Genomic DNA, 134,637 nt, shown 5'->3' with positions numbered 1-134,637 from the left:
AAGAGATCCCAGTAGAGATCCCATTCAAAACAGCTGACCCAGCCAATCCTCACAAAGAGATTTGGTTTGGAACGATATGGTACGACAACCTCTCCTTCACACCTGCCTCGGCGCACACGGAAGCTTCCCCTGCAAGCTCTCTCTTCCCCTCTATCTCTCTCTCTATCTCTCTCTCTCTCCCTCTATCTATCTCTCTCTCTATCTCTCTCTCCTTATATAGACCACATCTCTCATTCTCTGAGAAAGGGGCTCTTTGAACCCGTCGACCACGTCCAGGTTATTAATAGACTATTGCAAGTTATTGTCCATAGTTGGTGAAAGAAGAGGAAAAACTAGCCACCTCCAACCCCAATGTGACATGACACCCTGGCAATTCAACTGCAACCGAATCCAAAACACACACACACACACACACACACGCGCGTCTGAGCCGACCGGTCTATATTAGAAGCCCTTCGCTATTGTTACGTTGCAGAAAGAAAGAGGGGGAAAAAATCCATTGGAGTAACACATCAAATATGGTGTGCGTGTGTCAGTGTGTGTGTGTGTGTGTGTGTGTGTGTGTGTGTGTGTGTGTGTGTGTGTGAAAGTGTGCGTGTGTGCTCGATATATCGGTATTGCTAAAGTTGAGTTGAAGCCCAAAGGCGCCGACATGCAGGCAGCCTTTAACTCTGTCCATAGGTCAGTGTTGGGGGAGGGTTCAGAGAACAGTAGGCACAGTACACGCTAGTCTGCCCGGTGTACATGCGGAGGGAGGGTGGCCCAGATAGAGTGTATGATTATAATGTTAGCTCAGCTGTGGGGGGGAAGAGGCAAATTAGGAGCTGTAAACTAACAGGGGAGCGGGAAAGAACGTTCACCAACTCCTTAAACCACCCTGAGACAGTGCTAGGGGGTGGGACCGCTACAGGCCTTCCCAGAGTGGACGCAAGAGACAGACTCTTTCCCCTCTATTCACTCTATGCACTCCCGGAACGTGCTAGAAAGTGATTTATTTTATTTTTTCCGGAAGTGAATGATGAGAGCGCCGAAGCGGCGCGGCGCCCGTCCCCGTCCAGAACGTGTCCTCCCGCGTCCGCTTCTCTTCAGCTGCCGCTCGCTGCTGCTGCTGCTGCTGCCTCTGTGTGTTTATGTGTCTGTGTGAGTGAATCATTCATAGGCAGCGAGTGGCGTTAACATATGAATGCATCTCTCTTCGCTGGCACACAGCGGCAGCATCATCACCCACAACAGCACTTCTAAATATAACTCGTTTTTCCGATGCGTAGCCCGAGCACGGAGCAGGGGGCTGGAGCAGGGATAGGGTGCGGGGGGGGCGGGGGGCAGAACTTTCCACCCTGCCACAGTTCAGCGAGCGAGGCTGGACGCGGAGGGTCACGTCACAGTGACCGCTCGTCCTCCCCCCGCCCCCCCCCCAACCCCGGACCAAAATAACGTTGTGTCAATCGACACGTTGAGGCCCCCGCGAGCACGCGTCACACGCGTTCATACATACACACAAGCACGAGAACGAGGGGGCTGAGAAGGACTCATCAAAGATTGATGAAGGAAACCGCGTTTCGCCGGCGCTGTGGTATTTCGAGGGCTTCCGTTCTCTCAAATGGACAGCAGGTAATTTTTTAGTCCAGCCACCGGAAAGTTCTAAAGACTCATAACTAATGTGAGACACAGTGCGGGGGGGGACGTCTGCGGGAGGTAATAGCGAGCGGGTGGCGTGAGAGAGAGAGATAGCCAGCCAGGGAACAACGGCGGGCTCTTATCATTACGGCTACATTACTGCCTCCTCACTTTCCTGGAGGAAATGATCGGAAGGGAAAAAGTCATTTCTCTCCCCCCCCTTTTTAAATATGCCACGGTTGCATCAGGCTTGTCCAAATGCCAGGGGCCGCTGACCTCAGCTTAGCGAGCGCGAGGAGTGTACCGTAATTGCGTACGGTCGATGGGAAACAGGGCTGTCAATCAGTCGTTGGTTTATTTAATAAAAAAATATAGCGCGTTTTTGACGGCATCTCTCTCAACAGGTCCTCGGCTGCCTCCAGCTAAAGGGGAGGGGGAGGGAGATCACACAGCTCCCATAACGTCTACGACAGCTCCTAAAAGAGCTTTAGCATATCTTAAGAGAGAGAGAGAGGAAGGATCACAGTAATGATGCGAAATGGGACTCGGAGGAGACCTTTAATGTGAGAGTTCTCCCCATACACAGCTGCACTTGAGAGAGAGAGAGAGACAGAGAACATGGAGATGGGGGGGGGAGAGAGAGAGAGAGAGAGAGAGAGAGAGAGAGAGGAGAGAGAGAGGAGAGAGAGATAAAAAGGTACTGGAGAAGAAAGAGAAACTGTGCCTGGCGGAAGAACAAGGGGAAGAGGTATAGACAGAACCGTGTGGGAGGGAGTGAGAATGAGAGGCAGAGAGAGGAATAGAGAGGGGGAGGCGGAGGGAGAGCAGGGGAGGGTGGGGGTCGTGGGTGGGCGGGGGGGTTGTGGGGTGGTGTGGGGGGGGGTTCCAGAGGTCTGTGCGCATCAACAGATGCAGATCGATGTTAATGACACTCATCTGTGACCTGCCCACCCCCCCCCCCCTGACCGCCCCCCTTCTCCACCAACCCCAGCGAGGCCCTGCCGAGGTTGGCAGAGCGCAGCCCCTCTGCAGCAGTTAAAGGCCCATTCCTTAAATAACAATTAACTGGGCCATTTAAAAACATCATCCTGCCCACACGCTCAATTACCACAGCCCACTTCTGCACTTTTCCCCCCATTGTGTCCCAGAATAGCCCGGCCATTCAGTTCAGCCTCTCAAGCTGCGTCGGTGATGACTGCGTCACGCTAGGGTCCTAGCGTGCTATTTTTCCTCGCCGCCGTTCGCCGTTCTGCGTCTTATAGAAAGAGACTTAACAGCTTTAGGGATCAGATATTAAATGCATCTCTTTCAAGGGGTTCTAAATGGATGTAATTACTCGCTGCTTTTTTCTTCTTTCCTTTTTTTTGGTTTCAGGACATGAAGGACTTGAATGCATCTGTTTCGAAGCGAACGGTGTCGCACAGAACTACACAGAACGCCGTGTCTGTCGTCGTTCCAACGACTGGTGTTTTGGCAAATCTCTCTCCCCAGGAAGAGAAGTCGAAAAGTCTCTGACGGTTTTCGGGGGGCTGTTTAGACAGTCCTAGGGAGACTCAGACAGTTTGGGAGGCTGTTTAGAGAGGCCTAGGGAGACTCTGGGTGAATTATTGAACATCTCGGCTGTGTAACGGAGACGTACAAATAAAAAGAGTTTGTGTCTCTATTTTCAGTCTTCGTGAAGAAAAAAGAAGCCGAAAAAATCCAGTTGAAAAAGCGGTAAAAGGGAAGGGGAGGGGAAGAACCTACATCATGAATTATGCTCAGTATTCAGAGGAGATCTGTGCATTTCAGAGAGAATCAACAACACAACAGAAAAAGAACAATGGTTTTTAACCAAACTTCACCGACGACAAACACAAAGACCCTAAAAATAACTCTTATCTTTCGGCAGTGATTATCATTGGAAACACTTCAGAAAGCGGCGGCCCGGAGTTGTGCAGAAATAAACATGCCAAATGGTGAGGAAGGAAGAGGGAAAAGATAACACCGAGCCAGTGAGAACAGGGGACTGTGTTGTTTACGTTTGGAGGGACAATGAGGGACTTTGAAGCACTGAGATCACTCAGTAGCACACATGTACAGTATGCGTGTGTGTGTGTGTGTGTGTGTGTGTGTGTGTGTCTCGTCGTACTGTGGCGGCAGCCCTTTGATAATCTGATTCTGGTATTCACTCACCCATAAGTAGAGTAAACCACTGCATTAGTCGCCAGAGTATCACACATCTAAAGCAGCTGGCAGTTGGAAGAGCAGAAGAGTGACCTTCTGAACCCCTCCCCCCCCCCCCCCCACACACACACACCACCTCCCCACCCACCCAGCCTTCCCGAACACACACTTCAGCTCTTTAAATGGAATGCCGCTTGAGAGTTGCTGAACATAACTGAAATCAGTGCAATCAACACCCATCAGAAATGATTACATGCGAGCGAAAATTACAGGGTTTGCATTGCAAAAACTTCGGCAACAAACTTGTTTTCGCTACCCGCCTTACCATCAATAATACAAAAATGAAAAAGAAGACTCAACCCCAGGGAGCTCAAATCAGGTATCTAATTCTAGATGATTGCTGGGCTTCGCCTGACCCCAATCAGCACCGTGGGGCTGTGTCTTGGGGAGCTGTAACCTGAAGCGTGGCCATTAATTGGCTGGTTGCACTGTGTTTAAGGTCTGCAAATGACCCCTGAGATCTAGTTTCTTGGGCCTGGCAGCAAACAGGGGCAGCAGTGCGCACAGCCAAAGACCCGGCGCACAGCTTTGGAGAATAACAATCATGTAGAGGCTGACAAACAATTTGCCCTATTTTATTTATTTTATGACCATGAACGGTTGCTACAGTACATTACTTTCAAGAGAGGAAGTAAGCCCCTTAAAGGGTCCAAACCGGAGTCCTTTCCCACAGTATATTCTAGTAGAGGCAGACCTCCAGTATGTAAAAGCTTGACTGGGAGAGAGAGGCAGCAGTGAGGGGCTGGTGGGTGGGCAGGGAGAGGGGGGGGGGGGGGAACTCTAGACCGAAGGTTCAAATAACACATTCACACCACAGGTGGTGTTCTGCTGCGGTGCGCCCCGGGATGCTCTCTGCAGCATGGATAAGGGCATCTGTCATGTAAATGAATCATTTTGGGCAGAGCTAATGAAACGGAAAGAGGACTAGAGTACAGTGAATAGCAGGTTGAGACAGGTGGGAGGAAATAGAGGAGTTCAGCAAAAAAGAACAAAAAAAAAAAAAAAAAAAAAACTGAAGAAGAAGAACCGCTCTTCCGAAGAGCTGTGACATGTCACTTTAGACTGGTTTCATAAAAACGAGGTATTTTCTTAGTTTCGTTTTTTTAGTTTTACACAGAAAAACGGCACCTGTTAAAAATCTAAAACGAAGCTCATGGAGAAAATTCATAAAAGTCGATTTCGTCAAATGCCGAAGATTGATTCTACTGCGTTAAGCAGCCCCCAAAACTGCCTCTGGCCTGAGCATGTGGACGGCACATGCGCGTGAGCGTGTGAGAGGGAGCCAGAGAGAGGGGACAGCCAGTTCCCAGCCAGCCTGGTCTCATCTCCTCTCTCTCTCTCTCCCTCCCTCCCTCCCTCCCTCTCTCCCTCTCTCTCTCTCTCCCTCTCTCTCTCACCGGGGGCTCGGAGGCTCACCTCGCTGGCCTGTCACGGGGAACAGCTGGAGCTCTGGGCTCGACTAATCAAACCTGATGAATGTGGGCCGGCTTTAATCTTGGATCTCAGATCCTGATTGAGGGAGAGGGTCTGGCAGCTCCTGGCTTTGAAGTGGGTTACTTCCATTAGCTCTCCCCTCTCTCTCTGATCCAACAGGCAGGGACAGAAGGCCAGACAGCCCCGTCGCCACTCAAATATCAACTTTCAGAAAATGGATCGATAGCAGAAATAGCTCTGGTGAATCTTGTCTGGTCCCCCTGGATGGGTGGTGGATGGGTGGTGGATGGGTGCTGGGTGGGTGGTGGATGGGTGCTGGATGGGTGCTGGATGGGTGAAGGATGGGTGCGGCACCTCCACTAACTTCAAAAGGCTGTTGTGACTGAAACAACTACAGGGGACTGGAACAACTACAGTAGCGCACAGACACAGGCACACACACACACACACACACAAGCACACACACACACACGCACACACAGTGGCCCATCTCCTACCCCCCCAGCTAAACTAGAAGTCAGTGCTGCATGAAAAAATCTATCTAACCCCACTGACCTGATCATTTCGTTCCCAGTTTGTATTCAAACAATATGGAGAACGGCAGCCAAGATAGCCCAGCTCAGTAAATAGAGAGGGAGAGCACATTTTCTCATTACTGAGGAGCACGGGGGAGGGTGGGGGGGGGGAGGGGAGGGGGGGGGAGGGGGGGGAGGGGGGGGCTGCACGGTAAGCAAACTAACCAGGTCATCCTCAGTGTTAGGAGCCCACTGACAGGTGTTGGTATTCCCCAACATGGCGTTGGATTCCAATACTACAGCCCCTCAACAACCAAAACAGGATGGGATTATGTGGCCAACCCCGAGACTCACCACTCCCGTTACCGTAGGGAAAAAAGAGGCCAGTTTACCCTGGTAAAAAGGAGAAAAAAAAGGAAAACACTCTTTCTCCCTCTCTCCCTCTTGTCCAGGCAAACCCTGGGAAGCGGCGGAGGTGGACAATATGCAGCCTGTTGTTGGGAGGAGTGGAGAGGTGGAGGACGAGGGCAACTGGATAGAGTGACAGGGGGAGAGTACAGTGGGCTCTCTGTGACATTTTGTCTGGAGACACGCACACACGCACACACACACATACACACGTACACACGTACACACACACACCTGAGACTGGGTCACCACTGTATACGTTCCAGCTGGACAGCAACGAGAGTCAGACCCGTGTTAGTCAGCTTTAAGTCCCGTCCCCCCCCCAGCGCACAAGTTCGGGGAAATATTTCAAGTTTCCACCATCAGGAAAAGTTGAATCTTGTTAAACCGCTGGTCAACTACCCTGACATGGCTACAGTCTTTTTTCTTCTCCCTCCTCCTTTCCTTCCCTCATAACATCGTCTCGCTCCACCTGAGGGGCCCTTCCACCAGCCAGACCCGCCCACCATTTCACAGCGCTCTGTGTCTGTTTTCAGTTAATGCTGTAGCCAATTTCCTGCCAAGTGTCCCTGCAGAGCCGTATAGTATATGAGGCCGTACTAGCCTGAGGTTAACCACTGAGCAGCGAGCAAGACACAGGAGCCATGAGCCCTCTTCAAAGATCACGCTTTAGCGGCCGCCGCCGCTACACATTTTCCACTTTTCACAGCTCCCCGTTCCGACACCGCTCCGTAGATTACAGCCCTATAAATATCAAAGTGAGCCACAGCTCCGCACCGGGCCCGGTGGGTGAGAATATGCTTAGGGTCAACAAAAAATAAGCTAGGATAGTGTCCTGGCCTTTTGTGCCAGTTCCCTTCGGTCGAACGTGACATAAAAAAGGACGTCTTGACAAGACTGGATAAACGAGAAGAGATCCCAAATTTATTTTTATAATAATAACACAAAGCTCGCCGAAATTTAGCCAGAGATAATCTCGAAGGCTTCCCAAATCCCCCAAACACAATATCCAAGGCGGTTGGGGCTTCCGATCCGTATTTTTCCAACATACATCTGTGTGTCATGAACAATGTCGTAAGAACACACAAACGGTTGAATTAAAAGTATGTTTCAATTCAACCCCCCCCCCCCCCCCACCCCCAGAAAAAGAAGCCAAGCTGAGATCAACCACCCCCCCCCCCCTGCCCCATCCCGTAATACCACAGTAAACTACAGCCCTGGGAGAGCCAGCCCAGCGTGTGAGGACCACAGTGCCATTACCACTGGCAGACACCGACCACGTCATTTATCCACCCCATAAATCAGGCCTCTGCTCTCCCGAGCCCGGCGGATCCCACTGACATATCATTATATCTCTGACATCCCTACCGAAATAACTGGGAACTGGGAAGAGTCGGGGAGTGGACGCCCGCGTTACCGCCGCCGCGCTCTCGTCTGCTGTGATGCTGCACATTTTTCATCAAGCTTTTTGCATGTCTCAAGGCTTCGAATTCAGCAACTCAGCATTGAACAGTCATATTTCTTTTTTTCTTTTTTTTTGGGCAGAATATTCTGTACCCCGACGAGACGTCACGGAGGACAGCGGACATGAGTGGGTGTTTGTTATGACCACCCCCCCCCCCCCCCCCCCTCTTAATAAAAAAAAAAACTGAAAGAAAGTCGACTCTCTGGGTCCTGTATCGGGGAGTGTGTCCGTCAACCCCAAGTGAGGCTTGTCTGCCAAATAGAGAGATAATGAGGAGTACAATTGAAGAGTTCAGTGCTGCTTGTAGCCTGGGACCCGTGGAGAGAGGAGCTCTGGCTGGCTTCTCTGGCTGCCTGGACTGAATAATGCAGCAGCCTGCCCTGAATTATACACACACCTCAAACACTCCCAATACCAACAATCTAGTTTTTAATAAAGCCGGGCGAAAAAGAGAGGAGAGGAGCGGCAGAGGGGAGCGTTCTGCCAGGGAAGACCCGGGGCGTGGGGGGGGTGGGAGGTGGGAGGTGCGCTGGTGTACACAGAGCTCTTTAATATCTCTTTAAACCTCGTCAGTGTCTCCTCTCTCGCCCCCCCCGACCACAGTGGCGCTGGGGAAGATGTGTTTGCTCGTGTCCTTGTAGCGCTGAGGGCCTAGCGGGCATGGGATATGAGACCCGGGCCTAGTTCTGAGGTACACCCCCCCCTCCCCCCCTACTCCTAGGGATGCTCCGATTTATCGGCCACCGATTTAAATCGGCCGATTTCACTCCAAATGACTCGATCGGTGATCGGCAAAAATGGCCGATCGCAAAAACCGATCTTTTTTTTTTTTTTTTTCCCTGGGGAAGAAGATAACTGAACAGAAAACATAGGAGGATGTAACAGTATGTAAACCATGAAGGCCACGTTTATGATGTCTTTTATACAGCCATATCACTGACTTGGGCTTCAGGCCCTAACTGGGTGATAGGCCAGACTTTTACTATGCCATAAAAATGGGTCTGCGTTTGCTTGGTGCCTAATGGATCAAAACTTTTGTCTAAAAAGCAAAAAATATGTAGGCTATCCAGTCAGTAGGCCTACAGTTATGTATTTTTTTAAAAATCGGTATCGGTATCGGTATCGGTTGATCTTGAGGAAAAATATCGGTGATCGGTATCGGCCCCAAAAATCCAGATCGGAGCATCCCTACCTACTCCCCCACCCACCTCCCGCACCACCACCACCACCCCCGCCCCCCGCTCGCCTCTTCCTGAGCAGGGCTTAGACACCAGGGCCGGACTCCAGCGTGCCTCATACCAGGGGGAGGGGCGGGGGGGATTTCCAGAGGTCAGACCTGGTGAAGAGGATCAACCGTCTGTGTTCAACAGAGAGGTGAGCTCTCTCTCCCACCCAAAAAAAACCCTGACAATCCCAGGGCCAGGGGATGGGAATAGATCGAAAACAGCTGCCAAGCAAATCCTTAGTGGTCACAGGAAAAGGGTTGAGTATTACATCTGCCCGTTGGTAATAAGATCCTCCTCCTCTCTCCTCTCGGCCTCCGGAACAGAAGCCATGAAAGTGATTGGGGCCGAAAAAACAGACGGGCATCATCAAACAAAAAAGCCGTCATCAAAGCTACCCTGAGACGTGTCTCCTGTCAGGGTGGGGGGTTTTATGAAGAGCAGGGGGGTTGGAGGGTCATGTGTGGCTGGGTGTTTGAGGCCGACTGTTGATCAGGTGGGTAAGGGGGGGGGGGGGGGGGGGGGGCGCGGGGGCGGGGGGTGGAGCAAGGCTCCAGGGCCTCAGAGCCCACCACCCCACAGCCATGCTCCCTCCGTCAGCGGGGGGGGGGGTGACTCAGGGCGGGGCTGTAGTAATCAAGGGCCTCTGGAGGGAGGGAGAGCAGCGGAGAGGCAGCGAGGCACTCAGGGCTGTCGGGAGCAGACGCTCTGAGCACCTCTTCACACAGCCGCCCGGCACTCAACTTCTGATTCGAGTGACTGACAGCACCTCAGACGGGAAGGGGGGGGGGAGTGTGACAACGCTACAGAGGTGGTAAGAGACTGACAGCACCAGAGAGAGAGAGAGAGAGAGAGAGAGGGAGAGAGGGAGGGGGGGGGAGAAGAACTCACAGTCGCACAGGAGGTGATGAAGGACAAGGACTGATTTATCCCTCCAACTGTGAAAACGTAAATAATCAGAACTTTGTGGGGCGAGGGGAAATAAATAAATTGGTCTGACTAATATGGAGGAAAGTCCCCCAAAAAAATCCAGACAAATTGAAATGCCTTCTTGACTTTTTCTGTTTGACTAAAATTACCCAGCATAACAAGCAGTTGATTCATCTGTTCTTTCCCTTTACTCGAACAGCCCCCCCCCCCTCCTCCCCCGCTCTCCTCCTCCCCTCCCTCCCTCCTCCCCCCCCCCCCCCCCCCCCCCCCGCTCTCCTCCTCCCCCCCCCCCCTCTCCTCCTCCCCTCCCTCTCTCTCTGTTTTAAAGAGCAGCGGTGTGTTTGTTTAAGCTGCAGATGACACTGGAGACAAAGCCGGGCTGTCTCTGTAGGCTGCCCAGCTGTAGCCTGACGCCCAGAAGAGCAACCTCCCTCCCTCCCTCCCCCTCCCTCCCCTGGTCTCTCTCTCTCTGACTCTGTCTCTGTAGGCTGTCCAGCTGTAGCCTGACGCCCAGAAGAGCAACCTCCCTCCCTCCCTCCCTCCCTCCCCCCTCCCCTGGTCTCTCTCTCTCTGACTCTGTCTCTGTAGGCTGTCCAGCTGTAGCCTGACGCCCAGGACAGCAACCTCCCTCCCTCCCTCCCCCCCCCTCCCCTGGTCTCTCTCTCTCTGACTCTGTCTCTGTAGGCTGTCCAGCTGTAGCCTGACGCCCAGGACAGCAACCTCCCTCCCTCCCTCCCTCCCTCCCTCCCCCCCCTGGTCTCTCTCTCTCTGACTCTGTCTCTGTAGGCTGTCCAGCTGTAGCCTGACGCCCAGGACAGCAACCTCCCTCCCTCCCTCCCTCTCCTGCTCTCTCTCTCTCTTTCAACCTCTCTCCCTCTCTCGCCCTCCCTCTCTCCTGCTCTCTCTCCTGCTCCCTCACTAACTAGAGGGGGACAGAACATGGGAGCATTGGTTACAACTCCTACAAGCACAGTGGAGCGCCAAATACTCCCACCGCACCTCTGGCACGGGGCCCCTGGGTAATGTGCAGGCAGAGAGAGAGGGAGGAAAACAGAAGCGCCGTTGACAAGCGGCAGGAAATGATGGAACTGCCACTTTCTCACTCAACACTGTCCAACCACGGGCCATTGTCTGAATATCAAAGGAGCGATGCTGAGGAAAATCAGTGACTCATTGATTTCATCCATTCATTGATTTTGTTGACGTATCTATTATGTTGTACAATCCAATACAGCAGAAAGAAGCAGGACGACTCCAATACAGCAGAAAGAAGCAGGACGACCTTCCATGGATGGGCGGCTTAATTGACATAACACTTCATGTTCCTCTGCTAATTATATGCTCGACGCCTGTTTTAGTCTTGTACAGTACAGTCATTAAGTACAGTACTTAATTTTTTTAAATGGTATTCTAAAATGTAAAGCATATCAAACGAATCAATGGGCTAAAGAAAAGGATTTAGCTGACACCGAGCGAAAGCTAAGCTTAGCTAAGTTGGAACGGCAATGACCCCCCTCTGAAAACTCCTAACCCAGAGCTCTGTCTCTCCAAGAGTCTGCCTTCCCTCGCTCAAAGCCTTCGCGGTCCTATCACAGCGAATGGAAATAAAACTGCCTACCCCGCTCTGATTTCACACTCTCAATGTGTTATGGATCAGAAGTCCTGCTATCAGCATTCTGGAATATTTGCCAGAATGTCCCTTATTCTTCTACCGTTGGGATGGACTAATGAAGGATTCACAGTGTAACCGTGCTCTGTCGACACTATTTGAAAGAACACACAGAAGCACAAGGACACACGCACGCACACGCGCGCACGCACACCACCCCCACACACACACACACACATACACACACACCACTCATGTGAACAAACACGCACACACACACACCACTCATGTGAACAAACACGCGCACACACACACACACACACACACACACACACACAAACACCACTCAAGTGAACAAACACACACAAAAACACACACCACTCATGTGAACAAACACGCACACACACACACACACACACACACAAAAGGGCAACCAATCAAACCCATACTCTGGTTTTCGTTGGCCCCCAGGGGAATAACTGGAGGACAAAGGAAAGGTGAGAGGTTAAGTAGATAACATGAGTAATGATAATGACAGGGGGGGGGCAGAACAAAGACTGTGTCCTGGGCGATTGTTCTTGCTCGCTTTGGCACTGGAATTGATTCGACGCGATTACTCTATCGACGGCCGTGTTATGACACATACAATGGCCCCCGCGGTTCAATTCAAGACCGATATCTGAAACAGAACTGCACACACGCGACGCGTCCCCCTCCGAAAGACGAGAAGACGCCGCGCTCTTTCCCGCCGTAATTGATTTTTATTATTTATTTATTTTTACCTTTGTTTAGATTTTTATCCTTCGAGTGCGCCGCCGTCGCTATCCTTTGTTGCATCATTTGATTAATGAACACACTCAAAGAGGGGAAATCGATTTGCAAGCAGCCACTTACTACTGTACTTCATAAAAAAACAGACAAGGATGAAAGGCAGGATGAAAGGAGGACTTCATTAAAAAAGAAAAAGAAAAGAGAGGCTCTCTTTTTTTTTCGGTCGCTGTATTGATTCATTCAATACCTCCCCCGCCCCCCCCCCCCTTTTCTTTTTCTCTTTTTCTTCCTTTCTCTCTGTGCGCCCCCATGGCCTTGTGGGTAACCTGTCTTGACCGTGGGCAGACAGACGAGAGAGGAGGAAGAGAGGAAGAGAGGAATCCTGGGAGGATGTGGAACTCCTGAGGGCCTCTCTGTCTTCATCGCTCAGATGAATTTTCGGTGGGAATGTTTTATTTGTCAGCTGCCTCCCCTGACGGACCGATCTGGATTAAAACCTCACTATTTAATTCCGCCAGCAGCAAAAGCAGTGTATATTATGATGAGCTATAGATCAACTTAAATTCATTGCCTCCGCTTGGCAATTAATCTTTGCCATGTTACCCAGGAGCACAACACTTAGGACGGCCGCCTTTCCCCCAGCCCAACGTTAATAAACAGTCTGTCGCTTTTTAATTTGCGTTTTTTTCATTATTTTTTTTTCAGCGGTCATACACATGCCACACACGCACGCATGCATCAATTATGTCTCACACCCTGGACAATCCTGTGTATTTTGGCGCAAAGAGCCATTATTCTGTGTGTTCTTACATCAATACTTTTGCTGTTTTACAGTTAATATTGATTATTGATGTTGTTATAATCGATGGCGTTGATGATGATGGAGATGAGGGTTGTGTTAGTGTGTTGTGCTGTGTGGACAGGGTTGAGTCTGGGGTCAAAGGGTCACAATTTATAGGGAAAGTTTTCAGATGAAGGAAACTGAAGGCACCTTTGTTTCCATTTGAACTGGAACAGCCAAATCCTTCATGCTACTGAGAGACACAGACCTATGTGTGCGCATGTGTATGTATGTACGTGTGTGTGTGTGTGTGTGTGTGTCTGTGTGTGTGTGCGCATGTGTATGTGTGTGTGTGTGTGTACATGTGTATGTGTGTGTGTGTGTGTGTGTGTGTGTGTGTGTGTGTGTGTGTGTGTGTGTGTGTGTGTGTGCACGCGTGTTATATATGCCAGTGCAACAAACCGCGGGCTGGCTCTCACCAGCCCACTACCACCAGGCTAATTAAAACAAGCCTGTCCACATTTGGACTTTCCCCCTCATTACAGTTCTAATGGCCTTTTAATAGGCGGTGTGATCAGGGTTCAAAATCCAACACATTAAGATCTCCCCGCTTTCCTCTAAAAACGCCCCCTAAACCCTCCCCCCCCCCACACACCTCCCTTTCCCTGACAGCTTTTCAGAATATGCTGGCCTCCCCCTTCCTGGTCCATCACACTCCATCACACGTCCACCTCCTGCCTTCCGCCACCCCAGCCCCCCCCCCTCGTCTCCCCCCCGGGGGCCTAGCCCAGAGGGCACCAGGGACATGACACCTGTTTCTGAACCCCACTCCCAGGCCCTCTTATCCAGCCCTCTCAGAGCCTCCTCCTCAAGGCAACAGCACTCTCTCTCTCTCTCTCTCTCTCTCTCTCTCTCTCTCTCTCTCTCTCTGCAACACACTAACAGCACAGAGGAACCAGCATGCTATCATCAAATCAAATTGTTCGTCATTCCACTCAATTGCAAAAAAAGCACCGGGTTTTCAGAGCCGAGACGCCCTGCAGCGTGGAACTCATCTTGTCCTGCGATTCGAACGACGCAAACGGCCGCTTTATAAGTGACAGATCAGGCTAATCTGCAAATGTTTTCGCAGAGAGGTCGAGAAGAGAAGGCGGAATGAGCCTCATCGAACACTGCAGTAATGATCGCTACCATAGGTCATGTTGATCTGGGGGGGGAAATATGCATGAACAGCAATAACAGACAATCCCAAAGGTCAGTTCAAGGCTGTAAGCGCGCACACACCCACACACACACAAACACACAAACACAAACACACTCTCTCCCTCTCTCTCTCTCTCTCTCTCTCTCTCTGTCTCTCTCTCTCACACACACACACACACACACACTCACTCTCTCTCTCTCTCTCTCTCTTACTCTCCCTCTCCTCTCTATTACTCTATTACACTCCCTCTCTGCCTCTCCCCCTTCCAGTTTTTTTTTCTCTCTCTTCCCTTTCCCATCCCCCTCTCTCTCACCTCCGTCTATGCACTCCATCTCTATCATAACAGCTGACTTGAAACAATGGAAATGTTGCCTTCATCCATCAACCAAGCAGGATTCCCGCCTGCCCCCCCCCCCCCCCCCCCCACCTCCCTCCATCACTCCCCCCCGCCCTCCCTCCATCACTCCCCAGGCGTGTGTTGGGCCATTAGAGTGGTGCAGTGTGCTCCCACAGGCTCCCAGTAGAGGGAGAGGTCACAGCTCGGCCCCAGTCGGCCAGCCAGTTAAATCACAGCCTGTAATCCCCCCCCACACTCCTCCCTCCTCCTTCTCCACCTCCCTGCCCCCCTGACTCCCCCCCCCTGACCCCCTCCAGGAGGGAGAACCCATCAGGCCGGGCCCACACCTCCGTCTCAGCGCCGGGCAGCACACAGGGACAGGACCCTCCAGATGCACCCTCCAGAAGGAGCCTGAGAGAGAGAGAGTGATCCTGTTTCTCTCTGGAGTGTGTGCACTGTTCGTAATGGCTTCCCAACCAGCCTGCCTCATGAGTCTTCAAAGGGTTTGGGGGGGGGGAAGAAGAAAAAAAAATAACATAATAATTGGCTTCTTCTGGTGTTTTTTTTTTTTCCTTCTTCTTCTTTCTGTTGTGAAGGGGAAAAAAGGGCTGTGTTTTGTGGCTTCGATTGCTAACAGCTCCTTATCACCTCTCCGTCCGCCTGGAGGGGCAGTTATAAGCCCCGCCCCCCCCCCCCCCCCCGCCGTGCTGCCTCGAGCCCCCCCCCCTGCTGCTCCGCCACCGCCCCGTCCTCGTCCCCTTCCACCTCTCTCCCCCTCCATCACTCGCTCTCTCTCTCTTTCTCTCTCACTCTCCCTCTCTCCAGCCTATGAGCACAGGCAGTGGCACCACTCCCCTCTCTCTCTCTCTCTCTCCCCTCCTCAGAGGCCCAGCCAACCTTGGGGAGGGGGATGGGGGGAGGGAGGGAGGGAGGGAGGGAGGTGACAGGATGACGCCCGCTGGCCCCCGCCGCCTAGCTTTCTTTTTTCCTGCTCCCTCCCTCCCTCCGTCCTTCCTCATCTCCTTTCGAAAAAAGAAAAAAAAACACTGTCTCACAAGAGAGAGAGAGAGAGAGAGAGAGAGAGAGAGAGAGAGAGAGAGAGTCCCTCTTGTTACTGTTCGCAGCCCTGAGGTGCTGATTACAGCGCTGCACCACCGCCTGATCGCTGCAAATAAGCTTCCAAACCCGCAGATGCTTTCTGGAGGGGAAAGAAATGCTTTAAACTGCTGTTTTCGGTTCCCCCCGTTGATTCGGCTGTGCGCAGCTCGATGTAGGAGGGAGAAGGGTAGAAGAAGAAAAAAGAAAAAAACGCTGCCTGTCATGCATTATTCAGATTTGTATTTTATTTATTTCTTTACGACGTTGAGAAGTGAAATGACGAAGAGAGAGAGAGAGAGAGAGAGAGAGAGAGAGAGAGAGAGAGAGAGAGAGAGAGAGAGAGAGGGGGGGAGAGGGAGAGAGAGAGAAGAGAGTGTGGTGAAGGTTGGACTTAATTAGTAGGGAGTGTTTTTTTTTCCTCTACAGAGCACCGCCGTGCGTGTTTCTCAAGTCAAGTCGTCGCTGTCGTAAAAAAAAAAAAAAATGTCGAAAGTAGCGTAAAGGCACACCTGTTGTAGACGCACCGGTCCCCGGTTCCACTGTGGTGACTTGAGGTTAGCTGGAGGTGTTGTGGAGTGTTCACACCACGCACGCCGACCCCTGTAATCCCTGCTTTATGCTACTTTTCACATTTTTTTTCCTCGCAAGGTTGGGAGAGTTCCTGCTCAGCAACTCTCCTTATCCCTGCTATTGATGCAAGATGAAGAAACTTCTCTTCTCTCCCCCCCCCCCCCCCCCCCTCACTGCACTGCTCTGCACTGCTCACAGGAGATCCTCGCATTGGGGCAGGCACACACAAACATCGAGGGGAGGCTAGTTGAAGTAGAAATCAGAGAGGACGGACGGCCCTCTGGTTTCTACCTCTCCCAGCCTCCACGGGAGCATACAGGTCTTCCTGGGCCTCTCTTTCTCGCCTTCGCAAACCAGGTGTTCAGTCAGGCTAGAGACAGCTTGTTCCACTCCCTCTGATCTTCACATCCCCCCCATCTGATCACCAAGACTAATGGGAAGTGTTGTATTTAACTTGTTTCTGAAGGGATTGGGGGGGCGGGGGGGGGTTACCTCAGCAGTGTGTAGTGCTGTTGCGTGGGTAACTTGAAGGCGGGAGGGGGGTGGGGGTTATCCGGAGTGATAGAGACCGGTGGCGAAGCTCATCGATCAAACAGTGTGAATTCTCAGAAGACGGAGTACAAAGGAGCCTCAGCCAGACTAATTAATCAGTAGGTCTAACTGATTGTTAATTAAGCCGGGCCAATTATGCCCGAGCAGCAAACCTCACGCTCGCGGGGCCGAGAAAGAACACACCCCGTTTGCCTTGGGGAGAGGGCAGTGGTTCACACACCGGGGCGGAAAAACACGGCCTAAAAACAACAAACGGTGTGTCCCTGTCCCCCCACCCCCCCCCTCCTCAACCACACTCCAATCTAAGGCTTTTAGGCTCACAAAGGCTTCCTTCCTCAGGGCCCCCGACCGTGTTTACTTAAAGGTACCTTAAGTGTTGTTGAATCTAGCCGATAATTGCACTATTAATCTCAATGACTAACTAATTACTCTTTACAACGTCCTTTCTCCTTCCTGAAGCGGCTGTGATGGAGTGGGCCCGTCACGTGCAGCCGCTTCCTGTGGGGTGGGGGGGGTGGGGCGGGGTGGGGGGTGATGAGAGGGTTCAGGTCTTTCCCTTCTGGTCCCCAACATAAACATGAGGGAGAAAACCAGGATGCAGGGGAGGAGAGGAGGAGAGGAGGAGAGAGGAAAGGCATGTCACTGGGAACAGGGGGGGGATCAGTGGAGAGACAGAGAGAGAGAGAGAGAGGGAAGGAAAGAGAGTGAGAGAGAGAGAGAAGGAAAGAGAGTGAGAGTGAGAGAGATAGAGAGAAGGAAAGAGAGTGAGAGAGAGAGAGAAGGAAAGAGAGTGAGAGAGAGAGAGAAGGAAAGAGAGTGAGAGAGAGAGAAGGAAAGAGAGAGAGAGAGAGAAGGAAAGAGAGTGAGAGAGAGAGAGAGAGAGAAGGAAAGAGAGTGAGAGAGAGAGAGAGAGAAGGAAAGAGAGTGAGAGAGAGAGAGACGGAGACGGAGAGAGAGAGAGAGTCCTCTGTACAGGCCATTACCCCAGCTGCCACAGCTAGAGGAGAAGAGGTTGAGTAATGTTCAGCGAATCAGTCCATCGATACCGAGGAGGGCAGGGGGAGAACCCGCACTGGAACCATAAAGGAGTGTGGCGCAAAAAGATAAGGTTTGTTAAAGCCTCTGTACTGTATCTACACCACGGACGGGATAGCCTTTTATTGCTGCATTATTAAAGACGATCCATAAAGCCGTGGATGTGATATCCAGTGATATTTCTTTTGCGCGCACCCCCGGTAAGATTGTTCATCAGCATTGCTCTGTTTGTGTCCAAAGCCCTGTGGGACTAATAGGGCATGAGAACAAAAACCACTTGAGGGCCCAAAACAATGTGAGTTACACATTTCTCCACATGAGAGGCCCGACAGGGAGGCGGTGCGGGGAGCCCTGTTTCCTACATGCGTGTTTAGACCTTCTCCAAAGGGCTGCCTGTTGTTGTTAGTTCAGCTGCGGTGGCCATCGCTTTGATCTCCGCTGAGTGTTCACTGAGCAGCTATAGGCGGGCTCTGGACTCTGGGCTCTGCCTAACAAGGCCCTTCCGTGGGTCTGCGTCTGGGGGGCGCTCGCGCACGCGCGCACACGCACACGCACGCACACGCGCACACACACACACACGCACCCCTCCTTTAGCCAAGCACGCACGCACCTCATTCAGCCTGACACACAAGCACACACATACACACACATGCACACACACGCACACAGAAGGTCATTCAGCCCCCACACACACGCACGCACGCACACACGCCCCTCCTTCAGCCTCACACCACTATCAAGGCGAGCACGGCCTTATCCGCTAGTAATCATCTGGCCACACAAGCTCCACCGTCTCTTCAGCGGATCCCTCTGTTTCTCCGTCTTTCTCTATCGATCTCTCAGTAATTGCATCTAAAACACTGGTGGAACCGCGGCGCTTCCGCTATCGACGCAACGCGGGCGCCCAGGGATTTTAAAAAATATATCCCAATCAAAGCAGCGAGTTCCCGCCCCGGTGTTATCAAAAAGACAGCGACGGGAGTAAGAAAAAGCGCGCCGGGCAGATTTAGGAGGAGTAATTCCACTTGAAGGAGCGTTTCATTAGAAAAACTGGGCCAGACAAGTCCATATAGTATTATGTAGCACAGCCCTACTTAGCATAGTGATGGCACACTAACTCTCTGCAAATACGGTGTAAGGAAAAAAAAATCCCTGTCTATTTGCTTATGTCCCTTTGTGGGGATGAAGGTTGCCGGAGACATCTCATTCAGAGGCGCCGGTTAGTCCAATAGAATCGGCATCCGGAGTTAAACATGAATTATCATTGATGTGACGACCTACAGTAGGTAAGCTAATAGAGGTACAGGCTCTCAACACTCGGAGATGAGGCTTCATTGATCTTGAAGTTCAAGTAGATAAACCGATAGCAACAGCCCAAAACTGACTGAGAGTACTAGACACTGTAAAACGGTGTCCTTGAAACGTGATATCATTTCATGAGATGGGGGGGGGTGCACGGAAGTACTTAAAAAGGGGGTGGGAGAAAGGAAGAGAGGAGGCCTGTGGTAAGGACAGGCTGGGATCTCTTCTCTCTACCAGGCCTACTGCCCTCTCTCTTAGACAGCCCGTAATGTCTCCCTGAGAAAAAGAAAAAAGAAAAAACGCCTCTAAATTTAGCATCAGATTTATCAAGCTGAGCCAAATGAGAGGAAGTCGAGGTCGGGGGAGGGGGCGGGGGGGGGGGGGGGGGGTAGGTTGGATGAACTCGACCGCCATGAGTCACGTTTAGCCAGAACAAAAATACCTCTCTGACAGGCAACAAAACTGCACACAGAGGCACGCACACAAACTACTCCAACACACACATCACACAAAAGCCTGCCCTCGAGCAAGATAGTCCTACAGAAAGGGAGAGAAAAGAGATGTTATGTTCAATAAAGGGGAGCGGAAGCAAAACTATTTGTATGTGCAGGGAGGCAGCGGAAGACTGAGGAGAGAGAAGCAGCCCGCCAGCCACCCAGGCAGATAAGTGCTACCAACGCTGGGGGTGGGGGATGGACAGAGAATGCAGCCCAATACACGCACATGCACACACACACACACACACGCACACCCGCACACCCGCACACACACACACAGCCCAGCCTGAGTATCTGCAGAACAAGGTCAATGGCTTTATAGGTAAGGGAGACATTTCATGGATTGGTGATAGTGTGTATCATCTAGGATACTGTATCTATGAAAATCTAAACTCTCCAGAGGAACTAGAATCCCCCCCCCCCCCCCCCCTACTACTCGTTCCTTAATGCAGAGCCTGGCCCAGGGCGCTCTGGTTGGCCGTGTGTTAGACCACTGGGTTCACGTTGTCCCCATTGTCATTTGTTTAGTTTGGCCAATTTGGGCCCTCGTCAGAATTCACTGTGCTTTGTTTGGGATGCAGCATGCAGGATTTACATGCGATGCAAAAGCTCTAAAAAGGGAGCTGAGCTCCCCGCCCTGCAGCGTTTAGTCAACCAGAGTGGCATCACCAGGGTTCAGTCAGGGACTCAAAGGCAGCTCAGCGAGAGCTCTTCCATGTTGTGTCAGCATAAAGCAGACAGCTCCCTCTAAATATTACAGCAATGGGCATACCTTAATGTTTAAAAAGCTCCAGATTGCATTAAGTAAAAATGAGTGCGTAAGCCAACATCAAACACGGAGGCATGGATTCCTATTCCTTCTGAGGACGTGGTTCAAATGAAAAACTGAAGCTGCAAGCTTGAGTTGAGAGTGAGACACTCATTAGGGGTGAGGGTTTTATTCAAAGGATCATTTACTGGTACACACACATCTGTTCAATATTACACGGGGGATTAAATACTTGCATAGGGAGGACCTATCAAAGAGTGGGGAGTTATATCATAAACCTACAAAAGTGATAAAAAAATAATAATAAAAAAGTCATCCAATGAAATTGTACACAAAACTACCAATCGAAACCCCCAATACACCGAGGCACAGGACTATCTTAGTGATCAAATAAATACAAGACGATACCGTGATAATGCTGTTCAATGCTGCACATTGACAGACATTACTCGCAATGTCGAATCATCACTTTACGCTAAGTCGCTAACGCACCGACACCGTGGTGGAGCGGTGGATTGTCTGAAACAGCGAGAGACCATCCTGTACGGAGGGAGAGCTAAGCTGTTCAGAGCCGCGATGACTGGGGACCCTGCAACACAGAGCTGCAGTCCTGCAGGGAGAGAGAGCCTCCATCACAGCAGCAGTCTGGAGACAGAAGGCACTGACAGAGAGTGAGAATTGTCTTCTCTTCCAAAGGCGCCTTTATAGACCTGGCTGGCGCCTCCGTCTGAGATAAAATCCCGACGCCAAGAGAAAATAAATGTGTCTCTCACCATCCCAGGATCTACCGGTAGACGCAAGAAAAGACAGAAAAGACACTTTCGTTCAAAGTAGACAGCTCGTCCTATTTACCTGAGGGGGAAGAAACTTCTGTGGAATACAGATTGTTAGTCTTTAACCGTCAAGGTCAAATGTGAAAGTCAAAGGGAGAAGAAACCACGTTCCAGACGAAGCGTCACTCGCGAGGCCCCTTTCAAGGTTGTCGAAATCCTGCCGCCAATCTTTTTCTTAATTCATTCTGGATTAGAAACACTCGTATAATTTCGGGGGGGAAACAACTTTGAAAAAGCGTTTTTGGGCTGGGAGTCGTGAACAGCGTTGCGTGTCTCTGGGTAGGATTGGAGCTGCCGAGATTTTCCCTCGGAAAGGATTTAAATCACTTCTCGAGACAAGTGTACCAGAAAATTGATAATTACTCGAGGCACAGCTGTGCCTAGTCATCAGGTGTGACAACTAACAACCCCCCCCCCCCCGCCTGCCCTCCCGCCCTCACTCCACCCCCCTCTCCCCAAAAATTATCCTAACAAAAGTAAAACTCAGGACAGGGAGGATGAACAAAAATGGGTATGTTTGTTGTGTCTGCGGAGCGGTTTGTTGTGTCTGCGTTCTGGTAAAGAGGGGGGCTGGAGAGTGTGTGGCCATACAGGCCCTCCCTGGCCCTCCTCTGACCCAGGACGGAGGCCCTGTGCCAGGCCAAGCAGACCCCACTGCAGGGCCCGCCTCCTGGAATGTGGAGCTCTCTGGCTAGTGGCTGGCTGGGCTCCGGCCTGTCCTCTCTGCGCTGCAGAACGCTGTCTCAGCTCCCGGATTCCATCTGGCTCCTCCTGTCTCCGACCCCGGAGCTAATCTTGTCCCCACTCCATCTCCCACAATGCAATGCAACGCAATGTGAGTCTCTGCTCCTGGGGCTTGCTCTGCTTTATTCAGTGTCAATGAGGGCGCAGGAATAACAACGCAGTAAAGCAACGCTGTGAACGCTGTAGTCAGATGTTAACAGGCCGTATTCCATAAGACCCCCCGGAAGATTCTAGCAGAATAATAACCTTTCAGGCTAAATCTACATTGAGAGTATAAGAATCAAGAGCAGGTGAATGACAGAGAATTCTTCTCCAGTGTGTGCGTGTGCACGTGTGCCTGCGTGCATGTGAGTGTGTGTGTGTGTGTGTGTGTGTGTGCGCGTGTGCCTGCGTGCATGTGAGTGTGTGTGTGTGTGTGTGTGTGTGTGTGTGTGTGCCTGCGTGCGTGCGTGCATGTGAGTGTGTGTGTGTGTGTGTGTGTGTGTGTGTGCATGTGAGTGTGCGCGTGTGCCTGCATGCATGCATGTGTGTGTGTGTGTGTGTGTGTGTGTGTGTGTGTGTGTGTCATGTGAACAGGGCTTTGCTCCAGCTTGGTCAGTGGTTGTGATGGGTTGAGAGGGGGGACCGTGCTCTCTGTCCTGGCTGCCTGGGTCTCCTCATTACTGTCAGTCAGCATCAGGTTTAGCAGGGCCAGGCTCCAGCAGCCCTCTGTCCTCCCCGCCGTCCGCAGGCTGCCTGCTGCCATTGATAAGTGGCCCTACGCGCTCCTGAACCCCCCGGAAAACCTAATTACCCACGACCCACAGCAAAGGACCTGGGATACGAGAGGGGGCCAGCACTTGAGTCAGCATGCGGACACACATACACATACACATACACACACACACACACACACACACACACACACACAGAGTCACGCACACATGCATGCACACACACACACACACACACACACACACACAGAGTCACGCACACATGCATGCATGCACACACACACACACACACACACACACACAAAGTCACGCACACATGCACACACACACACACACACACACACACACACACACACACACGGCCGAATGCATAAAGTACATTATGCGCTCACACGTATGTATGCACACTCCTACATCCACACGCCTATACACAACGAGAGAGGAGAACAAATATGTACTACATCAAAGGTTTTGATTAAGTCTCTGATTGTGTCTGACCACCAAAACAAACAAGCGTTCACATGCCCCTTCCCTGCCTCCCCTTCTTTGTCTGGACCACTTTCATTGAGGCCATTCAAAGGTGGGAACCAAAAGGGTCAGGGACTTAAACACATCTCCAGACACTCGAGCACATCCATTACAACAGGGAGGAAAAACAGCTCGCAGTGTCGCCCTCCATCTAGGGGGAATTTGTTTGTGTTGGCAACAAACCTTTTTCGCCAGGAGGTGAGAGGAAGGTGACGATAAAGCAATCCTATCAACTGAACACTGATTGATCGACTTTTTCTCCCTCCGCCCCTGATCCGAGTTAGCTTCGCCAGCTATCGGATTGTTTCTTGTTTTCAGTGAAAAGTCAATGCGCTTCCCCCCCCCCCCGTCTGGTGTAAAAAACCCATTTCAGAAGTGCATTTATTTTTTTCAGACGAAAAACAAAAAATACACACCGGGTGTATGTTTCCTATTAGAAAATGTGAGGTTGTGTTGTTCAATCTAGAGACGGTTTCTTGATATAGAGGGCTTGACTCTAGTCTGTGACGGATGGAAACAGAGCCCTACTAGCACACAATGGAAAGACTCGACAAGTCGGTGCGTCTATATAAAGGACTTTTGTCCTTGAATCTCCTTTCTGAACTCTGGCGGGTTGTGCACATCCGAGTTCAAACCGACAACCTAGTGCTTTTAATAAACTCATATGAAAACCGAGTCGCTGGCAGCCATGACGGTTTCATATTCCCAGCAGTCAGCCGTGTCAGTTGAAATGAAAATCATTTGGAGATGGAGAAGATCGTAATACCAAATCACCTAAAGATAAACAAAATATCTTGAGCGAGTGCATAGCGGTGGGTTCACTAGGCTTTTGTGAGGCTGTCAAGAGTGAAAAAGGAAGCGGAAAAGAGGGAGCAGGGAGGGGGGAGGTGGAGAGGAAAAGAGAGTGAGAGAGAGAGAGAGAGAGAGAGAGAGAGAGAGAGAGAGCAAGAAAGAAGGGAGAGCATGTAGGAGCAGCCCTTGTGCAGGTTGCTTAATTGGCGTTGGAGTGCAGAGCTGAGCTCCTGGGCCTCTCTCCTTTAGCAAGCATTCCCTGTAGTGTGTGTGAGGAAGCGTCTGTGTGTATGTATGTGTGTGTGTGTGTGTGTGTGTGTGTGTGTGTGTGTGTGTGTGTGTGTGTGTGTGTGTGTGTGTGTGTGTGTGGTGTGGTGTGGTGTGTGTGTGTGTGTGTGTGTGTGTGTGTGTGTGTGTGTGTGTGTGTGTGTGTGTGGTGTGGTGTGTGTGTGTATGTGTGTGTGTGTGTGTGTGTGTCACACTAAGAGAGAAGGGGGGTGGGGGGTGTCTGTACTTCACACAGAGTCACCTTTGGACTTCATTAAAAACTTGGCGAGGAGTTTTCTCGCTCAGCAACACGTTTCTCTCCAGCTCCTGCACCACGGGACACCAGGGAGCTTTTCTCCCAGCTAAGAACATTAAGCACACAACAAGTCCCTCAGAGAGAGGTGTGGGACCCAGACCAGACAAGAGGAAAAAGGAAGGGCGGGAGGGAGAGAGGAGGGGGGGAGGGGTTGCCAGAGTGAATGTACCACTCACAGAGAGGTCTTCACTACAGCCGTGCCTCCCCCCACCCACACCAGCAACCCCACAGCAACAGCTCACAGGTCACACAGGCAGGCAGACACACAGACAGACAGACAGACAGCAGGGAAATCTGGGCCACTGCTTTGATGGTATTTATGACCGATAACCCAGTTTTATCTCCACTCACGCCGCCACTACCGCCACTACCACCACTACCGCCACTACCACCGTAGACTGTACCACTACCACCACTACCACCACTACCACCACTACCACCACTACCACCACCACCACCGTAGACTGTACCACTACCACCACTACCACCACTACCACCACTACCACCACCACCACCACCGTAGACTGTACTACCACCACTACCACCACTACCACCGTAGACTGTACCACTACCACCACTACCACCACTACCACCACTACCACCGTAGACGAAGACTATGTTCTGAAGGTAATCCCTTCCACCTTATTAACATACAGCACATATAAAACTCGGCACCAAATCAAAGTTTCTCAGAGAAAATCTCAATCTCGTTTGATTGACAACAAAGTAAACAGCATTTCTAATTCCTGAGTTCCTCCGAGCCCAGCTAGATCCTTGTCTATTTGTGTACAGAGACAGAGACAGAGAGAGAGAGAGAGAGAGAGAGAGAGAGAGAGAGAGAGAGAGAGAGAGAGAGAGAGAGAGAGAGATAGTCCTCTCATCAGTGCAGCCCAATGACTGCCATTGATGTGGCGACTGGCTGCTTGTGATGCCTAATGAGGCAAACCAGCCCCCCCCCCCCCCCCCCCCGTGAGACGTGAGACGGTCAGCCAGGAAGGGGTTAAACGCGCCGCTCGCCTACTTCTGAGTGGCTGTGCTCCTTCCTTTCATTTTCGATAACAAGCCATCAGAGCTCATCTCCCAGCGTAGTGGCCGCGGTCCCACCGGCAATTAAAATCATGTCGGGACACGCTATGATTGTCTGTGATTCCACCGTGTGAAACAACAACAACAACAACAACAACAACAACAACAACAACAACAACGACGGTATCGGTAACGATGCGCACGGCTGAGGAACCCATCTCTCTAGCGATGCCGGCGGCAACCGTCACCCTGGGTTCCCCGACGGAACAAACATCAGCCACCCTGGTTCCATGTTTGTCTGTGAAACATAAAAGACCCCGCCTCCACAATGGAGGGAAAACACAGAACACAACAACCTTCACATCTCCCTCTCCTACATTTGCCTCCCCTCATTCCTCCCAAAAATGATTAAAAAGAATTTGTTTGGGACAGGGAACGATCCTATGCGAGGCTGCGCATAATCTGTAGATCGTTCTAGACTAGAGAGACAGTAGGGGGAACTGTGAGTGTGAACGGGGAGATTTTGGTTTGCGGGAGGTAGGAAAGGTGCGGTACTCCAGGGCTGGAACACAGTATACTCTGGTGTAAAAGTGGTAGAGAGGGGCGGTGTGAGGACACCGACTGCCAGCAGCACACCGAAAGGCGATTGGTTCGCCGTACATTTTGTTCCACCGAAAAACCGCCAGGCGCCACAGAGGCACCTGCCGGGCTCAGCTGAAAGCCATCTCTCATAGGGGACTTGCCACTTAAACAACAGCACAAGCAGGCAGGATGGGGGGGGGGGGGGGGGGGTGAGGGAGGGAGGAAGAAAAAAGAGAGAAAAAAAACGATGACAAATGCAAAGCAGAGAGTGCTTTCTAAATGGCAACCTCAGACCCAGTCTGCTTATAAAGGCCTTAAATCAATTTAACATGAAGGAGAAAGCCATGCAATGCTAATCTATCTGCCTTAATCCTATTGCTTTTGAGATCCTTTGAAATCCACATTCTCTTGCTTAATACTAAAACAAATAAAAGCCCCTTTTTCCCTCTAATGAGCTTGCCCTACAGGCTGACGTTTTCTAAAACATCTCGAGAACATTATTTTGTACACGACAAGTTCTGTTAAGGTGTCACATTTTTTTTTTTCTGATTAATCTACCAAATAGTACACAATGACTGAATGTTTTTCAGGTCTGGAGAACAATTCGCGCATTTCGAAGATGTTCTATTGGCTTCCATTTGGGTCCCAGGCCATATTGTTGTAAATGGTGTAAAATAATAAGCACAACACAGCTATGCCTTTAAAAAAAAAAAAATGCTTGTAGTTTCTCAACCATATGCCGATACCCTTAAGACACCATGTGCTCTGGCTTTGAAAGCTTTCACTGCCAATTCCCCATTTGAAACCTGAACCGCTCAGTAACAATACCTCTCTGTGAGCCACTGGGAAGGAGAAAAATCCATTATCGATCTCCACCCGTTTCAGGTCGAAAAAGCCCTGATGGTGATGGTGAGTAGCACTACATTGGCCTACGCTCTGCCATACACCCCAAAGGCTGGGAGAAAGTGATAAAGGACACGCTTATCAAGACCTTGGCTACACCATAATCCCCAAAACCACCTAAACACAATGCATATTTCATTTGTGTGTGTGTGTGTGTGTGTGTGTGTGTGTGTGTGTGTGTGTGGTGGATGCCCATGTGTTCGTGGTGTGTGTGTGTGTGTGTGTGTGTGTGTGTGTGTGTGTGTGTGTGTGTGTGCTGTGTGTGTGTGTGTGTGTGTGTGTGTGTGTGTGTGTGTGTGTCAAGACGACACAAACGACATAGCCAAGCAAGGAATAAACCATTTTCAAAAGATGCTGACATCATTAACAAGCTAACTGATGTCAAAAACCTCCACTCCATTGTAATTGCTTCATTTTGGTCAAATTGGGATCAGTACTAGGGGGGGGGGGGGCGGGTACTCAAAAGGAAGCAAACCACCTTAATCTCCTTTACAGAAACAGGAGCATAATCATCTCGCGAAACACAATTTGTAATTATAAACACACAAATGCCCATCATCCAATGATTAGTTGGAAACCACAGTGAAATGTGCATGAGGAGGTCCCAACCTCATAGCTAACAAGGGCCTTGTTAGTGCCTTTTCTCATTACAATACAAAGTGGGGGGGAAATAAATGGAATGAGTCCTGTTGCCCAAAACAGAGACGTGCTTTTAAAGAGAGTGAGGTGGTCTGGTCAGTCAGTCACAAACACGGTTGGATGTGGTTGGTTCTTACCTTGGGTTGAGCACGACGGGGGAAGGCAACCTTAGGGTCGATCTGTGGACGACACAAACAGGAAGCAAAAGCAGAGGGAGTACGTTAATACACGGTCACATCTCACCAACACACTACTGGCCGTCTATAAACACTTTGAAATTCATTGAATAATAAGAAGAAAAAATAATATTTCTGTGAACTTTTAAAAGATTCAGTACATGTCATCACTGTGATGCTCAAATGTTCACAAAGGAGCCGTCGCCGAGTTTTGAAGGCGATGATTAATTCAAGATTACAGAGTAGGGAAAGAAAAAGTCTGGGTCCTGTGACAACTCCAGATATTCCCCAATAACCAGGAAAGCACATCAGATAAAACTGTTTTTCTGTCGTCTCGCTAATTTCATTTCTTCACTCTGTTTAACTGGTATGAAGGCGTGCGGGGGGAGCCTTATCAATCTTGCATTCAGAATGTAGAGAAACTATTTCATGCACCAATGTCATGCTGCCTTCTCCTCACTTTAATACAAGGCTCTTAAAACGAGAGAACTTTCAAACAATCTCATCCAAGCAGACTTATTCAAGGGGAAAAACGTAAACAGATCGAAATTGTTCTCTTGCAGAAAATTACTTATTCCTGTTCAGCAGGGCCAAACCCTTTACATTGCTGCATAGTTTTTCTGTTTGGGTTTGAAGGTCTTGCCTACAGGTTGAATATATTCCACTACAGCATCATCATATATAGAGATGAATTCCCTCTCAGCGGGCTTCATGTAAGATATCTCCTTCAATTTATAGAGGAGGCTGGGAGGCAGGGAGGGCCATAAAGCAGACTTCAGTACAATCTTTACTGAAATATCAACAGCTGAAAGCTGTTAGTCCTCCTGTAAAAGCACTGAACATTATCTGATACATGGGTGAGGGGCTTCTGAATCAACAAACCTGAAAGCACAAGCCACCGAGAAAAAACACTCGGAAGAAAACCATGCAATTGACACTTGAAAAACAGAGACAACGGTTAGCATCTGTGCAGACCCGTTTCAGCTTGCCTCTTGGCTTCAATTCACACATGTGAGTGAGATGAGAAAGATGCATGACGTGAGACGCAACATTTCCTCACCCTCATATTTCATATATCTGGTGGAGTTATGATTGTAATCTTTCTAAATCAGGTCAATTTGAGAGATGAATTCAATAACACCTGGGTATGGCAAACCTGCTCCTAATGAATTCCATGTAATGATTCGTTTTAGCAATTAGCCTCAGGCATAACCAATTCAACCTCAATTACTCTGTGGTGCTAGGCCTATTCGTGCAAAGACAACACTATATGCTTTGAATATCAAAGCTGTCATACTTGGTGATGTGGCTTACCTTCACAACCTTTACACCGAATATATTGCCGAGATGTTTTCTCTCTTTCTGTGCATTTTGATTTGCAATAAAGTGTGTTGAACATTTAAAAATGCATTCATACTACAGCCAACTTTGTAACTTTGCAAGGCAGAGTAATCCTACAATATCAGACCTTATATTAAACATGATCTACCAAATGACAGATTATGAAGCAAACCATCTTAAGTGCTAAAATATTCATTGAAATAGCCCCATGATGCAGCAATTTGTCCAGATTACAGCTGTAATCTAGTCTAGCAGTGGTGTTGGGTAATCATGACTTAGTGCAGGATGCATTGAGAAGGCTTGTAGGCGCACACCTTTTTAGGTCACAGCTTAGGAAATGAATGGTTCCTTTGAGACGTTTGCCAAAGGGGGTAATTCCAACAACTGTTTTCATTCTTTTAAAATATTCATGTACTTTTGTGACGTTTAGATGGGAATTGCATTTATAGGCAGGGCCCTGCCATAGGGTATGCATTACATTAGTCAACTGTAACATCTCTGTTGCTAAAGGTTATTCCATTTTTTTCACATAGATAGCAATACCAATTTGCCTGACATTATTTCTCAGATTCACAATTGACTGTCTAACATGAGAAGAAGTGACATTGATACAGATATCCAATAACATTGTTCTTCATAGGACTGAACTACTAAACCACTGCTGCTCACCGGTGGAGAAATACAACAGCATTAGACAGGAAGGATCACTGCTGAATCCATGAACGGATAACGAAGCCACCGCCACAAACAGTGAGGAGCCTTTTTTCAATAAATGTAGAATTATGTATTAATTCTAATACAACAGCTACAGTACTATATTCAACGGGAGAGTATCCCGGCGTGTAAAAATAGCTGTTCCACGCGCTCCACATCTTCAAGCTAGGTATGTCGCACTAATAAAAGAGGAACAAACCAAAAGCAATACATTCCTTCTCATTTTTCCCCCCCCTTTTATCTTGTGTTACAGCTTTTTACAGCAGGGTCTCGGAGGGCTCCCTCAATGTGCGATTGTGTGAGATCAGGGCAGAAGGCAATTGCTTACATCCTTAGTTCAGATCTTCCAACAGGATTTCATACATTATTCCAGCTTCTGGGTAAACTCTCTCTTTTAACAGATCTTCCCTTCCACTGGAAGATGAAGAGGATTTTAAACTACAAAAAATGGCTCATCAAAAGCCCTGATTTCTCCCTTGTTTTCTCTGGTTTTCTCTGTATAGGAAACACAGGCATCATTTGCGGGGGCTTATAATGATTTATCATCCTGTTGTTTCTGTCAATCTCCCTCTCCCTGGTTTTTCAGGAGAGACTATCTGATCAATGTCTAATTCACTGCCAACAGAACACAGTTGCAGTTTAGCAAGCTCTTATCCTGGACATCTTTTGGGGCCATTCAAGGGGAATCCATTACCCAAATAAGTTGTATTTTTAAAGGTTGCCCTACCTAAAGGTATTATCCGAAAAATCATCTGGATTCAATTAACCTGTGACTTAGTTAATGTACCAATTCAATTGTTCAAAATACAATCTATTTTAAGATTGTAACATTATTTTGTGTGTGATTTTATAATACATGATGATAATAAATGATCATGTGATCTATAAAACAGTAGTATGGAAAAGTCTGAGAACAATAAAAAGCCTCTGAGAGGACATCTGTTGTATGTGAGCCTGAGAAAGGAAGATAGCCTATATAGAGCATGATCAACTGTTGAAGAAGAACCATCTGCTAGGTATGAACCAACGCAGGTATGTTGGAGGTGGGCTCACAGCTGACTTTACCTTCAATTGATGTCTGACAGAGAAGCGTTAGGTTTGTCTCCAACAGCTGCTTCTATCTACAGAAGCCTTCTTCTTCCGTTTTTCCTCCTCTATCACCCTCACCTCAAACAGGCATTCTGTCTTTTGAAACCACTACTTCAAAACAGCAGGGGTTGGACAGAGGTCATACAATAATGGTTTGGAAATATCTCTGGGAAAACAAGATAGGCTACCTTTTGTCTTGCAAGAAAATAGAAATTATTTATCTCCTCTGGCTGAATAATCCCAACCCTGGACACTGCGAAGGTCGCAAAGGGTCTAAACTGTTACCGCCGCAGATAAATAAAATATAGATATATTATTTTTCACTTTCAATCATGTTTGTCATCATTTCTCAACCCACCTTTTTAGGAGCACAAATATAACTTCATACTTTCCCAAATGGAATATGGTGTAATGTACAATTCTAAATGATGTACTGAATTGCTGCCATGTGTGCTGTGGAGCCCCGGGCTCTCCTAACCCATATGTCTCTATTCATTTCATCCCAGTCTAAAAGCACTCTGTTTTCATAACCGGACAGAAAGCAAACCAGGCAATCAGGAGAGGCTTGAACAATGCAGCATGTTACCATGCTGTGTGCTTTGTAAAAGCATGGACGCTTTTATTATCTATGCTGACATGTTTTCCTACAGGGATGACTCCATTAGCACTAGTACGGATGTAATAGGGCCTATGTTATGCAAAAAAATGGGAACAAATATGATATTATATAAAAATAAAATAATAAATTTTATTTATTTTTTTTAAAATAATATTTATTCAAGAAAAAATTTAAAAATTAAAAGACATGTCAACATCAGCCATTTAGGAATATTGCACCAGGATGGGACATTTTGTAATGTGTTTTTCTTTCTTTGTCATTTGTTATTGTATTTTGCCATCGCATAAATGTTTGCTAGTCAACACGTTGCTTTTAGAAAGGACTCGAAAACCTCAAATTGCCAAAACAATACACTCCATAATTTCAACCCACACATCCAACTGGCACAACGAGAAGCGCGTCAACAATTAGGTATGTTACTCTGAATGTTGCCTCTGAATGTTGCCAGTCTATTGACTATCTAGGCTACCTCTACTCCTATCTTCTCTCTAAACCTGCAGCCTTGCAGAGAAACGCTGTTCCAAGAGCATCTCCACTCCTGTCTCCCACAGTAAGTCTCTTCAAGGTCACCGCTGAGAGAACAGAGGGAACAACTCATTCAAGCCTCCAAATGCTGTCTCTTCATACCAACTGACCTACCGTCTCCACAGACTCACCAAGCATCAAGAGGCACCCCAGAAAGAATATGCTCATATGTTGTCAAATGAATGCGATTGACTCATATACCCCAAAAATAATATATGACTTCTAATAATAATAAATAATATATGTAGCCTAAGCAAAATGAACATGTAAATGGGTCAGATGTGCATGGAGCTGTATACCGCTATATAGTACGGCACAGAGGAGGAGCATTCGCTCAATGACTAATGGAGAGGAATGTAAAGTGAAACATTGCTGGTTCAGGGTCTGTGGGACGCAAATACAGCGGCTTTCTTTGCTTGCCGACAAAGTGGCTTTTCGAGCCGCGGCAGCTGCAACACATCAGGAACTATCAAATCTCGATTTCAGCATCGCTTTGTATCAATGACGCCGCGCTTCTGCTTCAGCGTTCAGTTACTCAACACTCACGGAGAGACATCCCGCACTTGAACTTGTAAACGACTGCGCTTTCATTTCGCTATTATGCCATGTATTGATATATGAGGCTTGTCCTGCCTCATATCGAGGTGCTGGGTCAATATCATACCTATATGTCACAAATCTGGGCACGGAAAAGGATTATACGAATGGAGGATAGAAATATATTTGGGGCGGTCTGATAATTTTTTCTTCTTTTGAGTTGTTCACTTATGACAAGAGATTGAAAGAAATAAAGCTAATCTCTCGAGATGAAACCCAGTAGTGTAAGGCCTTGGGGCCATGTCAATAACCAACTGTTGTAGCGTCTGCATTCTATACCACGACAGAAGGGAGTGTGATTCAATCAAGCCTACCACGGCAAATATAATATATCACCAAACAAATGTCACCTCTAAAAGGTCTCTTCAACTAAATGTACATTTAGACTTACAGTGAATTCATACTTTCCGTCATACATACAGACATAGTACATGCTACTACTGTATGAGTATCTGTTCTTCCAATCATGCATACTGTACATACAGACCATGCATACCCAACTGTCTCCTGGGTGTTGGGAGACCAGAAATAACATCTGTCATGGTGGATCTCAAATTAAGTGGCTTTGTGGTTTTTCTCGCCCTATCTGCGTTTGCACAACAACCAATGTTTTTCTCTGCAGGTGCTGGTTTCCTTTTATAGCATTCAAAACATGAACCTGCTCATCTTTCACTTTCAGGTATCGAGATGACAACGGAAAACTTTTACATGTGCCCTCCAGTGACCTGCCAGTCAGCTCAGGACGGCCGTGCAACAGTTAGCGCCTCTCTTAGCCCTCCTGCGCTGTAATTATACACTGCCTGCTGAAGTACAATATGTTTGTCTTTCCAAATATATTTGAAAGACATACTCCCCCCATCTCAACTTCTCGTTGGCAGAAGCAAACAAAGCGTTTATTTCTCAGTATGCCCTATTCCATTTACAGATCTGTGTGAGCATGACTGGATATCACCACCCACTGAGCAGAAATCTCAGACAAACATAATTTCACAATACTGTCTCGCCCATCACTACACAAACACCCCTTCAAAAATTACTGACACGTTTAATTATTCATCTAGTGCCAAATTTCAAACAGCAAGTGCACGACACAATAGTTCAATGCTTTTGATAAAACAGTGTGATTGGGGATGGTGTGTGGCTGTGGGTGTGTGTGTGTGTGTGTGTGTGTGTGTGTGTGTGTGTGTGTGTGTGTGTGTGTGTGTGTATAGGGTACATTTCAGCGATTAAAATTATAGTATGTTATGGAAAATGTATTTAAAGGGGATGTTTATCCAAAATAAATGTTCCTGTGTATTTCTGGCCAATCTACAACGCCTACCAGGTCAAACTACCATAATCACGTCTGCAGCTGCATCATAGCTACCGAAACGCCAGGTCTTTCTTACTTCTAAACAAGTCTCATACCATGTTGAAATATGTCAGATGATACTTTTTTCAGTCTGACCCTGCTCCACGATTCCCAGAGGGCAGCAGGCACTAGCTCTTGCGCTGTTCAACAGAAGAACCTCGTGTGGGAGGGAGAAGGGAATCTTGGGAGTTGTAGGAATTGACTCAAATAGGCAATTTGGAACATCAGGACTGATCAGGGCAAGATGTCTTAGCTCAGAACGCATTTTTTTTTGTGAATGTGTACTACTGACAGATTAAAACAACAAATCCACTGGTTTGCAGGGTAACATTCGGACACAAAGTTTGTAAGAAGACTATTACGGCTACCTTTTTTGGTTGTAACTGTTTTTTGTACGGTGTTTTTCTCATTTATAAACCTTTTACAGTGCCTTGTCCATTGAAGCAGCCTCGAAAGCAAATATATCTGTAGATCATTAGACTTTAAAGGGGCACTCTGGGATTGGTACATAGATTGTTTTACTTTTAAATAAATGATATATAGCCATTGATTCTTGAAGAATATTATAGGCTTATAAATGCCTCATGAGCTTAGCTCAACTCTTTTACCCCATCAGAACCTAAAATATAAGCCTTTTACTCAATTGTTTGTAAACAATGTTATTGTAAACACACACTGCATAGCTTAAAAACATGGCTAAAACTATCATTTTGATTTCGTTGTCAGTCCTCGCGTCCATCGTGCTGTCTATGAATTTGAGAGTTACCGTACATATCTCCAGCCCTATCGCTCAGCTGTTCACCAAAACAGTGGCAGGGAGACCGCTTAGTTATCGTTTATTATCGTATCCCAAGTCTGGAAGACTTGACAGGTCATGTGTAGGGAGCTGGCATCTGAGTAGATAGCCCCTCGGTGCAACATGGGAGGTGTGTACATGAGGATCCATGATGGGAGAAGGGAAGGGGGGCGTGTCTGCTTCATTCATTCAGATGAGGGGGAAAACTGAGCAGGATTGAGATTCACCACGATGACAATGAGTGTGTGTGTGTGTGTGTGTGTGTGTGTGTGTGTGTGTGTGTGTGTGTGTGTGTGTGTGTGTGTGTGTGTGTGTGTGTGTGGTGTGTGTGTGTGTGTGTGTGTGTGGTGTGTGTGTGTGTGTGTGTGTGTGTGTGTGTGTGTGTGTGTGTGTGTGTGTGTGTGTGTGTGTGGTGTGTGTGTGTGTGTGTGTGTGTGTGTGGTGTGTGTGTGTGTGTGTGTGTGTGTGTGTGTGTGTGTGTGTGTGTGTGTGTGTGTGTGTGTAAGGGGCAGAGGGAAATCATGGGTTCTCTCAACGGCTACAACCCTCGATAAGAATCTAACTGCAAGCTCTTTATCGTGACACCAAAAAATCAATGGCGAGTATAAATGGCAACCGCCATTCAGAGCTTTCAGAGTTGCTACACATGACACATACGTGTACTGTGTTGCTGTTGGTTTCAGTGGTAGTTTGCTATATGGGGCACGTATTCATTATTGATGTGATACATTATATTTATAATAGCATACCAATATTGACTGTGAAATGAAGAACGGTAAACATTCATCATGTGCGACACATACAGTAAAATAACAGAGGAAATGACATCAGAGTTCAGACCTACCGTCTTTGAGTCTAATTCGTGGTGTGGTTGAGCTAGGACTTTATCTACACTGGCAGCATCTGCAAAAGTAACGAAGCCAAATCCTCTGCAAAACAAGAAAACAAACCGTGTTAGACCACGCATTTATGACAACATGCATAAAAATGCACAACGCTTTTTTGATTTGATTTTATATTAATATGATTACCAGTTATTACCATGCCAAAAGAGAGAGTGACTAATACACATGTATTACACTGTTAAACACTATTCATTCAGATGACACGACATTTAAATACTATTCATTAAAATGACAGAAATCCTGCGGTGCATTGTAACCCACACTCTAAAGATTCCCGGCACTGATTTTAATCATTATTCTGCGTATGCTGATTTAAAGGAAAGGGGACACTACACCAACATTGCAGTGCCGTCCCAAAGTCAATGTCAAATTGCATTCGCCCGCAGTTTACAGCGAGCTGAAGCTGCAGCTATCTTTCGAGCTATACTGCACACAACGCGGGACAGTGGGGCTGTCTTAAAATAAAGCATGGACACAGGGAATTTATTGACAAACTGGAAACTGGAAAGTAAAAATATTTTTTTTACCTGGAACGTTTCGTCGTGGGGTCTCTCATCACCATACATTCTCTTATTTCTCCGAATTTGCTAAAATAGTCTCTAAGGCTGTCTGTGAATAGAGGGAATACATCGGGTAATTAGTACAACAACAAATGATCGTCATATTGTTGTCAGTCCGATTCAAAAACGCCCCGCGATGCACATAGGGGTCATATAGAGGACTTCAGATGATTGGAAATCAAAAATAACCTTGCAGGCGCACTGAGGCACTCCACATATCCCACACAGTAACTGCACACACGCACACACATCGCCACCAGCTAACAGCAGGCACAATCCATTCTAGCAACAAAACAACCAGAAAATACACAATGTAGGAGAATTACATGTCTCACCTGGTGAGGTTTGCCAGCTGAGGCCACCGATAAACATTTTACTGTAAGAAGAAAACATAGCAGAAGTGAGTCCAGATGTCAGATCGGCCATTTTGACGACTAACTACTTATAAAGCGATCTTAACGAGTAGAAAAGAAGCGAAAAAACGTTCGCTGAATAGCAATAATGTATCTCGAAAAAAGGGGAGGGAGGCCCACACTTGCCACTGTAATCTGCCAAAGCTTGAAGCTTCATAGCTATAATAACTGCATCCGGGAGGGAAAGACCGACGCTTTAAGTGCGCACTGTGAGCTGAATCTAGCACGGCATAGTACAGTCCATCTCACAAAATTCTGACATGAAACATTAAATACATAATACACAATCAAAAGTCGAAATCCGTCTATTCTTACCCCGGGTCATGTTGTGAATCATTTGGGCTTCCAGATGTGACTTGACTCCCGTCTCCTTCCATAGCTAACCAAACTATAGGCAGTAACTACAGTAACAGACACACACAGACACGGCAGAAGCTATGCAAAGCCCCGCTATGAGAATATCACTGAGCCGGGGAAGGAATCGTCACACGTGGGATCAGCTCAGCCTAGCTCCCTCCCTCCCTCCCTCCCTCCGCATAGCCTCCCTTAGCCCACTCGGGGCGGGGCAAAGGCCCGTCACCTAACCAATCCGATTGACGTCAATACAGAAACCCGCCTATTAAAATCTGAAAACCACTCCCCCTATTGGTCAAAACGTGCTTATGACTGTGTTGTAATCGCTGTGATTAGTTACAATGTTGATGCACACAACAATGTTTTACAAGAAAATTGTTCCAATGTTCCCTCGTATTCTTCAATTGAACAGTTTTAGAGTGAGTGAGCTCGGTCAAAGTCAGAAATTGTATTTGCAATTAATGGAGGTTATTATTTATTAACATGGATCAAGTTGTATTGGCTCTAGCCCTAGGCTACGAATCTTTATCATTACGAAAATAATTAATTTCGCAATGGTATTACCAGTATTCCCATTATTTCACTGACGACATAACCTATGAATATGTGCTGGCCGTATGAACGTGTAGATTGTTAATATGTAACTTCTTCTCAGTAAGAGGCAGGTTAAAGTAGGCCTACTGTATGCACAGCAGAGGCGCACATCCACAGCTGTTTAGGAAGGATATTATATGATGTGCTTCTTCACATCTAAGACAACATTTTGTTATTGTAGGCCTATTCCATAATTGCATTTCGCAGAGGCATAAATGATACAGTCCACCTCAGTATAAAAAAAGGAGCGCAAAAGAGGTGGATTTAATAGTAACCTCTGAATATGCATGTTCATTACTCAGTAACTGGGCTGGGGAAAGCGGGCCTAGTTTTCCATTCAATCTGAACACAAGTGAGAGCTCAATTAAAGCTGGATGCTCAGTGGATTTCAAGTCATGGTACGGTGATTGCTGTTTATTTTCTCACTGTGTGGCCTGAGACAGAGAAAGAGGAACACACACACACAGTTCTTATAATTGATCTTTGAGGAGAACCTTGTAAGGTACTTAAACAATGAGAAAACTGGGCGATGTCATTGCTGACTTTGGACTGATTTCTGTATGTGCTGTGCTCTGTGCAATGGCTTACTGACTCGTATGTGACCTCCCAGATACGGGTCACATAATAAACATTGTGTAAGTACCAATGAACTAATGTCCTACTGCCCTTTATCTATCCAAGGATTGCAAACATGGTGACAAATATTAGGTATGTTTCTTTTCATTCACAAATGATTATCTATGGCTGGAAATAGGCTCAATAAATCATCAGTAAAATATAAAATGTTTAGTACTGTATATACATGGGTAAATATGTCAACTTGCCAATCATAGGCCTTTGATACAGGGAGTGAGAGAGAAAGAGAAGCCAATGTGGAATTTGTGCTGTAAATAACAGAATAATTCACAAGGTAAGCAAACATTTCTATGGGACGTGTGACTGTGACAGCTGTTGTATTCATTTAAATGAAAAAACACTTGAAGCCAAGGTTTATGGAGTGGTTGTGATTTCCCTTTAATCGGAGCAGCCACTAGTGTTAAGTGAGCGTGTCTGAGATGCAATGCAACAACATGAGCAATGCAGCTCTTAGAGTCAGTAGCTCTGATCCCTTTTACCCACAAAAAAATATGACATGCCCTTCCACTCTGCATATTCATGTGATCAATCCCAACAGAACAATGAACTGCACACTGCATCACTATCAGGGCTGGGTGTCAAACAGAGAACAGGGTCTTTTAGTGAGAGAGGTTATCAAGCTGATATGGAAAGCCCCTTCACCAACAATGAAGAAAAGGCATCCTATAATTTCATGGTGGGGACACATTTGTGACTGTGCCTGCAGTCACAATACAATGGCATCTGTGTTTGATTAATAAACAGATAAAGTATTTAAAGGACGATTGAATTTTTAATATCCTACATCTGTTACGTGTCTTGAACATATCAATTTCAGGATTTTTCCACTTCAATAGATTTACTACTACTCAGTTCCTGTGAAATCTGAAACATTTATAGTTTCCCTTTTCACCCCAAAGCTAAAGTTAGACGTAAGGTACATTTGAATACAACACTGAGGTTGATGCTGAATAGGAGCATTTTAAATGAAAGACAAGGTAGCCATTTAGGAGGGTAAGGATATAAATAAAACTGTAGGCCCACCACAGTAAAGTGAATCTACCTAGAGAGACAAGCCCTAGAGATACACAAACATAGCTTCCCTAAACCATTGATATATGGAATGTAGCAGTGACAAGCATTCTCGTGAACAATTTGTTCTCACACGCGGCTCTTCTGTAGAGATGGTATTCAGCACGCAAAAGTGTCACAGTAACTCAAGAATGGCAGAGGGATAAACCAAGCCTGTGGAGGCTGATGGCAGGGAGCAATGGTGAGATTTGGAGGGAGGGAGGGAGAAATGATAGTGTGTCAGAGAGAGAGAGAGAGCGGAGGGGAAGAGGAGCGTGAGAGGACAGCTGGGGACATCCTTGTCTGCTGCAGCTGTCACGCCGGTCCCTCGTCGGCCAAGAGTGCTCAAACCGAGGGCCCCGTGATGAGATCGATGCACAGATCTCAGTGACAGAGGCAGTGTCATACTTTGCTGTTCTGTGTTGAGTGTCTCTGATGTCTTTTTTTCCCTAACGATGATGACTTCTCCTATTCAACCCCCTATTGTAATGATGACATTAATTCAAAAGCACGGCCCTGGCCCCTGCCTGCGGTAATTCCCCAGATTCAGCCACCAAGCTTTTGAGGCCACACACTATTCTTAATGGTGATGGCCTACTCCTTCTTAAGCACAACGCACGTGGGATCAACGATCTTTCTCCAACTGATAGCATAGATAGGATGAATCCAGTTGACAGTTTGTTTTATTGCCATACACAAAACGTTGTCATGACTCTCGTAGCCGAATGAAAGGGGATCAAAAGTACCGTGACACTAAAATGTGATGATGTTCCAGAGCTGTCGAGGTCTACTGTGTCAAAAACTCATCACCTGAGATAAGGAGTATGAATGATGAACATTTACCGTTTACTTCGCCATGATGGAAACCTCAAAAACGTCTAAGATCATATTTCTCAGTTTCATTCCCAGCAGCACACGATCAGCATCGACACCTGTGGTGTAATATCGTGAATCACTTATCATGATTGATTTGCTAATCAATGGCACCTGTGCTGTGTAGCCACCCACACAGGACTAGAGATGAACACTTCACACAATAATTAGCAGAATGATACAACTGCGAAGAATCCTCATGTGTCGGATGAAAAATATGGAAATAAAAAAAGACCATGTATTGTACGGTATATCCATATTGTACTGTATTCAGTGGAGACTGATGGAGGTAGAGTTCGGAGGAGGGGCTCATTATCTAGTCTTCTTTCCATTCCATGCATTGCAATGACCCACTCCTCCGATTTCTACCTCCACCAGCCTCCACTGAGTGTATTGCATAATATGTCCACTATGCCACTACTCTCATATCATTACGTGGACGAATATGATTTATTTTTGAAAAAAATTAGAAAAAGAATTTCCTGCTCTTAGCGTCACAATCAAAACCTCATGGACCGCTGCGCTTAACTTGAGTTGAGCATCATGACTAAAGAGAGCATTTATGGAGCTCAAAGTGAGGAGACCTTTTCTAATCCTTCAATCTCTCCCCACTGCTGGGTGGCTGAGTGAGTGCGCTATTATGAGCAGCGGAGATAATGGGGGATGACAAAGTGTGACTTCATTAATCAATGGGGGTCTTGGATGAGGCTACTCATAGTTCTGCCCTACGATTATCGTTTTTTTCTTCCTTCTTTTTTTTTTACATTCCACACACCTTTAATTAGTCTAATCAAAGACACTAAAGGAGTTCATGCTGCTGCATTACCAAAAGGCCTTTGCTTGAACATTAATGTGCACCACAGGTATATTCGGAAAATAATTTTTCCCCAACCATTATCTAATTAATATCCCATCAGCAGAAGAGTGACTTCTCCACCACAATGCCCACCTCTTGCTAGTCAAAACAAAACACCCGTGGAAGTCCTCTGAAACAGCTCACATTGGTATTGTAAATGAGATCAGAATGAAGAAATCCCGAACGACCTAGTCTGACAATTAATAACTTCTGTATACAGATTGTTGGGTGAAACATATATACTTATTATTTATATATAAATTATAAATAATAATAAAAAGCTTGTGAGGAGAAGACAGTCCCCAAATGACATCCGGATAAATAAAGCAAAGAGACAGTAGATCACTCCAATGTGATATCTCCACACAAAACACATTTTATTGCATCAAATTCAAACATGGGGAAGCATAATTATGTTAATATAAGCAGTTGTGCATTTCCATTGACAGACAATGACATTGTTGTAGCTTTGCAGGAGATATTCACTCAAAGTGACTACATTGGTCCTACTGTACAAATGCCTCCTACACAGTTCGGCTGATGAAGTGGGTAATCAGTTTCAGTACCATAATCATTACGTTTTCAGATGCCTGGACCCATGTCCTAAAAAGCCTCACAAGTAAACAGACTTTGTTTTATGACCAAAACATTACAGCTGGTTCACATAACATTGAACATTATGAATGAAGTTCAAATGAGCTCACCCATTACACAGTAATATATGTATTGATGACACATTAGCATGTGCTTATCAAAGAAAAGGTTCTTTATGAATCCATCACAAATCTCTGCCCCTTGAGGCACCTGAATGGCAAAAACTTAGCGTTGAGCCCCATCTACTGGACAAATTGGGTAGTGTAATTAGCACCTTCCCTTCTGTTCCTTCTACAAAAGGGGTGGTTTCCCAGACTAGAAATTGATTCTAATCCTGGACTAGTACTTGGAATGGAACTATCCATTGTATAAAGTCTCTAATTCAGGAGTAGGGTTAATCTGGGTGCAAAACCCCTGGCAAAGGCTTTCAAAACGACTGACACATACATATTTTGTATGCACATATTTTAAAAAGATGTCTTCATGACATGATTCACCGACAGTGCAAGTATACTTCTTTCACATAACAGTCATAGTTACAGATAAAACTTCAGGAAGAACATACCATTTATTAATTTATGTAAGACCTTAACCATGGACAACATGGCCTGGTCATTTCAGCGGCCGGGGGGGGTGAAATCTAATACATTATTAATTTTGAATTATGAATTCAAATCATATAAGGAAAAAATACTAACTGTATTTGGATTTCATAATGTTATCATGATCACCAAACGCTGATAGAACGGGCAGCGGAGGGGGACAGAAATGAAATAAGTAAATAAAACAAAAAGACAAACACATAGAATCATTCCTACATCGGTATCCTTAGTAGTGTGCACATGGTTGTAACAAACAGTAGTAATGAACGGTAGAGTGGAGGGAAGTAGGCCGTTGCTGTGGCCCAGCAGGGCAGCAGTCCTGAGCAGGTTCTGAGGGAGGAGGACGAGGGTGAAGAAGGCAAGGAGGCACGGCAGGGTGGCTTCACCAGCTCCGCCATCACAGTCAGGGGCTGTCCGTCCACGAACACAGGCCTTTCTCTACCAGAGCATGGTTCACTGACACCAACTGGAGGGAGAGAGGGGGGGAAAAAGAAGAAAAAAAAGAAACATGGAGACAATAATCAAAAACTAAACCTCCGAATGATTTCACACATTTAGACCTTCCTAGACAGACAGCGATGCAAATCATCACATATTACATATTTGCATTAGGGCTGGACAGAGGAATCGACTAAGGCTTTGGTTCACCAAAATATTTTTGGAAACTATTTTAAAAACTGATTTCTATACATCAGACAGAAGGACAAGAAAGTTAGAGCTAGAAAGACGTGCTGCCAAGTAAACAAGAGTGTTGGGCAAAGACAGCTTGTTTCAAGCAATTAGCACACTTTCTCTTTATCTATGGAAATAGAAATTTGCACCTCCACACAGAGGTGTGAAGTCCACCCCTCATTGTTTAGGCACCTCTTTGTTTTTTTGTGTAGAGGTGTGTATTTAGCTGACGCTTTTATCCAAAGAGACTTACATTGCGGTGAGCTCATACATTTCCCCCCCCCCCCAGTATATATGGTCCCAGCGGGAATCAAACCCACTACCTAAGCGTTGTCAGCACCATGCTCTACCAACTTTGTAATTTTTGTATCTTTTATTATCAAAAATAATTTAAACAAGTACCTTATTTAAACATTACAACACATAGGTAGGCATCAGCCCCTATCAACTCAGAAAAACCATGCTCTACCAACTGAGCCACAACATCTCAGACCACCTAAACTGCAAGGAAACTGACAGCCCTGAAGTACCTATATTTGTTATATTACATTTCTAAATCCACGTCATACCTCTTCTCCTTCCGTTCTCCATATCTGTACCAAAGGGATGCCGCTGGTGTGGAAGTCAGTGACCTGCCAGGAGAGCAGCACATAATAAAAGGTAAGAAGTAAGAACTCCTTCTGTCTTTATTTCAGACTGTCCCACTGGGGGGTTGGAGACACGGTGAAGAAGAGAGCCTTGCCCGTGCCCCCCCTGACTCCTACCTGTGCAAGTAATGGCACTCCTTGTGTCAAGTCTTCGAGTGCCGATTTAGCAGCAGCGGAGAAGTCCTCGTCTCCTGGTGGAACAGCAGAAGGGTTAGAGTCATTCACGCCTTTATATCTTCACGACTTGATTACTGTAACTCCCTGTACCTGGGGCTTAATTAGTCGACCACGGCCCGCCTACAGCTACCCCACAACGCCGCTGCTAGATTGCTCACAGGTACTTGAAAGAGAGCTCACCCCTGTCCTTGCCTCCCTTCATTGGCTCCCAGTTCATTATAGGAGAGAATTTAAAGTTCTTTTATTGGTTTATAAAGCTCTTAATGGTAAGTCCCCCTCCTACCTAGCAGACCTATTCGCCCCCTATACCAACGTCAGGGCCCTCAGATCTGCTGATAAGTGTCTCCTAACCACCCGTAAGTTCAACCTCAAGTCTAGGGGGGGGGATGCTTTTTCTGTCGCAGCCCCTGACCTCTGGAAGCATCTCCATGTCCATCAAATCTGCCCCCTCCATCGAGTCCTTTAAATCTAAGCTCAAAACTCACCTGTATTCCTAGCGTTCCCTGACTCACCCTGACTCTTGCCTTGTTTGTTTTTGACGTGTTGTTCTGTTCCTCTGTTGTTTATTTATTTTTCAGTTTATTGACACTTTAGGAGTACTTTTACTGTAAAGCACTTTGGTTGACAAGTGACATGTTTAAATGTGCTATATAAATACATTTGATTGATTGATATAAAAAAAAAATCAACGGTTTGGGGGGGGAGGGGTGTATTTGGGAAGCGGGAACATACCTGGAAGAGGTGCAATGTTTTCCACGATCACCTCAGACGCTTGGAACGGTAATGACACAAAGTCTGACCTGGAGGAGGAGCGACAACAACATGAGAGTCAGTCCCTGATGCAGACACACAATATCCATATTTGATCGATGTTCCTTCCATCAGACGGCGGTGAGACCCAGGCGGTGAGACGGGGACTCGCCTGATCTGGCGGAGGGTGTCTATCGACACCGTGTCGTAGCCTCCGTAGTCCACGTAGCGGACCTCCACCCTCCTGGACTCCTCGTTGTATCGCATCACCTGCGCTCTCCACCAGCCTCCCTCTGGCATCTGGGCCGCGCAAATCACTCCAACTGTGTGCGTGCGTGTGTGAGTGAATGAGTGAGAGAGAATAGGATTGAGAGGGGGGGGGGGGGGGGGGGGGGGAGAGGGAACAAAAAGACAATGAACACATCAGACAATGCACAACACCAGAGAGATGGGAAGGTTATGACAGCCACCCCTGTGAGGAGAGGCAGTCCAAAGCCGTGCAACTGTGTGTCGGGTACCTTCCACTGGGGCCGGCAGGCTGGGGCAGCCTGGGTGAGAGTAGCACAGCCTCATCTGCTGGTCCAGGCTGAGCAGCGCGTGGAAGGAGGGGTGCGTGTGCTGCTGGAGGAACACGTAGTTCCCTGAGGCCACGTGGACCACCGTCACCTCCACTGTCACCCTGGGGGGAAGCAGCAGCTGAGGGGAATGAGGGAGGGAGGGGGAGAGTGAGAGAGAGAGAGGGGGGGGGGGTGAGACTTAAGGGACCTTTCTGAGCAGTAGCCGACTCGGTCACAACTTGAAATTGACCCGATAACCCGATTTTAACCACTTCTAAAGTTGAACTTCTAAATGAATGAAATGCGGAAATGAACCTATTGCAGTAGTATGGCTGCTGCACAGTACTGGATGACTTGTGTACTGTTGGACTGACTCAGTGCCGTGTTGTATTGTGTTGTATTGTGTTGTGTTGTGTTGTATTGTGTTGTATTGTATTGCGTTCTGTGTCATCGTGCTCTGCACAGGATGTTTTGCACTGTTGAGGCCACTGTGAAATGACCATTTTACCAAAAGGATTTATTTCCTCGTTGTGGGATGACTTTTTCGCTTACTTATGTCGCTTATTATTACTGTGTTACTAATGTGTTTTTTTCCCTGTATCTGAATGCTGCGTTGTCAATGTTGAGGAAACCAAAGCCAAAGAATTCTCCTCTTGTGTACTTGTGTACAGTTTGCTGGTTGGTTCCCTTAAGTTTTTCCAGAAAGAGAGAGGGGAGAGAGAGAGAAGCCATTGGTCCGAGCTAAGCTCCACCCACACTTCCAACCCGTCGCCAGGCAACGAACGGACACTCACCCAGGACGTGATGGGCAGAGAGGGCAGACTGGAGGACGCCGGCAGGCTGTGACAGTTGGTCAATTCCAAATCTTTGAACTTCTTCCGGATCAATTCCAGAGCGCAGTCCACCTGTTCCTGAGTCCCTGGGGGGCCACACAGGGAGGGACAACGTGAGCCTAGGGCAGGAGGCCGGACCACCTACCACAGCCCAACACAGCCCAACACAGCCCAACACAGCCCTACCACTCACCCTCGATGTGGCAGATCTGCACCTCCTGGGTGAAGGGCAGGGTGGTGATGAAGACCTTGGCTCCAGAGGTGTCCTTCAGGAAGCTGACGTATCGCCCCTGCTTCCCGATCAGCCTGCCTACCAGATGCTGTCAGACAGGAAGGAGAACGTAGGGAGGAATGTAGAATAGGCTGGCATTACTCATAATGTGGTATCGCACAAGGAAATGTAAACTGTATATTGCAATGTTGCCTAAATCAGGCCATCTATCCAAGTGTGTCCACACACACACACACACACACACACACACACACACACACACACAGCGATATAAAACATTTCTTATTCATGATATTACCTTCGAAAACATCACAATATCAAAAAAAGAATATTGTTCATTGTTGAAGTATGGTGGAGATATGCCAGCGTAAGCAAAAATGACATAACTGCAGCACATTGAGTTTATGGCTGGTGTTGTGTACACACACACACACACACACACACACACACACACACACACACACACACACACACGATCCTGGGGCTCGGCTTTCTCAAATGTAACCAATACCAGACAGATGTCACAGAAGCAGCTCTCAGGGTAATTGGAAGGGGGGAGGGGGGGTAAGACAGTGTGTGTATGGCTGGCTCTGTGGTCAGTGTGGAGTGTCCTCTTGTCTTGAGAGAGAACGGCATCAGCAGGATTCCCCGTACACACCAACCACAGGCCAAGCCACTACGCCTGCCTACAACTGGAGGTCAGTCTCCCCAGAGCACCAGGACTGCAGCATCCTCTATTCTCAGCAGCATGGGCATAATAATAATAATAATAATAATAATAATAATAATAATAATAATAATAATAATAATAAAAGCCATTTAGCTGACACCTTTATCCAAAGCGACTTACATTGCAATGAGTGCAATTTTTCAGTATATATGGTCCCGGCGGGAACCGCAAACCTAAGCTAAGTTGTTAGCGCCACGCGCTAGCGACTGAGCCACAGAGGAGCCAATGTTGGGCCACATCAGCCCTGACATCACCTACATTAGAGACTAACTCCCCTGGACATACCTTGTGCTTAAAAAAGTCCTATGACCTGCAGAGGTCAGTGGTGTTTAAGAGAAACAATGGCAAACGTTAAGGAAACAACCGCTGAAGTAATGAATGCTGAGAACGCCCCGATTTCACCCTCCTCTAGTTGGACCAGGCAGGGCGGAACTCTCTACCTTTGGCACCTCGATCTCCCAGATGGTCTGCGGTCCAGCCGTCTGGCTGCTGTCCTGGCTGCTGTTGTGTGGCTGACCCGCCGGCAGGGGGGAGGAGGAGGAGGAGGAGGAGGGGACGCTGCTCGTTAGGACGCCGGCCTGGCTGCTGTTCAGCTGGTCGTCTCCGGCCTCTGGTTCGCAGTAGCCGTCTTCAGAGTCCCCGCTGGGCACGCCAGAGTCTGGGGGACGGCACGGGCACGGTCACTCACAACACTCACTTGTGTACTGTACACATCCAACACATACTGTACACATCCAACACATACTGTACACATCCAACACATACTGTACACATCCAACACATACTGTACACATCCAACCACCATGACAAGAGTCACACTCTAACCACAGTCGTACAACAGACAGAGAGCAACGTAGGCTACATCCTGGCATGTATAGAAACCATTGCCGTTTTGATTTTCATCGAAAATAAATCCATTTTGAGGCGTTAATTCCCACAGCGTGTGATGACCAGGACTTCCAAAGTTGATAAGTGTCCATCTTAAATCTTTTTTTGTTTGTTTTATGTTGCCTAAAATGCAGCACCGAAGCATGTTAGCAACACAAGCTTGTCAAAAATGAGAACAGCCCTCACCCCCACCTCAAGATAAAATTGTTGACATTGTAATTTCTTGCTACTCCATTTTCCAAACTGTACCCAATGCCTTGGGTGAGGCTGGCTCAAATAAAAAAAATAAACGGTTAAACACAGAGGAATGTCCCCCTCATCCACAGCTGTAAAAGTCTATAAGGTGTCTGGTGCTGGGAGTTAACCTGGGTCACATGCTGTATGTATGAGAACCCCAGCAGCTGGACACTTGGCGGATATCGCCAAGGAAAAATCTGACGGAAAGTCAGCCCTGACCTCCTAAGCCACGTACCCGACAGAACACGAGAGCCTCGGGGTGAAGCTAACATCTAGCTACAGAGACGGAGGGTCACTCTGCAGCAGTGACAGAATGCCAGGGGTGTTCTCTTTTCATGCAGCAGCAGGCTAATTAAAAACCAACCGATGATGCTAAAAACTCAAGTGGGCCCATATGGCCATATCAAATTGAATTCTCAAGAACACAGACTACTAGCTCTTTGCTCATTTACCAACTGTGACCTAAATGAATTTACCTCTGATAGTAGAACTGTTCCTGTTCCTTATTCTGTAACAATGGCCTGTAAACCCTATGGTCCTCAAGGAGGGGAAATTAAAGTATTAATCTATCCCATTTCTATTGAAGAAGGCCTCAGAGTAAGAAGGAAGCTCTGCTGGGTCTCACCTTGAACACGCTCCACCTCCACGGTCCTGTGACCGTTACTGAGGGCCCCGGTGTCGGGCCTGCTGGGTCCGTCAGCCTGTCCCTGGGATGGCCTTGGGCTCCCGACCAGGTCCACAGAGTCCCCTCTGACCTCTGGCCCCGTGGGTGACAACCCCCTGTCGTCCTCCCCACTGGAGCCCTCCTCTGACGGACATGAGGAGCTGGAGCCAGAATCATTATCCTCCTCCTCCTCCTCCTCCTCCTCCTCATTATCATTATCATCATTAACATTCTCTTCTGGCTCTGACTGTGGACACGACCCTGTCTGTTGGGTCTCAGTCCTACTGCTGCTTCTGGGCACCCTGCCCTCCTCCTCCTCCTCGCGGAGTGCGGGAGATGAACCGCCGCTCTCGCTGGCTGTCGTCGACCGCCGGTCCTCCTGCGATGGACGAGGCGCCTCGGGTCTCTGGGTCGTAGTGTCCAGCGCAGCTGTGTTTCTGCCCGGGGTCGAGCAGGGGTCGCTGCTGAGGCTGCTGCTGTTGCTGCTGCTGCAGAGGGGGCTGGCGCCCTGTTCTAGCGAGGGGTTTACTGCTGAAGCCCTTTCCTTCAGGACCACAGACATCGCCGCCGAGACCACGTCTGTGATCAGGCCTGCCGCCAGCTGGTTCATGTGCTCGGAGATGGGGCTGGTGCTCCCGCTGGGGTCAAGACCCTCAAGCTGGAGGGGGGTGGTCGAGAGGGGGGGGGTCGAGAGGGGGAGGATTTCTTTGGAAACGCGGCTCTCGGCCTCCGCAAAACGGACTCTCATTTTCTCTTCTCCGACTTCCCCCTCTGGGTCCGGGCGAACTCCCTCCACGCGCTCTTTAGTCAAAGCGCCGTTCGCGGTGTCGGGCGTCTGAGATGGTGGCAACGACGGTTGAGGCGGTACGGCTGCGCTCCTCTCGTCGGGTGAAGGCTCGGCTCTCTCTGTAATGGACTTTCCTGGGGCAAGACACACTTCAGCCTCGCTCACCTTTCCTACACTTTCCTGGGGTTGTGATTGGCCGAGTGGCGCCGCGCCCCTCTCCTCCGCCGCTGGAGTGTTTGTACTGGCAACAACAGCCTCCTGTTTCGTAAACGGCCCGTCCCTTTCCTGCTTCCTGTGCTTGTCCGTCTCGGTGGAGTGGCCGTTCTGCACAACACCACCTCCTCCTCCTCCTCCTCCTCCCACCCTGGGGGAAGAAGTCAGGCGGTCTGGGGTCTTCTCTTCCGCGGGGTCGCTGGCGACGAGGCGGCGTTTCTTCCGCGAGGTGTACCACCACAGGCCGAGGAGGGCCAACACCCCCGACAGAGAGAGAGGGAGGATGGAGCGGAGTCTCAGCAGCATCGTCCTCCGGCGGCTAACGGCAAACACCTGAGAAATGAGACAAGGTAAGGAAGACAAGGCCGTAAGAACTCTCTAATCACATCTTTACTGCTGGCTGGGGTAGAAAGGTGAGAAGCCCTGATGATAATGAAGCCTCCAGATAAAGGGGAGGGTGAAGGGGGGGGGGCGTGGCCAGCCTTCTGTAGCCCGGAGGAACACCCTCGGGCTACGGACCTCGGAGCAATCCCATTATCAGCCATGACGACGGCGTCTGATTACAGCCAACAGAGCTCCGGTGTCACATGGTAGCTTTTGCTGCAGGTCAACCAAGGACGTCTGATTTAGGACTCTGACCGGTAGCCCAACGGTCATGACCACTAGTCATGATTCACCACTTCACAATAGGAACATCAAATCAAGAGTTTATCAATCAAATCAGGAGTTTATCAATCAATTTCCTAATAATAATAATAATAATAACATTCATATTATATGCCATTTAGCTGACTGAGTTTTTTATCAAGAACAATTTATAATCTAATCTAGCTTGTTTGTTTAATATGGCCGTATGTACTGCATGTCTAGCACTCGCGTGTGTGTGTGTGTACTGTATCAACTACCAAATAGGCCTATCTAGCCAGCCACTGTTCTTGTTACTGCACACAGAAGACATGCCTAATGTAGTGTTGCTAGCGACAAGCATTGTTTAGCCTTTGACTAACAGAGAGACACAGCTTGGTAATAATATTATGTCTATTTTAAGACTCCAAAACACAGAGGTAGTTTGGCTCAGCTACAGTGACGAGGCTGTCCTAGTGTACGTGCAGGACCACCCACCCATGACCTTCTGGTAGAGCATTAGGCCAAGCGTAGATATAAAAGGCAATAGAGGCATGCCATTCCCCAACAGACCCTGAGCAATGGAACAGCGTCACGGGCGGCATTGCAGTGTGTCACATTGGGTTTTACTAAAGTCTTTGACCTTCAGGCTCTGGCATTCTGACAAGTGAACTTCACTTGCTAGGTATACCAGCAAAGCCAGCGCTGCCATATCATGTCATACAAAGCCCTAGAGAGTCTGGTCTGTGTCTGGACTTTGACCCCATGACCCCACTCTACGCCTCAGTTTGTCAGCAATAATAGTGGCTAATGACATCAACTGCCACACTAGCAATCTAGTCTTAATGGAAGTATACAGTGTTTATTAGTTTCAAAGTCCACAGAAGGTAGGAAGGAACAATGACTATTAATAGCAGTGGATACATATCTGAACCATCACAACTGTATGGCGTTATAATATACACTCATTGGGTACAACAGCTTTAACACATTACAGGCAGGTTCAACTGACCCATCTTCCTGAACAACGAATGCTGTAGTCCTCAGAATACTGAGGACATTGTAGTTCCCTTCCTCAAATGATATTCAACCCCAACTTTCCACATCTGTGTTGATTGACAGGGACTCACTCACTGCCCTGACACAGAAAATATTGCTGACCTTATCAGCAGTGTCACATCTTACACCAGTCTGGCCCGCTTGTCTGTCTGCTGATGATGTTTGTCCTTCGACTAATGAGTTGGGAGTCTGACTCTGGTCTACTATGACTGTGGTTGTAGTCAGGATGTTAATGAGCTATAAATCAATTATTGAGATATATGATCCCATAAACACATTCAATTATTTTTTTGGGGGGGGGTATTATGAGCATGTTAAAGAAGTGCAAACAAAAGTGATGTTGTCCAATTCTGAAAAAAGGGGCAACAATATTCGTGCATCAGATCTTGTCAAGAGTTCGTGAGCTTAGAATGATACGGTTCTATCTCCGTTTAGGGTAGTTCAGAGATATTGAGTGTCAAAGTTTTTACATTCCATTATGTTTTGTGAGATGGAACCTTTGTATTTTATGAATTACTAACTCAAAAATGTCAACATTTTAAAAATAACACCACACAGGCATTAATAAACACCTAATGGATCAGATTATGTAAAAAACTCAATTTTGACAAAATTGAGATAGAACCTTATAATTCTAACGTCACAAGTTGGCTCAGGAGAAGAAAAAAAAAACTCGCCTTGGCAATACACCTGTAAAGAGTTTCTAATTGATGCCTAGGTCATTATCCAAATAGGATTGAGAGACCTCCAGATATTTGTGCGGTTGCTTTGCCTTTAGGTCAAATAGGTCAGCCGGCAAGAACTCATACCAGCAGGATGATCCAGAGTCGTGAGTGCACTGAGACTCGTGCAGAGCTGCAAAGCTGCAAAGCTGCAAAGCATCCTTTGACAGGTCCAACATCAGCATCACTTTCAATTTGGTGCAACTTCCCTAAGGTAGTTGCCGTGACCTTACATCACACCGGCCAGACATGCCAAACATAATTGCCTGTAGTTAGCCAGCTCCAACCAGAGACAGCCTAGGTTAGTTTGACTTGCTGTGTGTGTGTGTGGTGCTCCAATGAACAAGTCTCCCCTCATCGGCGAGAACTGTGCTAGGCAGCAAATCTAATCATCGCGCGCGTTGGAATCAATCACTATCGAAGCAATCAGCCTTTCGATTAACTGTTGTTGCTGGTAGGGACATACGTTTCCTTTTTCTGCCTATGTTGCATTAACAGACTGTATAGTGCGATGTTGGCTAGCTAGCTGCTAGCTTGCGTCAAATCAACCACGCTTGCTTGGCTCTGGCTCCTTCGCCACACATGCGATGCGTTTTGCAAGATCAAAGAACCGAGTAAGCTAAGCTGGCTACTCACCAGGTTATGATTATCCCTCTTTAGGTGAGGCAGAAAACCGTCGTACACCTGCAACTTGCAATTGTACCAGTTTCCTGAGTGCCGCTCAACCAGCTTGGGTCAAGAAGCCTGTTTGCAGCTGATCTGAAGTTATGGTCAGATACATCGACCAAACATCAAACCTCGCGAGAACACCGGGCTGCCTTGTTCTGAGGGTTTCACTCACTCACCGGAGCGCACTGCAGGTGCAAACTGCTCTGGTTCGGTCTCCCTTCCTTCACAAAAAAGTGTGAAATAACTCTAAATATGTCTTATATTTTAGATTCCTCAAAGTAGCCACCCTTTGCTTTTTTGTTGTTAATAAAATAATGTTTTTGTTGTTGTTAATAAAATATATAATAATAATATTAAATATATATATAATAACATATTATTATTAACACATATTATATTAAATATTATTATAATATATTTTATTAACAACAAAAAAGCAAAGGGTGGCTACTTTGAGGAATCTAAAATATAAGACATATTTAGAGTTATTTCACACTTTATTGTTAAATACATAATTCCTATGTGTTCATTCATAGTTTTGATGTCTTCAGTCGAGAATCTACAATGTACCAAATAGTCATGAAAATAAAGGAAACGCATTGAATGAGAAGGTGTGTCCAAACTTTTGGCATGTACTGTATGTTTACAGTGCAACATAGTTAGAACATAACACTTTTGAAGAATGTAAATCACACCAAATAAACGAGTCCATGGTCCGGTTTCACGGACAAGGCATCTTCATTGGAGATTTGACATTGGAACTGTGGTTTAGTAGTCCAGGACTAGGCTCTTCGGCGCTGTCTGTGAAACCGGCCCTGGATTTCATGGTGAACGTCTTAAATCACAGGAACACATGACTTCTGAATATATATATATATATCACTATCGGCCAGAAGTTGGACAGAAATGATCTTTATTAGGGCAACATCTGTTAATGTCAGATCAGATGAGGACAGCAACTTATCATACAGTGGAGGTTTAGAGTACACAGTCATCTATATCCTCTATTGAACCTTTATTTTTCCTCAATATATTTAATGACATAATGCAGTGACATGATGGAGAGAGGTTATCATTACTAACACTACAATAATTCAATTTGTATGTTTTACATGTACAGCAACTAACTGCTTTACAAAAAGCAAAATAATACAATATATCATCACATGTATTTACAGTGTAGTAAATATACCTTTGTCGATTTTTACACAAAATTATTTACAGAGGTGAAGCTTACTGCGTAAAAAAAATGAGGGAAAAACAGAGTAAAACAGTGGCCAATGGTTAAAAATATTTTTGCATAACCTTGACATGTGCCAAATTAGGATATATCACACTAGCGCAAGACACAATTGACTTCAGTTAAGAATCATGAAAACCTACAGTACATTTACAGAGAGCTCAGTTCAGTTGACCTTCAAGAGACAAATGTCTGGCCCCAATAATTCCACCTGTGATTGGTGGGTTAACTAGTGTTTGGGTCCCCAACATCCAAAACTTTTCAGTTGTCATTTTGAAAGGAACACAAAAAGGCAATTACTGTATTAAAGCAATGTTTGAGGAGGAAAGACATTTTGAAATTGTTTTATCCGTACATTGCACAAATTAGTTTAATGTTGTCTAACATAGTATCTCCTGAGCTACTGCAAGTATAGTCTTTTGGTGAAAGTCTTCCATTTCACATGCCAGTACAACCAAAAGTGTACACCTTCAGTTGAATCGAATCAGGGCAACATTGTAAGTGAGTTAATTCCATTCCGTTTTTCTAAATTATGAATTATCATCAAAAGTAAAAGCATGGCAAAACACATTTTGCCTGGCCGATCCCTTCAGATTTATGACATTGTGAGAGGAGATCCATTGAGGATATAATAATCAAGGTGCACTGATATACACCATCAAATAAAAACAAAGGAGAATTCTTTTGGATTGGGATTCAGCCTTCCAAGGTGTAGGAGCTTGTAACAGCTCTGCTGGCCTGATGAGGGCAGATAAAATAATTGACACGTTAACGATACACACATCATCATAGCAGGCCATGTAGAATGCTGCTGCTGTTGTGACTATCCATTACGGAGAACTTCACAAAAAGCACATACAAAATGAAAAAAAGTATAAGAAATAATATTGTGGTTTTCATTGATTCATACTATAGCTTGGTCCATCTCACTTTCACTAAACAGTTTACATATATCCCTCCCCGCCCACCCCCCTAAAGTATAGCGTTACTGGGTGGTTAGAACATTAGACTTCCTAGAGGACTGTTTATCAAACGCAGTAGTTTCGGAGTTTATGTGTGCACTATATTGCAGTTCCTAAACTTTGGTTTCCTTCACACTAGATCTCTTAAAATCGCGTTGATTGCGTTTGGTAAACTTGTTCCATTTAACTTTTAAAAGCTTTTTTTTTTTCTTTTCCCTTTCCATGATGAGGAACTGCTTCTTATAGACATCCTCCTGATTCAAGTATATTTAAACATTTGTAAACAAAATCCAGGCATGGAGTTCAACTTCAATACACAAAACACAAAGTTCATTAACTCTCATCAGCACCAACACACTTTGAATTTGGAAAAAACAACTAAGTGCGCACATTGTTCATTTCCTTATGGTCATCATGTCCAATAGAAGCCGGATTAACAGAATAGGACAACAAATGTAGTTAAAGAGCATGGTTGTTAAGACGGATGGGTGTACGTGAAAACAAAATGGCTAGTAAAACATTCACTTCTCAGTGTTTCTGTAGTGAACGGTCAGTCTTCGTCCTCCCTACCCCACTCGTGTATACACAGATTCCGACTCGGTGTACATAATGCACTTGACGCACACACGCTTTCCTCACCAAAGGCAAGTAAAAAAAAAAAAAAAAAAAAGGAAACATCTAATGGAATAGTGTAATTGTGTTTCGCCCTATGATTATGTTAACTCCATAACAAGCACACTTACAAAAACATTCTGAAGGAGTTGGCACAAGCATCCGGGCAACCATGACTTCATAGAGAGATTCAATGTATGGCACTGGTCGGTTTCTTGGTACACGTCTCCAACCCACCAAACATGGAACCAGGCTCCATGAGTAGGGCCCTGGGTTTTTCTTGACCCAAGTGACTTGACTGGGGAGGGAAAACTCTGGGCCCTAGTGATAGCCTATGGAATGGAGTGACCAGAGGAGTCCTGTGCTGCTGAACAAACTGCACCATGTTTAGAGAGAGGAAAGTCTCTGCTGTTTTTTTTTTTTGCCACATGTTCAATCTATCTATGCAAGGCATATTGGACCAAATGCAAAGGCTCTGAGAGAAAGTAAACAATGAGAACGAACAGAACAGGTTTGATTTTCCTTTCGCTAGTGCAAGCTAGTCTTTGGTGCAGCATCCTAGGGCGTGCCACACTGCTGCATGGGACCGAGCCCGATGCCTAGACCTTAACTCGTGCCACACAACAGACTATTGAGGGAAGACAATGGCAAGAAGGGCCAACAAAACCCAGAGCTGTACTCCTAATACACACAGTTATCCTATATCTGAGAACACAACCTGACCATGAGTCTCAATCCCTCAGAATATATATATTTTTGGCATCATTTCATTACGCAGATTCTTGTCAACATGGAGAAAACTATTCGGTAGGTATCTAGAGTTGATAAAACCAGAACTGTTTCTTTTTACATTAATCCATATTTCAAATCTTTCAACTGAAATTTGGTTTGTTTTTCGTCAATAATAAAAATTAAGTTCACTCGAAAAAATAAATCATAACAATGCAATTGTAATTACCTTACAACAAATAAAGTCTTTTACTATTTACATCATGAATAGAGACAGATTTACTTAAGCTCTTGAACCGGAGCACCATCAACACCTATTTTTCCAAGCAAGAGTGTCTCTTCACTGTTCTGGACACTTCACCATCAATCTGCCTTCTAAATTGATTCTTGGAAAAACAGGCGCAACATTTGCCCAGATTGCCCAGTCTTATTAAATCTGTTCCCTAACATCATGGAATTTTCGGATGGATATTTGTTTTGACAAGAGGTACCAAATGTTAATGTTTTACATGAATATACAACCATACAGGGCAATTATTATCAGGCAGCAGATTAGTAATGACTGTATATTTGTGTATCATAAGGTATTGTTTACAATACTTATAACTGTATATATGTACACATTTATGCAGAGTAACCTACAATAGTACCGTTTGTTGTATGAACCAAGTTTCTCCATTTCTCATTTCATTATAAACATCTGAAAACCCTAGAAAAGGCACACAATGAACAAAACAACCTCCCAAGTGTGAGTGTGTGTTTGTATGTGTATGTGTATGTGTGTGGTAAAGTATGGGCAAGAACGAGACAATTATTACTGAGAAAGACTACCACTATAGATATTACTATATTTCAAATCTCATATCTAAGGCCAATTTCCAATGTGTTTCCAAAATAGGAAAACATAGTCAGTCTATTCCTGGTTTTCCTCCAGATTCTAACTCCTTAGATTCAGAGTCTCCTGCCATAGTGTTTCATACATAAACTGGGTGCTGATTAAAAGATAAAGCTCTGAGACCTGCAGACCCACGGTGGCCCACCCACCTGACCCTTTCTGGAACTGCTCATATGTGAATAAATATAGCGTCTAATCAAGAGGAACCCCCCTCACTTCAACAATCAATAATCAATAGGAACACATGGCTTGGCCATCATTGGATTGTCCCTGACAGACCTCAAAACAGGAACAATCAATAGTCCAGCCCCCGACACCTCCACTGCATAACACACCAGTCATGTCTGTTGGCCATGCTTGTAGGAGATGTTGCTTATGCAGGGTGGCTGGAGGGCTTTCAGAAATGTCCCCCAGAATGTGGGTCCGGTCTCCATCTAGTGTGTGTGTGTGGGTGTGTGTGTGTGTGTGTGTGTGTGTGTCAGGCAGGGTCATGTTTTTCTTCTGCAGGGTCACTGGTGGGTCAGATGGAACCTTTTCCTCAACGCTGCGTCCCAAGGCCAAACCCCTCTTTCCATATCCAAGAGTCCCAATGAGAGGCGTCTACAGGTTGTCCTTTGATCTCGTTCAGCCCCCTTGGTAAAGCTCTCTCAGCTTGAGGAAAACCTCCTTCAACTAACAACAATTAAAAAGCGACGAAAAAAGAAAAAAAAAAACGAGCAAGTTGAATTACAGAAAAATTGTGCAAATCACAGAAATGGTCTTCTCTTAATACTTTGTCGTTATGATACAAAACTTAAACCAAGACAAAGAGACAACAAAATGGCTTCAGACACTATGATCCCCCCCCCCCCCCCCCCCGACTGTTTCTGCAGTGTCGTCAATGTCAGTGCTTTCTGTCAACTAATGCGGTCTTAAAAAGGATTCCAATGCGTCTCAGCATGTAACAAGACAAAACATAACAAAAAAAGAAACACGCCACACGTAGTCTCCGTAACATCTGAAACACTAACTGTTTTACAAAACAAAACAGCAAAACAAATTCAGAGAGTTCTTCAATAACATGTTGATCGTCAAGCAAATATGGCTGACCGGACGGGTTAGGATAAAAAAACAAAACAAAACCCCACAAAACTGAAGTACAAAATGAGTAGAATCAAGGCTGAGAAAAAGAGAGAGAGAGAGAGGAGAGGAGAGTTGGAGTAGAAGTGCAGCATGATGACTGGCGTGGGCGGAGGAAGGGAGGGAGACCCCAGAGGGGACCCCTAGTAGTGGAGGGCCTCTCTCAGACAATCTTCTTTATACTGGGCCGCTTGAAGCTGCCGGCACTGCGCTGCTTCTGCACCTGGCTGGCCGAGCCGTGTCGCGTGCGCCCACTGTTGTTGTGACTTGTGGTCGGAGAGAGCTCCACGTTCTCCTTGTCGATGCCTGGCAGAGAACGAACACACACACACACACACACACACACACACACACACACACAGACACACAGACACACAGACACACAGACACACAGACACACACACACCTGTTAGGAACCGCATGCCAATCTAACACAGTACGAGCCATTATTGTAATGTACAATTCTAAAACTACTGCTAGTACTGGTGTGTTCTACGCCTAAGGATCTTTGATGAATTATTTCAATGTAGCTTTATTTTTAAAAATATATTTATAAATTTTTGTGAAATTTACACAGTATGGAGGAATCGTGTATACATTCACCAGTAGGGGGAGCCCATGTATAAATTGATGAGGGACTTCAAACGCAGCCTTTTTGACTCAAAAGGCAACCTTACTTAAGAGGTTTGTTCTGTCTTTTGGACAACAACCAAGTCAAAACAGGACATACCGTAGTAGTACACTATATGAACACATACATTTCCATCACACACTGTCCTGTGTTAGGACATACACTATTATGAACACACACACACACACACTTCCATCACAAACTGTCCTGTGTTAAGGGTTTGTGATGGGCCTCCGCTACCCCACACACCTCTGAGAGTGTGTGCCGTGCGCCTGGCTGAGAGGAGCAGCAGAGGGAGGGGCTGTAATACCTGGCCGGACGACGTGGGGGGTGAAAACGGCAGACTTAGAGCAAGGCAGAGAGGCTTCGCAGACAACAGAGTGGGGATGGGGGGGGAGGGGGGGGGGGAGAAACAGGAGTGAGTGACCATGGCAACCCAAAAAAAGAGGAATGACAGGAAACAAAGAGCAAAAACATGATTAACAAAAAACAAAATCTCTTAAAACTTAAAACGAGTGACAAAGTAAATAAATGGTGGGGAAAAATGGTTTCATTCAGGATTTATAGCATACCCTTAATATAATAATAATTATTTATAATTTATAAATAAATAAATAAATTATGTATAATAATTATAATAAATATTAATTTAATATTTAATATATTAATATTTAATATTTATTTAATATAATAAAAATAATTATTTATAATTAAATAATAATAATAATTATAACAATAATAGCTGGATGTATTCAGCTCTGAATCAGGTCTGTGTTAGTTCCAAACAGAATGCATTATATGGAACACAACAGGAATAAAATAAAATATTCTTTCATCCCAGTAATAGCATTGGAGTACCGATGCTTTACGACTCAGTTTAGCAGTAACTGCGAGAAGACAACAAACGATGAAACATGTTTGTATAAATAATGGAATAAATGGTAAAGACATACAGTTTAACATGACATATTGTAGAGATGCCATAATGAAAGAATTGTTACCGCCATCGTGCAAACTATAGGCTGAGGCATTATTTGTCTATCTCAGCACTGTACTTTCTAATTTGGACCAGGCATTTTCTGGGGCACCCCTCCTCAGAGGAGGACTTCAAATGGTGCAAAGTTAGGGAGCCTCTATAAACGACACGGTATCCAGGGCAACAAATGAGGAGGGAAAACCAACCACGTAATGAGAACATCATGCAACAATGGAGTTAAAGAGAGAGAGAGAGAGAGAGAGACAGAAATGGTAAAAATAGGACCATGTAGGCGATCAATGTGACGCAATAGTGGTTGGAGGGCTTTAGGAGGGAAACGGATGTTTATAATCGTCTCTGTGAGGTTCAGTGGGTTAGTTGTACCAACAGGATGCTGTGGACACAGTGGAGCGACGTTCCGATACGATCGCTATGGTTCGCAAAGGGAACTGTGGGCCACTGCAGTGTCAGTGTCAGTGTAGCCAATAGACACAGTGGGGTGGGGGGGTCTGGTTTTGTTAACAGAGGAAAGAGGAGAACCAATGCAACAACCTTCTTGGGGATAACAGTTATTGGAGAGAAAATTGCAGACAGGTCGATCGATGTTTTACTTTAAGATTTAAAAGGCCAAAAGGGCCAGAGGCAGAAATCTGCTAGGATGGATCAAATCTTCCAGGAAACAGAGGGGCTGGATCTAGCTGACAGTGCTTCAGGCTTCAGACTGTCAGAGTGTGTGTGTGTGTGTGTGCCTGTTTATGGGTGTGTGTGTGTGTGTGTGTGTGTGTGTGTGTGTGTGTGTGTGTGTGTGTGTGTGTGCAGACCTGGGGAGTGCTGGGAGGTGGCCAGTGAGGTCATGGAGTTGGAGAGGTTGAGGTTGGCTGTGATGCTGAGCTGGCTCTGTACGGGCGGGGGGTAGGGCGACGTGGGCGTGCGCAGGCACTCCTCGCTCGTCTCCTCGTCGATCCCCGGCAGATAGGTGTCAATCAAAGCGTCCAGAAACTTCACGATCAGCTCGGCGTAGTCCGGGATCTGGGTTTGCTGTCGGCAGAATGTTCAGAGTGAGGACGACGCAAGAAAAACCGACCGATGAGAAATGGCACGACGTGGCACACGTCTAAACAGGCTCGTTCTATCAGGAGAGTGAGAGAGACCTTAAAGGGACGTCTGCTCACCTTTGAGAAGGGCCCGGCGAACCTCCATAGGCCGTTGAAGCCGAAGCCTGCGTGGGGAGAGAGCAGAGACGAGGAAACATTAACCTTGTAGAGACCAGGCTTTCCTAGTTTGGAAAGCCCTGGGGAAATGCTTTGCCGAAAGTAGCTACAAAGGGGTGGAAACCTGTTAGAAATGAGTGACACGCCTCATCACACCAAGACCAGACCTATCATACACCTCATCGACTCGATTTTGTATAGAGCACTCTTCTGGCAAAACAAAATTAAGCTAGCATAGGCAACAACTCTCCGCAAAATAGTCCTACCTGATCAGAAAAGAAGATATAACACATAACACATCACAACAAGCAACCATCCTATGTGGGGGAGTGTTTTTGGAATGTAGCATCCAATGAGATTGAGGTGTGTTGGTGTGTGTGTGTGTGTGTGTGGGGTGGGGGGGGGGGATTCTCACTCTGCAGGTAGGACGGCTGGTACTGGGGGGGAGACTCTTCGTGGTACACCACACTCTGTACGATGCCATGGATGGGGTTCAGGAGGTTGGGGTCCTGGCACAGTGATAGGAGGGTGTTGATCTTCGAGTCTAGGAGGTTATGACTGGAGAGGAAAACAACAAGATTATTCTGAGGAGGGGAGGAGGGTTCCCTCTGAATGCATTTAACAACGGTGACTCCAAAGAACAGACACGAGAGCTGTCGTCTCGACACTCACACAACTGGAAAGACCTTCGGGAAGACGACACTAGCTTCGGCTAAAAACTCGTAGAGGATTCTCTGGTCAAACTCGTCTGTGGTGTTCTTAACCAACGTGGCCTGTGGGGCAGGGAGAGGTAAGACACAGTGAGTACTACACACAACACACACACACACACACACACACACACACACACACACACACACACAGGAAGGTTAAACAAAAGGCCTTTCAGCAGCTGCACATGGGAAAAAGATGAGAAGAGGAACTGAGAGAGAGGGATAGTTCCCCAAAATGGCATCATCACATATTTGGTTCATTACCCCTGAAAGGAGTCTATGGAGGTTTTGTTTATCAGGGCACTTTCACTAGCCACTAACTAATCTGCCTAAATAAACGAACAACGATGTACCCTAAATTAGCATGGTTGAAGACTTTCAGGGTAAGGAACCAAATATGTGATTTTTTGTACTTTAGGTGACCTACCCCTAAGAGAGAGAGAGAGAGAGAGAGAGAGAGAGAGAGAGAGAGAGAGAGAGAGAGAGAGAGAGACAGAGAGACAGAGAGACAGAGAGACAGAGAGAGAGAGACAGAGAGACAGAGAGAGAGAGAGAGCTGAAAGAGAGGAGTAGCGCTTGTCTCACCAGGACGGTGAGGAGAAGAGCCTGGATCTTAGGATCAGTGAGGACCTCTTCATCCAGCAGCACGTTGGACTCTGACACAGACACCTTCCTCAGGGTGTGGTGCTGGGACATTCTTTGGGTCTCTGTGAGAGTGAAGACAGGGAGGGTGAGAGAGAGAGAGAGAGAGAGAAAGAGAGAGAGAGAAGGTGAGAGGGTCATTGTCATCGACCACCGACCACTTCATCATCATCATCATGTCACCTGACGTCAGAGCGGTGGAAGCCCTCACCTATCTCATAGTCGTTCTCCGCCACCCTCCTCATCTTGGGAGGCGTGGTGATGCCAGACTCCATCTCCGGCCTCTTTGGTGCTTTCGTGTCCGATATCAAGTGATCAAAACTCTTCCTGGTGCCTTGTGGGTCAGCACACCAAAGAGAGAGAAAAAAGAGACGTCAACATCATGTTCCCACGACGGAGCAAACAAACCCACTCAGGACAAAGCCCTACAACATACAATGCTTTGTTCTCTCATAGTTAGAACTCCTCATGCCCCCCTCTGTTGCGCAAAGGCATGGGCCTCTAGCCATGGAGCAGAGTGGCGGGTCTTCTTACCTAGCAGTTTCTTAGTGTTGGCCTGGGAGGGCTGGCCCATGTCCAGGCTCATGGACTTGCGTGTGCGGGGGCTGATCTGCCCCACCGTAGGGTAGTGGGCCACCAGGTAGCGCTCCGACACCTTGGGAGACATCCAGGGCTGGCTCTCTCGGAGTGTTCTGGAGAAGGGGGGGGGGGGGGGGGGGGGGGAGGGGGAGGAGGGGGACAACAATACACTGAGAGGTAAACACATTGGGCCCATTGCACACAGGCATGGGTAGTACTTTACATCAAGGTGTCCTTTATAAAGGGTTTCCATATGATCTAGTAGCTAGTTTATAGACTATTTGTTGTTTGTTTATCAGTCCTTTCTAAACCATTTACAAGCGGTTAAGACTAATTAATTCAGTGATGACATGAGATATCCTCCTCAAACCATCACTACATCAAAATATACACCCTACTCTTTTGTCAACAAGCATTCCGTCATCAATGAGACATATGTTCACTGTGGAATTTCAACACTATTCATCTGGAGACCAGAGGTCTAGTAGGATTCCATTCATAGCCTTCAGAATCCTGCAACCCAATTAAATGTTCAACAACAGATTGATTGAACATGGGGCAGACAGACTGTAGTAGTAAAATAGAGTCATCCAGTTCACCCAGCTTGGAGACCAGTAGCTTGCTCTCACAAGATCTGACATGGAACTCCTGTAGGTCAAATTCACCTGCAGCTGGGGTCGCTGTGGTGTAGCGAGTAGGTGTCCATGGGGACGTTCTCCATGGCAACGTCAGAGAGGAGCAGGGACTTCCTGTGTTTGAGGCTGCAGCGGCTGCGGACCTCCTCTGAGACCGTGAGCAGAGCTGCGACACACACACACACACACACACACACACACACACACACACACACACACACACACACACATTTTAAATGCTTTATTTATGTCCACATACAAAGTACAATTCTAAAGGACATAAATACTAACAGTGCATTTTGAATGAATGAATGGTCTTTATTTTGACATCCTGGAAACAATTTGTTACAGTAATGCTGAGCCAACACACACACACACACACACACACACACACACACAGTCACTTCACAGGGCTCACTTTGTTCTGTTCTAGTATTACAATTAGAAAGGAATAGTGCATAAACGTAATAACAACAAATCTGTTTTGCTGTACGGTGCTTCAACGTTAACCTCCTCAGATCAGTATTGATCTGACTGACCTGCCAGGTAGGCCACACTCTGGGTGTTGACCTCAAACTTGTCACAGTTGAGGTGTTTCCCCACCAGGGCCAGCAGCGTGTGGAGGATGCGGATGGTCCGGGCCACCGTGGTCGGGGAGGGGTGTCTGTACCCTGGACGGACAAGACCAGAGGGGGAGGGGGGTGAGTGGCCAGACACAGGAAGCAGTGTGGTGTGTCCCAGGTCTACCCTACTGTAAGCCCCTTACCTTTTAGAAGGTGGCCCACTAGTGCAAAGTTGAAGTTAGAGTTAAAGTTGAGGCCGACAAAGTGGTCCATCTGTTTGCAGTGCCACTCCAGAGGCTTCCTGATCTCCATGAACACCTCCTCTGGACTCTGGGTGGGCAGAGAGAGAGAGGAGGGGAGGGGGGGCATAGCACTGTTGAAGTCACACAGAGTCTAAGGGTTTGTGTGGGTTTGTGTACTTGTGTGTGTACACTTGTCTGTGTGTGTGTGTGTGTGTGTGTGTGTGTGTGTGTGTGTGTACTTGTCTGTGTGTATGTGCGTGTGTGTGTGTGTGTGTGTATGTGTATCTGTGTGTGCATGTGTGTGTGTACGTGTGTGTGTGTATGTATAATATGTGTGTGCATGTGTGTGTGTGTGTACTTGTCTGTGTATACTTGTGTGTGTGTGTGTGTGTGTGTACTTGTCTGTGTGTGTGTGTGTTTTCAGTACCTTGTCGTTGAACACCCTCAGGCTGTCCAGTGTGTGGAGGTTCTGCTCCAGCAGGGCCGTGCCGGCGGAGTAGAGGTTGACCTCGTCCAGCTGGAGCACGGCCACGGCCACCCAGAACAGAGCCTTGTGCATGGGGGAGTCCTGCAGGAAGCACAGCCTGTTATTTACCCTCCACACTCCAGTCAGCACACTCACAGTGAGTTAGAGAGAGAAGGTGACATTGGTGACGTGCACAGCGTGCCTGAGAGAGAGTCTCTGAGGTAACGATCATTAGAATGTGGTTTCACACGGTTCTGCTTTTGCACACGAGAAGCGAGGGTCCGCACCCTAGTCCCATTAATACACACGGTCTCTTATATCAGCAGCCGCGGTGCTGCTAGCACCACCGTACCTTGTTGAGGAGAGGCTGCAGCTTGGTCAGGGCGATGACGGTGGCTTCTATCAACACCTGACTGTTGTAGTTGTCTGGCCCCTTCAGGCAGCTCTCCAGACCCTGTGGACACGACCACGGAAACACACACGTGACTTCCATTGTTGGCGGTTTGCATTGTTTTACATGTGTTTAAAGTTTATTACAGTTTTTTAGAAGAAGTAGCCTAACCAAGTCATGTACACCACACAACCCACAGCTCTACTGTAAGCGCTGCTGTTTTGTGTTGTAAAAAAAAATCCCAAACCGAACACCCATAGATGAAGTCAGGTAGTGTTACTTCGATTCAAGTATTAGAGCCTTGGAAACAAGGGTTTCAGTGAAAAAGAATGGAGCGTATAGGGAGGCAAACAGGACAGGACAGGACAGGACACCCACCCGGTCGATACTGAGCAGGGGGCTGGCCTTGCTGAGGATGCGGATGATCTGTTTGATCTGGCAGTGGGTCACCCTCTTACTGATGCAGCCAAACACCACCAGGGCCCTGGGCTGCAGGGAGGGGTTGTACTGGAAGGCAAACCTGCACAGGGGGAGAGAGGGAGGGGAGGGGAGGAGAAGGAGGGGAGGGGAGGGGAGGGAGAGGGACAAGCTCAGTACCCTGACATCCTTCACAATCATCGCAGCCGGTCTTGTGGTCTAGAGCCAGCCGCCTACCTGATCCAACTATCTGTCTGATAAGTGATTTATGTGGATGGAGGTGCGTCTATACTGTCAGTGGTACTTGGTGTTCGGGCCTATATGTACATGGCACTCAAGTGCTTCATATTAGTGTCAGTTATATTGTCAGATAGCAAGAAGTGATCTCTGAGACAAACAGTGTGGTTGTTTGAGTAGGGAAGTGGGATGTGAAGGGGGATGAGGTGAGGCGGGTACATACTTCTGAGCCAGTTCTGTCCACTGGTCCAACCACCGACAGGCAGGGATGTCCCTCATACAGGCCTGGTGGAGGAAAAGAAAAAGGGGGCAAAGCATTGACTTGTTAAAAGAACAGACCGAAAAAGGACCTCTAAAAGCACGCTGACTACGGACTACGAAACGCTATGCTATGAAAACCCCCCCAAAAAACAATACGCTATTCAAAACAGATTGTCCTTTTGGCGAACAGACTATTCCGAACGAGATCTTTCCAAATCTCCTCCCCTGACCTCCATGATCTCCAGCAGGGCCTCGGTGACCGTCTCCAGGGAGGACAGGGCGAAGGTCTCCCTCTCGTAGGAGCCCGGGGAGAAGGAGCGGTCGCGGTAGCTGGAGCGGAAGGCGATGACCGCCGCCGACTTCACCTTGCTGATGCCGAAGAGCAGGTAGAACTTGGGGAGGGAGAACTCCGTCAGGCTCAGCCTCAGCACCTGCTTGGTCTCCTCTGCAGAGAGAGAAAACACAGGAGGAGAAGACTAAGACCCCCCCGGCACAGCCACACGTCCACCATCACGTCTACAACGGCCCAACGTTGTCTAGACTGCCCCCATCGGTCGCTATCTGTCCGCTGTCATCGCGTTGTTGCCTAGACATGATTCTCTTAAAGAGGCTTTAACACGCTACGAGGGTCGAGCCGAAACGACACTGTGCCGGCTAGGATATTTCTCAGTTTACGTCGTATCTTTTTCCAGCACTGTTTCAGCGACCGTGGTGAACGCTGGCCCGGGGCGGCTCTGTCCAGCTCGGCTCGGACGGACTCTATAGTGTGAATTAGAGGCTACGTTGTTTTACATTTACAGTTTTATCATTTACTACCATACGCGTTTATCCAAAGCCATTTACAATGACAGATTACAGGGACAGTCTCCCTGGAGTAACTTAGGGGCTAAGTGGCTTACTCAAGGGCCACACTTAGTGGTGGAGTTCCCCAGGTGGGATTTGAAGTTGAACTCGTGACCTTCTGATCACAAGTCCAACTCACGATCCACTAGGCCCACCACTACCCCTGTGAAAAGTGGTGTTAAGTGGATCCCGAGAGTCTCTCATCACTTCTCCCTAGGTGGGAGAGTCAGCGTCTGGTCTCTGCGGGCACGCGCCTCACCACTGAAGTTGAGCTGGGAGCAGGTACAGAGGGAGTGGATGATGTTGATGACCAGGCCGTGGGTGGAGGCCCTGAGGGACAGGGGGCCGGTGGCCACCAGCAGGGTCACCACGTGAAACAGGTAAGGGAGGTGGGTGGCCACGTCCAGGGAGTTGTTGAAGGACAGCATCAGCATGTAGCGCGCCAGGATGGCGATGTCGTCCCACATCAGGTGCTGCTCCAGGGTGGGCGTGGGGGACAGGCACGTCTTGTCGATGATCTTACACATGCGGATGATCACCTGCCGGACAGAGGGAGGATGGGTGTTACTTCATTAGGATCCAGTACTGTTAAACAACAAATTATACCACTCTGACATCCAGCTAGTGGGAAAACAACTGGATGGCGAGGAATACTTATTTTGTTTTGTCCCTCTCATAGTTTTCATTTTATCGGATAGAAAGATAGACAGGAAAGTACAGAGAAGAGGGTGTGTCAGCTGGGCATGGGCTGGATTTGAACCCATGCCAAACATTGGGCACATGTGCACTGTTAGACTACTGGATCACCCCAGGCCACGCAAGGAATACTTGTGAACTTCACAAATCACCTCTGGGAAGATCTCTCTAGTGAAGAAGGCTGGTTGTTAGAGGTTATCCAGATGAGGAATGCAGCGAGTCATTGTTTGCCTTCCGATTTGATATGGGTCATCTGGGCCACCTGGACCTGTATCTAGCGGATGCTTTGACACACTCTATAGATAGTCCGAGCAAGTACAGGCGGCCTTTCTCTCCCTCCAGAGACAAAAGCAGCTCTTGTGCCCAGAGGGACACCCTCTTCCTGACACCAGATCACATGATCACCATTTTAGTGAGATGAGCCGCGGCCCCTTCATCCGGGGACGTGGACAGACAAAGCCTTCTCTTTCCTCTCACCCGCCCGACGGTCAAAGGAAGTGACAAATGAAAACACACGCCACCGAGAGTGACAAATATAACTGTGGTGGGGAGGTTGTCATGACTGAACAGCTGTCCCAGAAGGGTTGATGCAGGGCAGGGGTCACCAATTACATTTGTCCAAGGGCCAGAATTATATTATAATATTATATATATATATTTATTTTTGTATGTGTAATTAGCATATTATTGTTTAATATTTTCAGTTTCTTACAAAATTAAGGTTATTATTATTATTATTATTATTAAGGTTTATTAGCCTATATCAGTGTGAACAGATTCCTAAAAATCAATTGATTTGTTATTATTTAAGAGTAAAAAATAAATTAATATCGGATTAATATCGGTATCGCAGATACTCGAAGGAATCGGAAGTGAAAAAGTGGGATGGGGACATGTAACTGTAGCTAGCTGTGAAGCGGTGTACAAAATCTATGGAGTAGATGTTGACATTTGATGACATTTTAGACTAACTAGAGACCCCTTGTGACATTTCATTAATGAGTGAATAAGGCGTTGATGCTTGTGATACAGTAGACACACTCTCATTTAAATGGGAGTCACAGGATTGACCTTTCGAGTGAAAAGGCAATAGCCCCAGTAGTAATTCATGTGGAAAGTGTGTGTGTGTGTGTGTATATTCCCCACCTTGCTGGACACCAGCTTGACATTCCCCGAGGCCAAGGCCACAGCCGTGTCAGCCATCACCTCCGCTTTGATGGAGCCCAGCCCCCCTGTGGCACTGGTCTTAATGAAGCTGTCCAACACCACGTCCAGGAGGTCCGTTATCTACAGGGAGGAACCACACACATTCACACACACACACACACACACACACACACACACACACACACACACACACACACACAGACAGACATACTCTAAGCCTGAGTCATACTTCATCAGGGACATAACTATAACCACCTGGACCAACTTTTAAGTGAAAATAAAATGTTACTTTCAGAATCGCTTCTTATTATATGACTACCTGCACACTACTTGATTACTTGAACACTACCAGACTACTACTTGACTTCCTGTACTGTATCATATCTGTATTATATGATATTGCATTTCATCATATTGTAAGCTGTACATCAATTTGCACTACTGTTTCTACTGCAGTATGACTGGTTATTATTCTTTATTATGACTCACTTGACTTTATTCTATTATTATTGATTTTGTATCCTGCTGCATTGCCAATGTTGAAGAACCTAAGAAAAAGAATGTGACTCTTGTGTATCTGTACACTGGATGTAATAAAAGCAATACTGATTCTGATTCTGACTTCAGCCTGAGACCGATTCTGTTCCTTAGACCGGAACCTTCCCACTCTAGACTAATACAGAGCGAGATACGACCTTTCAGTGGCCTGTGATTAATGCCGGGGAGCGTTTGTGGGAGATTTGTGACAGCTACACAAAGGGAGAACACTTATCTCTACAAGCATTCTCTTAAAAGCAACTAAATCCTGAACTGTCTGCTGGAGTTCTTCAACTGTTTCAGAGTACATGATTAGCACAACCAATCCTAGGGGTAATGGGTGTCTAGGAGAGAGCCTCAGGGAGTCTCCATGTTTAGAGAGCAGAGAGCAGAAAAAGAGAGGGAAGAGAGCAGATAAAAACCTAATTCACACATAAGAGTTTTCCCATTAATTTCCATGGAATTTCCCTGGTAAGGGGCATGTGTGAATGGAATTTCAAGGGAAATCTGCTCAGGCAATTTCCCTGGTCAAGACCAAGGTGTAATTCCATCGAAAATGCAAGGAAGGCTTAAGCCCTTTACACACATAGTTCCCTGTAAATTACACTGGGGACCGCCAGTGATTTTCGCCATTCATACATGAGCTAAATGCCCTAACTTTCCCGCGTCGCGCCTTTACAAACATGCAATGCTATTCCCAGGGAACTGTGTGTGTAAAGGGCTAGAGAGAGAGAGAGAGCGCGGAGGGGGTGCCCACCTGGCCCAGACTGCCCCAGATCTTGGCCTGGATGGAAGGGTACATCTGCTTCTCGTTGATGGTCATGGTGATCAGCTTGTCCAGGATGGCGGTGACCCGCTGCCGCTTGGCGTCGTCGTTGTGCTTGCAGAAACGCACCAGGTTGAGAAGCCAAGGAGTCATGTACTCCAGACACAGGTGCTTCAGCTCAATACCTGAGGGGTATACAGTGTTACACTGGGGATGAGGGTATACTGTGTTACACTGGGGATGAGGGACATACAGTGTTACACTGGGGTTGAGGGACATACAGTGTTACACTGGGGATGAGGGACATACAGTGTTACACTGGGGATGAGGGGTATACAGTGTTACACTGGGGATGAGGGTATACAGTGTTACACTGGGGATGAGGGGTATACAGTGTTACACTGGGGTTGAGGGACATACAGTGTTACACTGGGGATGAGGGTATACAGTGTTACACTGGGGATGAGGGTATACAGTGTTACACTGGGGATGAGGGACATACAGTGTTACACTGGGGATGAGGGTATACAGTGTTACACTGGGGATGAGGGTATACAGTGTTACACTGGGGATGAGGGGTATACTGTATTACACTGGGGATGAGGGTATACAGTATTACACTGGGGATGAGGGGTATACAGTATTACACTGGGGATGAGGGGTATACAGTATTACACTGGGGATGAGGGGTATACAGTATTACACTGGGGATGAGGGGTATACAGTATTACACTGGGGATGAGGGTATACAGTGTTACACTGGGGATGAGGGGTATACAGTATTACACTGGGGATGAGGGGTATACAGTATTACACTGGGGATGAGGGACATACAGTATTACACTGGGGATGAGGGACATACAGTGTTACACTGGGGATGAGGGTATACACAGGGTTTCTGCAGGTTTCAGCAAGTTCAATTTAAGACTTTTTAAGACCTTTTTAATGCCACTTTAAATGGAATTTAAGACCGAAAAAATATATATATGCGATGGTTAGGGGATTCCACTGTACTACAATACAAGCATAGCATGTCAATCAATGAGACTCATTCAAGTTTACTTGTTTTGTTTATTGAACATAAAAGCTCTGGTTCAATAACTTAATTAAATTAAAAGTGCAATTAGTTGGTCGGAAACATCTAACAAAAAAACCCCATCTACTTAACACACTCACGGCATGAGCCTCAATTCTGTGGCCTTACTCTCCAGTTCTGCCTCTATTTTTTTCAAATCACACATTTTTTCTTTGTATCTCTTCCTGAGGACGTTAGACTTTGTGATGAGCTGAGCCATCAAGGTGCCGGACTTCCCCTCAGCTTGCTCAGCAAACTTGTCTGCATCCTTCTCCAGAGAATCAGATACCACTAGAAGAGTTTGCTTCTTCCTTTTCAGCTCGATGATGTGCTCTTCTGCTGCTTTTCTTTTCTGCCCTTTTGCCTCTTCCTCTTCTCCAGGTCTAGGTGTTCTCTGTACTTTGACCTTGCTGATCCCACCGAAGTTAGCAGCTCCTTGGTGAGAGGGACATTGGCAACCCCCCCACAAACTGCAACATAGTCACAGACCAGTCTCTGGGCAATGACAGTGTCCTCCTGAATGTTAACGGTCTCCACCTCCTTGTTAATGGAGAAGCCTCTCTCGACTGTCGCCTGCCCATGGGATAGGAGAAGAAGCTTCTGACAGAAACCCCAGAGCTCAGGGTAGGGTTGGCTGAGGTAGCCATGCAGGAACACGTCAAGCCTGGTTTCCATGGGCCGGAAGGACAGGAAGTGCTCGTTTTTAGCCTCAACAGACAGGAAGTTCCCAAACTGTTGGATAATCACATCACCTATAACAAAACAGATGAAAGGAAATATGTGAAATATTATTTACATGATTAATCCTGATTAGCAGACAGGCTTATGTCCAATTGTCCATTGGCTAATAATCAGGGACAACATTTCCAGCTTTTCTATTAACTATTCATACCAGCAGAGACACCTCCAGACAACTGCTTGTCTTGCAGTAACTTCTGCACTAGACTTTTCATTCTTCCCTGGCATCCGTCTGGGTTGGCGTACATGACTGTGGGGTCCAGACATGCCATCTGTCTCACGATGGGGTACTTCAGGGGGCTCCTGTCCTGGACTTTCTTTAGGATATTTGACATACCCGTCATGCAGTCCTTCCTAAACTCTAGGGCAGTGAGCTCCCCTACGGTCCCCTTTCTCTGGAGGTCCTGACAGATGGGTAATGTGTTTTAAATACAACTGAATGGCCTAACACAGTATTCTCTCCTGCCTGTATATGGACCATCATTTGATATAAAGTTAAGTAATACATCTAAATTACCTTGAGGGCTGCCTCAGCACCCAGGCCTATGTCGGCTTCCTTCGGGTTGACCCAGCTCTTCTGATCAGCGACATCCAGCCTGACCAGCTGCAGTGGAGTGATGTCATTGAGATGCTCCCTCTTGACGAAACGCCTCAGCACACTCTGAAAGGGTAACAAGAAAATGCATGATGATTGTAAAGCAAGTACCTTTGATAACCACATTAACCATGAAATGCATTTCTATATAGTTATTTAAAATAATATCATATCACATATGCAATATATCAATAACAGTATGATAAGTAACCTTTACTTAGCCAAAACATAATCTTTCAGTAATTTTATGTATTGACTAAGGACGAGTTTAATTAATCAAGCCACCCAGTAGCATCTGCCATTTCTCCCTGCTCACACACACATTCAGCATGCCCACACACACTCAACTTGTTTTGCTTTTGTTGTTGATTGTTCATTATTAATTTGATTACCTTGGACAAGTCAGCCAAATCTTTGCCAAGGAATGGCATGACTGGTGTGTCAGTCTGGTACTTTGTGAGAAAGGGAGTGAAGGTCCTTGAGATGGCCATGAAGAACTGTAGCTTGGGCAAGATGAGCGGATCTCGCTGGGCTGCTTCGATGGTGTCAAATGACGCTGTCCCAGGGTTTGGCAACTTTTTTGTCTTCACTGCATCCACATACTTCACCAGTGATGGCCATACCTTTAATTCCACCATGTGTATGTATTATTTTATCATGCATGTCTATTTTATCATACATTGTGCAGCACCTTGTAACTTTGTTTAGAAAGGTGCTATATAAATCAAGATTTTAATTACCTCTATAGCCCTCTCCACAACTGGCAGGTTCTCAATCCACCGATGGCCACAGAATGGTAATGGGAAGACTGAGGATTTGGTGAGGGCAATGAAGTCATCCCTCCTCGCTGGTGTATTGTGGAAAACAAAGTGCATTGCTCTCAACACCTTGGTGGGAGAGAGGAGAATGCTGAATTAGCCATCATCTCTCATGGGGAATGACACAAAGTGTGTAAGGGAGCAATACTGCAGGTCCTTCCTCACTGCCCTATCAGACTGCTCAACCAGCAGCGCTCCCCAGTAGACCACACACACACAGACACATACCAGAACTAAACTGACAGAATGACTGAACTGTACACATAATGTGTGCAGACACTTTTGATTGCATAAACCCTTAGAAAAATAACTTAGGAGTTAATAGTATGAAACATCTGTAAATTCATGCTCTCTTTAAATCCTGTCAAGTGTCCACTTGCTGTAATATTCCAATTTGCCTTGTGGGACAAATGAAAGATTACTTCTCATAGTTATAATCATCTTACCTTCTCCAGTTGCCACATGGAGAATCCACACTTGAATGCGTTGTGTAGGGTATGGAGCCCACAGCTACCCACAACAACCAGCTGGGCACCACCATACTGCTCAGCATGCTCTTGCTGTAGAAGCTCCAGAAACTTCCAGTTAACATTGGGTCCATCCATGGAGATGGACACCATGTTCCTCAGGTTCAGTCTCTCCACACACTCCTGAGAATGACATGAATATGATGAGAATAATAACAATAATAATAAATGATGATGATAATGATGATTATAATAACAATAATAATAGCATGATTGCCAATGGTTCAATGTACTTTAACATTCTGTCTGCACACATCCTCAGTTAACAAACTATAACTCATCCATCTACTCCCTCTCCCTACGCCCTTAGATACTCTCTCTCCCCACCATCCCCCCGCCCGCTCCCGCGTCCCCTCTCCCTCTCTGTGGCTCTCTATAACGTGGAAATGACTAGACTACACCGCATCATTCCCTATGGTACGCCTACTATTATACTGAATCTACATGACATTGCCAGTATCTGCCAAAATTAATGTAAAGCTAATACTTTGTCATTGACAAAATGCACTTACCTTGAAGTGTTGCAGTAAATCTTGAGCTTTAGCGTGTCCCATGAACTGCGAGCCCAGGTAACGCGACTCCACTTGATCGCCGACCCAATACCGCACGTGCACGTCGAGTTGCTTGTTTTTTGTGGCATGATTCAAACTCTCGTCAAACATTAGAACAAAAACTGACTCGTTCACATTCGCGATCAGCTCGTTTCTGACGTAAGGAGCTAATCCGAAACGTATTATGTATGACGCCTTGTCCTTTCCACAAGCAAATGTAGTGGCGATTTGGGAGTCGGGAAACATAATCCGAAAGATATCTCCAATCCCCTCGTTGGAGGAGTAGGACTGGTGCTTTACCACTGTATTGAGAACCCACACAATCTCCGATTTCAGTGTAGGTGTTCCACCAAACGTTGCTCTGAGATCGCTAGCAGTGCTGCTAGCAGCGGCAGCCGTTGTCTGGGGCGCTGAGCCCGGGGCAGACACGCAGAACTGGGAGATTCCTGGCGTCTGCTGTTGGCCCTTAGCAGCCGTTTTATGCCTCTCGCTTTTTAGGTGGCTCTCAACCGCCTTAATGCCCATGGTGCCGAGTTTGAATGTTTTCCTACACACAGTGCATCTTGCTTCTTCTGGGTAGCCGGTGGACTTAAGCCAATCGCAAAATCTTCTGTCGTCAAGCCACCTCTCGTTGAACTTGCACTTCCCCATCTCGCAGACTGGCTAATGCTAGGTAGCAAGCACTGCAGCTGACTATAACCAAAGGAACGCAAGGGGGAGGAGTCTGCGCGCTACTCAATGAAATTAAAAGTTTGCTCAATAGAAAAATGCCGCGAGAAAAAGTAAAATTAAATAGTCCTGCCCCGACAATTTTAAGACGTTTGGGTAAAGTATTTAAGACCAGTTTAAGACATTTGTAATGAATTTAAGACATTTTAAGGCATTAATTTTATATACATGAATTTAAGACTTTTTAAGACTTTTTAAGGATCCGCGGAAACCCTGATACAGTGTTACACTGGGGATGGGCCCAAGGACAGGGTAGGAGAAGATGCCAGAACTATGGATGCATTGTATACTGTGAAGGTGTATTATGAGAAGTTTGTGTATACCACATAGTATTTTATGATGGAGTGTGTGTGTGTGTGTGTGTGTGTGTGTGTGTGTATGGGTGTTCAGGGCAGCGGCAGGAATACTGACTGGACTTGCTGAAGCCGGAGATGCACTCCTCCAGGAACTCCAGGGTGAGGTGGGGCTCGTTGGCGGCCAGCGTCTTGCTGATGGACACGATGAACAGCGTGTTGTTGGCAGGGATGCACAGGCCCGACGTCTCCAGCAGCTGGCCCTCGATCTTCAGGTTGAAGGTGCAGGTTAAGGCACACAGCAGGTTGTACGCCGCAGACCTGGCCGGGGCAGAGGCAGACAGACACACGGACAAAGAGACAAGGAGACACAGACAGACAAGCAGACAAATAGAGACGGAGAGAGAGAGACAGACAGACAACCAGATAAAGAGATGAGACATTGACAGACAAGCAGGCGAATAGAGAAGGAGAGAGAGACAGACAGACAAAGAAATGAGACACAGACAGACAAGCAGACAAATAGAGAAGCAGAGAGAGACAGACAAACAGATAAAAAGATGAGACAGACAGACAAGCAGACATATAGAGAAGGAGAGAGACAGACAAGACACACAGACAAAGAGATAAGGAGACACAGAGAAGTAGAGAGAGATAGAGAGACAGACAAGAATTAGCCTAGTAGCATTGCCATCTCTCACAACTCTAGCAAAACACCTAAACTATCTAAACGATCTAACCTCCATCTAACCTCCATCTCTACGAGCAGGTACCTGAGGCTGGGGTCAGAGCTGCCCAGGTTGAGGAGGGCGATGTTGAGCAGGGTGCCAGGCACGTCCTTGGGCCTGATCTTGGTGTGCTGGGGGATGGAGTCGGGCTGCGACAGCTCCCAGCGCGTGCGGATGTGGATGATGGAGTGGACGATGGCCTCGCACTCCTGGTGCATGAAGGTGAGCGGCGTGCCCTGGTTGGCGATGGTCAGGGTGAACTGGTTCTCGTCCACCAGGCAGATCTCCTCGATCTCCGAGGCGTAGTAGATGTCGTTGAGGAAGACCGACTGGCCCAGGACGCGCGTGCGCTCAGCCGAGGTGACCTGTACGGCTGTGGAGCCCACCTGAGGGAAGGGAGGACAGATTCCGGTCTTTTAGAAAGAGAACCCACTGTTGGTATGTCTTTACATTTGTTTAAGTATGTTGAAAGAAAGGTTGGTTTTTCAAACAAAAAAAACTAAAAAAGGGTATATGTTTATATTTTTCTATACATGTTCACATGTGTTTTGAAATATACCCAATAAAAAGATATACAAAAAAAGAAAAAGAAAGAGAAACCGAGGTACCTCACTAGTAACACGCATTACAACCTAATCACGTTAAAGGACAACCATTTTTAAAATAATCTCTGGTCCAATCTGATACAAGCAGAGGCATAGAGATGTTTGCATCGCACTGGTCCTGGTCCCCCCCCTCCATGTCCTTACCTTAATGGAGACCTTGGTGTCCTTGTGGGCTAGTTTGAGGGCGTTGTGGAACACCTTGAGGTCCTCCTCCAGGGCCAGAGTGGCAGCAGGCAGCTTCTGCTGGTCGGGTTCCACGTACTCCGCCAGCTTCCCCGGAGAGTCAATGAACAGCAGCTTCTTGCTGCCCTTCAGACCGGTGAGCAGCCTCTCGTGGTACTTGGTGTACTCCCTGACCCAGGTGTTACAGTTGTAGATGTGGATGGCCGCCACGTTCTCGTAGGCGAAGCCCGGGAAGACCACAAACCACTTGGACAGGAAGTCCGTCTTGAAGCGGTTGCTGGGTCCGGCGTGGGTGAGGTCCACCACGATCTCGTAAGGCTTGGCGTAGTAGGGCTTGAGGGTCAGGAGGACGTGGTAGATGAGGAGGTCTCCGTTGATCTGGCCGGTCTTGAACCTGGGAGAGAGGGATGGAGAGAGAGAGAGGGAGAGAGGTCACAAACCTTTACATTTACATTCTGGAGATTTAGCAGACGCCTTTATGCAAAGCGACTTACAACCAAGTACATTTGTCTAAAAGTGAATCATCTCTCATCAGTCATCATAAGAAACACTAATCAAATGCTAGGACCAGGGGCCGTTGGCGGTCACAATGCTAGAAGAAGAAAGGATTACTTGTATTTCTTATTTAAAGTAGAGACACTGTACAGGGAGGAGGGGGGGTCATATTGTGTCATGAGGTGTGATGAGACCACATGGTGGACAGGAAGTGTGTTTGTCACGTTGACCTGCTGGGCGTCATGCCTCTCAGTCGGAAAATGAACAAAAAGAAAAGTGTGTAAAGAGGGCTGACAATTAGTCAGACAGTCTGCCGGCACAGAGAAGAGGAACTGGAGAAAGACGAGACTTACAGTATATAGCCTAAAGTATAAAAAGACCTCTTACTGTTCGTGAGGTTTAGCTGAACAGCCACATTACCACCACATACGCATTATCAAATTATGCTAAGCTATTCAATTAACCATGAATACCTTGCATAGCGAGATGCAAACCATGAACATTATTGATAGAGACAAACAAAAACACTTGAAGTCGCCAAGACAACACAGGGTATTTCCAGCTCCTCTCAACCCCCACCTGCTACAGGTCCAACCACGACATCGCACATTAATTCAAGTAAATTCAAATAGAGAATCAGAAGCAGAAGTTGGGCAAGGAACAGGAAACGTGTCAGAGTACTAGCATGCTGGTGGCTGGTGAAGTATGAGCTGTCTCTCTCACACACGAACACACACACACACACACACACACCTCTCAGACATCGCTCGATGAAAGCTCTGGTCACACATCAGACAACTTGGTGAATCCATTCCTTCTTTCATCAACTCCAGCGAGGTAGGTGTGAATTATTCTGTTCAAAAACCTCAGCTTCAGTATACAGGACAATGAACCCTGATAGACTCTGCTATAACAAAAAAATGTTTTCATTGTTTACAGACATTATTGATTAAGGTCCATATCGTCTTGAACGACCTTTTTTCAGAGATGTCTTTAGAATCGTATGTTAATGTCATTCGTTGAAAACAGTTGTCTCTCCTAAATTGCAGCCTAATACTGGTCATCGAATTATCTAGGGGGGGGGCAGTAGCCTAGAGGTTAGAGAGGCAGGCTAGCAATCAGAAGGTCGCTGATTCGATCCCCGCCTCAGGACGGAGCTTGCTTGTGCCCTTGAGCAAGGCACTTAACCCCTAATTGCTCGAGGGGCGCCGAATATGGCTGTCCCTGTGCCTAAAGCAAAAATACCAAATTCCAACAAATTGACTGACAAAATGTTTTATGTTTCGCCCATTATCTGTCATGTTCTCAGTCAGATCTTGGACTGCAGATAGAATGACATCAGAGAGTATGGAAAGAGACAGTCACATGTGAAACCACACAGGAACTTGATCTGGAAGAGAAAGCAGAACTTGAGATCCTACAATACAGTACATACTGACTCACCAGTCAACAACACTCAGTGATCTCCCTTCTCTTCTCTCTCCCCCTTTCCCAGAGAAATATGAACGGCTCCGAGATCTGCCTCCTACTGTGCTGCATTGCCCTCATAGGACCAGCCCTATCTTCTGAAAGAACAACACCGTCAGCTACCCTGTACAGGCCAACCAATGAGACTTCTACCAACACTGGACTGAGTGACGGGGATAATTCATCCGTTTCAACAACTGTGGAAGTCCCGTTTGTTGAATCATCCTCTGTAACGACAGCGACGCATCCCACAGAAACGACAACACTGTATACCAGCAGCACACCCGACCCCAACACGCCATCCACAACCAACGCTGGACCCAGTGCCTGGCCTCCACCCACAGGACCACCCAGCCCCTGCCCCAGTGCGGAGTGTCTGTTCTCCAAGAAGCAAGGCACCATCCTGCTGATGGTGACTGGTGGCCTGCTGCTTCTCTGCACCCTCCTGTTCGTCACCTGTGTGGTGCTGTCGTGCCAGGTCTGCCACCTGAAGCGCCGGCACCACGGCAGCTACCGCCCCGCCCGCAGCAACGCCGACCTGCTGAGCAGCATGAGCTACCTGGGCACCGCCCAACGGAACAAAGAGGCCGCCGCCGCCAAGGCCGAGGGGGCCGAAGAGGAGCCCACCAAGACCAGCATGTTGATGGAGGAACTCAGGCAGTCGCAGGCGGGGGAGACGGGCAACGGAGCTCAGGAAGGAGGGACGGAGGACAAGAAGGAGGAGACGGACAAAGAGACATTCAAGGACGAGGAGGAGGAGGAGAAGAAGAAGGGGGAAGCCAAGGCCAATGGTTGCCAGGGAAAAGCGGAAGGTGCTGGGAATGGGAGCGCTGGCTCTGCAAAGACCAAGGAGGGGAGCTCAGGATCTACCAAGGAGCCTGCAGCGTCTACGGATCCCGCAGCCACAGCTGCCCCCTCCTCTGAGGCTCCTGGTGATGTGGTTGTTGTGGTCGTGTGAAGCCTTGTGCTCTCATACTTCTCAACTCTATATGCCATTTAGGTGACACTTTTATCCAAAGCTACTTAGATCGCAGTGAGTGCATATCTTTTTCAGGATATATATGGTCCCAGCAGGAATCGAACCCCCAAGCTACGGGTTCCATACTAGCTTTGGACAACAGCTTCTATCGGACTTCCTCTAAAGAGCATATTTGCTTTTCACTGACACTGTTCGGTGCTTTCGTGTGGTGTTATGCTTGCGTTCCAATTAGCATTGGATCCTTCCATTCAACAACTTCCAAATAATAGCATCCTGATCATACTTTCTCTATCCCGATTAACCAATTTTGTTTGTACAGCAGAAGTTTACTGTGAATATTTCTAATCTTCAATTGTATATTTGTACTGTAAAAAAATAAAATGCCCTGCCAAAATAAGTGTTACTGGCATAGAGGAAATGATTCCGGTCTTGTAAAGAGAAAATCACAACAGATGCTACACCTGCTCGTTCTCACATTTCAACTCACTTCTTCATTTCTGCACATTCAAAATCTAATGATAGAATATACACACAGGTTACATAACCTATAGGTGAACTGAAGTTATTCCATTTCAGTAACCCTCCCCCACTGAACTGTAGTATCAGATTAAATGACAGTACATCCCAGAGCTCCTTCCAACGATGCTCTCACAGGGATTTACTACACGTGAAAACCACTTCCGTAGTATTTTTTCCCGGTCTCTCAACCCCTTTTCTATACAACAATAAAGAATACGGACACCTCCTCAAGTGCTTCCTGAGTGCTTCCGTGCTTACGAGTGTGTCTGAGAGAGCTAATTGTGCGTGTGGGTGCGTGTACGTGTGAGTGTGTGTGTGTGTGTGTGTGTGTATCAATGTCAGAGACAGACAACAACGAGTGAGGCCGGCCATTAGTAACCAGAGGACGTCTCTCTGCTAGGCAGTACCACTGGGCCATGAAAGAATGCCCTCTTTTCAAAGAGCAGAGAAAGAGGAAAGGAAAAAACTAAACAAAAAACAAAACCACATCCAAAACTTCCGCCCCGAGCCCTCCTCTCCACCTCCTACCTCCTCAGACATTTACTCTACTGATTGACTTATTCCTGACAACATGATGAATGATGGGCGGAAGTATTTAATTCATTCTCCATAGTATTAATAATAATAGGCCTACTGACTACTGCTGAAGGTTTTTCACACATTGAAATAACGTAATGATGGGGAATTACCTGTAGGAACATATCACTAGGCTATAACAACCATGGTAATAATTCTATAATATGCACACAATAACAGACAATACAACCCCTATCTTGGTGCAGTATTTCAGTGAGTCTTCACCAACTGTACTGGCTATTTCCTGAATATGGACAACACGGCAGTGGGGAGTTGCAGGGAAGAAAAAAAACAACAACAACAAAACCAGTTCAATTTGAATGAGAAATCTCTTGATTATGAAGCATTGGAGTCAGCACCTCCCCATCTCCTCCACAGCGTCATCAGTAGCAGCAGTGGGGCCACTCCGCACTGCATTTCCTCTACTCCTCTCCCCTCACCCCTCCCACTTTCCCCCTATCCCCCTCTCTCTCTCCCCACTCTCTCTCCCTAACACACACACACACTTCCCTGCCCAGCGTGGATACAGAGCCTGCGGTGCCTGCTCGAGTGGTAACAGTAGGTGCTGCTTACATTGTTTGATGCTACCTTCACCCCGTTGGAACCTAAATAAGGACACAAATAAGAGACTCTGAACTGTTCCGTTCTCCAGAGAGGCAAGAGAGGCTGAGTGAGCAAATCCGAGAGGAGGACGGCATCAACAAAAAGGTGGAGAGGACAAAGCGAGAGAGGGTTTCAAAACAGTGAATAAGGGTTTTTGCTGAAAACACAGGAAAATCCCTCTTCAGCAAAGCAGCAGCGGGGTGAAGTGTAGAGCGGTCCAGGACAAAGGAGAGGGAGCAGGGGCTAAGGGGACCACAGGAGAGAGGTAGGAGTGACTGGAATGACAAGATGAGGAAAAGGTGAGTCGAGTATTTTGTATTTTATCTTGAGTGTGCACCCTTTGTGCTCGTATGCGCGTGCACGCACACACACACACACAATGCATGCACACTGAGCCACATGCTGAGCGCCACACACACACGCACACACACGCTCTGCTCCCTGTACAGCACCTTGCACTGCTTGCTTTGGGACGGGCCAGTGTGTCAGCCCACTCCATAGTCATTAATAGAGCCCATCTATTCACCCCATTCTAGAGGGAACCACTCTGCTCAATAGCCGACACTCAAACGATCGAACCGGTTAATTAACGGCAGTGGAAATAGACTGCAGGGAATTCACATCTTGTGGTGATTCATCACCTTCTACCAGATGTGTGTGTGTGTGTGTGTGTGTGTGTGTGTGTACATATACACATACATACATAATCTATACATATATACAGACACTCACTCTAGAGGTTACAATCCAGGCCAATCAGAAAGCCATCTTCAAAAACAGCCTACAAGCGATACTAATGAAAGCATCATGCTCACACACAACTTGCTTTGGTACCTATTGTTTGAAGCCCACTCACACGCTGTGCTGTATTCATTCGCATGCTTGACAGGGAACCTCTGCAGCACTGAGAGAGAATCCCGCCACGCATGCTGCCTGGAGAAGCCTGCATAATTATGGAGGTCACATTTCGCACATGTGCAGGTGTGTGTGTGTGGCTCGGTGTGCATGCATTGAGGTTGTGTGTGCGCGTGTGTGTGTGTGTGTGTGTGTGTGTGTGTGTGTGTCTGTGACAGATGTGAGAGAGCCTGTGAGAGAGAAAGAGAGAGAAAGAGAGAGGAGTGTGTGCTGTTGGCCAGAGGCTGGATCAGAGGCAGACACCGTGCGCTCCCCCGCTCAGCAGAGCTCACTGCAGTAACACAACCTCTCCCCCCGCTGGTCCACAGAGGGGGGAAAAAGAGAGAGAGAGACATCTGCATCTCATCCATTCACACATTTACTCAGCTTAGTAGTGCTTTGTCTTCCATTCTACCACAGGAACTAGAAAGGCCCCCTACTGCAGTACCAGACTGTACTGTAAGGCTATGGGATAAAGAGCATGACTTGTGCTAGCTAGAGCTATCATGTGTTAATGTGTGTGTGTGTGTGTGTGTGTGTAACCCAGTTATCATCCCGGTGTCTCCTGTGTGCTAGCAGGCGTGTGCTCCAGATGCCCCCCGGCGTCCCCCCCCCCGGCGTGGCGGTGCTGTGGCTGCTGCTCCTCCTCCTCCTGGGGCTGCGTGCCCTGGCCGCCTGCCCCCCCGTGTGCACCTGCACCCCGGGCCACCGGGAGGCCGACTGCTCCTGGAGGGGCCTGAGGCAGCTGCCCGACGGCCTGCAGCACAACCTCCGCACCCTCAACCTGTCCCACAACCGCCTGCACCACCCGGCCCTGGACGGCCGCCTGTCCGGCTACGCCCACCTCCGTTCCCTGGACCTGTCCCACAACCGCCTGGAGCGCCTGCCCGCCGCCCTGCCCCGCTCCCTCTGGGAGCTCCGCGCCGCCGGCAACCGCCTCAGCGTGCTGGGCAAGAACGACACGGCGTACCAGTGGAACCTGCGGCTCCTGGACCTGTCCGACAACCGGCTGGAGCGGGCCGTGTTCATCAACAACACGCTGACGGCCCTGCGCACGCTCGACCTCAGCCGCAACCGCTTCTGGACCGTGCCCACCAACATGCCGGCGCGCGTGGAGACCGTGGACCTGTCCCGCAACTCCCTGGTGCAGGTCCTGGCCGGCTCGTTGGACCGCATGCCCCGGCTGGCTCGGTTCTACCTGCACGACAACCACTTCACCTCCGTGGGGCCCGGGGCCTTCGGCAGGCTGGGCGGGCTGAGGCTCCTCTCCCTGGGAGGGAACCCTTGGGCCTGCCAGGACCGGGCCAACATCTCCCACCTGCTGGCCTGGCTCCAGCACACCTCCACGCGCGTGCTGGGCTGCCCCTGCCACACGCAGCCCGTCTGCGGGGAGGCGCGGCCGGCCAGGACCGGGGGGTGGCACTACGGCTCCTACACGCTGCCCCCGCTGGCCGCCGCCGGGGAGGAGGAGGAGCTGAGCCGCCGGACGCCCCCGCAACTGGCCGTCAGCGCTGGGCCGTGGTTCCTGAGCGAGTCGGGCCTGATCGGCACGCAGGGGCACACCAGGCAGAGAAGCTCCACCTCCACCCCCCTGAGCACCTCCGCCCGACTGGGTCTCTCTACCACAGACGCAGCGACCGACAGCCTGTCGACCGCTGACAGACTCTCCGCCACGGACAGGCTCTTCGTGACAGACCGCCGCTCGACCATGGAGAGACCCTTCACCATGGGCCGACCCCTGACCCCTGACAAACCCTACGCCACCGACCGATTCTCCACCACGGAGGAGTCGTTCACGACCGACCACCCCTTGACGACCGACGCAGCCTTCACGACGCTCGGCCCCTCCTCCAGCACCAGGAGGACCGCCACGCTCCGCACCAGGAGCGTCAGGAGGCCCAACCAGCCGGGCCAGGGGGGCGTCCGCAACACCGGCCCACCAGCCCCCTCCTCCGCCTGGTCTCCTCTCCAGCTCCACCTATGGGTCCTGTCTGTCACCCTCAAAGTCCTCTAAAGGAGAAAGGAAACGTCTGGAAATGTCCTTAGACCGTGTCAAGCTTCTGACAGCACAAACGTACAGCGATGAGTGTCGTGAAACGGAGGTTTTTGTTTTTTGTCCACTTTGAATACTGTGTCAGACACTTCCTACCTCTCGAATGGACCCCTCTCTTACTCTGAATCAGTAAAAACATGTTCAACGATGTTCATTCAGCAACACGAGTAGCATTACTGGGTTCTAAGATGGTTGGAAGTACATGTGCATAACATTGACTACCACTCTCTATACTGTACCACTAATGGGATGCTGAACAAATGCTTTAATAGTCCCTTGAACCTTGAATAACCCTTTAATTTTCAGTATTGTTGGTTGATTTCACTTCATTGTGTTGTTCCTCTGTGAAGATGTATTGTGTTTGCTTGTTTGTGGACTATTAAACTTTATAGTGCTTTCACAATTAAATGAACGAGAGGCTCTGTCCTTGACTCAGCACCAGGGGGCACCATACCTCCACCACAACATGTGTGCCGTGTACACACAACGACCATGTGATTGAAGCACCCTGTGTGTCAGCATGTGTCGGTTTATGTGCTGTTCAGAATGGGGGTTCACCAGAGGGACTATCACCAACAGAATCTTGGATTTACAAGGTAAGGTCTTCTATAACGAAGTCATGACCCCAGGCACCCCCCAATCAAATCTGTACCCCCCAAACTGAAGTCTGACTTAGCACTATCAATGTGCAAAAAAACTGGCATACCACCATGCTGTGTCCAGCAGATCAACTTATATTAAAGGAATTTTGGTATTTGTTGCGCAAATAAGAACGAAAATAGGCATCCTGAAATAGAATACTACAACATCCATAGTGCTTTGTGGCTCCCAGCCAGCCACAGAGAGTCATCTAAGATAAGCATGTCACTAAACACAAGTAATAGATAATAATAATAATGATTGTTGTTAATTGATTGCATTCATACAGCGCCTTTCAAGACAGCCAAAGTGCTTTACATTGTAAGGGAGAGAAACTCACCTTATGGCTACCAATGTGTAGCACCCACCTGGGTGATGCCTCGGCAGACATTATGCACCAGAAAGCTCACCACAGCTGTTAGCTACCTCAGGTGTTAGTGGTGAGGTGAGGTAGAGGATCAGGGGTGATTAGGTGGCTATGGACGAATGGAGGCCAGATTGGGACTTAACACACCTACGTTAGCGCTAAATGCCCTAGGATCTTTAATGAGAGAGTTAGGACCTCCGTTTAACGCCTCATCTGAAGGACGGCCTCCTCTGCAAGGCAGTGCCTCGTTCACTACCCTGGGGAGTTGGGGTCCCTAGACCAAAGGGGAGGAGCGCCATCTACTGGTCCTCCAACACCACATCCAGCAGCCGGTTTTGGTTCCCCCATCCAAGGATGGATGTAAACAGAACCCTGCTTAGCTTCCCAGACAAGCCAGCAGTGAGATGCAGGGAGGTGTCGTTGCTAAGTTCCCTCCTCACTCAGAGCTCCACGTAGCTTTCAAAACCGTGTGATATTGAAAGACCCCTGAAATACATCACTCACGGTAAACTCCTCAAACTAACGACTCCCCATCTTTTAAATATACAGCGATACATATATTTGATATAAACGCATTTGGAAGCCGTTTTCTCACATGCCCTGCATGTTCATAAAGGTGATCTGGACAACTATTTTGAGGTTAAAGAAAGAAATAAGAAATACCCCACACATGCTTTACCTCTGCAAGATCGAACACCGACGCTGCGGTCTGTGACCGTTATCAAGACAAATGTGACGATTATGAAAGCTGTGAGATGAACCGGTTGAGAGAATCAGCCCTCACCTGCGCGTGACGTAGTAGAAAACAGGGTTTCCGTTTTTCGAGGTGCCTGCCTGGTAGAAGATGTTGAGGGTCTTCAGGGCTTTGAACTCCTCTTTCTCGTGCACCTGGTGCCTAAGGGGACAGGAACCACACAAAGAGATGCTTTCAGGCTACCGCTCAACTGGATTTAAGGGCCGGAACCCTCGTAACTCCGACATTAGAGTGAATCTTGCATTGATGTCAATTGGAAATGTGATGTGCTGTGATTCGAGTTACGCGCAGACCTCCAAGTGAAGATTCCAACCTAATAGATTTCAATTAGAACCTCATGTACCTGGTCATGAACTCCTCAAACTTGGAGCTGGTGAGGTTGAGGCTGGACCAGTGTGTGTCAGCCACAGGTTTGTGCTCAGGCGGCCCCAGGTAAGCCAGCAGGGTGGCCATCTTGTCAAACGGCCGTCTTCCCACCGCCTTGTGATCCCTAACGAAGAACAGAGAAAAAGGTTACCGCTACATTCACTCAATCCCCTGATATAAACCTTCCCGGCAGCATGTAAAGAAATAGCACACTAGTTAACAAGAAGGGTCTGAGCTGAGCTTGTCAGATGGACACATGTGAGCCAGTGTTTCCTCTACATGCATTTCATCGTGGCGGATCGCCACGATGGAATTTCCTCCGCCACCATTCAGATTTCTCAACCCCAAAAAAAAAAAAAGATTTAGGCCGCTTTTCAGACCTTCACAGCGCTAGACACACCCACAAGCGCTGAAACTGGACCAGTCCGTGTGTGTCGCGAGTATTGAACTTGAGGCTGCGTTCGTAAATTCGCTCTGAGAGCCCTGGAGCGCACACTGGGTTCAACGTCATAAAGGGACCAAGTCATTTGATTGGACAAGAGGCATTCCGTGAGTGCTGATCAGATTTCCAGAGCGTATTTACGAACGCGCCCTGGCTGTCACCCGAACACCGCGAGCTAGCGTAGTGTAGTGTAGTATAGGATGCGTAGTGTAGTGTAGGATGGAGAGAGAGAGGAGAAGCCTCTCTATGTGTTACCTATGTCCAGTGTACTAGAACCACTCTAACAGGAGTGTTTGTCCGTGAATAACACCGGCTATGCCCGGGGTAGAAACACAAGACTATAGCTGGATAAGGTCTACAGGTCTACACGGTCATTTTAAGCCGTCAACCAGCCCTCTACGACCACGGGAAGTCATGTTAAAAGTGAAGATACTTCTGTTAAACTAAGCTAAGCTAAACATCGCTAATCGCTAACTCCCTCCTGGGCTTAAAGTGACAAGTAATAACGTTGTGAAAAAAAACATCAGATCAGTGTTTTTGTTTTTATTGACAACGGAATTACATGCTGGAAAAACATGCAGACACAGACAATAAGAGACACACGGGAGAAGTACAGGAAAACATTTTATTTTTTTGGGCCATCCTCGAGTTTTGGCTGAAATTACGTCATTGTTTTGAGCGCGCGTGCGTGTTTCATGCGCGTGCACGCGAAAAAATCGCGGGCGCGCGCCGTGCGCGCGCGGTCAGCACTACCCGCCACCATTGTAAAAATTCCGGGAGGAAACACTGTGAGCGCTTTGCCAAACGAACCACAACATTGGCAGGCGACACCAGTGGCAGGTCCATAGATATCTTGTGAAATCTAAATGGTAAATGGACTGCACTTATATAGCGCCTTTATCCAAAGCGCTTTACAACGGCCTCTCATTCACCCATTCACACACACACATTCACACACCAATGGCGGCAAGCTACCATGCAAGGAACCGGCCCGCTCACTGGGAGCAATTTGGAGTTCAGTGTCTTGCCCAAGGACACTTCGACATGTGGCCAGCCGGGGCTCGAACCGCCGATCTGCCAACCTTGCGATCATTAGACAGCGGCTCTACCTCCTGCGCCACAGCCACCCTTATCTACTCCCAGGCTGTGAGAATGACCTCCTCTGTGTTCAAAGCAGCATGGCTTATCACAGTGGCCTACCCGCAACACTGTTTGTGTATGAGTATTGAGTACATTGACACCATAGGCCTATTGAGCCTATGAAAAGTGTTTTTAGTAAGAGAGAGAGAGAGAGAGAGAGAGAGAGAGAGAGAGAGAGAGAGAGAGAGAGCTCAGAGGACTAGAGAGGCTCAAGTCAGTTCAAAAGTGTTCTGCTGCTCCAGTGATTTAAACCAAGACGCTGACTGTGATCACTGGAGCAGCAGAACCGTTCGAGCTGACATTCCACCTTCTTCTTTTTTTTGACGTTTCTTTAGCTGTTCCTGCTCCTGTGACGACATTGGGACGTGTAAAACCTCTCTTTTTTCTTCTAGAACAGTGGTTCTCAAACCTCTCCTCGGGGACCACCAGCCATTCCACATATTTGATCTGTTCCACCACCAGCACACCTGATTCAACTAATCAAGTGCAAAGCAATTATGATTGCCATCCCAGCACCACTCGCTCACCTGTTGCTGGAGAGGTACTGGCCGATCTTCTCCTGGTTGTTCCAGAGGAGGCGGTGCAGAGCCAGGACGTTGCCGTCGCTGATGAAGGAGAGGCTGTGGTTGACTGAGTCGCTGGCAGGACAGTCGGAGGCGATGTCCAGGAAAAACCTGGAGGTGGAAAACACACGTCACAGACAGCAGATCAGCGTCAGCGAAAAAACGAGCGTCCGGCCAGAACAGGCCGCATGAGCTGTTTGATCCTCCGTCTTTCAGAGTGAAGAGCGTTCGTTGTTCGCGGCCTTACCGTCTAGCTGCGTCGAAGTTGCTTTTGACAAAGTCGTTGAAAGGCCTCATGTGCTCCTCTTTGGTGAATAGAACGTGGTTGGCGATGCTCTGCAGGATCTGAAGTAGAGAGAGAGCGAGAGAGAACCATGACGACGACAACAACAACAGATCCTCTGGGCCTAGTTGTTCAAAACGTTTCATCTGGATCAGAATGATCCTGATTCTTTTTCGCTATCCAGGACCAATCTGGCTGATTTTGAGTCGTATAGGGAACATTAGCGAGCTCGATCATTCTGAACCAGATTAAAAGTTTTGAACAACTGAGAGAGAACCACAGAATCAGTTGATGTTGTTGTTGTCTGCCAATAAAGCCATCCAACTAGGACTAGCAGATCTGGCCTGGGACGGACCGCTGTTGCCTTTACCTTGGACATGAGCTTGAGGCCTCGCTCTATCCTGGGAGGAGGCTTCTTGTCCAGGATGCCAGCCTCGTAAGGTGACACGATGGCAGGGTTGATGAAGCGCAGGAACATGGCACTGCCTACCGCCCCGATGCTGTTCTGAGGAAAACGCTGGCTGACCACCTGGGTGGGAGGGTGTTGGAGGAGGAGGAGGAGGAGGAGGAGGGTATGGTCAGAATGAGGGATGAGGTTTTGTTAGAGAGAGGGTAGAGGGAGGGAGGGCGTGGGTCGCTCAGGGCAAGATATGGGAAGAGAGTCAGGAGGGAGAGTACACAGTACACCACAGATTTAGATGACGTACGACCACCACATCGACCACCACCTCCACATTCATTCACCATTAGGCCCGCTTCAAAAAAATGTTTTGTTAAGAGACAAAAAAGGAAAGCAAGGCACTTGGAAATCTCAAAAAGAGAGAGAGGGTCATCTTGGGATCATTCCTAACCGCTAGAACAGAATGAAAAAAACCTCCTGAGAGAAACAACTGGGGAAATGTTCAACTCAACCCCCTCCATGTCCTGACTGACCAAATCCAAACTAAAAGTGACCCCTCCCGCCCCCAATCCTGTAAGTCATCGTCGTAGGTGTTCAACCACACTTGACGAGGACATAAATACGTGTTTTAATCTTATCCGCTGTACCTCAATGGCAGCAGTAGATTTCTCCAGGCTGTAAAAGATAACGCAGCCTCGTTTGATTGCTGTTGTGATAACACCAGTTGTCATTTATGACCTACTGTGTAAGATTGCTTTCAAAGGTCACACACTTTACCCGTCCTCTACAGCTCCATCACTGCCATCACCAGAGGGTGCTACGGATGCTTCAACATGAACTAAAATGCCAATGTGACATTGCAACCTATGAGTCTACCGGAAGACTTACGATACAGTTTGTGCAAAAAAACTAAAAGTGCAAAAGATTGCTCCATGACCCATAATACAGAACCCTTGCCATCAACCCCCATGTTCTTAGAAAACCACCCCCCCCTGCCCCCCCCCCAAAAAGCAACCTAGACCACACCAGCAAGAGCACAGAGGAGCAGGGGAGAGGAACAGCTCCACCAGTGTCACCAGGTAGTTTTGTGGTGAGCGTTAATTGGAAAAAAATCGAAGGATAAAAACAAAAAAGCTTGTTCTGGAGTCAAGGATTAGTAGTAGGATCTGGAGTGATGATTGTAAGGAGGGACGAGGGGAGTGTAGAGTAGTTTTAGGGTGAAAGTACAGCAGAAGTGTGGATTACTGTCCCTTTCTGTCAAAAGAGAGTGGCTATGGAGAAGGTTCTCTGAACTTACTGCTTTTTTGCTTTCCTTTTTCTCTTTAACTGTGGCTTTATTCAGTAGAGAGTGGCAAGTTGCCTACAGAACAGAAATGGGCACAAAAAAGTCACAACACACACACACACACGCTCACGCTCACACACGCACACACACGCTCAAACACACACACGCTCACGCTCACACACGCACTCGCGCGCTCACACTCACACACGCGCTCACACACAAACACAACATAAACACACACAAGCACACAAGGCACAATAACTTTTACATACAGTATGATACACACACTGTATAAAAGCTCACATTTAGGGTTGGCCTACTCCCAGAGCACCGTGTGATGTCGTACAACTGACCCAGGGTATAACGGCCTAGAACGGCTCTGACGTGTACAGCAGTGATCCTCAATCCTGAACCTGGATAGCGGCTCCTGTTTCTTTTGTCCCAGCAAAGTGCTATCACACCTGATTAACATCTGAGCTGATCTTCAAAAGCTTGACAGCTGAATCAGGTGTGACAATCGCTGAGTTGGGACAAAAGCCTGCAGGACTGAGGGCTCTCTCTAGGACCAAGAGTGAGGATCACTGATGTTACAGTATGGACCCCCACGTGTCTGAGGGTGGAGGTGGTTCTTCCGACCTAGTGGAGGAAGGAGGGAGGGGTTGGAGGGTCAGGCTCCGGGGGGTGTGTACCTGGAACAGGCAGTGGCACACACTGCGCAGCTGGGGGGGGAACTCGGTGGAGGAGTTGATGATGGCCAGGAAGAAGCGGTTGGTGATCTGCAGCAGGTTCCTCTGGTTCTCCTCCAAGATCTCAGCCTGCTCCAGTCTGCAGGATACACACACGCACGCGCACGCGCACACACACACACACACACACACACACACACACACACACACACACACACACACACACACACACACACACACACACACACACACACGGCACCAGTCACCACCAGACCAGAGAGCGGCAGCAGGAGATAGGGGGCTCAGATTAGATGTAGTGCATATCCCAGTGTGTGTGTGTGTGTGTTACCTGGTGGGGTCCACCTCAAAGCTGATCAGCTGCCACTCTGGGGCCGTGATGACGCCTCTGAGGAGGGGCTCCAGCAGCTTCTGGAGGTACGTGGCCCCGTACACCTGGAACACAGCAGAGATGGGGGTTAACACACACACACACACACACACACACAATTTCTGAGCTATCTTGGAAGGAAAAACAGCCATTTGTCAGAGAGCAGGAATGTGCATCGTTTTTATAAGACTCAGAACACATCGAGCAAGAACACGGAGCCTCAGTCCTGCGTTGTATACCTTAAAACAAAAGGTCATAATTTTGCTGGCTAGGCTGTTCCCTCTGAAGAGCGTCTGCATGGAGTCGGCCAGCTCCACTTCCTTGGAGAACATGTTCCACAGCAGCTGGTAGAGGAGGTGCCGCGAGTCGAACAGCGTCACTAGAACCCGAGCCAGCTCGTCCTGAGAAGAACACAGGCATTAGTCACGCTGTCATTGACGGAGCTCCCGCGCGTCACAACGTCGACACACAAATAAGTGAGTAAAGCTTTATTTATATAGCACCTTTCATACAAGAAATGCAGCTCAAAGTGCTTTACAACAGGGAGATAAAAACATAGTGAATATAAAAACATATACAAGCATAAAATGAATATAAACGCTGGGGGGAAGTAAAACAGTAAAAAGAAGGTAAAGATAAAATACAATAAAAGAAGAGAAATATATATATTTTAAAGTAAATATATAATTAATCCCCTCACACAAGTGAGGTTCTAAAAACGTGTGCGTTGTACAAGTGGAACGAAGGAATTGCGGAATAACACAAGGAATTGTGCATTCTATTTTTATACACATTTGCTTTAAGTGATATTCCCGTCAAAACCGTTCGAGGCACGGTTAGAAAGGTGAAAGGTCACCATGGGTAGGACTAGGCAGGCTTGGTTTGGGGAGTACCAACCCATTGAGAGCAGGGCACCACGTTGGCCAGCGCCATGGCGATGGGCAGCTCCCCCTGGTCCCCCATCATGGTGACCAGCTCCACCAGCCTCTCGAAGCGGTCGGCCAGGACCGTCTCTGCCAGCGTGTCGAACTCAGTCCCCTGCTGCAAGATCTTAGTGAGCACCTCCATGAAGGTAGCACGGGTCTGCAGGTCCTTATGGTAGCCCAGACCTACACACACACACAGAGAGAGAGAGAGAAAGAATGAATTGAAAATCTCTGTTATTGGGCCAACACATAATGTATTCCATAGACCACCTAACCACCTAGGACATCTTCATCATCCCTGTAGAGAAAGAAAAAGGGGGAGAGAGAGAGAGAGAGAGAGAGAGAAAGAGAGAGAAAACATCCCATTCTGACAAAGGTCAGACAGCAGGAGAATACTTTCACTCCTAACACAGGCAGGCCTTGTTTAAACCACGTTAAATGGTAACTTAACGTCAACTGACTTATCCCAAAGCGCTTTACATTGGCCTCTCATTCACCCATTCACACAAACATTCACACACCAAATGGCGGCAATCTACCACGCAAGGCGCCGGCCCGCTCATTGGGAGCAATTTGGGGTTCAGAGTCTTGCCCGGACACCTCGACACGTGGACAGGAGGAGCCTGCGGGATCGAGCCGCCGTCCTTGTGATCATTAGATGCCGACTCTACCTCCTGAGTAGGGCTGCAACTAACGATTATTTTGATAATCGATTAATCTGACGATTATCTTATCGATTAATCGATAAATCGGATACAAAAAAAGCGGGGGAAAAGATTTTTTTAAAAAGTTTATTTTTTATATTTTATTATATTTATTTTGCAAATTGTATTTTATGTTTTCTAAATCAGCCAGGCCTATACATATACATGTGCAAAATGAATAAGTATTAATAAAAAATAAAAAATAATATAAATAAAAAAGGCTTTGCTACATCAAATAGGTTTAACAACAGGCCATTGGACTATGGCGGTAGATTGTTTCAATAAAGTAGTTGAACTCTAGCTCAATACATGCATTGTTTTAGGTAATAACTTTGCTTAATGTAAAGGTCAGTAACCCAAAGTGCAATATAGGCTACAGACAAGACACTAATGTTTTTATATAACAGATATGCTCCAAAACAATGCAATGTGTCCTCTCACTCCATACAATAGGCTAGGCGACAGTCAGTGCCTCACTCTGCATTTGCATGGAGAGCAGGAGACCATGGAAGGGCTGAGCCCAGCAGGACTTATATAATAAAACAATAGGAAGTTAGCTGTAACCCTCCTCTATAGAAACATAGTTAGTGTAACCCTCCTCTATAGAAACATAGTTAGTGCTCTGGTTCTCAGCACAGCTACGCAGACTACAGCTGGACGAGCAGCGTAGTGACAGTCAGCTAGCGGCAGCAGCGAGCTAACCCTGCTAGCTAACTCACTAGCATGTCCTGACAGCAGACAGTCATAGGACAGTCATAGGTTCTACCCTTTCCGGCCATAGGTAGCGCTATGATTCGCTATGATTCGCGATGCCTACACCGGCCGCAAGACAGCGTGGCGTGCGTCAACAGGAAGTAGGTTTGTTATGGAAACAAAACCCGAAAAAAAAAAAAGAAGTAAAAAAAAAAAAAAAAACGACGAATCGATAATGGCATTCGTCGCCAACGAATATCGTTATCGATTATTATCGATTTAATGCAGCCCTACTCCTGAGCCACAGCTGCCTCCAACTACTACTACGTTAAACCAACTACAAGTCAGTGAAGGTATTAGAGGAAATCAACACTGAATCCAATGAATCCACTGCAGCTAATAGTCTTAATCCACATTCTCGGCTTAACATGCAAACACTCACAGCGGCCAAACGCAGAACGATCCTAAGCTTCGTTCCTGATGAGTGTGTGTGTGTGTGTGTGTGTGTGGTTTCCAGACTGACCGATGGAGTGCATGAGGCCACTGTCCACGTTGGCGTTGAGCAGGTTGGACATGGCCAGGACGGTGCAGTGTCTGAGGGAGGCCAGGCGCCGGGACATGCCCCTCTTCCTGCCCGCCACCTGCTGGCCGTCATCCTCCACCTCACTGCAGTCGTTCAACAGGTTCATGAACAGGGTGAAGTACCTGAGAGGAGACGCAGCAGGGCAGGGGAGGAGGAGGAGACACAGCAGGGCAGGGGAGGAGGAGGGAGTCAAAACATCCCCAAGAGAGACAGTTGTTTGGTTGAACTGCATCCACAATTAAAAAGTTCAATTCAATTAAATACATTTTCAATCAATCAAACCGATATTTAAAAGACAGGCATTCAAGCATACCACAAATAAAACACCAAGAAATTGTCATCCTTAAACATCCTCTGTAAGCCTCCATGGTCAGAAACTGCATTGTCACAATTATGTGCAAGACAGTGGAAGCCGCACCGCACGCACGCTACACAGCTACAGTCAACAAACATGAACTCTTGTGCTTGTGAAATGAGGAAAGGTGAAACGGATCAGTGATGAAGTAAGTCGTGACAGATTTCAAAAGACCTATTAAAGGAGTTCTGGGAAGCCACACTTGAAACTGTCAAACAAACATAGAGGTTAACAGAGGACAGAGTTAATAGACAAACTTCCTTCTACAAGTTCAAATCTCGGGGCGGGGTTGTCATGGTGAGTACATAAGGAGTGCTGCGACACCCATTTTGTGTGTATTCAGCTGATGCATCCTGGGATTAAACAATTAAACTTCACTTTGGGTTTTGGACTCGGGTGAACGTCAAACGAATGTTCGTTTTCTCAGTCATGTGAGAGAGTTCTCAGGCTTATGCTCTGTGGTCTAGAGGAATTCTGCCTTCTTCTAGCATTGTGACTGCCAATGGCCCTTGGTCCTAGCATAGAGTTGTTTTTGTTATGAAGACTGATGGGATAGATGATTCACTTACTCTAGACAAATGTACTTGTTGTAAGTTGCTTGGATAAAGGCATCTGCTAAATGTCTGAATGTAAATGATGGTAGTGAGTGATGAGGGGAGGAGGGCGTGCGTACTTGAGGAACAGCTGGGACTTGGCCTCCATCAGCTCCACCCCGTCTCCCTCCTCGGGCTGGAGGGGCAAGCCCGCTAGTAGAGACACCACCGCCTCCATACTGGCCTGGTCCAAGTCCCTACACACACACACACACACACATCACATACCACACACACACACACACCACACACACACACACCACACACACACACACCACACAACACATCACATACCACACATCACATACCACACACACACACAACACATCACATACCACACACACACACACACGTTAGGGGTTAGAGGTCCAGGCCATGAACTCATATTCAAGCGTTGAAAAGTAATATGTACAGAAAAACAGATTTAACCGGTGCAAGGCAAAAATAAATTAAATGCACGTTTATGAACGCTCCCGTGGGCTTTTTATTGCTGCCATTTCTTTTCCATTAAATCATATTATTCACCTCAACTTGGTGGTAATTACAAGCGTATACAGACAGGGGGCAGCGGTGTACCTGGTAAGACACTTGACATCATCATCAGCTGCCTGGTTGGAGGTGCCCATCACCCAGTCTGTCAGGTACTCCACCATCTTGTTCCTGCCGCAGGAGAGGAGAGGGTCAGTCCCATAATCATCAGCATGTCAGGAAGAAGGAAGGGAGGGAGGGAGGGAGGGAGGTAGGTAAGAAGGAAGGAAGGAAGGAAGTGAGGTAAGAAGGAAGGAAGGAAGGGAGGGAGGTAAGAAGGAAGGAAGGGAGCGAAGGAGGAAGGAAGGAAGGTAAGAAGGAAGGAAGGAAGGAAGGAAGGGAGGGAGGTAAGAAGGAAGGAAGGGAGCGAGGGAGGGAGGGAGAGAGGGAGGGAAGAAGGAAGGAAGGGAGGGAGGTAAGAAGGAAGGAAGGAAGGGAGGTAAGAAGGAAGGAAGGGAGCGAAGGAAGGAAGGAAGGGAGGGAGGTAAGAAGGAAGGAAGGGAGCGAGGGAGGGAGGGAGAGAGGGAGGGAGGGAGGTAAGAAGGAAGGAAGGGAGCGAGGGAGGGAGGGAGAGAGGGGAGGGAGGGAGAGAGGGAGGGAGAGAGGGAGGGAGAGAGGGAGGGAGGGAGGGAGCGAGGGAGGGAGCGAGGAAGGAAGGAAGGGAGGGAGGGAGGAAGAAAGGAAGGAAGGAAGGGAGGGAGGTCAATCCACCTCATGAGGTGTGTAGTCTCCATTCCAGGAGGACGACCTCACCTGAACTTCATCTCCTGGCAGAAAGAGAGGTCGTCTCGTCTCTCCATCATCACCTCCACCAGCTGACACAGCTTGGTCTTGATCTGGATGGCATGCACCATGTTCCCCAGGATACGCACGTACCTGGCCACACAGAACACACCTCCTTATCCATTCTGTTATCTGAGGGTGGGATGGGGGGAGAAGAGAGGAAAGTGTGTGTGTGTGTGTGTGTGTGTGTGTGACCTCACCTGACCAGATTGAGCATCATGGTCTCTATGCTGGCCATGCCCAGGTGCTCTGAGCTGCCCTCTGTGTGGTTGTCTAGGAGGTTCTTCATGATGGCGATGGTCTGCTCCACAAACTGGGTGTTGGTGTCATTGATGGGGACCTGCAAACACACACCACACACACACACACACACACACACTTAAGTTCACCAAACAGGGGACCCAAAGATGACAATGGATAAGACCCTTCATTCATGTTTTATGATCATGCTGGTGTATACAGACAGAGGGTGGAGGTGTCGCATTGAGAAGGAAAAAAAAGGGTATGTGTTTATTTTTTTTCTATACATCACATATGTGTTTTGAAATATACCCCAAAAAAAAAAAAAATATGTGTCTCAGCGAGTGTGTGTGTGTGTGTGTGTGTGTGTGTGTGTGTGTGTGAGTCCGCGAGCGCGTTCTTCCGCTCCCCTCACCGGCCCCTGTGCGTCGAAGAAGCGGCTGATGCTGTTCTTCAGCTTGTTGAACAGCATGGGGTAGAGGGCGGGGCTTAGCTCCAGGCCCACCAGGTCCTTGACGTTGGTGCGGATCTGGACGCCCTTCTCGTGGCTGCACACCATCAGGGAGAGCAGGCGGTCGATGAAGCGGCCCAGCGGCGTCTCGGTGTTGCCCTCGCACGAGCCCATGGAGATCATGGAGCCCTTCCTCTCGCTCAGCGGGCCCATGGGGGGGCTGTAGGTGGCCAGGCCCGGGGTGCTACGCTGCTGCAGACACACCCCGCCCAGGGCGCACAGGAAGCCCGTCATGTTGATCCACTCCTACCAGAGACAGACAGACAGACAGACAGACAGACGGACAGACGGACAGACGGACGGACAAAGAACCCTGTGAGAAGCCTGCCAACAACACGATCCGATTCCACAACCGAAAATGACAAGAAAGTTACAAGTGACTTAACTATGTTTTTTTGAGGGTTTTTTTAAGGGTTAGAGTGGCACTCCCACTCATTTTTGTCATTTTATTGTTGTGAAGAGAGACAGGAAAGTAAGGAGAAGAAGGGAGAGAGGGCATGTCGAACGCATGCCGACATGGGCATATGTGTGCACTGTCGACCGCGGTGCTAGACCACTGGACCACCCCAGGCCACTTAACTATGTTGTTGATCGTGCATCGAGAGTTAGGCGGTCAGACCAAGTTGAAGTGGCTTACCTGACCGTCCTCCAGCTTGGTTTTGGGGTGGGTGAGGATTAATTTGGTGGCCTGTTCCCATTTGGCGTGGGTGTCCTCCCAAGCCTGGGGGGAAGAATGGAAAACAATGATGTCAGTTTCGGTATGAACATCCTTCTTCACCCTCATCCACCAGGCTGGCTCTCTGCTGCACACGTGGACTGTTCCTCTGAGTGGACGACACAGCAGACGACATCACTCACCTCTGTGTTTCCTGCAGTAGGGTGTTCTATCCTCCTCAACAGCGCCATTACTCTTTTCTGCAGGGCAGAGCGACCTGAAACACACACACACACACACACACACACACAAACACACACCCACCCACACACACAGACACACACACTTGAGATAAGCCTCTGGTTGTCACCTCTGTGTAACAACCAACATCTGCATCTCAGCATTATGCATACTGTGACTGCCCTCTAGTGGACTTATACACGCATCATCATTAGCTCACGATCTGTTTACAAGTATTTGATATACACAGTTTCGACCACCACCATCCCAAAGCAGTGCATGCAGCCCTTACCCGTGGACATCATGTTGCTGACGGAGGCGAACTCGATGAAGGTGTTGTAGTTGGGCAGGATGGTCTGCACCGGGACCTCGTCCACCCCGCAGCGGATGTCCGCCTCCTCGCACAGGTGGCGGAAGCAGGACATGGCCACCAGCACCGCCTCCATGTCGGGGCTCCACAGGAACATGTAGAGACACACCTCCAGCTTGGTCTGGGCCTGCCTGCAGATGGGGATGCCGCTGCCCAGGGTGGCGCGGTCCTGGAGGGGTTTAGGAGACGGACGGAGAGAGGGGGTTAAAAAAGCCATTCAAAAAAGACACATCGGCCTAACTTTCCGAAAAGTCTTTCCTCGATTTCTGGAGTTCTCTATTCCCAGCCTCCTTCTGAAGATTTCGTCGGAGGGAGAACGTCTTAGGGTTCCCCTCCCCTCAGACCTTCTGCTCCCATGAGGTTTTTTTTTTTTTTGGGGGGGGGTTGGAGAAGGAGGTGAGGAGAGAGGACCCAAGGTTGAGGAATCGAGGAATGTTTTGGAGTTTTTAAGTTCGACTATTGAAATGAGAAGCATTCATATATACATATGCTTCTCATTTCAATAGTCAAATTTAAAACTCTGAAACATAGGACTACATTACCCACAATGCCGTGCCCCACCTTGTTCCGGAGGAGGAACTTGTTCCTGCAGATGAGGATCTCCCTCAGCCACTTGAGGATCTCTGTGCTGTTGATCATCTGGTGGCCGACCAGCTTCTTGCAGATGAAGAAGAGGACCTGGGAGCTTCAGGGTGGGAAGAGCCAAGTCAGTACACAGTCACACCAGGGTCAACCTCCCTCTGTGCTGACCATCTGATGGCAGGACGTTAAGGCGTGGTAGCGTTGTGTTTACCTGATGTCCCAGAAGGTCTCGATAGGTGCGTCTGGATTCCACAGCTCAATGGTCTCTGGTTGATGCAACACCAAGAGGGCCTGGGACAGGAGAACAGAGGGAGTCAATGAGAGACCGATGTTGCGGAGTTATTACAGTACGTGTTAATACAATAAAGGTACGGTGGATTTAATACCTGCAATGTCTCGCTTTAGAATCTGGCTATGGTCAGTTTGTCACCATTCAATCACTCATCAGATGAACTAGTAACGGAAACTAGAGACGAGAGAAAGAGAGGAAGAGAAAGAGAGAGAGAGAGAGAGAGAGAGAGAGAGAGAGAGAGAGAGAGAGAGAGAGAGAGAGAGAGAGAGAGAGAGAGAGAGAGAGAGAGAGAGGGGCCTCACCTCCATGGCCTCCTGGGATATCTCCCCCATGTTGGCCATAGGCACCAGCTGAACCAGGCCTGTGATCAACTCTACAGTGCTGCTTTGGATCTCCTGGCCCTGCTTCCCAGGATTCTGAAACACACACACACACACACACACGTCAAAATGTATACAAACCACACAAATATGTACAAACAGAAAACCCAGACAGGAGTGGCTTTCCCAGTTGAGCCTACACTTCTCCACCCTAGTCTTTCGCTAAAACCCTAAACCAGCTTACGACTTAAAAGTAATACTTTTTAAACTCCTACACAAACACTTGGCTAATTTCGCCAAATCCAACACTAATCCGTTAACCCAACAACATCGCTTTAATTGTAGAGTAACGTTCGTCCACAGGCTATCACGCACGAGTGCGGAAAAGCCTCTAATTACTAACGACTCAAGCCTAGCCTTAGTGGGAGTGAATTTTAGACTTGAGCAAATGACAGAACTGCTAGACGTGGCTTCAAACTCAGAAACACAGAAACGCGTGGTGCGGTGCAGTTGATAAATGGCTGACGTGAGGTAAAAACCAACGGCTATGCGCCGCCAGTTTCCTGCGGTCTTTCTGTTGGGCATCCTCAAGAACAGCAACAGCAACAGCGTGTGCGTGTGTGTGTGTGTGTTCCTTGACAGGAAGTTAAGGCAAAACAGTGGAAAAGACTGGACATACATGCAGCATGAGTTTGGGGTCGCCGTGGATGAGCTTCACCAGGGCCAGCAGCAGGTACTTGTGGCTCCGCGTGTCCAGGTCTGTGGTCTTCTCTTTGAACTTCAGACTCGTCATCTTCTCCTTGAAGGTCAGACTCTGAGACACAGACAAACACATGGAGGTCGGAGGTTAAAGCAGTGACAGTAGTCAACGGGAAGGAGGAGGGCAGCCGTACTGTGGAGGAGAGAGGAGAGAGGGAAGAGGGGAGAGGAGAGAGGAGAGAGGGAAGAGGAGAGAGGAGAGAGGAGAGAGGAGAGCAGGGAGAGCAGGGAGAGCAGGAGGAGGACTGAAGGAGAGGAGGACAGAGACACAGAGAAGCAGACTACCGCAATAATTGTATCACACACACACACACACACAGACACAGACACAGACCCACGTCACAAGGATCAACGGGACCATCAGAAGAGAGGGGTCATGGGGGTCAAGGTGCACACACCCCGACCAGGAGAGAGACGCTGTTTCATGGGTGGGCCATGAAACAGGAGGAGGGGCGACCAGACTGACAGACAGCACAGCAGCCTATAGGGGACATACCTACACCATCATGGACCACCAGGATGGGAGTCAGGCCACACACACACACACACACACACATTGGAGACGAGATGGCAGCCAACTCAAAGACATGAACCGAGCAGCCTTTGAAAAGACAGAAGTGGCTGCGTGTTCAGCTTTGCCATTCTTACCCTTCCAATCCAATCCCTCATCCCTCTCCTTCCACACCGTCCCTCCACAGGGACGGGTAGTCGGGTACCCACAGAACTGTGGTCAAACCATCACCTTTTAAAAGCAGAAACCCCTCAAGGTTTTACCGGTGCCTTACAGCAGTGGTTCCCAACCGGGGGTACGCGGACCCCTAGGGGTACGTGAGGGGATTGCAGGGGGTACGTGGAAAGATTTGGAATTATAATTTATTTCCCTTTCCCAAAAAATAATTAAATATAGTCGTTTCATAAACCTGTTGTTAAAATGGTACGCTGCAACTTAAGTTCCTCCCCGACAGGTAATGACTGTAACACAAGCGGTAGTCACGTCACATTTAAATCACGTTCATTTACGTTCATTTACGCGCGCACGTCAGCTAGGCCTGTCAGTATACCGCAAAGATGGACAGATGGCTAAAACGACCAGCTACAGTAACGGTCAGATCAGAGGCAGATCAGACGGTCAGATCAGAGGAAGATCAGACGGTCAGATCAGAGAAAAAAAGGAAAAAAGGACCCCGCTATTATTTGGAAACATATGTTTTGTGGGGATTTACATGTACATCGGCTGATCCACCACAGCCACAGTGCTTTTTCTGCGGCGAAGTCCTGGCTAATAATTCAATGAAGCCAGCCCATTTACAGCGACACCAGAGCACCAAACACCTAGCAACTGTTGGTAAAACTGACGACTTTTTCAAGCGAAAACTGTCAGAGTTCAAGTCAAGTCAGGCTACACTGAAAAAAGCGGCAAGTGTGTCAAGCAAAGCACTGGAGGCGTCCTATGCTGTTTCATTACTAGTGGCTAAGTCAAAAACCCCACATTCAATCGCCGAAGATCTGATTTTGCCTGCCGCTATGATTTTGGCTCAAACTATGCTGGACAAGAAAGCAGCTGACACGCTCAAGTTGGTACCATTATCTAACAATACCGTCTCCCGTCGGATTGATGATATGTCCATAAATATTGTCGGACAAGTGGTGGATAAAATGAAGCAAGCAGGTCAGTTCGCTTTGCAATTAGATGAAATGACCGACGTTAGTGGGGAGGCTCAGCTGCTGGCTTTTGTGCGTTATAAAGAAGAGTCGGACATAAATGAGCATATCTTGTTTTGCAAGACGCTGCCAGGAAAGACAACTGGCGAGGAAATATTTCTGATTAAGACAACGATCTGGAGTATTTCTTCAAAGACAACGATCTGGAGTGGAAATCCTGCAGTCACATCTGTACCGATGGAGCGGCAGCAATGACGGGTAAGGTGCGTGGGCTGCTTGGGCGTGTGATGAAGGTGAACCCCGAAATTAAGTGGATGCACTGTATTATTCACCGGGAGGCACTCGCCAGCAAAAGGATGAGCCCCGAGTTAAGTGCAGTTATGGATGACGCAGTTAAGGTGATTAACTTCATTCAGTCCCGGCCAATGAACCACAGACTGTTTCAAACTCTTTGTCATGACAGCGGGTCAGAGCATGAGCAGCTACTGCTTCACACAGACGTTCGCTGGCTGTCTCGTGGCAAAACGCTGCTGCGGCTCTATGAATTGCGCATCGAGGTGTTTGCTTTCCTGACAGAAAACGACCACCCTCTTGCAGCCCTGTTTGAGGATGCAGTGTGGGTTGCGCAGCTGGCATATCTTGCTGATGTCTTCACTAAGCTGAATGAGCTCAACCTTTCACTTCAGGGCAAGTACTCACACATCCTTAACATGTATGACAAAGTGAATGGATTCATAAAGAAGGTTAAATTATGGGAGAGGAAATGTAAGGATGGAGATGTGAGCTGTTTCCCACTGCTTGATGGCCATCTCGCCACCACTGATGCTGACAGAGGTCCTGTGGTGAAAATAGTTAAAGCACATCTGTCCAAACTTGACACTGACTTCAACCAGTACTTTCATGACATTGAAACAAAGTCAGAAAAACTGGACTGGGTGAGGAACCCATTCAGAGTGAATGACAGGAGCAGCAGCAGCCTTCCTGCAAGCCTGCAGGAAAATCTGATGGACATGTCCTCTGATCGTGGGTTGAAGATGGCACATGCTGACAAGTCATTGACAGAGTTTTGGTGTGATGTTGAAAAGGAATATCCAGTGCTGGGAAAGTGTGCATTGAATGAACTTTTGCCTTTTGGATCTACATATATGTGTGAAGTGACCTTCTCAGCTTTGACCCACATCAAAACCAAGCCAAGGAACAGACTGAGTGTGGAGAGCAGCCTGGTGACTGCTGTTGCCACACTGCCTCCAGAACTGTCAAAGCTTATAAAAGAGAAGCAACCTCAAGTGTCTCATTAAAGCTCAACTGATGAAAAAAAGAATTGCAACTGCTACTGGGTGAGTCTATTTTTCACAATGGTGTAAATATCTATGTATTAAAGGGGAGTGGTTCAAATGATTTCATTAATAATCAGTAGAGTTAGATAAGAAGTTTAAGTGTGTGTGTGTGTGTGTGTGTGTGTGTGTGTGTGTGTGTGTGTGTGTGTGTGTGTGTGTGTGTGTGTGTGTGTGTGATAAGTTTTATCCTGTCTCATCTTGTCTGTTTCCTCTCCCCATCAGTCAAGACTCTGGGATGAGAAAATTATGACATCACTGCACCTCAGACAGAAGCCAAAGAGGAGCAGGAGAAAGGGAAAAGAAACAGATATCAAATCAAATTCATTATTATTTATTATTTATTTTTCTATTTTCAGTGAGTGTGTGGGCATGTGGTAACAATTAACCATTGAGGTGGCCAGGTGGCACATGTATTGGCCAATTAGCTCATGTAGTCTAATTTTGAATGGCAATGTTTTGAAATGGCAAACATGTGACTTTATGTCAGATTGTTGTGTGCAGAAAACCGTGTTCAGTGCATTTAAAAAGTGCCATTTTGAATAGCAAAATGTGTGTAAAGCAGAAAATGTGTTTAGAGTTTTGGAGACATGAGAAGAGGTTTTGCTCTCTGTGTGTCAGTAATAAATGTTATATTTGCAAGTTAGAGTTTAATTGATTTTTTTGGGAAATAATCAACACGCATGAGTGAGGGGGTACTTCTGGCATGGCAAAACAGCTCAAGGGGTACACAAGACAAAAAAGGTTGGGAACCACTGCCTTACAGGATGCTCCATCTTAGGAAATAAACTCTAAATTAAAAAAAAAAAAAAAAAATTCTAAGCAGGACTTGAACTTTGTCTATTCATACGAGTTCAGTCTACACCGAGCCGTTTTTGGACCAGGCCACACTGAGCCATTCCCCAGCTGAGACCCCCTCCATGACCCTTCAACAGGAGACACTGAGGGGAAGGAATATCAAGACGCATGCTCCAGGAGCTCGCATACAGATGAGATGGAGAGTGTGGGACAACCCAGCACAGAGGAGGCGGACGAGGACAGGGGGGGCTCTCTCTCTATCTCTCGTATCTGTGGCAGTATGAAGGGTGGGGGGGGTGGGGGGGCTCAGGGCAGGGGTCAGAGGTTAGGGTTCAGGAGGAGGTGGAGTTGGAGTTGGTGGGTGGCAGTTATACTTACAGCGACAGAAGCCCACTGCCATGCAAAACAGTGTGTGGTTGGCGTCTGAGTGAGTGAGCGAGCGGCAGCAGCCAGTTAAAAACAAAAAGAAAGCAGTTCAAAAGGAAAGGAAATAAATGTTAAAAAAAGGGGTGAAGGAGAGAGAGAGAGAGAGAAAGAGAAAGAGAGAGAAGAAGCAGAAAGACAAAGCACCACCCAGTCAATGTTGTCAGAGAGGTCGTCCCTCTGCCGTCCTCCACCTCCATATGAGCCACACACACACACACACACACACAAAAGCACGCACACACACACACACACACAGAAGCACACACACTCACACACTCACACACACTCATCCAAAAGGACAGGAGGAGTGAGAGGTTAGTTTATGGCCCTTGGTTTATTGTGCCAATATGTTAACGCCAATATGTTATATGTTGTGTTGCCTTTATTTAAATTCTATTGTGTGAAAGTGGATCGTTTTTCACACTTGGTGTACCCTGATGCAAGAGAGTGTGTGTTTTCTGTGTGTGTGTGTGTGTATGTGTGTGTGCTCAGTCTGCCCACAGAGGCAGGGGGGGGTTAGTTAGTAGTGTCTTACCGGAGTCATGCGGAGAGGAGCGTGCGTACTGCAGCCCTGCATCACGCGGCCCAGCGTCTCAGAGAACATGATGCGCAGCTCTCCAGAGTAGCAGTACACAGCGTCGATCTTGGGCCACCAGTCCAACGGGGACTGCAACAGGAGAAGGGAAGGTCACACTCACACACCCCATCACACACACGCACTCACACACCCTCCGTTTCCATACGGGACTCGGTGGAGCATAGCGGAGCTCACAGCCAAATTCAGTGGAATTCGCAGACACGAACACGAGGCCTAAGGCTCGTATAAGTCTTCTTTGGGGCGGGAGAATCAATGCACTTCCTTAGTTTGCCTGGAGGGGGAGGAAGATGGAGGGCTATACTCCCCCCCCGCCCCCCCCCCTCTGTCTCACCCACACAGACACACAGGAACAAAAGCAGTCTCTGACTTCTGCTCACAGACAGGAAGCCCTTTGGGTGGGGGAGATCTAAAGTCACACTCTTACTCTCTCTTTCTCACACACACACACACACACACACACACACACACACACACACACACACACACACAGACAGACATTCACAGTCTCAGAGGGCTAATAAAAAGGGCGTTGTATGAAATCTGCCCACAAGCACTTCCCATTGACACACACACACACACACACACACACACACACACCTGTATCACTTCCTCTCTTGACATGGCTAGATAGTAGTGGATCTTAATTCTCATGTAGTACAGCCAAGTGTGTGTGTGTGTGTGTGTGTGTGTGTGTGTGTGTGTGTGTGTGTGTGTGTGTACAAAGAGTCCAAAGGACACATGCCAACCCTGACTAGCCATTTTACTGTAGGAGTGGCCAGAATGCCCACAGTGTTCCATTGTACTTTATATCAGGATCACTGATCACTGATTTCTAAACGGTAGATTCTAAGTGCGACCCTTGGGATGACCCTTAACCCTAACCTCTTTAAATATCAAACTTCAGTTAGCATCCACCACTCTTAATCCAGAAACTAGGATTGGACGGCCACGCAAGCTTCAACTTACGTTGGTGATGATTCTGTGCAGGGAGTTGACCAGGACAAAGTGGAAGGTGGGAGGGGAGGATGACGCCAGGCAGACCTGGGGAGGAAGAGGAGGAGGGGAGAGAAAGAGAGAGAGAGAGAGAGATGTCAAGAGAGATGTCAAGATGATGTCAACAAGATGTCAACAATATGTCACTCAAGCCATACACAGGTACACTAAACATTCCCTTACCTACAACAACTAATCTCTCTCTCAAGCCTTATATGGGGTGTCATCGTCATTGCAGTTGCGGTTATGCTTTCTGTAGGGGAGGTGATTTGGAACCACGCTCTGGTGGTCAGGTAGCCCTGCCTGAGACATCCAAACTCAAGTGTTGCCCTTCTGACCTTGAGGCTGTCCTCTTGGCCTAAGGGTTTAGTAGCATAAAGTGCTTCATAATGTAGGTGTTATAGTATTTTGTAGTGTTTTATATTGTTTCATATTGTGTTTTATATTGTCGTTTTTGATTGTTGCCACTGTATATGTTGATGCCTTGTCAGGACCACAGTGGAAATAAGTCTCAGACTTTTCTGTGTTTTATCCTCGTTAGTTATTGAGTGTCACACTGTGATTATATTTATGTGTCTCTTTTTAACTTTCAAAATAAATCGAAATAAATTGAAAAAGAAAAAGCATAGACACTCGTGTCTTCCACGTGGGAGATCCCGGGGGTCCGATTCCCCGCCTCGTCACACGTTCAACTATGTACTGTATTGACGGTACGCGGCCATCCCTGATCTAAGCGGCGCAGACGAGGGGGTGGACAGGCGACACGGACCTTAAAGTGCTGATTGTTGTGGGGGTTGATGCGGAAACAGGAGACGAAGCAGTCGATCATGAGGTCCACGTCGGCGTTCTGGCTGCCCGCCCCTCTGGAGAAGGGCTTGGCTGGGTTGAAGAGCAGGGCCTGAGAGGGGGGACACACAACGGGGAGCGTGGGTGGGGGGTTGGCCAACTGGTGATTGAACAACTGCAATAAGAGGTGGAAACCTCTTACCCTAAGGGACACAGATCACGCCTAATCCCAGACTTCAAAATAAAGTCTCTTCAATGGAGATTTTTCGAATGAAAGTGTGATTCAGTCCATGCTTATACTTAATCGGTGTCAGGGAAAAAAGGGTGTTGAAGTCAACTAGGGTTGCAAAATTTGGGAACCTTTCTGATAATTTCAAAATGTTCCACATTGAATATGGAAAACTTTGGAAACGATCCGGGGGGGGGGGGGCCGGGGTCAGCTATACTGAAGGAGGACAGTGCGACTGAGGGGGGGGGGGCTGACCTTGAGGTCCACTACGATGGACTGCACCAGGACGAAGATGACCGAGTGGTCCTCCCAGTTGATGTAGGTGGACGCCTTGCAGAGCTTCACACAGGCGATGGCGGCGCTCTCCGTCAGCTGTTTACTGCCCCCGTGGCCGGCCAGCGCCTTCCTCAGGTTCTCCAGGAACAGTTTCTGAGGGGGGGAGGGGAGGAGAGGGGGGGGGGGGAGGGTTTAAAACTTGAACACGTCTGACCGGAATATAGGTTAGGTTACACAAAGTGAACGTATAGCCTACGGTAGGTAACCTATGACGGTTTAAACAAAGAATATCCGTCTGCCTGTTCCCTGACGTCTGCCCCATGACATCACCATTTCAACCTCACATAGACATATCTACTGAGACCTGTGTGTGTGTGTGTGTGTGTGTGTGTGTGTGTGTGTGTGTGTGTGAGTGTGTGTGTGTGTGTGTGTGTGTGTGTGTGTGTGTGTGTGTGTCGGACCTTGTTGACCTTGCTGTCCTCCACGGGCTCTCGGGAGAGGTCCTGTGTGATGTTGGGACAGAGGATGAGGAGGATGATCTGGAGCGGCCAAACGGCTGCCTTCCTCTTGGCACTCTCAGCGAAGCTGTCCACCAGGTCAAACAGCTTCTCTGCACAGTCTGGGGTGTGTGTACAACACACACACACACACGCACAGACACACGCACAGGCAGACACAGACACACAGACACACAGACACACAGACACACAGACACACACACACACACACACACACACACACACACACACACACACACACACACACACAATTAGCTATAACTTATTCCTCTGAGAACCTCCCAACATACCATAACATCAACACAACCCAGCAGCAACACTGCCTCACAGCGTGGGCGGAAAAAAAGCATTCCAATAATGCAAACAATAAGGTCACGTGCCTCGCAGATGCATCACATCCAAGTCTAACTGGTTTACTTCCTGTATTGGCCTTGAAAGGAATGGTTCCTAGCGATCCGAGGTACCTAGGTGCACCATGGCCTGTTCACTCACCAGCCATGTCTGTCTGTGGCCTCTGGTACAACATGGTGAACTCATCGGGGTAGTTCTCCACCCAGTTCCAAAAGGCCTGAGGGGAGAGGAAGGGGGGGGGGGGGGGGGGGGGAGAGAGGGAGGAAGAGAGAGAGAGAGAGAGATAAGTTGTATCAGTGCGGTCCATCAACAGATACACTGACTTTCAGGGATGTTTCCTTATACTCCGCCAATAAAGTCATCCAAATACTCATTTAGAACTCGGATTAGGGCGTGTGTGTGTGTGTGGGGGGGGGGGGGGGGTGTTTATATCCAGGACGTCATAAAACAGTGAATGTGTTTATACATCCTCTCTACGGAGCCACACAACTAGCTCAGAGCTCCGGCTTCTGGTGAGCTCCAGACAGTCTGAGTAAACAGAGGTGTCCTGACTTTACTGAAGTGTATCCAGATGCCTGAGCTGTCTGTAAACTCTGCCTGCCTGCCTGCCCCCCCCCTTTACAGGAGGAGTTGGGCTGGGGGATGCAGGACCACCACTAGGTGGAGACAGAGAGCATACAGAGAACTGCAGTGAGAGTCAGAGAGAGAGAGATACTCACCTTCTCCAAACTGTTGATGACACTCAGCTGAGCTGGTTTCTTGAGGGCTTTGAATTTAAACACCGTCTCTAAAGGAGGAGGAAGAACGGCATTGAATAGGTCCACGCTGGACGTCAACAACCACACACTACATTTGTAAAGAGTTGTAAGCAAAGCAACGGATACAGACAAATAACACTGCGTGAGGGATCCAAAAATAAAAAGGATAAGCATAATATACCTTGGAGCAGTTTTTTAAGCTTGGCACAGTCCACGTTGATGTACTGGATCAGCTCAATGTCGTGGACGTCCACGGTGTCCTCCGAACACACGGTGAGCTCTTGCAACCTGGGTTTTAGGAGAGCAAAGACAAGACAATCCAATGTAGCTCCTCAGATCATCAGATCTCCTCAAATGTTCTAATCTGAAATAGTGTCCAATTGTCTTTACAGTGTAGAGCATCGTTTCTCAACGGGGGCGTTCAGACAACATCGGGGGGCGCTGGAACAAATATTTTTAAAAGGGGGGCGTTGAGGTGTTCTTGGGGGGCGTTCACGCATAAAGTATTTTTCTCATGAAAAACAGCTGTGTTATTACGGGCACATTCGTAAATGCACGAACGGTCAGTTCGCTCGGACAAACCGTGTTTTCAGTCAGAGCACCCATCTCTGAGCGCTCTGAACTTAGCCGGGCTCTGTGACGCAGACACACGTAGCTCAGGGCCCAAAAAAATAAAAGTGAGTGTCATCAAGAAGATGGAGAAGCTAAAAACTCAGCTAGCAAAGGCAGAGCTTTTGATAGTTTCCAATGTGTCTGGGTAAGCTGCATTGTAGAAGAATCTTGACAGTTAATGTACAGTGCAGAAATTGCAATACTATGCTACGATAGAAAGAACCCCGGTTCATCCCATCTGTAACATCATGTTGACCAATGCCCAACTTCTATGAGTGTTTTCCTTGTAGGCTATGCTTGAGTGACATATGTTTCAGTTTGTGGGCTCATTGTAATTGTTGCGTTCGCTTCGTTCGCTTCCTTTCAATAAAGCTTATTTAATTTAGTTAAAATGAGTGCTAATACCATACCACCATACCAGAACATCACAGCAGGCGATAGTATTGTAATAAACCAGTCCGGAAAGCTCTCTGTCGCTTACCAATAATCGAACCTAGAGAAATCAGCTACGAATGTCCCCTCCCCTCGCAGGTTCATCACAGTATATTACATAAATGTATTACTGTTAAGTGTTGTTGTGGATGTTATCCCTAGTGCCATTCTGAGGTTAGCATTGCGATGTGTTCGTCTTAACGTTTACAAACTAAAATATACGATCGCTTTTTTGTGATATGTTGCTCCTCTTGTAATGTCCTGGAAACGAACACATAAGCACTCCGAACAGCTGTCAGCATCTTTTGTTGCCATAGGAAACCACTACTCTGCTTGTGATTGATCAGCTGTCAGCAGTGTTATTACAGGTACGTTCGTAAATGCACGAACGGTCAGTTCGCTCGGGCAAAACCGTGTTCAGTCAGAGCACCCATCTCTGAGCGCTCCCAGAGCGCAGAGCTCTGAACTTTGGAACTTTGTTATGTTTTGATATGTTTTGATATGAGAAATTCGAAGTGGTTAGTTTATGAAAATAATACCATAGAATACTAAATAAAATATTAAAATAATAGCCCCCTAGCGTTTGCCGCCATATTGTGACACCACCCCCCCAAAGTCCAATCAAGAATGAATAAATATTAGCATCATAAAACAGCAATTTGGAGAAATGCAACACCAGCACACATAAAAAAACTAACAATGTTAGTTGTAATGTACAGTTCTGCAGCCTACTGTTTGTTCTGCATCGGACATGTGTGAAATTGCTGCTGTTCCGTAGCAGTCTGTTTGTATTCTCTGATGTTGTCTGAGTTTGTTTAACACAGAATTTTTATTCACATTCACATGGCTTTTCTGCTCTCTGGTAAACTAATGATATTCCAACTGCCCAGTTAAATCCAATCTATTATTTGGCATTCAGTGACATGCTTTTTAAATTATATAACACAGAATATTAGTCAACATTAATATTTAGGGAAGAAAATAAGCCTACTTTTTTTGATGGGGGGGCGGTAAGAGGCCTGGATAATGGACAGGGGGGCGCTGGCCCAAAAAAGGTTGAGAACCACTGGTGTAGAGAATCCATCCCAAAAAATTGTGACCCCCAAATGAGAAAATCAGGTGCAGTGAGGTGGTCAAGACTTACAAGCCCCCTCCTCACTGACATGACCGACATGCATACCACGATTGTCTGTTGTTGTCAATGTTTTGTCTGCTGTTGTCTATTGTGCACTTGTTTGTTTTTGTCATTTGTGTGCTGCAGAGAATAATACGCTGTACTGAGAACAAATTCCACCGCCTTTGGTCGTGTGGCTAATAAACTAAATCTATCTATCTATCTATGAAGAACCAGGGTTTAGTTTGTTGGGGGGGGGCTGACGTGGAACAGTTTGGATGAATGGGCAATGCTTTCAAGGTAAAAGCTGCTGTACACCGAGGTGACCCTGAGGAGGAGAGGGTGAGGTCAACTCTCCCCACGTCCCGACATCCTCCTCATGTTTTAATAAGCAGCCACTTCCTCCTCCTCCTCAAGTCTGGGCCTCTCTCTCTCTCTCTGTCTCTCTCTCTCCCTCATCGGCCGGTCAGCTGCCTCTCTGTGGGTTAACATGTGCTAACTAACAGAAGCAGACACACACAGGGCCGGGCGTTACCCCTGCCTCAAACCAAATAGCACACCAGCGCAGAGAGGAGGGAGACAAAAGCTGTGCTTTTTGACCTTCAACGAATTATTCATAAACCCTAGTGGTTAATGGATACACCAGATGTTTTTTTTTTCCCCCACTCTAAACCACTCAGCTCTGACATGCACAGGTCAACACACACACACACACACACACACACACACACACACACACACACACACACACCTCTGACATGCACAGGTCCGCAAGCACGCACACACACACACACACAGGTCCACACACACGCGCACACACGCACAACACAGCTCCAAACACAGACAAACACGTGTGCCTGCAACACGTGTGTGTGTGTGTGTGTGTGTGTGTATGCGGTCATGTCCTCTGCAGACACAGGTCCTCATGGGCCGTGTCCGGAGGGGAACATCACTCCACCAAACACAAAGCCACTTCATTCAAGCGGCTGTCGGACACACCCTTCAATCACTCCCTCTCCCTCTGTCTCTATTTTTCCTAGATGGATGACGGCTCCTATATCATGTCTCCGGATCTCTCGAGGAGAGCGGGATGAAGGGAGGGAAAGCGGATGGAGGAGTGTGCAGGTCATCATGTAGGCCTATGACCTCTGACCTGACTCCACACCGGGACCGGGACCGGGCTTTCCACACTACAGCACCGACCCTAACCCTACTGAACTGGCCCGGGGTATTTCCCTTTTTCACCTCGTCTTTTTCCATCAAATACAGCTCAGCTTGGCCCAGCTCAGTTCAGTTCGGCTCATTAGTGTGAATTCGTAGGGAATAGAAGAGGTACACGGGTAACACGTCCCCTTGGTCTAACTGGACGACGTGTCCCTGGGGGAGGGTGAAGGGGGGGGGGGGGGGGTCTGCGCTGCAGGCGTTACCTGGTGGAGATGCGGCTGAAGACGGCGCTGAAGTTGTTGCAGCTGAGGGAGAAGAGGACCCCGGAGGCCGAGCTGCGCAGCTCGGCGGCGTGCTGGTGGCCCTCGCGGTACGTGTGGATGAAGTGGCAGATCTCCGGCAACAGCTGCTTCACCAGCATGGTCTCGTCCAGACGCATGCAGTCCTTGGGTTGCTGAGGGGGGGGGGCGGAGGGAGGGAGGGAGGGAGGGAGCGGATGGAGAGCAAGAGGGGAGGACGAGAAGGGGAGAGGGTCAGAGCCAAGACGTCAACTCAACAACTTGTGAGGAAAAAAAACCTTCCTCCGTGTCCCCTGCTCCTTTCACGCTATCTCCCTCTCAGGTTGTCCCCCCCGCAGCGAGCAGGGACGCAGACACAGACCTCCACACACACATGATGCATGTTTACAGATGGGTTCTGGTCTCAAGGCCCCTCTGGAAAAACATACCGTGAACATCAACTTGGCATGAAACAACCTGAAATCGCTCCTTCTCGCTCATACAACAGAGATGAGGAATACCTGTCGGAGCATCCTGACTAATAGGTATCACACATGGTCATAACCTCACATGGTTTACATATAGTGCATTCCGATGTCCCTCACAACCTTGAAATAATGCTGTAAATCTAGGCGAGCGAACGGGTCTGGGCAGAGATTAGTAAACAGTATCCAGACTAATGGTTCTAGCTGCTGCGTTTGAATGTGTACAGCAGGACTAGTCGACTGGAGCTTGACATCACCCCAGCAGACTGCAGGAGGGACAGTGGGGGGCTCCGGAGAGAGGGGATACGGCAAATCATAAACCCAGAAATATTTTTGCGATAACTTTGGCGTTAGAAGCAAAAGTCTTTTTTGTTGTTGTCGTTGTTTTTTTAAGTGACATCGACGAAAGAGGACAGCCGCACGTTGAGAAGTACACCGCACAGCCTAGATGAACTATATTTGAGTCACAACCCCCCCCCCCCCCAAAAAAAGAAACACTTTAGCAAAAAAGCATTAAAATGTCGAGAACAGGGAAGACTTGGAGAACCCACAGCTGTCCTCCATCGGCAAGCTCCCAGTAATGAAAAAAAAAGAGAGGGAGGGAAAAAAAAAAAGAAAAGAAAAGAAGGGGGCCAGAAACTCAGGGCAATCCCACTGGAGGCTGCGAATGCAAAGTCAAGATGAGGAAGCACCTGGAAAAGCAATCTGGAGGAGTGGGCAGTGAGCACATCTTTACTGAGGAGGAGGAGGAGGAGGAGGAGGGGGGGGGGGGGGTTAGGAGCCCGGGGACTGGACTAACACGGCTCCCGGAGGCTCCGAGAGAGAGAGACAGGCCGACGTCACACTGGAGGAGCACACACACACACACACACACACACACACACACACCATGGGGAAGGGAAGAAGCCTCCGCACCTCCACGTACAGAGCAAAGGACACACTCCACTCCACTCCACTCCACTCCCCCCCCCCCCACCCACAGAGACGAAGCCGTCTCCCACAGACAGCCCACATCCTACAGTGTGACGCCTTGATCCGAGGCGGGGGTGGAATCCTAACGCCAGGATCCTCCAGCGCGTAACTCGCCATCGCCGCGCGAAGGTTCCCGTTGACCCGGATGGAGGACTGACGCAGATGTCAGAACTACACGCGCAGACCTCGGATCAGGATTCCACCCCAAATTATGATCTATTGTGAGGATCTCAAGATAGAGAACTTAATACTGTGTGTGTGTGTGTGTGTGTGTGTGTGTGTGTGTGTGTGTGAGAGAGAGAGAGAGGTTCCTCACCCCAGCGAGACACTTCTCCAGCGTGTCCAGGATGATGAGCTGGGAGAGATAGAGGTTCTTTTCGGCAGCCTCCCCAAATATTCGCTGTTGGTGAGAGGGAACAAACACATGGTTGATCTCCTTCACTATACCTGGCAATGCACACTGACTTTGCTTAACTTCTCTCACACTCGCGCACACACACACACACACACACACACACACACACACACACACACACACACACACGCAGACAGACACATATGCAGACAGACACACACTCACCATGTTGTTCACATTTTTTAGTATGTTTGTGAGGCCACTGATGACCAGAGAGAATTTGTACTTGGAGATGTTGATCAGACATTCCTTGTTGTGCTCTGTGCTGACTTTGGTGTGAGTGTTCTGTGTGCCCACTTTGACTGGAAGCTGTTGGGGGAAGAAAGAAAAAAGAAAAGAACAGACAGGAAATATTAGCCACACTGTAACCAAAACTATCTCATGCGCTTATTTAAAGCTGCTAACTACCAGTGGTCACTGGTTAGAGTCTAATAATAGGCATAAGGCCTCCCACCTATGACCAACTGTCAAAACGAAAGCAATGTTTCTGTCTTCTTTCAAAAAAATATCGGCCCACAAGAAATAAATATGTTTTCGAGGAGCTGGCCTAGTCCAGGTTTGCTGTGACTAAGATGACAACATATCTGGGCTGCAAAGCTCACAGAGCCTTGCTCACACACTACTGTCCTGTAACCATGACAAGACGAGTGACCGACCACATCTGCGGCCACTCAGGAAATAAGACGTGGGAGGCTCATGTCTCTCGCTCTCTTCCCTGTCCTCCAGGCCTGGGGGAGAGCTGGGGCTGTGTGAGCCAGGCCCACGCCGGGGCCCTGCTGCGCTCCCGCTCCAGCCCAGACCGGATGACAACATCATCAGCTGGTCTGTGGCCCCAGGCTGACCCCCGCCTAGGCTCCGCTCCCATCTGCTAAACAGCCAATCACAGCACACCAAACCCGATTAAAAATACGTCCCCGACACCCAAAAAAAAAGCCATTCGACGACTCTTGTTATCTTATTCTCAGGGTTGGTGGTGGGAGTCATGACGGTTCAACCCCAAAGGAAAACATCTTCCTATTCGGTTAGAGGGACAGTCCAAAGACATGGGCGACTACAGAGGAAGTAAGAGAACCCCCCCCCCCCGCCCACCTCAGGGAGAGCCAGTAGAGAAAAGAGAGACAGAGAGAGAGAGAGAGAGAGAGGAGGAGGCCAACTTGGCCTGAGAAAGGGTGGGTCAGTGGCCCCTCCCTGAGCATACAGCAGCACACACAGGGGGGGCGGATGGGCTGAGCTCCCAGGCAGCACACATGCCATGGGCCGTGCTCCCCTCCACATGTGGAAACAAAGAGGCCTTTGGCAATACGCCTCTCCCTTTTGGGCCACAGCTGCACACCTGTAGTAGTCTGTACTAGACACACACACACACACACACACACACACACACACACACACACACACACACACACACTTCAGCTTACAAGTAGACACGAGTGGAAGAGGTATAAACAGCCACTGTTTTGAGTATAGGCTAGGCCCGGCTTTTACAAATGAACCAAGAGAGGTAAAGGCTCAAGGCCCGTCTCCCACCACCACTACCCTTAGAGACCAATGCATTACTTGGCTAAATGAAGGTGCCAAGCAAAGCTAGGAGGGAGCCTCTGGTAAGGCAGGGGAGCAGGAGAAGGCAGGGACCCAGCTCTCTGGCCCCTGACCCCCTAACATAGGCCACCATAGCAGGGAGGGGCTGCTCCTCCTGGCTCAGTGCAAGAGGGGATGGAAATGAGAATCCCGAGACTTGAGCATCCTCACAGCAAAGGCGCACACACACACACACACACACACACAGACACACAGACACACACAGACACACACAGACACACACACACACACAGACACACACAGACACACACAGACACACACAGACACACACATACACACATACACACACAGACACACACACAGACACACACACACAGCCGCACACAGTGTGGCTTGTTGACATCCATATTCAGTCCGGGCCAAGACACAGGGGCACTTTGTTTCACTGGCACAGTCTGAAATTCCTCTAAGGTCATGGACCAATCCCTCTCCTTATGAGTGCTTTGGCAAAAGCCAACAGGGCACTGCACACAAAGAGGGGAGAGAGGAAGAGTACACTTCCCCCTCCGCCGTAATGCCAGGAGACATACAAACGGCTTTTAAGAAGTTCGAGCTGAGTGCCAACACCGAAAACACGATTTAACCGAGCACAGAAACCGTAATAAGAGGTCGGGATTGTTGTGCATGGAGATATTTATGAGCCCCTCCATCCAAAATTCCATCTAAAAAGACCAAAATGTTTCTTCACTTGACTGAGCTTCTCTTTCCAGGCCAAGGCTTACAAGCAACTTCAGAGACCAACATCAACATTTAAATAAAAAAAGGTCAGAAAGATTTCCCTTATCTTGACTTCAAGTCAAGTACATCAAGTTCACTGTCCAAGCAAGCCCATAAGACACTATTATCTGATCATAGAGTGGGTTACATGGGCCAAATCTTTAGGTAGGCTAGATTCCAAAATTCAACAAGTGTGGAAGCACGCCTAACTCCATGACAGCATCTCTGTGACAGCACTGTGATGTGCTGCAGCGGAGGCAGAGGGCACGTGGAGCACTCTCTAAAGCTCGACATGACAATCAAACAGCAAGTGGTGGGGACGACGCTTGGGTCAGAGGTTCAATTTCCCTCAGAGTCCTGCACCACCGCTGCTCTAGGCTATCATGGACAAACCTGGACACCGCTCTATGAGTTTCCTCCACTCCTCCTCGAAAGACAACTCCACCTAAGAGACCAGAAGAAAACACTGGAGACGATCTGCTGCCAAGCACAAAGACAATGAACACAACAGCACAAAGAACTGTCGGAGCACATTCGTGATAAACAGTGCTCTCCAGCAGCGATGCTTAAGACTGATTCTAACCGAATCAGGCTCAATCCCACCAAAAGCCAAACATACCCAATCCTCTTTGGCGATTCCTAATGTGCTAGCAATAGGCTTAGCAGAAGAAAGAAGAAAGAAAAAAAAAGTGGCTTTAAATTAATCTCTTTTAAATCTTCAAGTGTACTGACAGCCTTCCAGTCAGAACAACACACGCTCAGTCTAATGGGGTTGTTTCACCTAGTTCTTTTCTTTTTCTCTGTGAAGACTTTTCGTAACCAGCCAACAACAAATGTTAAATCAGAGATCATGACAATTGACAATATGTAAATAAACTAGCAGGGCATGCCTGACAACTGACAAGCCACCTACAAGTCATATGTTCGACCCTGAAAGGAGATATGTCAGCCTATAATAGTGAAACAAGTCACTTAATACTTGAAAGGCAATCGCCTGATCACACACAATCCCACTGAGTGACACATCACACATCACTGTGACCACTCCTGGTGCAAAGGGTTTACCCACAATGAAAACACTGACTTGGGCATGGGCATACCATGACATCATTAGGTGGTCAATGTCCTCTGTGTGTGTACAGGTCAGTTTAGGGGCTAATCCATGATGACCTGATCGGGGGGATGGACACATGAGACATTGTGTTTGACAATGACAACAGGGAGAGAGGGGTAACACACTAGGGGTCTATAAATAAATGCATGCAGAAACATTCGATCACACATCTTCCATGTTTTCCCCAATAAGACCTTTCTGTCAGACAGTCCACACACACTGACACTGTCTGTCAACAAACTGGACTCAGCAGCTAAAACAACACAGGATGTGGCTTAGCCATCGAAACAGCTAACATGCTAATACACACACCATTCTTTCCCAATGGTTAGAAAGTCAAGCTGTCACTAAGCAGCCTGGTGGAAATGACATGTGGATGCTAGCTAGCTAGCTAGCCCATGTTCCAGGTGCCAGGTTGACAACCTAACCAGCTGCTGGCCACGGAGCTTAGCCCAGTGCTACGAGCTAGCTAGTTCCTCCTTCTTGACAGCGAGAGGCGTGCTCTGTGTGGACTCCTTTGTTTATACATGGGGGGGAACATCCTCGTGGGTTTATACACAGGGCTTTAAAAAAGCGATCTCGTGCGATCGGCCGATTTGCACATGTCTTAAAGCTTCGCCTTCTCTGTTGATTGTCACTTGGCTGTCACTGACACACTGAGGGTGATGCGGCTCTCTCTGCAGGAGGAGTGGGGTGTTGAGAAGGCAAAGCTACTAGTGCTATCACTATCCATTCTGGATCGGCACTAAAACACCACCCAGTCATGACAATGCAGCTTTCTACAAACGATCATCCGATCGCACAATGCCACCACCTTTCTATTATTGAGAGGAGAAAAAAAAAAACAGAGACAAAATGTTCTATTATTGCGATATGTTATTCTTACCTGCTCGTCGAATCGACTAATTACGGCCTGAACCCACTCCACGGGTTTATGCGCCGCCATGGCCGGCCGGGGTGGGAGAGCCGCGATGGGCCACTTGAAACCTCCGTATCAATAATGATTCCTCTGCGATTTGGCAACCCCCGTTAAATGCTCAAATCCACGCTGTTGACCGGGGATCAGGTTATTTTCTCTTTCTTTTTATCTAGGCACACCACCACCATGTCGCCATGACAGTACCGGAAGTTTGAATCCTCCTTCTCAATGAAGCAGCCAGGCACTGATGCTTGCTTTTAGGGGCAGTGTACCTACTGCGCATGCGTGGCTCGAATCCTTGCAGCGACTAGTATGATAATAAAAAAAAACGGGTCTTGGACCAATGCCGTGTGTTTTCATCAATGACAGGCTTTAGATAACAAACTGGTGATGTCACACACACAGCGTTAGGGTTTTAGACTCTGTGTAGACATTATTTGGAGTACAGAGAAATCAAGTGCATGATTACAGAGTGCGTCCTTTGTATGTCCCATTCCATATCACTACAAATGTGACACAATGTGTCTGATACGCCAGTGACTATATTACTATAGCTGGTAATGTGCTGGTATTCTACACTGTTATGTAACCTCTTCTTTCTTAAGATGTGTCCGTCCATATCTCTCTCTCTCTCTCTCTCTCTCTCTCTCTCTCTCTCTCTCTCTCTCTCTCTCTCTCTCTCTCTCTCTCTCTCTCTCTCTCTCTCCTCTCCCTCTCTGGCAAGAAGAACATTTGATTCAAGAAAATCAATGCTTTGTGATAATGGGCTCCTATAAGCTCTAGATCAGCTATAAACAATAACCTTGTTGTGTGCAATTATTGCTGCACCTTTACAAAATATTTCACTCCATCACGGCACACACTCGCCTAGAGGATGAGCCCTCCTACTGTATGAATAGGACTGGCTACTATTTGTGAATGTGTCTGTGGAGTGTGTGTTGTGTGTGTGGGGGGGATGGGAGGGGAGCGGGGGTGTGCAAGTGTATGTGTGAGAAAAGAGGAGGGAATCTCTCAGTAGCCAATGAGAAGGTTAGTGCTGTATCCTAGTGTTATGTAATAAATAATACACTGTGTGTTTTAGCAATAACCTAATGTCAACATTGTCACTTAAAATAACAACAATTAAAAATGATCATTGTAATATGTTTTTTGCTCTGTCTGCTAAAAGTCTAATTGTAAAGCAGGTCAAGGGACGTAGTTGATATGACATCCAGATATTTGTTGGCATGGCATTATGCTTTGTATTGTGACCTTTGACTTTTGGCTTGGACAGGGGACCATGTGAAAAAACAATCCTAGTGTCCCCATTATTATTGCATAATAATAATAATAATAATAATAATAATAATAATAATAATATACTATAATAACTATATATTGGTTTTATATAGCGCCTTTCACAGAACCCTAGGACGCACATTTTACAGAAACAGTCAGACAGGCAAAACAGAAAACACAGAGACAGCAACAAAACTAAGCTAGGGGCCAAAGGCCTTGGAGAACAGATGGGTTTTGAGGGCTGATTTGAAGGTGTCCAGGGTAGGGGCGTTGCGGATCACTGTGGGGAGAGAGTTCCAAAGGGTGGGTGCTGCCACACTGAAGGCTCTGTCCCCGAAGGTTAGAAGGTTGGTGCGGGGGGTGGAAAGCAGACCCATGTCTGAGGACCGCAGGTTCCGGTATGGGGTATGTTGGCAGAGAAGGTCAGTTAGGTACTGGGGGGTGCAGGCATGGAGAGATTTGTAGGTGAGAAGGAGGATTTTGTACATGATGCAGGACTTGACCGGAAGCCAGTGGAGGTGAATGAGTGTGGGGGTGATGTGCTGCTAAGGCTTGGTGTGGGTGAGAACCCTGGCAGCTGAGTTCTGCACATACTGGAGCCTGTCCAGGGCTTTGCTGGGAACCCCGGACAGGACTCCATTGCAATAGTCCAGGCGGGAGGTGATGAAGGAGTGGACGAGGGTTTCGGGCCACAGAGTCAGAAAGGGAAGATCGGAGTCTGGCAATGTTTCTGAGGTTAAAGAAGGCAGATTTGGTGACGGATTTGATGTGTGACTGGAAGTAGAGGGAGGAGTCAAGGATGATAGAGTGAGTCACCAACAAACAGCAACATCAAGAGTGAGTCACCAACAAACTGTGAACAAAGGAGCAAATAATATCCCAAGACATTTTCACATGAAAGTATGATATTCCTATTATCCATCTCTAGTGCTCAATGAATGACATTCCACGATGGCAATATTCCTTTCTAAATATGAAGTTAGAAATCATTTGTTTACAAAGTGTCATATGATAACAAAAGTAATGGAGTAGCCTAACTCCAATCTAGCCAATCTCCTTATAGAGTTTGGGTTATGACATAGTCAGACAGCTGTAATCTCATTACATAATTTGTTAGTCCTATATTCTTGAAAATAAATGGGTGTATTTAATTAGTTGAATTAACTGGAAATCTGAAGACGGTGGGTTTCAATTATATAACACAAAGAGGGCTTATGACCCTGCAGAGTTGAGGTCTTTTATTGTGTTAGACTGTCTTTCCAGGAAAGATAGAAAACGTATATCTAAAGTGAGAGTTAAATCCATCTGTCATGGTATTTATTAAAGATGTCGGTCTCCAGAAGCTCAAAATGTATATAGACTGGGAGGTTGTTAATACATTATAGTGACTTCGGCATTGATGGAGGGACTAGAAAATCATTTTGGTTCCATGTTGTGAGGGCCTTACGACTTTAACTTAATCATTTCAAAAGTGATGAGAAAATAATCTGATAGTAGTGGTTATGGGGGCATATTGGTTGGATTCAAAATATCCATTCAACTTCTTAAAACAAGGTATAGGGTGTCAAACTTCAAACATGGGTGTGGGTCCAGACACAACACAAAACCGAATCAATAACAGAGAAGAAAGCTTTACGAAATGTATCTGCATCATGATCAATGTGAAAGTTAAAATCATGTTATGTATAATAACAGCTTTATCTGCGACAATAACATGATTAGACAGGATATGACCAAACTCAGAGAGGAAGGTTGAGTATTGATTGACCATGGGGACAGTAGATAATTACTAGTGTGAAAGGTTATAGTGATATATTAGTGGAATGTGCGCAGGGATGTGCTCTGGGTGTGAGATTGAGCCTGAGATTGACATTGCCACATGGCCACATTCAGAGTATCTTAATAGCTAGCCTGACTCAGAAGTTAAGAACTTAACTTAACAAAGTTAACAAACATTGTGTGGTTCTGTGCATTGAAATAGGCACTCTGATAGTCCTTCGAAACTCTTTTGAAATGATCTGGCGACAAGATACCCAACGCAAAAAAAATAGATAATGTGTTGAATTCCTAGGTGTTATAGACACATATGCAAAGGAACCGATAGGTTAATTACTATTTGAATATAGCTCCTCGCAGAGTCATAGACATCAGTAGACAGCGATGGACTTGAGAGCAGATGCAGCCCTGCCCACTATTACTTAGTTATCAACTATTGTCCCAACACATATTGGGCCTAGTTAGACGTTGGATTTATGAATTTAGTAAAGTAAGTTCAGTCTATCATGTTTGATTGCTCTTCCAAACAAAAGCAATGAGGGGACGTTGAAACCCATTAATCCTGCAACCAGAGATGGGGATCTGCATTCAGCACATACCAAGGTTATCTTTCATTAAGCTTGAGGGACAACAAGCATGCCCTCCATGCTCTGGGAAGGAGAGTGTGATAACACAGTATGAAAACTCCTCAAAACTGGAGTTATCTGTGTAACCTCTTAACCCCTGTAACCTGTAAGGATTCTTTGTAACATGTATGTAGTCTTCGAATCAGAAGTCACTGGCAGTAAATAGGAAACAAAACATTCTGTATTTTTTACATTCGCTTAATCAAACTATCCTCTATTGTAAAAAGTCAGCACTGTATTACAGCCAATCAGAGAACTGGATCGAGCCGTCTGATTGGCCGAATCAGATGGCTTGACATTTTGGCTAATCAGAGGGTTTGGAATGTTGGCCAATCAATCGGCTCAGAATTTTGAGCCAAAGATGACTTGAAATTCCGGCCAATTAGACAGCTCCAAATTTCAGCCAATCAGATAGCTCTACATTTTGACCAATCACAGGGCCATGCAAATGAACCTGCTCTGTTTTATGGGTTACTATGCCTGTTTTCATCCCTAACCATAACTCAGTTGTCTATGCCTAAGTACAGGGTCTCTGTGATAACTGTTGAGGTAAGCTTGAGACCATTTGAAACGAAAGACTCTTTTTCTTTTTACTGTTTCTGGAGGTCAATTAAAGTTGTTGCTTGTTCTAGGAACAAGTTTGTGAATTCCTTGATTGGTCCACGTCACAATATGTAGGCAAACGAAAATCTTTCTTTAAAAACATGTAAGTAGTGAGTGTACTTCAGAAAGGCAATGACAGGTGAGCAAGCCTTGTGAGCTATCTTGTTGCACAGGCTATGAAGCCACATACCATTGATGAGACTTTGACATTGCCAGCTGCCACTGAAATGGTAAAAATGATGTGTAGGGGGGGAGAAGCACAAAAACATTAAGAGACACCATAATCATAATACATATACATAATTGTCAAGGATAGAGCCATAACGTGGCTCTATTAGTAGAAAAGTCTTTCTTCAGCAGGGAGGTGGCCTGTTTAGCAATATGGTGCAGGAACTGAGCTGTGCCTATTAGTGGGGTCTATGTTAACCAGATATAGACAATATTTATAGCCTACTTAGCTCTATTTTTCATTGTCATTACTCATTGTTTAATTTGAGTCATTGTTTGTTCAACATTAATTTGCAGCCTTATAAATACTATCTCACCTGTACATATCATGCACTGGTAAAATACTGCCTCACTTTGTGGACTAATCTGTGGCTCGTCCTGGCTATTCTGCCTCCGGATGTTGTCTATGTATGAAATAGACTAAATGTGGTCTAAAGTGAATGTTTCCACATAGTATTACAAACTATTACATGATCTAAAACAAATACATTTTTAGCAAAAATGTGTCTGTGTTTTGAATGTCTGGGGTCACTACAGTTTTGTGGCATCAAAGTGAGGTCACAAGCCAAAAAAGGCTGGGAGCCACTGGACATGTTGTGTTTTCTATCAGTCCCTTTATGCCCCCTTGAGGTGAAACGCTACATTTGAGTTTGGCACTGAATGGCAACATTGAAATGTGTGCCTACTGTATAATACTGTGTACTTGGACAACACCTAAATGTTAAGCTATAGTTTTCTATATCAACTGCAGATTTTGTTAATAGATTTGCCTACTCTTTTAAGCTAACATCATACAATTTATAACCATTCTTCCACAGAGCATAGCCAGTATTCAATACTGCTGTTACTATTAATGCACACAGTATATACATAAGTTACATTTACATAATTTAGTCATTCATACCCTCAAATAAATATGCAACATATTAGCTCTAATGTATTGCTGTTTATTTGCAGTGGTAAATTAATCTTGTAGCAGAGAGCACAGACACATAAGAGAAATGTGTCTCTGTAGAATGGATCAGTAGAACTAGATATAGAGCCTACAGAAAATACTTTTCAGAGATGAATATGGGATATTTACACAATATTTCACATAAGCAACAAAAAAGCACAGATTCGTTTAGTGTCTAGTTTGCCCTGACTGCTCAGATGTCATTGCTGACTTAGGAGACGGGGAGTTGGTTACTCAGAAAACCACAGAGGAAAGGCTCACGTCCCCCTCCACCTCCAGGATGTCGATTTGCTGGAGGAGGGAGTGGCGGTGGTTGTAGCTGAACATATGGGTTCCATTCACAAAGATCTTGAAGCACTGGGTGTCACACATGATGGTCATCTGAAACAAATACCCTGAAATGAGTGCCACGTTCATCTCAGGACATGCAAATGCATGCAGTGCTGTTTTTGATGCGAAACATGTGCATAGTGTTATAACAATAATACAACAATATAACAATAGTACAGTAGTAGTATAGCAGGATATAGTACATATCCTATTGTATATACGATTAAACAGTGCTTGTACCATGAAAGGTTGGGCTCTGTAGAAGGGAATGACCCCTATCCTCTCCTCTGAACCCCAGCTTTCGTTCAAGAGACTGTTGCGCACAACCACATTCTCATTGAACCTGGGATTGAAGTGGAGGGCAACCCCAGAGTTGAAACGCAGGTTTACCACGAACCTAGAACACAGAGTGTATCATGGTTAGAAAGCAGGCCCTCATCCGTGTATATTGGTATGGATAGCCCATTAAACTGGCACAAGCTCAGTGTTTGCTTGCTGGTCTACTTGAAAAAAGGTACAAAGGTGAGTCTGGAGAGACTGTGACTCTTATCACTGTGGGCCATGGATATGTTGGAACCATTATGTAATGCTGCAATAGCTTTGTCAATGTCAAACATTTTAGTTCTCAGGGATCATTTCAGATACCTGTACTTTCTCACTGTACTGGAGCTACACTGCTCAAAGAAATTAAGGGAACACTTCAAGGATATGCTTCCCCAGACCATCATAGACATGCCAAACCAGTCATGCTGGATGATGTTGCAGGCAGCATAACATTCGCCACGGCATCTCCAGACTCCTTCAAGTCTGTCACATGTGCTCAGTGTGAACCTGCTCTCATCTGTGAAGATGGGGAGCCTGCCAATTCTGGCAAATGCCAATCGAGCTGCACGGTGCTGTGCTGTGAGCACAAGTCCCACTAGAGGACGTCGGGCCCTCATGCCACCCTCATGGAGTCTGACAGTTTGGTCAGAAACATGCACATGAGTAGCCCGCTGGAGGTAATTTTGTAAGGCTCCGGCAGTGCTCCTCCTGTTCCTCCTCGCATAAAGGAGCAGATACCGGTCCTGCTGCTGGGTTGTTGCCATCTACAGCCCTGTCCAGCTCTCCTTGTGTAAACAAAACATCTCCCAGTATTTCCTCTACGCTCTTGAGACTGTGCAAGGAGACACAGCAAACCTTCTTGCGACAGCACGTGGCTGTAGGTACCGCGTCATGCTACCAGTAGCGACAAGTGCACTAGCAAAATGCAAAACCTTTGGGGTTGTCTTGCTGTTCCCTCTCCCATCCACCTGTTTCTATTTTCACCTCTTTCCAAAGCAGGTGAAATTGATTAACAATCGTTTACGCTTCCTAACTGGACAAATTGATATCCCAGAAGTTTAATTGACTTGGTGTTATACTGTGATGACTGGGAAAGTGTTCCCTTAATGTTTTTGAGCAGTGTACATTTGACACATTGAATCTGCCACGCAAATACATGATGGCCCACATTGTGATACGTGTTACACACCTATTAGCATTGTGGTTGACCGTGCCTGTGACGGTGATGTTTCTGCCTGGGTAAAGTCCACCAGGCATGATGTTTTTATAGGGCACAATCTGGTGACACAGAATTCATAAAATGATCACACCAACCCAACCATCTGTAGAGCCATTGAGATACTATGTGTTACTGTAACGGAGCAGTCTGCAGTCGTAGGTAGGTTAAAAAAGGTGGTGCTTACGCAGGCCGGCTGGGGGCTGTATGGAGGTGGAGTCTATAAAGAGAGACTATAATTAATAATAATAATTAATAATAATTTTGCCATTTAGCAGACGCCTTTATCCAAAGCGACTTACAATTACGAATTACAGGGACATTCCCCCTGGAGTAACTGAGGGCTAAGTGCCTTACTCAAGGGCACACTAGTAGTGGTGTGGTTTCAGGCGGGATTTGAACTCACAACCTTCCGATCACAAGTCCAACTCACTATCCACTAGACCACCACTACCCCTACACTACATCACTATACATCGAAAGACTAGCAAATCATTAGCAGAGTCTCAATTCAATTAACATGAATTGACATACAGCAGATACATGTTAACCCAAATCCTGATCATGATCGCAGCATAATACAATTTAAATTCAGGCTCATTTTGAAAAACAAACAAATTGAGTCTTTCAAACGCTACCCACCGACTGAGGAGGAAATCCTGGGGCACAATATGCAGGAGGGAAAGCCTAGAAAAACATTCAAAACCTGTTGTCAAATATCATAGGGATCAAACCAAATGTCAACATATGAATACCCACCACCACAAGAAGGAAAAGGTACGGTATAATACTGAATACACCAACTTTTCATCCCAGCATGCTTGATCTACCTTTGTTTGGTTACATGATTGAGGTGGTGGTATTTTAGGGGATTTGTTTTGACGGGATCGATTTCGGTTCCGCTGACCCTGGAAACCTGCTGACATTGCTCCTCCTGTGCCTACCTGCTATGAGAGGTTACGTTACGTCGCCGTAAAGTGGTATCGGGAGCGGATGTATCAGCGTAGTTTTATGAGTACTTGAGCACAGTATCGAGTACTGGTATCCGTATCGGTGCATCTCTACTACATACAGTATATATCATTAATTTAATGATTAAAATTTAAATATTGTCAAAATGTTAATGAAAAGTCCCCTTTAATGGATTGATTAATTGTCTTGTGGAAATCATCATCTCACAAAGAGCTACTCACATGGTGTTGTTGAAACCCAGGATATCCTGGTTGAGGTGGTGCCTGAAGGAAACATAACATAAACATATTAAATATTTGAATCTCTAAAATACAGACAGACATTACTGTAATTGCACACGCTTGGAGATGGAAAGCTATCTTGACTCACTGCAGGATTCTGGAAGGCAATGGAATGGACATCCACACCCCCATTTATTGCTATGGTGTCCACTCTAGAGACTGGGATCCGATGCTTATACTCGATGAAGTGGCCCCCATTCACAATCACCTAACACAAACAGGTTTAGGAGAATAAATCACATGGAGGAAAAGGGATGAATGTTTGAATAGTTGTACTACTGTGTGCTCTGATGAGATAAGATGCACACGCACATGTGTACACACACACACACACACACACGCACCTAGGGGTGGGCATCAATGATCGACGATCGATAATTGATCGATAAGGATCTTGGTCGATCACAAAATATTTTGCTCGATAATCATTAATAAATTAGATTTTTTTTTTTTATAAGGACACTAACGTTTTCAGTCATCCTCCTATTTGTGAGTAACTGTTTTTTTACTGCTCCTATGGTGAGTTACTTATTTTCTATATTTTTATTTATAACGTAAAATGTGTTTTTAAGTTAAACAATTTAGGCTACTCACTGCCTTGTTTAAGAGGATTGTTATCTGATTGTAGTGTCTAGTTTGAATGTGAATGAATGAATGTGTGCAATAGCAACACAAATAACGTTTTTTCCCCAAGGAAAACATGCTTGTTATTTCTTATAAAAAAATATATAATAATAATAAAAAAATAAAAAAAGCTTATCAATTAATCGCTAATTGATCGTTAATTCTTGCGATTATCGAAAAAGAAATGTTGATCGTTTGCCCAGCCCTGACGCACACGCACACGCACACGCACACGCACACGCACACGCACACACACACACACACACACACACACACACACACACACACACAAACTAGAGAAGACTGTGCTAATGTCTACTGACTAGTGAAGCTAGACTCTTTAAGAGCATCGCAAACAATGAATATGAACCACAAACCGAATATGAATCACGGTTGACCAGGAACACCAGTGTGAAGTCGGTGCCCTGGGACATGGGTACTGGTTGTTTATGCTCCTCTGTGCCCCACCTGGCCTGCTGCTTGGTGTTGCAGACAACATAGCTTAGGAACCCATATCGAGGGTTGAACTGGAGGGCTATGTCTGCATTCTCACTTGAGCCACATTGCAAATTCACATGGAACCTATGAACATAGACAAACAAGCAATGATCGTCATTTTGCAGTGACAACACTGTAAACCAAATACCATGAGTGTGAATGTCCTAGGCTGTCATGTTGCATCAATATATTGTACGTAGTTCCAACCTCGTATCCTTATGGGTCATTCATCTCACCATCTCAGATGGTTTATATAGTTAGAAACAGATAAGATCAAGTATTCCTGCATGTTATTTTTGTAGAAATATAGTTTTATCCCTGTCTACCACACACTGTCACTCTCCACCACCGATGTCTAACACACACTGTCACTCTCCACCACCGATGTCTACCACACACTGTCACTCTCCACCACCGACGTCTACCACACACAAATGTAAATGTAAACGAAAATGAAAAGCTGCTGGCCCTGGTTTTCACTGACATTTTCAACCTGTCACTGGCCCAGGCAGTTGTCCCCACGTACTTCAAGTCAACAACCATCGTGCCGGTGACAAAGAACTCTGCAGTGGGCCTCAATGACTTCTGCCTGGTTGCGCTCACCCCCATCACCATGAAGTGTTTCGTGAGATTGGTCCTGGCCCAGCTAAAAACTCACCTACTGTATACCCCACACTAGACACCCACCAGTTCGCCTACCGCAAGAACAGGTCAATGGAGGACACCATCCCCGCGGCACTTCACTCCACCCTGACCCACCTAGATACAAGCAACACCTACACAAGGATGCTATTCATTGACTTCAGCTCAGCATTAGATACCATCTCGTATGTTTATAGTGGGGGGATAAGATAAGGAAACATTTTTATAATCAGGACAGACACATACTTTGTTTGGTGTTATAATAGTAGACATTTTTCATGTGTACTGTTTTGTAATAAATAATTGATAAAAAAAAAAAAAAATAACCGTGGTATCAGCTCCTCCCTCTGCAACTGGACTCTAGACTACTCTGCAATGACAAAGTTTAATCTAATCTAATCAGAAATAAAGGTAAAAAATCCAAGGGTCGCCCAATAACGCTCCAAACCCCTCCTTTGGAAGATTTGTGACAGCAGCTGGTGAAACCGGGAACAAGTCGCCAACTGCAGTTCAGACTTTTATTCTGAAAAATGTAAACATTGCAATGCAATGGAGTCGGTGAGTAATACCCACTACTCGACACTAACTAGGTAGTAGTGGGGATTACTCACTGAATCCCTTGCATTGCAATGTTTTGGCTTGACTAGCGAGTGTGTCATTGATTATTTTTGAATTTTTAAAAAATGTATTTACCGTACATTTTTCAGAATAAACGTGAAAAAATTACATTTTGATTGGTTGGTGACTTTTCCTGGTTTCACCAGCTGCTGTCACATTTTATGACCAGTTTGTAAATAATGGTTAATCTGGTCATTTGACTGTTGCCCTGTATTGTACGGGGCAATAGTCAAATGGCCAGATTAACCATTATTTATCAGTCATTGAAGTTGTGTGTCAAAAAATATCCCAAAATAATAATGCAGGAATACATATGTTATCTGTTTCTAATTATGAAACCATTTCAAAACAATCTGAGATGGTGGGTGTCATGTCTTGTTGAGTTCACATGGAATGACTCTCATAAAACCTTTTGTCTTTTGCTTTGATGCTCACAGGAGCTGTGTATAATGTGTAAGGCTTGGAGGGGTGGTAGGTCCACACTGAGGGAGAGATGTACTGCACCTCTCAGCCCCTGACAGGACCCTGCCTGCCACAGTGATGGTCTTCCCCTCATGCAGGCCTCCCTGGACATGGCCTTGGAAAGGAAGTCTCTGGGGACATTGAGAAATAACACCGCGAATTCTTTCAACCATTACAGAACAAAGGCGATACAATTCATAGTACCATATTATGGGTTGTGTTTCCTGGAAAAGGCTTGGTCGTCATGTTTGTGAGTAGTGGAGGGCAACATATGTCTGTAGGTGTGTCTGGAGACTTGGTCAAATACATTTTACACACAAACTATTCATAAGTCAAATGCATAATCAAAAACCTTTTCCTCCAGTCCTACTTGACTCGCGTCATTTACAGATGAAAAAAGTGCATAAGGCAATGAATAGTGCACACAAACTGGTTCTTACCGGGTTAAAGAAAGGTTGTTGAGCCATGCTCTCGACGTCAAGCAGGAGAGGAGGGTGTCTCTGCTCAGGTAATGTAGAAGGTATGGACAATCTGCTATAACATATAGACTGGTCTCCAAGTTTCGTTTATAAGACAGACTGGTCTCTAAGTTTCGTTTTCGTCATAACGGCATCCTGTACTCTTGCCAACATCCGCAGTGGTTTACTGCAAGAGAGAAGCTTTGAGACACGCCTATAATTCTGTTTTCAGAATCATTTATCATTTACATGATAATAATGGGTAGGCTGTGTAATTATGTATCTACACTCACTAAACACTTTATTAGGAAAACCTGTAGCCTACAACTTCCCGTTAATACCAATAAATCATCGCTTGAATGCCAGCCTATTGGAGTATTGTTGCTGATCATGGGCATCCCTTCATGGCCAGTGTACGTGTACCCATCATCGGTTCTGTTTGTTCAGTAATGATTAACAAAGGCCACAGGCTGGCCAGTAGTGGCTTAAGTGATTCTTAAAAAAACAGTCAATGCGATAATAAAAGTAGCACTAGTTCATTCAGTAAGGAAAGTGTAAAGACATCAATTCCTAATATTTAAGACACCAAAGTAGTGGCTGGAAGGATGAGTAAAAGTCACCCAACTGTAGCAGAGATATCTTGAAAACACAATAACCAAACCAGAATTGTCACATGACAAGCTTCATTTTATTGTCTTTCATGGATGAAAACAGAAACTGTGTTTACAGAATGGTAGTCACATGCAATACAAAAATATGAATTTTTACATGACATAAAAAACATGTATTGACCCATTCTAAAAAATGTACAGTATTTATACAGTATTTTGTACATGAAAAAATATAAAGATATATACATCTGTAATAGGGGGAGCAGTACCTATTTAAAAATGTAATGATGTATAGCACATATAAAATGTTTGTACAAATATTAAAAGAATCGTGTTACTTAGCTGTACATTAAATAATGTATATACATGTATATCTTACATACCATTGATATCGTCAATACAACATTTACTGCAGTCTTTCACTAAATCAACCCTACATTTTCCAATACAATACACTCCCACTGACCCACACATGCATACACAGTAAACACGCAAACACTCTCTCTCTGTCTCTCACACACACACACACACACACACACACACACACACACACACACATCAATACAAGCACACCAACTGAGGCTAGCAAGCACAGACAGAACACACACAAGCACGCACAAGAGGTAATGTTTAAGGAGTAAATCAGAGGACACTTTTGCGCCAGGTTCCTGGTCTATTTTTTTGCGCTGTGAATGAGTCTACTCCACTACTTGAAGTCTCTACTCACTAAGCCACTCCCAGGCTCAGAAGGCACCCCTGCTTCTTTTTCTCTTTTAACTCACTCTTTTGCACTTATACAGAGAGCACTCCATGATCAAATGTCTTCAATAATATATAACCAGCATTAGTCCATTCCCAGAGGGCAGTGACATGATGACAGGAAGGTCACGTTGTGAACTGGTACTACTGTATATTACTCATATTCATTCTCCATTTACGCATTGAACTTTTTTTTTTAATGTATGAAATCTCACAAGAGGGGTTCGTCAGATTCTACTCAAACAAGAAGACAGGAGACAAGAGTCCATTTCCAGAAACCCTCTTCATTACAATCCTCCAGGAGTAAAACAAAAACACTGCAAAGGTTAGGACAAAAAAATTGGAATGAACAAGCCAAAAAAGGTGACAGTTGTTGTTGTTGTTCCTGTTGACATGATGCATACGGTGTGGGATGGACAGAGGCAGACACGGCTAGCACGGTGACCGTCTCCGTGCAGGCCATCTGCAGAGAGCTAAAGGAGGAAGGAGTCGTGAGGACGTTTGATTACATCCCTCAAAGCATCCCGAAGCGTAAAAAAATAAAGAAAAAGTCAAAACAGAGGAGCAGAGAGTGGTCCATTTTTTGGGGCCCAGTGAGTCTCTGGGCCACGTGGTACAGTAGTAGTAGTAGTAGGGAACCCCAGCAGGAAGGAAGAACCACAGGACAGCAGCAGCACAGAGAGGGAGAGAGCATGCCGGGGGGGGGGGCGGGGCAGCAGCCACCTCCAGGCAGAGGCCACAGCACACACACCAGTCAGTCTCAGCACAGAAACCACAACGCACAACGCCAGTTATTCACAAGCCTCAGATAAAAAAATAAAATAAAATGAAGGCAAGAGTTTGAGACGAAGGAAGGAAAGTTGAGGGGAAGGTAGTTGCAGCCACCACTCCCTACACCTCGGTGCCAACCACTATTTTCTCCCCCACACAAGGAAACACAACGGTTAGACGTGGAAGATCAGGCTGTGGGATTAGTGGAAGCAGTGTCTTATCAGGCAGAGGCAATGCTTTTTATAAATCCTAAGAGTTAAGGATTTTTTCAGGAGCATGCAAGGCAGACCCAGGCTTTGTTTGTTTTGCATTGCTTATGTTTCATAGTGACAGCTACAACCTATATTAGGAAGAGAAAAAACAGAAGAGAGAGAGAGAGAGAGAGAAAAAACAACAACAAAGGAAAACACAGAGGTTAGACTGTTAGTGAAAGTAGTATTAAAAAAAGTGGTTAACATTTATAATTACTGATTTTTTTTAAAAGAAGCTTGGTTCAGAACCACGGACAGAGAAACACTCAGACACGAAAAGGGGCAGCTTAAAAATAGCCTAGAATGAAAAATAAATGGTTCTTTCAGGGTTTACACCCTCCCCACGTTATCGCGCTCTCCACAAACCACTCAGACTGGCTCTTCTCTACAAGTGCCTCTCCTGCCATGCTAGCTCAGGCATGCTAGCTCAGACATGCTAGGCACACGGTGCTGGGGCACGTCTCTATTGACGTATCGACGTGTGCTGCCAGAGGCTTGCACGTGTTGGACAACAAACAGAAGGCCGATTCCCCAAGTGTTCCACTGAAGCAGCTAGTGTAACTAATATTAGGTACAGGACAATCAGTTAATGTGAGAGATTATTCGA

At 47.1% G+C, this 134,637-nt stretch overlaps 5 protein-coding genes and 1 long non-coding RNA gene across 8 annotated transcripts; all 6 read right to left on the bottom strand.

Annotated features, from left to right (window-relative positions):
* Nucleotides 1-20,826: 20,826 nt before the first annotated feature.
* LOC308155870 (RNA-binding protein Musashi homolog 2-like) lies at nucleotides 20,827-37,208 on the bottom strand (the record flags this gene model as incomplete). Its single annotated transcript, XM_080529237.1, has 6 exons — nucleotides 37,088-37,208; nucleotides 36,695-36,735; nucleotides 36,327-36,408; nucleotides 35,739-35,823; nucleotides 27,824-27,865; nucleotides 20,827-20,988 (listed from the first exon to the last, which is right to left on the bottom strand). The coding sequence occupies exons 1-6, from the start codon at nucleotides 37,147-37,149 to the stop codon at nucleotides 20,827-20,829; spliced, it is 474 nt and encodes a 157-aa protein (XP_080385363.1). The 5' UTR covers nucleotides 37,150-37,208.
* Nucleotides 37,209-41,508: 4,300 nt separating this feature from the next.
* On the bottom strand, nucleotides 41,509-44,630 carry LOC308156662. Its single transcript, XR_013937423.1, has 4 exons — nucleotides 44,560-44,630; nucleotides 43,768-43,841; nucleotides 43,573-43,635; nucleotides 41,509-42,797 (listed from the first exon to the last, which is right to left on the bottom strand). It is a non-coding gene; the product is annotated as an uncharacterized lncRNA (long non-coding RNA).
* Nucleotides 44,631-44,656: 26 nt separating this feature from the next.
* Nucleotides 44,657-52,802, bottom strand: LOC308155869 (uncharacterized protein; the record flags this gene model as incomplete). Its single annotated transcript, XM_080529236.1, has 8 exons — nucleotides 52,760-52,802; nucleotides 48,680-50,051; nucleotides 47,370-47,587; nucleotides 46,161-46,287; nucleotides 45,929-46,053; nucleotides 45,096-45,273; nucleotides 44,750-44,900; nucleotides 44,657-44,663 (listed from the first exon to the last, which is right to left on the bottom strand). The coding sequence occupies exons 2-8, from the start codon at nucleotides 50,022-50,024 to the stop codon at nucleotides 44,657-44,659; spliced, it is 2,151 nt and encodes a 716-aa protein (XP_080385362.1). The 5' UTR covers nucleotides 50,025-50,051; nucleotides 52,760-52,802.
* A 5,508-nt stretch (nucleotides 52,803-58,310) lies between these two features.
* Nucleotides 58,311-119,774, bottom strand: LOC308156917 (neurofibromin-like; the record flags this gene model as incomplete). Its single annotated transcript, XM_080530370.1, is given in 58 exon segments — nucleotides 58,311-58,655; nucleotides 60,778-60,994; nucleotides 61,129-61,175; nucleotides 61,583-61,725; nucleotides 61,840-61,940; nucleotides 62,466-62,587; nucleotides 62,734-62,856; nucleotides 63,057-63,214; nucleotides 63,767-63,902; nucleotides 64,276-64,407; nucleotides 64,503-64,629; nucleotides 64,969-65,109; nucleotides 65,360-65,461; nucleotides 65,804-65,918; nucleotides 66,276-66,337; nucleotides 66,544-66,758; nucleotides 67,416-67,695; nucleotides 68,999-69,139; nucleotides 70,314-70,507; nucleotides 75,767-75,969; nucleotides 76,422-76,762; nucleotides 77,126-77,558; nucleotides 86,541-86,651; nucleotides 86,854-87,000; nucleotides 88,986-89,132; nucleotides 89,269-89,366; nucleotides 89,675-89,833; nucleotides 91,002-91,064; nucleotides 91,679-91,814; nucleotides 92,025-92,128; nucleotides 92,303-92,464; nucleotides 92,961-93,172; nucleotides 94,910-95,091; nucleotides 95,998-96,114; nucleotides 96,494-96,577; nucleotides 97,199-97,321; nucleotides 97,429-97,568; nucleotides 97,884-98,225; nucleotides 98,227-98,292; nucleotides 98,617-98,700; nucleotides 98,838-98,911; nucleotides 99,167-99,413; nucleotides 99,806-99,929; nucleotides 100,038-100,117; nucleotides 100,421-100,534; nucleotides 101,118-101,252; nucleotides 105,953-106,084; nucleotides 106,982-107,056; nucleotides 107,778-107,906; nucleotides 108,279-108,452; nucleotides 108,761-108,918; nucleotides 109,310-109,385; nucleotides 109,888-109,955; nucleotides 110,108-110,214; nucleotides 113,512-113,702; nucleotides 115,300-115,383; nucleotides 115,564-115,707; nucleotides 119,715-119,774. Coding segments are annotated over 58 exon segments (8,325 nt in total). The 3' UTR covers nucleotides 58,311-58,512.
* Nucleotides 71,713-75,157, bottom strand: LOC308154818 (uncharacterized protein; the record flags this gene model as incomplete). The annotated part of the gene is made up of 6 exons (XM_080528037.1): nucleotides 73,995-75,157; nucleotides 73,471-73,617; nucleotides 73,123-73,353; nucleotides 72,653-72,796; nucleotides 72,290-72,539; nucleotides 71,713-72,149 (listed from the first exon to the last, which is right to left on the bottom strand). Exons 1-6 carry the CDS (start codon nucleotides 74,166-74,168, stop codon nucleotides 71,713-71,715), a joined length of 1,383 nt encoding a protein of 460 aa, XP_080384163.1. The 5' UTR covers nucleotides 74,169-75,157.
* A 5,421-nt stretch (nucleotides 119,775-125,195) lies between the features above and the next one.
* Nucleotides 125,196-131,914, bottom strand: LOC308156440 (galectin-9-like). Of its 3 annotated transcripts, none has more exons than XM_080529778.1 (11): nucleotides 131,621-131,914; nucleotides 131,223-131,311; nucleotides 129,338-129,542; nucleotides 128,425-128,544; nucleotides 128,277-128,318; nucleotides 127,914-128,030; nucleotides 127,726-127,770; nucleotides 127,271-127,303; nucleotides 127,057-127,145; nucleotides 125,784-125,940; nucleotides 125,196-125,594 (listed from the first exon to the last, which is right to left on the bottom strand). In XM_080529778.1, exons 1-11 carry the CDS (start codon nucleotides 131,645-131,647, stop codon nucleotides 125,448-125,450), a joined length of 1,071 nt encoding a protein of 356 aa, XP_080385904.1. In that variant the 5' UTR covers nucleotides 131,648-131,914; the 3' UTR covers nucleotides 125,196-125,447. The 3 variants fall into 3 exon arrangements, with proteins under 3 accessions (XP_080385904.1, XP_080385905.1, XP_080385906.1); XM_080529779.1 differs by having other exon boundaries at nucleotides 127,914-128,027; nucleotides 131,621-131,913; XM_080529780.1 differs by lacking the exon at nucleotides 127,914-128,030.
* Nucleotides 131,915-134,637: the final 2,723 nt, after the last annotated feature.

The sequence above is a fragment of the Nansenia antarctica genome (assembly GCF_963989245.1).
Source record: "Nansenia antarctica genome assembly, chromosome: 4".
In the NCBI taxonomy this organism is placed as follows: Eukaryota; Metazoa; Chordata; class Actinopteri; order Argentiniformes; family Microstomatidae; genus Nansenia; species Nansenia antarctica.
This window is presented reverse-complemented; position numbering and strand designations above follow the sequence as displayed.

Bases quoted from the DNA above. Each gene is read 5' to 3' on its own strand.
- LOC308156440 (XM_080529778.1), bottom strand. From the start codon at position 131,647: ATGGCTCAACAACCTTTCTTTAACCCG. The intron at 131,312-131,620 runs GTAAGAACCAGT...CAATGTCCCCAG, and splicing joins AACAACCTTTCTTTAACCCG to AGACTTCCTTTCCAAGGCCA. The intron at 125,595-125,783 runs GTACAAGCACTG...TATTTGTTTCAG, and splicing joins ACAGAGCCCAACCTTTCATG to ATGACCATCATGTGTGACAC.